Below are 144,179 nucleotides of genomic sequence, written 5' to 3'. Positions count from 1 at the left end.
GCAACCATAACGAACTCTGTTGCGTTTATTGTATGCAGTGTGAGGCTAATGCAGAAAACATGTTTAATCATGCGCGCCTAGAGAGTCAGAGCGCAGACTACTAAACGGAGTTCTCTTTCACGTCTTCTTACTCTGAAATGGACAAATAAACACAAAATTACATCTATATTCCCATATTAGCAAGGGTCCATGTGAAAGTAGTCCGTTTTATGAACATTAACAGCTGGTAAACAAAACAGATGCGTCACAGTTTTAGATCCTTATATCTGTATAGAGCGCTCTTAAAGGGGCAGCAGCATAATAAAGATCTCTGTTTATAATGTTCATCAAACAATAAAGGACGGGCCCAAAACACTCACTCATATTAAAGGAATTGTTAAGATAAAGAAAAAAGTAGCATACAATAATTTTGTTGTTTAAAATGTGCTTTAAATACACTTTGTGTTGAAAGAGAGTTTATGTACGAGCAATAAAATCAATCATTATAATTTGTTTTTCTATATCAAACTAGACAGAACGTTAATGCCCTGGCAGTGGCAGATAGCTTTGGTTTTATATTTAATTTGATTACATTAATGTTTAAGTTGAGATTCACAAGAAATATTTGAAGTTAAAATTGTTAACTGCTACTATGTAAAGGAAATACTGTTGTAAAAAAAGCACGTTATTTGTTTAAAGTGTTTGCAAAGCAAATCTTATTGCGCTTTTGTTCATATACACTTGCAGAAAATTACCAGTACATTTTCCTTTATTTTACGGACAATTCCGTTAATGCTAAAATGTAATTTAATGCAGTGCGAAGTGTAAAATACAGGTAAAACAACTGTAAAAATTAATACAGAAAATTAATACAGTATATTGTGCCCTATTTTTACGGATTCTTTTTAGAGTGTAGCAGTACACTACTTTTGAATTCATTGTTGAATTTTACGCTTAACAATGTGATTAATCACGATTAATCACTGAAAAGTCATGCGATTAATGCGATTAATTTTTTATCGTTTCCCAGCACTGTTTGATAGATAGACAGATACAGATGTGTTAGACAGACAGTTGTGTTACGTAGATAAGACAGATGTGTTAGACAAATGGACATGTTAGACAGACAGAGAGTTGTGTTAGACAGGTGGATGTGTGCAGGTTTAGGTCATTGAATCACTCTGGTAAACGAATGTTTAGTTTTAGTTGTGTGATATTATTATGATATGTGTTGCGTTTCATCTAGTTATCAGTCATTAATTTCTCCTGACATTACTGAAGTCAGCTCTCAGTACAGGTTTGAAATAACATCAGGAGCAGTAGTTGTGTTGTGTTGTTTAAGCGTTTCTCTTGTGTTGTCAGGCGTTAGAGAAGCACTGTCGGGTTGAAGCAGGATTCTCAGGAATCAGAGATGTGTACTCCACCACAGTCAGTCATGACAACATGCAGCAAAGCTTCTTTCTCTCCGAGACCCTCAAGTAAGAGAAACCCCACGCTCATGAAATAACATCTTCAGCTTTCTGTAGCTCAGTGGTGCTAACAACGCCAAGGTCGTGGGTTGGATCCCAGGGGGTGGCACATACTTAGAAACCAAAATGTATAGGATAATGCAATGTAAGTCGCTTTGGATAAAAGCGTCTGCCAAATGCATCAATGTAAATGGTAAGAATACCTCTTAAGATCGTGTGATGTTATCAGATTTGTCAACCCCGTGTTGGTGTGATCGCAGATACCTGTACCTGCTGTTCTCGGATGATGACCTGTTGCCCTTTGAGGACTGGGTGTTTAACACGGAGGCTCACCCGCTGCCCGTCATACGCAAGAGCTGTCAGCAGGAGCACAACACCAGACAGACGTCGCTGGAGTAATATTTACCATTCCACACGTATAACACACACACACACACACACACACACACACACATGATAATGCAGGGCCTGACGTGGACGGTCAGTTTCTCTCCTGTAAAGGATCCGGTCCTCTTTACGCTGTGATTGTAAATCTCTGAGCCGACGCGGCACTTTTCTCCTGTGGACAATCAGTGACACGTGACTTTCGTGAGACGAGAACTCAGTTTTCTTTGCTTCTTTCCTCCGTGAGGAACACGAACGGCCCCGGAGCCATGGAGGATCATGGCGAGCGACAGGAAACCACTTTTCTTCACGTCCCACCTGTAATTTATCTTTTTCCCTTCATCCCTTCATCGTGTATTCTGTTCTCGCCTCTTCTGCCAAAGCCTTTAGCGTCTCATTTCTGTTTCTCTCCCAGCATTGATTTGTTCTTACGCGGTTTCAAGTCCAATTTCGTTTTGTTTTGGAGGCAACGCGAGGACAGGGGTATTTACAAAAAGTTTCCTTTAAAAAATGTGAGCGTGAAAAGTGAAATATGAGGTTTGGTTCAAGAAGGAATGAGATTGTTTTATGATGTGTTGTTTTGGGTTGGAGTGAGTCGTAAATCTCTGTTTCAAAGACCAACAGCAGAACGCAGACGCACTTACAGCATGTGACCACTAGAGCGGCGCCATCACCATCACACATTTATCATATATTAAAATATAAATAGGTGGATATTGCAATGTATTTTTTTAAACGTTGTAGAAAACTGATTATTTTTCACTCTTCTTTAGAATCTATGAACATTTTAATCCTTGTGTAGTGTTCAGGTTTATGTTAACAATAAAAATGATTTAATTCATGAAGGTAATGTAACTTGCTTGTAATTGGGTGAAAGTAAAGATTTGTGATTTATTTCTACATACAGTTTATTGATTTAAGAGATGAATAATACTGTGGGTCCACTAAAAACATGAACACCAGGGTTAACATTTTGGATGATTTTGTTCGCAGCTATCAAAGAAAATGTAGCTCATGAAAACATTAACGATGTGAATACATAAATGATTTTAAATCCTCAAAATGATGTTGATTTGATCCTAAATCAATGCAGAAATCATGTCTCACATCTGCAGACACCAGCTTCCAACACTGTTGAGTTGAAATAATGATCATCGTGTTTGTATCTTTTTAAGTCATTTGAAACATTAAGAAAGGGTTTTTTTAGCGATGGCACGCAGCTCTACTGGTCACAGCGATCTGAAAGCATTTGTGAATGTACAGAATAACATTACTGAATGAATGTGCGCGCGTGTGATTCATACGATTCATTGTTCTGTAATTCCTCTCTCTTCTCATTTTTATGGCCGTTTACGAAAGATTTTAATTTTCCTCAGGTGTTTCTCTAAAGGTTTTGATTACACTTTTTTGCACTATGAAGTGCTTGCCATTGTTAATTTTTACGTCTTCTGTCTCTCATCGATTAATATTTTCAAGTTCTGGTAAAAGATATGTGCCACTTTATACATTTAAAATGAGTGCACAGATGTTGTACGTGTCTTTCTTTCAACAACTAACGTGTTTTAAATGATTTGGGTTTCTGCAGCGACATCGGCTCCTCGCATGACCTTCTGAAATGCTTTTAGTGACACTTTTGCATCATCACAATACTGCATCAGCATCGGAGGTTTTGCCACTTCGCTGGAATAGGATTTCTTTTAAATACATTAAAGGAAAAGTTCCGCCAAAAATGAAAATTCTGTCATCATTTACTCACCCTCAAGTTTATTATGACAAAATTATGACAGAATTTTCATTTTTTTGGGTGAACTGTCCCTTTAAGGGCACAGATCAAAGCAGTGCAGTTTTTGGTATAGTGAGCACTGTTACATTTGTTTTTTTAAACTAAGATAATTATTATAAAACAAGAATAACACAGTAACACTTTCCAGTATGGTTAAATGTATTGTATTGCCATGAGTTGACTATGTTAGTTAACATGAACAAACACATAATATTAATATTAGATCATGTTGATTTCAACATTTACTAATAATTCATTTCTTAATCTTTTGATAATGTGCAATGAACCAGTATTTGTTAATGCAGTACCATGTAAATAAATCACCGATGTACGGTGGCCGGGAAGTGCAAAACAAAACAACAAATCGAAAAATACAAAATCAAAATGACAAATCTGAAAACGCAATATCAAATCTAAAAACAAAATAGCAAATCATAAAACACAACAACAATTCAGGAAACAAAATAAGTCAGAAACCACAACGACAAACCTGTCGAACTGGAAAAGTCAGGTATTTTGTTGGAATTGGGATAGCTACTGCTGATTGGATGAAACTCCTGTCAATCAAGATATCCAGGACGCTCAATGAGGTAGGACATGCATATGTGAGACAGAGCATATTCATTCATTAACGTTCAAAGGCCACATTTTATAAAGTTGAAACGGGCTCATCTTGCAGAAGGAGTAGATGCGTGTCTGGTGCACTACTGTTTCACACTGCATGCATGAGCAGAGCCTTCGTGTCACGTGAGCACCGAGCAGCACGCATGGTGCAGCTGAAACCTTTCTAGTTTCCCCCTCACAAGTTGTTTTGTTTTGCACTTCCCGGCCACCGTACGGATGTCCTTTTGAATCAATAACAATATAATTTGTGATTTTTATTTTTGGCCATATATCATTATTATTAGTCCTCCTTTATGTTCGTCACTGGGTTTTGCAAATATTTAACCAAAGTATTCAAAAGCACTTGTCAACTTTGACAACACAGTATTGAATCGATTAAAATGTACAGTGTTTTTCCATTTCCTGAAAAACAACAAATTTAGACATCAGAAGTTTCGGAAGGACAGCGAGAAAATACAACCTTCCTGGAAAGTGTCAACGCAACTTTTAAAATAATGTGATTTTAAGACTTTTTAACCCCATCATAAATACACATAAGATATTTTTATCTTAATTTTATATTTAGGGAATTGATAGGAGGGAAAAAGTGGACGTTCCATACTAGAAGGAAGTCATGTGACTGGAGGTAAAAGGTAAGAGAGAGATTTGTAATGTCACTTAAATATCAAAGTGAAACACAAAGAATTTTTCACAGTAAAAATGAATAATGTCATTTTGAATGACAGTGATGACAAATCTTCATCCTGTGTTGTGTTGCGTTGCATTTGATTTAAGAAACATTCAAATCATCTCAACAGAATGACAACCTCAGTAGATTTCAGATGTGAGGATGAGGAAGATCTAAAGATCGGCTCTCTGTATACTCGGAGGTGATTGGTGGAAACGTGTTTGGCTATTATAGACACCACCAGAGCCCAACATGGTAATTAGAACCAAAATGATACCCTTTGTGTGACAAAACAAAACGTTTTTCTCCATGCAATCTACACTGATGAAACTCAACTGCTATGTTGTATTGTTGGGACTGTCAATTATAAAATCTAAGTATATTCAGGTATATTATTATATTAAATGTTGTTATCAGGACTGGGAACCTAAAATTACAATATATCAGAACAATTTGCAATAATACCAAAACGTGCAGAAAGAAAATATCAATCTCCCAGTGAGTAAGCCGGTGGCAACGGTGGCAAAAAAACAAAACTTTAAGAATTGAGCGTTTAGTGGATCGTGATGAATTCTTATAGCAACCGTTGTAAACACGACAGCTTACTTCTCAGATCAGATGGCTTTGTTGTTTCCAGACGGACCGTTAAAGAACGCCACACGCACGTCTCCCGGAAATCCTGTGAAATTCAACCAATCAGATGACGACTTTGAACGTGCTGAAGTGTTTCCAGAAAAGTGTGCCTCGTGCATCAGACGTTCATCCAACGGATCGTCTGAGTCTGAGACTAGGCTTCCTGTGTCCCTGCGGAAGATGAGCACGTTTACAAGATGAATCAATTTATGTGCTTCGTTACGATTTTTAATAAAATGCAATATATAAAACTTCAAGTGGAGTTCATTTCTCTTGCAGGTGTGTGTGTGTAAGACACACACTTCTCTTTAATTTCCGGTTGTCTCTGGCAATGACAGAAACAGACAGACGGGTTAAATAATGCAAGAGTCTTCCTCGTTCCTCCTGCTGTTCTTCCCGGGCCGTCACGCTCCGCGGCTCCACACTTTCTTCTCACATTGTGCCTGAGCGGTTTCATGGCTTGTTGAGCATCGTCTCAATTTTCTCTCAGGGTTACTAGTTGGAAAAAGTAGGTCGAGAGAGGGAGAACTTTTACACCGTCAGGACAGCGCTGGTTAAAGGCTGAATCACCCTCGTTTCATTGAAAACCTCTGTGACTTTAAATTCAGACTTCATAACATCTCGAGCTGACCAGAGATGGTTTAAAACAACAGCAGTAAACAGTGACCTCCTTTAAATCCTTTTGACATGTTTCATCACTTGTTTTGTTTGTGTGTGGCGTTTGTCCGCAGGTCTGTTTTTAGTTTTGGAGAAAGATGCTGATTTATTATTCTCTATGATATCATTTCTCTATACAGGCAAAATGATTCTGGGTTTGAGAAATTCAAGCAAAATGTTTAAATAAACATGGGTTTGAGATTTTCACCAGTTCTCTAAACACAAAGGTAAGAGCATAAATTGGTACAGTACTCACATCACTGTTATTAGATGTGAATGTGCGACAGTGTTACGCTGGAAAGGATTCTGCCTTTTGTGTAGAAACCTTCAGATATTGAGGATGTGATGTTTCTCTCTTCACGTCTCTGTTTGTTTGGGTGATGATGATGTTACAGTAGATGATCGATAGGTTTGGGATTTGTACGTCTGGTTTCATGTGTTTCATCCATCGACGGTAAGCAGTGGAACACCTTCATGTTTCATCTGTCGGACTGACTCTCATCTGATTTGAGAAGTGATGATGAATCACGTATTAAATAATCACCTGCTGAAACTCGATTCAAAGCTCTGAACTCCCTGCTCTTCTTTTTCTCGCTTCATTCGTCAGTCAGATGCAGTCAGCATTCACCATGTTTCCGTTCTTTTCACTCGATGGAAACTTTGTGAGAAGGCAATGAAATCTGAATTCAACACATACGGTCATTGTGTTTTATTTTGCATTCCATTACTAATTAAAGTTGACAATGCAGAACAGAACATGTTGTTTTTTCAGTTGGTTATTGGTAAGTCATGTAGTGTTATTTCTATTTTGTGATGTCTTGTGTTCTTCAGGTAACTTGAGAAAGACTGAAAGTAGAGGGAACGTTTGTTCTGTAGAGAAGGTGAGAAAATAGCTCATGAATGAATAATCACACATGGCCTCAGTGGAGTTTCATATCTGGAAAAAATGATTTTAAAAGTTGAAAAGGAAAATCCTTTCATCATTTATTCATCCTCATGTCATATATCAAACCTGTACGATTTTCTTACTTCTGCAGGACACGAAAGAAGATATTTTGAAGAATGTTGATAATCAAACAGCATTGTGTCCGACCGTATGTTTGTTATGTTTGATGTACTACTTCCCTACCAACTCCCTGTTGTGCTGAAGGGGGTATTCTATGTTCGTGCATTAACCCCTTCTACTGCCGGGGAATTCTAGAATCTCCAGCCAGATCTATTTTAGAAAAGCAAGTACATAGTCATAATCCAGAGGAACTAACAGAATTCTTTAATTTGACATGTTCAGACATTCTGAACTCTTTAGTACCCTTGAAACTTCATCATATCCGTGGCTGAACCCTCATACTCGTTCGCTGAGAAGGGAATGTCGCAAATGGAAATCGGATACTTTGCATGTTTCTTTAGAGATGTACAAGAATTGTTTGTCTACTTTTCAAAGTGCTGCCAAAGCAGCTAAAATTGAATACTTTGCTGATATAATAGCTAAGAACTCGCATAACCCAAAAGTGTTATTTAATACCTTTGACCGAGTGGTTAACCCTAAGAGCACTTTATTCCCCGATGCTAACCCGGAGCTGTGCAATAAGTTCCTGAATTTCTTTAGGAATAAGATAGAGACTTTATACAAATGCATCCCGAGTACGAAGGATGGCCCTGAATTTTCTAATCCGGTGGCTAACCACACGCAGCCAACAAATTTTTATCAAATTGATCTTAAGAACCTGTCATCTTTAAAGCCGTCTTCTTCTCCAGCTGATTGTATACCGACTCGTCACTTTAGAGAAGTATTAGGGGTGGTTGGGCCCGCTGTTTTATCAATCGTTAATAGTTCACTGAGTACTGGTGATTTTCCTTCCTGCCACTGCTGAAGAAACCGAATCTTGACCCGACTGATATTGGGAATTTTCACCCTATTGCCTCGTTGCCTTTCCTGTCGAAAGTGTTGGAAAAGGTCGTATTTCTTCAGTTATCTGCATTCGTCTCAGATCATGCTGTCGGTGACGGGTTTCAGTCAGGGTTCAGAGCTCGTCATAGTACTGAAACAGCTCTTCTCAAAGTGACCAACGTCCTCCTGCTGATGTTAGATTCAGGGAACTCCCCTATCTTAATCTTATTGGATCTAACAGCTGCTTTTGATACAATCCATCATAAGATTCTCTTAGATGGCTTACAGCATGAAGTGGGGATTAATGGCACTGCTTTGTGTTGGTTTTCCTCCTGTCTGTCCAATAGGTCGATTTCAGTCACTATTGGTAACCATTCTTCTCCTGCAGTCCCTGTATTTTGTCGACTACCTCAAGGGTCAATTCTTAGTCCACTTCTGTTATCCTTATATATGTTACCCTTGATGACTATTTTTAGGAAATTTGGGATTACCTATCACTGCTACGCTGATGACTCGCAACTGTATGCTCCGTTAAACCCAGTGGACAAGTCATGTTCTACATTGGTTCAGTGCCTCACTGAAGTAAAAGCATGGATGGCGAAGAACTTTCTCCACTTGAACGAGTCCAAAACCGAAGTGATTGTGTTTGGACCTTTAAGTTCCAATCCACTTACCTCTAGTCATCTAGGGTCTCGATCTCAAAACATCCATCCTCATGCAAAAAACCTGGGTGTTGTTTTTGACTCAGAGATGAACTTTGTGAAACAAGTTAGTACAGTGGTGAAAACAAGCTTCTACTTTATTCGGTTGATAGCTGAATGTGCTATATGAGAAATAAACCTAAACCTAAACCCATAGGGAGGCTCAGAGATGACGTATTTTTGTATGCGAACCCCGGAAGCGAATTAGCATTTTAGGACTTCCGTTCCATCGCTCCAAAGTCTGTGGGTTTTTTGAATGGGTTTTTGGTAAATCGCCTGAAATAAGGTCTGTGGTAAACAAAACCTCTAATTATGTTCACGTTTTATTCTTTGATATAAAACACACCAATTATAACCCGCTTGTGAATTTGTGAAGCCCTGTTGTGTCTTAAAAACGGCGGTTGCTAACAAGTTGCTAAAAGCGACTACTTCCTTTGGCGGGGATGTTAGACGTCATCTCGCATATAAAGCTCACAAATAATGCAACATGAGCACAAATCTCTTCAAACGTAGATGCGGATTCATTCACTGAGTAATTACTTACCAGGGAATACATTTTTAATCAAGTTTGAAACGGTTGTCGGAGGCTTGGTGGTGTTGATGTTGATATCGAGCGACCTTAAGTGTAGTGTGTTTATAGCATCGTGTTAGCTTTTTACTTCTGCCGATTGTATTTCCCCTTTAAAATTAACAAATTTTGTGTTTTTTTGTAAAGATTATCTTGATAGACAAAACGTGTAAACATCATAAACCTTTGTTAATCACAGAGCTTATTTTTTGCGATCTTCCAAAAGTCGATGGGAAAAATGCATAGGCTTTCGGTCGAAGGAACCAGCGCGGCGCTAACTTCTGGGTTAGCCTACAAAAATACGTCATCTCTGACATTTCTCAAAATATCTTCTTTTGTGTTCCACTGAAGAAAGACTCACATACAATTTTACAACCACATGAATTTTTATTTTTTACGAACTGTCCCTTTACGTATGACTCTCTTCGCCGTTCTGTGGTGTTTTTCAGCTACTTTTACTCATTTCTGAGTGTGTTTTCTGCAGCTCAGTGAATACTAAAGCATTACCTGTCATTTCATCACCTCCAGTGATGCAATCTGACAAACAAACACAAGTCCACGGTGATGCTTCTGGAGACATTCGTCAGCGCTAAGCATCACATATCGGCAGAAGCTTCAACTTCAAACCTCACCGCCTGCTGGCTCTCAACATCACTGCTGTACAAACGGTCAGCATCTGCATACTAACAACACACCTCGGGCCAAATCTCATCTTCTCTTCTCTTTTTCATCCTAGTGAATGTGTTTTGCATTTTTAACATCAGTTGTTTTCGTCCCGCTGTCTGTGTCCTATAACTAGCCAGCGCTATCTCTCTCGATTCTGTCTTCATCTGGAGCAAACGGCCGAGTTTGACTTTAAACAGGGGTGTAGATGCAGCGAGACCTCTCAAACAGACGGGCAGCACCTGATGTGGTCATTGTGCCCGTGGGTAGTGTGACAGTAATGAGAGATTTGAGCGACCTGCGGTGAGCGTTCTCACGTCCTCCAGACGTCTGGCGAGTTGTGTTTTCACTGTGTTTCATTTCAATAAAATGAATAATCTAGTCTAGGCTGAATAGTAAACCATGCGGTTTATAAACTCAGTGGTTGTTTTAAGTTCTGTTTGTTGGTCAAATATCCATATTGAATTGGTTTTAAGTGTAACTTTTGCTGTCACTCCACCTGTTAAACTTCCCTTGTCCATGTCTGAATCACTTCTGTTACGCTTCGTTCATTTTTAATTGACGTCTCTGATTAATTCCACGCAGGCCTTACAGTCCATGAATGGATGTGTCGCGTGTATTATCATCAGCTCATAATGTCAAACATACACCCTCTTATTGCTTTTTAATATGACATTAATCACTTCTGCATAATTCATTAAGATGAATAAATCTGTGCGGTTTAATTGTCAGTATCAGTCATTAATGTCAATGCGCGAAGTTTATTTAGTCTGAGGTCTTGAATTGATGTTATTCTGTTTGTGTTAGATGACTTCTCATACACACACAACAGACTAACAAAGATCAAGTGAATATCGCTCGTGCATCTAGTTTTCCAAAATCTCTGTATTTCTGTTGCAGTTGTTTACTTCGATGACATCATACCTGAATCTGAACAGATTATGAATTGGATTATAGAGCTTTATTTCCGTCTGACCTCATGCATCTTAAAACACACAAGTTACAGTATCTTGACTCTGTACATGATGTTTTTATTTCTGGAGTCAGTTTTGTGTGTCTCTCTCGTCTTAAAAGAAATGAACAAATGGCTGGTGACGCTTTTCTATACGGGGAAAATCTTAGATTTTATGTGCTGTAGAGTGTCACATTGAATTGTTACACTTAAACACGCTGTTCTCATTTGGAACTGAAGCTAATGTAGATCTACAATGAGACAAATCCCAACAGTCATGTTGTCAGCATCAAAGATGAACTTTTCATGCGTCACACTGTGCAATTTTATTCACTGTAAATTTACAATGAAATCACTGTCAGTAAACATTTGATTGACTTTAATCCATTTTAAATCTCTTGAATATAGACTCCTCATTCTGTGATTCGAAGTGATTTGAAGTTCAAATATGTTTTGTGAATCACTATTAAATGAATTAATTTCAAGATTTCACATTTGCTCAAAAATGTTTTTCATGTGTGCGTCATTTAAAAACTGTATTGATTCAAATGCTTGATTATTTTTAATTAAAGGTGAATTGTTTAATTTTTGCAAATGTAACCATTTTTATCCCAGCTTAATATTGCACAAAAATGTCAAAAACCTTTGAATTCTTACTGTAACCTTTGAGTTTCTTGTTGTAGATTTGCATAAAACATAGAATAGTATAGAATTTATCATCATTCCAGTTTGCATACATTAAAAACACATACTACTTAAAACCTCTTCTGTGAATACTTGACAGGCAAATTAAGAAAAAAAGCATAAAGAAAAAGAAAATAAAAAGACTAACCCTCTCTCTCTTTCTCTCAACAGGTATTTGGTATTATGGTCTGGCTTTTGTGGAAACTAGTAACTTGGCGTTACCACTTATTGTATTATTGCACCTGTATGACATATCACTTTATTGCTCCCTCAACTCTGTCGCTTTGGATAAAAGCATCGGCTAAATAACGAAATGTAAATGTAAACAGATCAAATGTGTGTGGATGAAATGAATCAACCATATAAATATTTTTTTAATAAATATGTAAAATTTTTGGAGCAGATACATTATTATCTAGACATTTGGCTATCATCTAGATGCTGATCATCCGTATAAACAGGCTTTCTATTCAGTTATATACGATCAGCCCTTCTGCGTAACAATATTCAGATTTTCTAATCAAAAGATAATCACTTCTGTAAAAATCATCTATAACAAGAAAATTACACTGTGATCAATCTTTAAAAATCATATGATGTAAAAATGTTAATGTCATAACTGTCATTTTTCTTTCGTTCTGGGATGTCATTGATAATTAGGTCTCTGATGACATACGGCAGCCCGAGGCGCGCTGAAGCCAGGAGGTTCTGATCTGAGGCCAGTAACACTTATTAAAAAAGCAAATTTGATTTGCACAACTAAACGTCAGTGTGCTGGACGTGATGGGATGGCGTGTGGAGTTCAGGTAATGACAGTCATTTGCATGTAAATAGGCGTCTTTACAGCGAGCGCGCTGGTGCGAAGTGTAACAATGTGATTACATGTTGCTTCACTGCACGAGCTGCTCTTTCTAATCCAATGAACAGTATGTTTTATAGACCTGTGGGCCACAATTACAGCTCAGGACATCTACATGCCCTAAATAGACAGAGAAATTGGCCTCTTTGTTCAGGAAAGCACTTTACGCCAGACTGCGCTCTTATTACCAATACATCTCCTGCGTTACTGTACTTTTACAGACCGACTGCATGGAGAAAAGATGATTTGAGGTTAGAAAAGACAAGTTAGTTCAGGAAACAGCAGCGGTTTTAAGACTGTGAAATCCTGAATGCTAAACATGCTTTTTATATAAATTACATTTAAAAAATACCATTATAATATCTCAATGATTTCTCCTAGACATTATTTGTCTCGTCTGCAATCAAAAGTCAATATTATTGAAGATCTTAATATGAACTCAAAGATTTCTCATAAAATTGACTCAAATCCAGATGAATTTACCTCGACAATCTACATTCATTTACACCTCCTTCATGTGTTTTAACAATTACACTCTCGTTTGATTCTCTTTTTTTCCCCGTTTAGGTCAACATTTTTTCAAAATTGAAATTTTTACATCCTCTGAAAGCTGAATAAATAGGCTTTTCATTGATGTATGGTTAGGATTATGGCTAGGATATGAGGATATTTGGCTGAGATACAACTATTTAAAAAACTGGAATCTGAGGGTGCAAAAAAAATCTAAATATTGAGAAAATTACCTTTAGAGTCGTCCAAATGAAGTCCTTAGCATAGCATACTACTCACAAAAATAAAGTTTTGACATATTTACGGTAGGAAATTTACAAAATATCTTCATGGAACGTGATCTTTACTTCATATCCTACTGGTTTTGGGCATAAAAGAAAAAGTAGATCATTTTGACCCACACAATGTTGGTTTGGCTATTGCTACAAATGTTCCCGTGCTACTTAACACTGGTTTTGTGGTCCAGGGTCACAAATTTGACTAAACCCTAAATCAGAAACATATCAGTCTACGCACAAGTTTTCTATTTTAAAAAAAGGGAATAAACATGCGTTATGGATGTGACAAAAAAAGAGACAACAAACTTTGAAGGATTTCTGTGAATTAAAATGCACAAACCTAAAGCAATAATACCCAACGAATGAAGCAGGGATACCTCTTCATACAACATAAAATTGTTACTTTATTTTAATTGTAATTTGTCCATTTATGAGGAATATGTACCGTTATGGAAATGTACGTTAAGAATGTTCAAATAAACGGCAAAAACCTACATTCAACATGATAGACAACAAAGAGGATAAGTTCTATACAAATTCTTTGTCGACAACTCCACCTATGAATATGGACACAAGGTGCGTTCCAAACTGAATATATTCAGGAAGGGGACACCACACAAAACGTCGCTCGAAATAAAGAAAACGTTGTTTTTATTGCTCCTTTCGCCAAGTGAATTTCAAACGAACACATTAAGAGACACGGCTGCACAATTGCGTTATTCCCTCCAGAGTTTACACATAGCTTTACTCTTTGAAGGGAGTAGGTCATAGGGATGAGCCCTTGGAATGGAACGCAGGGTGTGAAATGATGCGCGTCCCAGCCAGGTGCATCAGTTTTTAAAGTCCCCCGGAAAGACTTCCGTTGTCGTTACTTTATTTGTTTGTGTTGTGAGTGTTTGCAGGGCATGTGTCGCCAAACTAATGGAAATGCTTTCAGAATTTGTTGGTGTTTTTTCTATTTGCATGTGTTTTCTTCCAGTGCAGCGCTGTGACACCTACCGGCCACCGTAGACAATCCTGAAAACGACACTTACATGACTATGGAAAATTTCACACTAAAAATAAAACAACTTGAAGAGAGACATCACATGGGTATCTGAACCACCAAATTGTTCATATCCGTGCTGTTAGTGTAGTAAAAACCTTTGGTAAAAACTTTTCATAGTAAGGTTGACATTTTCACAGAATTGCCCTCACACACACTCCATCAGATCTCCAGAGCTATTAAAGAGCAATAAGATGTTGGTCGGTCAGGTTGTGTTTTGCGTTTAGAGATTGTGGATCTGTATAATGCTTTTAACACATTCAGCGAGAGAACGGGCGAGAGTAATGGTGTCAGAATGAGCATTAGTTTTGTGTAGTGGCTTTGTGTGGTTTAATTATAAGGGCATTATGTGGACTCTACGAACGATTCTAAGTTCGGCTTGAGCTCGACTGATCACCAGACCTTCAGTGTGACCAATAAATTGCTTTCAATGTGCTCTCCACTTCATTGGATTGTAATTTAAAATTGCAGTCAAAAAGCAACTTCATCAATCTCAACACAATCCAGCACACAGAGTGTTCCATCACGGATGAGCGTATGGTGCTTAAACACAGCATATGGTTTGCTCCGATGTGGGATTGCTCGAACGTATAAATATAAATGTATAAATACAGTTTCTCCCTCACTCGGAGTCCGGACAGAAAAAAACGGTGGCTCTTTAACTGAACCACTTCTCTTATAACAATCTCATGTGGTCCGTATCGACGCTGGGCTGAACGCTGCCTGCTGGGTATTTTAATGAAAGGTTTGTGCAGACTAAACCAGCTCAGTGCAAAAATATCTACAGAGGATGACAGAAAAACAAACAATGTCTGTGTAGAGTCAGTAAGAGAGTCGGATCATTAACAGCGTGATTGACGAACATTCATCACCGAATTACATGACAGAAATATATGATGATAAAACTGTTTCGATAGGCTTAAAGTGAATAAAACACAAACTACTTTTAATAAATAAAGCAGAAGAAACAACTATGAAACTGTTGAATGTGAAAGAAACACTATATGACTGAATACTGATGAGTTAAATATTGCTGTTAGCTAACAAGACCACAGAAAAACTAAGTTGGACTGCAGATTATTAATAATAATGATAATATATAAACGGTATTATTGCAGCATCTCGTTGCTATGGCGACTGTTTCAATGTTGCAATGGACCATTGGAATGGTCTTGTCAGATAATTTAACCTAATCTCGGGACTCAAATGAATATTTAGTATGTTAAATAGCTTGTGTGCTATATAAACTCTCTTAGGTTTCTGCCCAGAGCCCCGATCACCCTGTCATGATTTATTTTGCAATATTTACTGTACATCAAGCATTACATACAGTGGTTTAAGATTTCAAAATCCACTTTAATATGCTATATGCCATAGAAGAACCTTTTTCGGTTCCACGACGAACCGTATCTTTCTTTTTCTATAATCTGAAGAACCTTTTCTCGCCACAAAGAACCTTTTGTGAGAAAGGTTCTTCAGATATTAAAGGTTCTTTATGGAACCCTGTGGATCACCGTGGAACGCAGACACACGTACATCTTTATCAAAAATGTGAGCTACAGGTCAACAAATTCATTTCATCCTCACAGATCAAACTAAAGGACGCACATCTTTCATTTCTCAAATGAGAAGTGCTGGTTTTTTACAGGAGAAACAGAAGACGTGACGAGGAGAGAGAAGTCCTGACAGCACAGTAATGAAGAGCTCAGCGCAGATTTCACAGAATGTGTAGGTGACACGAACATAATTGAGATTTTCAAATACATGCATAATAAACGAAAACTATGTAAGCAAAAAATGCCTTGAGGAGAACATTTGCCTTCGAGTGGGCGGATACAAAGAAGAGAAGAAAAGCTTTCTGAAAAAGATAAATTATCTGTCATTTCCAGATTAACAACACGGCACAAAAAAAGGTTTTCTTGACAACTCATGCTACAGTACAACTCACTGCAATTTAATATTGAACATGAAATATGAGAGTATTTAAGTCATGTTTCTTATTGAAATATTTTTCGGGTTTTGCTTGTTTAAAATGACCCTTCACACAGCGGTCTCCTCTCTGATAAAACACTGTTTGGAGCTTATCTAAACTAACTTATAAAGCTGCATAAAATATTACTGCCTGACAGAAACCCGCAAACAAATACAATCTTTTCAACATTTCTCTCTTTTATTTTGTGACAGTTTTTTTAGGTTAGCTGCAACCTGCTGCGGTTTCATATTTGCATCCAATCCAATACAGAGTGTTGAGCCGTCACAGAGACAGCTGTGACATCTGTCACGCACCGTACAGTATTCCTTAAAAACCGCTTAAAAAGCACCTTTAATTACTGTAACATCTTCACATCACAACAGATGGATTGTCAACGTCTGCTAAACAACGACTTTCACCATTTAATCCGCCTGATGTTTGCTTTGTTTTGTTTTTCAGGGCAGTCCAGAAAAGTCAGATTTCGAGAACCAGTCAGTCATCCTCCGACACTCAGCAATATTGAAAAATCATCACAGGACTCGAATGAAATTCACGTGTGAGTGATGCAGGATGAAATTGAACATAATGAGATTTCTTTCATACTGTATGTGAGAGTGGCAGTGATGCCGCTGGATTGGTGTAAATGTAAAGGTAATGAGTGTCAGTAACAGTGATCGAGTCGAAGATGAGATCTCACCACACAATCGATTCTTCATAATGTCACGTAAACGCTTCAAATCAGCAGAACATAAACGTTGTATTGACAAACTGAAACTGGAGTGTTAATCTCAATTTTATCCACGTGAAAAAACTGCAATATACTTTATTGTTTATTTATTATAGTACACTGTAGTACATGTTTTAAATACTGTAGTGTTTTGAACTTTACCATAGTAAATATTAGAATTTACCACAGTATTTACTGCATGTTATTATTTCACTTCACTGTATACAGTATGATACAATTTACCATAGTAAATACTGAAGTTTACTATAGTTTTTACTGCAGGTTATTATTTCACTTCACTGTATACAGTATGATACAATTTACCATAGTAAATACTGAAGTTTACTATAGTTTTTACTGCAGGTTATTATTTCACTTCACTGTATACAGTATGATACAATTTACCATAGTAAATACTGAAGTTTACTATAGTTTTTACTGCAGGTTATTATTTCACTTCACTGTATACAGTATGATACAATTTACCATAGTAAATACTGAAGTTTACTATAGTTTTTACTGCAGGTTATTATTTCACTTCACTGTATACAGTATGATACAATTTACCATAGTAAATACTGAAGTTTACTATAGTTTTTACTGCAGGTTATTATTTCACTTCACTGTATACAGTATGATACAATTTACCATAGTAAATACTGAAGTTTACTATAGTTTTTACTGCAGGTTATTATTTCACTTCACTGTATACAGTATGATACAATTTACCATAGTAAATACTGAAGTTTACTATAGTTTTTACTGCAGGTTATTATTTCACTTCACTGTATACAGTATGATACAATTTACCATAGTAAATATTGAAGTTTACTATAGTATTTACTGCATTATTATTTTACTATAGTTACTACAGTTAATATATTTTATGAAAATATGCTACAGTATAACCCAATTTACCATAGTAAAAAAAAATTTTCATGTAGGTCAGGATGCATTTTACTTCAAAATCCACAGTTTTTATTGATATATTATTAGAAAAGAATATATACATTTGAATTGTCAAATGTTATTTTATACATATTAATATTATTATTAAATATTTTATTTAAATATTAATGTTTGAATGTTTAAATACATTTAAATACATTTACCAATTGAGGTATGTAGACATCATGATCATATTTACTCTACTCTTCATTTATTCTGACTCATTGTAATGTGACAAATGAAACCACGCATAATGGTGTGAAATAACAACAGCTACTGTTGATACAGGCTTGAACTTGTTTTGAACCTAAAACTTTCCGCAGAAAGTTAGAGCCTGTAGTAAATACTTTCTGTCACATGACATTGTGAGCATCATTTAGCATCTGGAGCGAACCGCTGATGCGTCAGATTTGCATGAGACACGAGTGAAGATCCGTGATGAAGAACCCGAATCATTCAGCCTTTGAAAAATAATGAAACGTTCACTCCAACAATGAAACATGAAGCTCATTATTGTGTGAGAAATGTTGAAGATGAGGGTTTTGCAGACCTTGCACACTGATCCTCCAGATGGCGATTGATTCTTGCTCTGTGAATAGTTTGACAGCTGGAACATTCAGTTCTGCCTCTGTGAGAAATCTCTGCCTGAGAAAAGCACTTAGTTATTGAAAGAAAAGGTTTCCCACATTGAAAAACATGACAGTAGTGCTTTTAAATCATACAACAGTTACATTATATAACACAAGAAACCTTTAATGTAACAGGACAATCACATTTATCCTGTATTGGATCGATGGTTCATATCCCTTACAAAAAAAAGATGTTTATTCAAGGGTGCTATTAGTATACTTCCTTTGGTCTTCTTTTGATGTGCTTCTCAGAAGTAGACTTAAAAGACACTTACTGCACTTATACTGACTGAAAAGTGTTTTCGATTTATGCTTGTACTCATGTCTTTTAATGGCCGTATACCTAAAAGTACAATGAAAACATATATAAAACTGTAACGAAGTATACTTGGCTTGTAGTATTTACTCCTTTGATTGAGTAGCCTATTTAATACATTTTTCGGTACACTTATAAGTACAAAAAAAAAGTAAACTAGTTGTGTACTACTACTGTTACACTTAAAGTGTACTACAAAGTATACTTCCGTAAACTAAAAAGTCTATCAGTTTAGTCCTGAATTGTATGGTACACTAGTACAAATGGTACACTCAAAGGTAGGCTCTATATTGCTAGTATACTGACATCAGTAAACTTACAACAAAAAAGTACTCTCAAAATATACTTGAAGTGTACTTATTTTTATAAGAGAAGAACAACATACCTCTTAAAGGGGAATATATTTTCAAATAGCTGTTATCAATAGAAACTATAGTGTCTCCTTAGTGTGTACTTTGGATTTTTTGAACCATTTTGACTAACAATTGAGTTCTAGGCCATTTTCACAATGACGTCAGTTAACTTCCGCCTTACCGCAAAGCATAGTATCCCTAGTTCCGGTTAGACATTGCACCAGAGATTTGCAGACACTCGAAATATGCGTGGTAAAGTTAAAGTTTTTAATATTGTGTTCTTTTGGTAACTTTGTTGATCATTTCTAATTCGCCATTCTCTGAATGCTAATGATAAAGCTAAAAGTAGGCTAAAGCAAGCAGCAACAAGAACAACACGCATCCATACCGGCCTGGGCTGTATCAATATATCTGGCACTATTTTAACATACTTCTCATATTAATGTATAACCACTCACCTTTTCAAACGCCAATGTTTACGAAATATTGAAAGATATTCAAAGCTAAACGCTTATCCAATCCCATATGCTAATGTTATTCATAAGCGCTCGTTGCTTTCTACGTGTCCATCTCTCAGCAGCAATAACACTCTTGGCTTATTTACCAGGAGCAGTGGCGGACTGGCCGTCTGGAGCACCGGGAGTTTTCCCGGTGGGCCGGCCCACTCTATGAATATGAAGAAATAATATTTTATTGTGCTCACTTGTTATTGTTGTGATTTCTGTGCCCTAGCCACAGCGGTAACAGCGCTCATCAATGTCAAAAGGTTGGCCAATCTGTAAAAAGGTTTAGAGAATTCTAGCCAATCAAATTACAGAGGCCAAGCAGAACTTAAACCAATCAAACTGAAGAAGACAGACGTTTCAGCCAATTCAATTGAAGAAGACTGGAAGACAGAAGTTCGGTAGGTGGGCGCTTTGTATGTTTTGTATGTTTCTCTTATCCCTTCAGACGTTTGTTCAATGTGACCGTAGACGAAAATCACTGGATATTCTGCCATGATTCCAATGAGCGTATTTACGATTCAATAAGCATTAAAGCATACAAGAAATATGTAAATCTCATGATTACAGCTAAATAACACCTGATATTTCTGTAGTAAGATTTGTCGGTGTGAAGGTGCTGCAGGCAGTCGTGTAGCGCAAGTCCCTGTTCTGAAGGCCAGTGTTCACTGCGCTCTACTCCATGCACACAGGAAATAGACTCTAGGGACCATGCCAATCGTTACACAGTTCGTTCATGAAGCGCTCTTCTAATGAGCTGGTGATTTAAATCAGGTGTGTTAAACAGAGAGAGACGCAAAATATGCAGAGCCGGGGGTCACGAGGACCAGGATTAAGAATCAGTTTATACCCTTCAAGCCATAAGATAAGACTGTGTAAGTTATATGGTGGATTTAATTAACCTTTGAAGCATTCAATAGATTGCAGAACTGTTATCACAGGTAATGAAATTACTATGTTTGGTCAAATTTCGATTGTACAGTTTTATAATGCTTATTGAAGCTACTAAGTTATCAAGCCCAAAGCATGAATGTTTTTCTCCTCTCTTCTCGGTTTATAATTCTAAATGCTCACTTTTGTTTAGACTTGTATATTGATTTTGGACTTTATATTTGATGTAATAAAACAAGAGGTTTTAGCAAAGTCTAGTCACACCTGGCAGCATTTAAGTAAATTCTCTTGTCTAGGAAATTATTCATAAGTAGGAAGTCATCACCCTTAGACTTAAAACAGGGTAAAACTTGAATCTTTGACTCAGGTGTGTTACATGTGATGCTCAGTAAAGTGTCATTTACAGACAGTTCAAATACAATATCCTACATTACACTGACTTGAAAAGGCAGGCTTTTATGTAATTCTGATGTCTGTTTGTTGCTTAGACTGCACTGGCCTTTACTGTTTAATGTTTGTTGTTTTATTGGCTTTGCCATGTGTCTTTAAAAGGTCCTTAGAAACATTCGTTCCTAAATTGTGGTGTTATAGAATGATTTGTGCATCAATAAGCTGGTGTATTATATTGACAGCCTGGTGTTGTAGCTGCTCTTGGTGAAGAAGTCCAGGGCCACTTTTTAGTCCCACTCCGCCCCTGGTCTGTGGTCTGTACTACAGAAACTTAATCAAGAATATTGCCTTTCTATCACTTACGAAAAGTATTCATAGTTTTGTTACAGTAAGAGTATAACCACAGTTTTTGAACATAAACACAGTCTTGGATACAGTTATTTTTATAATAATATTTAATACATTTTATAATAATAATAATAGATATCCTGGGCAAACTCTCTTTCTCTCTCTCTCTCTCTCTCTCTCTCTGTATGTATATATACAGAATATATATATATTGTGTATATATATATATATATATACTGTATATATGTGAGACAGGTCACTTTTGACAAGCTATAATGTTTATTTCCATGCACACAATCTAATTTGTTGCATATTGACAGACCATAAACATTGGCCCTTTTCCATTTTCCCGTCAAACTATATTTAACTTCATTATAGTCTGAGCGGTGTTCCATCTACTGTACATCCATTAGCTGTCTGAAGGACAGACGGCAGAGACAAGATCTCCATCAACAGAGGGACGGGGGGGTCTCTCTAAACGGAATGAATGTGATTTAATCTACATGTCTGCTCGACACACATAAACACTTCAGTCTGCTGCCTACATCCAAATATCATTTCTGGTTGACACGAGCGTGCGGCCTTTTGATTTTGCTCCGTATAAAGAACATTGACTCTCAAGGACAAAGATGTGAAACACAGAGGATAATGTTATTGCTCCGTGACTGCTCTTTCATAGCTCAAGCGATTTGATGGAATTCTCAGTCGTGTTTCATTCCAGTACCAACTTGGTCTCAGATGTTTCTCCTTAAATTATGAGAAAAACTAATGAGACCAATGAGAGTGTAATACTTGAAATGCATGAAGAGTATAGAGGTGTAAAATAATGTAGATTGTCGAGGTAAAATGGATTTGGATGAGAAATGTTTGAGTTCATATGATATGCATTTTAAAACACGATAAATGTGTTTCATTGAATGATTCTCAGGAGGTCAATAAGCAGATCATAAAATCAGCTGAGGTCTGACAGTTCATCATCATATTATTATCTCATGCACGATTATCTGGATCATCATATTATTTCCGTAATAAGGGCCATGTGTTTAGACCCCCTCATCATCAGCCATCTGTGTCTTTAATGAGGCTGGAAGAGGCATCGTGGATGCCCGTCTGCCCACCTGCCACCTGCTTCACCCTCCGGACGTTTACAGTGACTCAGCGAAGGTCCCGGTGCAGCCCTATTGAGCTCATAATTGCTTCAACATCCTACAAAAAAGAGGTTTATTTAAAGGGATACTCCACTCAAAAATGAAAAATCTGTCATAATTTACTCTGTATCCAGTTTTTTGTTCTGTTGAACGCAAAGAAAGATATTTAGAAGAATGTTGGCAACTAAGATCACTGGGGTCAACATAACATCTGTAGCATTACAGGAAGAGCAAAAAATGGTTGGAATTAGTGAGGGGTTGTGTGTTCTCAATGCACTTGACATCATGTCATTGAGGTGTTTTTCATCAAATGTCACTCAGAAGGTGGCATGCACAAGCTCTTAATCAGATTATTAAAGCCATCTGTTGCTTGCCTTTATTTTTAGCTCATTTCAAAATAATATGTCATTTTATCGTCAGTGATAATACTCGTCCGTTTAGGCCAATATTTGGGAGATCCATTTATCTTGGATCGCAGGAGTGTAAATGTTTGTCTTGGGTTAATAGAGGGAAAGCTCACAGTCAAATGAATCAGTCCTCGTGTAATGTCATCAAGTCCTTTCACAGGAAAAAGCAATTAACATTTTAAATGGCAAGGAACATTAAAAGCAAAAAAGCAATTAATATTTTAAATAACTGCAACCGAGGGGGCCTGAAATGGCACATGCTTGTTCCCGTTAACAGAAGCGCATCGCTGTTTCACTTCAGATGACGGGGATCTTTCTCGTCCCGTTGCCCTGAAGCATTATGAGACCCAGAGATTTAAATGCAAATCCATTTCAGATCTGCAGCATGTGATATTTTTGACAACGACTAGTGACTGTATGTGCACGCTCGCTTTCTCTCAGCCAATCAGAATTTATCTCTACATAATAATTCAATTCAGTCTATCTATCAAGTTTTATTTAAAAAGTGCTTAGCTAGCGTGATACACATACATAAATAAATATTAACAAAAGAAATGTAATAATTAAATTTTAAAATGAAAAATAATTCATCAAAATAATATAAATAAATAATGACTTTTATTATTTTATAATATTGACTTTTGGTTGCAGACACAAATCTGAGCTCACTTTGTCTGTGAGACATTTCTGCGAGATTAGGATAAATATCTGAGACGCAGATGAGATTTAAGCAAACGCTTACATTTGCTCTCCATTTATTCTCCTTGATTTCTAGGAGAAATAATTATTCAGATATAAAAGAAATAAACATTTATAAGCCCAGTGGGTTTGTAATCCGTGTTGTCGCTGGTCTCTGGGTGGAGCTGTGAATATGGTCTGCCTCCCCTCGGCTCATCATGTACTGTACGGGCACTGCAGGGCATTGCTAAGATGGTGAAGGGAATCATTTTGAGCTCTTATAAAAGAAATTCACGTCACGTGACAGATGACCTTAGAAGCTCAATACACCCAACACTTAATTTCTGTGATATGTACTCAATAATAACTGGGTAACTGTAACGGGACATAATAATATGTTTTTAAATATTTTTAATTAGTAATAAAGTTTTGTAAACCCACTAGCTAACCCGACAGAAATCAATGAAATTAGTGCAATCACATCTGACATGAGCGTCAGTTTAGCTTTTTGCATTAGCTGGGATTGCCTGACGTCTCAGGTGGGCGGGGTTTTGAAGAGTTGGCGTCTGTTTGAAGTCGTCACGCGAACAGCACAAAGATCCCACGAAGTTTTGTGGCTTTAAGCACGTTGTGGTGACAGATTAATTTAGTAAGTACGGGCATTTATCATTAATGTTGTGTTGAGTGTTGTGAGTTTACATTGTATGGCGTTATTTTAATGACAAATGTCGCGAGCGCATTATTACAAGGCGAGAGCGCATTCTTGTAATACGTGATGGATCCATCTTGCTTCGTTGAATACGTCGAGTCACTTTCAACCAATAAGATGCCATGTAAGAGGTCGCGTTTTCATTGGCCCGCCGTGGAAGCCTATCCCTGATTGGTTGACTACTTTTGACAGCCTATAATGCCTGGAACACACAGGAGGACCTCTCGAGAGCAAGAATACGGCCGTGGACGCACGGCACGCATTTTGAGTGCGCACACGCTCACTGAGCGAGACGAGAGAAAATTCATAAGAGAGCAGCGTATAATTGAAAGCGCGCGTCCAGTTTTGTGCACGAGCAAAGGAAATCGGCGTGCAAGCGGAGAGATTCGCGCGCTCGTATTACAAGAATGCGCTCTCGCCTTGTAATAATGCGCTCGCGACATTTGTCATTAAAATAATGCCATAACATTGCTGTCGCTGTAGGTTCATGTCATGTGTTTTGATCGGTCTGTGCAGCGCCTCACGGAATCCCACATGCAGTAAATATTTGTCCAATAAAAAAAATCCATAAACACGATGTGAATGCGTGTGTTTGGAATTTTAAATCCATGGCGGTGAACGTTAAATCCCGGTTTTACAAGCAACGCGCATGCGTGTGCTGTCTGTGTAACGTCACAGAAAATAAAAGTGCGGTTTTTATTTATTCTTTTAAATACAAACTGTGTTATTGTTAATATTAACTGGAGGAAATCCTCCTCAAGATCTCATTTAATTTTGCTCTAGTTCAAATGCATTCGATATAACTAACTAAATTATCCACATTTTTCCAATCACCATAGACGCCGATCACATGCACGAGATATCTCGCTGAACTTGCTTGAGCATGAGCCTATTAGAGGTGCGTGTTTATTTTTGTATTTAAATTGACAATAATTGTATACACATATTGCAATTTTAAACTATTACTTTTAATAAAAGGGGGATTCTTCATTTGCATGTAGGGGTATTTTGGTGTGCAAAATACACATATAACATGTAAAACCAACTTGATGTCTAGTGTAGTTTACATGATACAGTGGTGTTTTAACTAAATCAGTGAATAAATCAAAGATATTTAAATAGTAGATCAACACTCAAAAAACGAAGGTGCTTCAAAAGGTTCTTGGATGCCATGTTTGTCGAAATGGTTCCATAAAGAACCTTTAACATCTGACGAACCTTTCTGTTTCACAAAAGGTTCTTTGTGGCAAAAAAAAGGTTCTTCGGATTATAAAAGGTAAGAAAGAGACGGTTCTTTAAAGAACCTGTGACTCAATGGTTCTTTGTGGAACCAAAAATGGTTCTTCTATGGCATCGCTGTGAACATCTAAGCACCTTTATTTTTAAGAGCGAATAGTAAAATTTACTCTTAAAAAAAGTTTTTCTCTCTTTAGCTATGTATTAGCTTTAACACTGTTTAGATTTAAAAATACAAATAAGTTTTGAAACTCAAGAACTGTGAAACGCATGTAATGCATTACATTTACGCATTTGGCAATTGATTTTATCCAAAGTGACTTACACTGCATTACAAGCTATATAGCCTATAATTTATCGGCGTGTGTGTGTTAGCTAGGGTTCGCCCCATGACTTTTACACCACCGTAAAGCTGTAAGAACACATCACAGAGACGGACGTTAAGATTCAGGGCATGCTGGAGGATTCGGCTCGTCTATGAAGGAGAGGAGACGGCGGTGAAATGAGCAGGTCGCTCCAGATAATCAAAGAACAACAGACCATGCGGAACACTTCAGGCCAAAGCCTCGTCCCCGAAACATTACAGACTGACATTAAAGTTCTTAAATGCATTCCCAATGTGTCCTGGAGCGAGATGAGGCCTGAACGCTTCTAATATTGATGTACCAGCAGGTGTCAGCAAAGCAAATGCAAAGTAGGACTAAATCTGAGCTGAATAATTCATCCACGGGATCATTATCAGTCACCGGAGGAGGAACTGCGGAGGTCCACAGGGGAGGAGAGAGAGAGAGAGAGAGAGAGAGAGAGAGAGAGAGAGAGGATGATGCTCGAGGAAACTCGTCCTTTCTCATATTCAGAAAGTGCACTAAATGCTCACTCAGCTGTATTTTAAGTGCGCAGGGGCTCGGCCGGAGGAACGGTTACCCGGCACAGCCTCCTCATTCAAAGGCCTGGGGTCAAGTGCAATAAGAGTGAATTTACATTAGCTTCGTTCGTTTCACGTGCCGTCACGGCCTCATAACGTATAGAAATGTTAAAATCACTGGACGGGTTAAATGCAGAGGTCACCGTAGCTGACAAATAGGTCACTCTCAGAGGACAGGTCCAGTGGAGGATAATCAAGAACTGGCCAGTGGTGCAGAAAGAAGAAGCCAATGACCTTGTAACAATGTGACACACCCAGGTCTGATCAACCCTTGGCTGAGGGTGTCTTGTGATAAATGGCCGAAACACCCAATGAGGCTGAGGTGCACAACTGGCGATGTGTCGCATTGATGGGAACCATACAAAGGGCGTTATCAGCAGCACCTCACCAAAAGGCATCTTTCACCCATGGATGTGATGAAAGTGGGACTCACAACTGAGATGTCTCTCCTTTCCTCTATTCATATTCTTGACTGCTTCCCCCTGTCATGCACAAGGCGTGGGAAATGTCCTATTGGGCAATTCAACTGTGCTGAAATAGTGGGATTATAACACATAGTCCTATTAAGCAAATCCAAATTTTAATCATTTATTTCCATAAAGTTTAGGCACATAATAATTTTATTCAGTGTGATAAACAAAACAACAAAGTTGCAAAAAGACATATCAAAGAGGCCTATGTGAAATTCTCATCCTCTATCTCTAAACCTCGCCTTTCCTCCCCGGGGCATTTATCATCCCACATACAGTCTGTCTTAAATTCTCAAGCGTCTGTGATAAAGCGCTATCTTCCTGCCAGATCTCATCACAGAAGAGGCACAAATGGAATTACGCCTGTGTACTTTTTTTCAGCACGAAGGCGATATGAAGCGCTTGCTGGCTGAGCGTTTTTCTTATTTCAGTCTGGAGCTTGTGTTATACCTTGTCTTGCATATTCTGACCATTTCTTCATCCCAGCTAACAAAAATATATTCTAAGAACGTTTTGCTAAAATGTTTTTTTTATGAACGTTTTTAAACCTTGCGCTAAGAGTGAAGTGACAATGTGACAATGTAAGAATAACGTTTGCGTACCAAAGACAGAATGTTGATGAAATAAACATTATGATTTGATATTCAAAGCTTCCAGTAAAACATTCTTAAATACATTTACATGAAACAGAATGTGTTGTGTTGACTTGTTTTTGGAGGGGTGTCTTAAAGTCGGCATGAAATTAAAAATTAACATTGTCATTATTTAACACAGTGGTGAAGTATTTATCATAAATTATTTATCCGTGCACATCATTATTTTTTTGTTATTCATTTGCACTTGTAATCTTTAATCAAACACGTTAAGCTCCTCCCCCTCTGGAAACGACCTCTCTTCACTTCTGGTCTTGAGGAACGGCGTGAGGGCGGGGCTGTAACTGGCATTCAAATCTTTCACCTTTTAACGATCCAATCAGTTGACGTTGGATAAATTCAAGTACCGCCCTCTGTTTTTTTTCTCATTTCAGAAGTCATTTCACTTGGGTATACGTCACGATACGGAAAAAAAAATCGCTACTTCCGATTCATGGCGACTTTAATGTTCGATTTCTTATTTCATTGGCAAATAGACTTTCTGGTTTTAGACATAATCTGATTGGAAGGAACGTTCAGCAGATGTGGGATTTAAGAAAGATTTAACAAACCTAATTTCATATATATTTTACGTCCTATCTCACACAGATTGTCTCAAAGAAATGTTTGGATATTTTGATTCAGACTAATTTTATTGAAAGTTTGCTGGGAAACAAAATGCGAAAATTATATTCAAGTGTGGTTGTAAGAGCAACATGAATTTCACATGTACAAAGTCAAATTGAGAATCCCATGTGATCGTGTAAAAAACGTAGAAGTGATCAATATTTTCTCAAGTTGGACTTTTGGTTGGACATTATATTTTCTCATCTTAAATGAGTTTGACATCAGTGGTTTTGACAAAATGGCTGGCGAGGAGTGGAGGACGCAGAGGTGTTGGGCGGGTCCGAGAGACGCTGGTGTCTTTATCAGTATTGTTGCAGTTGGTTTAGCGGTGATGTAAGACTGCCCTCTTGGGTTCTTGTTATTCTGTTGGCACGCTGTGACCTGATGTGTTTCCTCTGATCGATACAACAGCAGGTCCAGACTTCTAAAAGAAGCCGCCTGGCATGTTGATGTGATTGCAGACCTGAATCAGAGCAGTTCTTTTCTGAAGGACTTTAATTTCGCCAACCAAGAGCATTTTGACCTTTCAGTCGCTGCTGTAGGAGGAATATATGCTCGTGAAGATGGACGAGTGTTGTGTGATCTTATTCCACGAGTCGTCATTTATACTCTTTGAGTTCATCACTGTTGAATCTTCGAGCATCTGCAGTTTAATGGAAAACAATGCATTCACACGTGTGTACATGTTTCTGCCCGTTTATTTTGATGATAAATGTTGTTCTCGCACGCAGATTTTTGAGCATGATATAAAAGGCTGAGATGAATCTGAAGGGGTTTCAGACGGTGTGGTTTGTGTTGTTTTAGTCGTTAGTGTAATGCTGTAAGATGAGAAGAACATGAGGTTATGAAATGTGATGGCAGTCTGGTGATATATGAAACAAAGTCAATGAGCCTTGAGCTTAGAAAAACATTATATTTATCAATTCACTTCAGTTGACTTGATGGATACAGAGAATGCATTTTCATGCTAAATCTGGATTGTTTAATTATGCCTTTGGTGATGGATAAGACTTTGTAGTATACTTTATATTATATCTATATACTTATGTTTGAGTTTATGTTTGAAGGACTGTACTTGTTGTTTTCTACCTGCGGCTCAGAAATATCTTCACATTCATCCTCTAACACAGGTTTAAAGTTGGCACTGCTTTTCTTCTGCTTTTCTCTTTCATAAGACGCTTCTGAAACGAATTCAAACCGTGACCGTGGGCTGTCATCTTAAAATATTGCAGGATTTATTCTGTGTCTCTTGAATTTGATAGCTTGTGTCATGAACAGACTCGAATTGAAAAAGTTATTGACGCCATCTCAGTTTGAAACGGAAAATGTCAGTTATTTTCTTTACACGTAGACAAAAACTGTAAATAACATGGAAAATACCGCCTACCTTACGTCCTGCAAGTAATATATCTGAAACACGTCTGAACACATACAATATCTGCTGCTTTTGTTCTGACTACATGAAACAAAGACTTTTCAAAAATAAATCACGATAGTGACGTCTTACCTGTTAATGCGATCCTTTCAGATGTCGGAGCAAACTCTCAAAATCCCTGTCGATGTTAGCGCTTGCTTTAGCACGAAGCTGAACTTTAGCTCTCCGGAGCGAGAGGTTACTTTGTTATAACAACAGATGATTCCCCAGATGTAATCAGCATCAGAACTTAATAAATGAAGATATTTACAGAAACTAGCCAGTTCCTCTCCGTTGTGTTTACGGACATGATCTAATGACGCAAATCCCCCAAAATTACGCCCCCAAATTAAAATTTCCTGCGCGGGGCGACCCGACACCGCAAATTATAAATCATTATTATAAGCTTACCATTGTGAATCAGGGTAAGATAAGACAATCGTTTTGAACACTGATCTGTCTATGTATTTACTCAAGAATTGATTTCTGATTAGTTTTACCCCCAAATTATCGCGGATTGCCGCTTTAATATTACGTTTCAAATTTTCTTTTATGTTTTTAGTTTTCATGTTAATTTTACTTTCATTTTTAGCAATTTCGCCATGTGCTTGCTTTTGTCATTTTGTTATTTATGCTTTTTTACTATGTAAGTTTCAGTTTTAGTGTAGTTTTTATTTTCGGCTAAATGTTAGCGCGTTTACTATAACTTATTTCACGTGCTAAGGGAACATTTCAAATTTTCTTTGTAGTTTTTCAAATAATGTATGTTTAGTCCTATATTTTATTTCCTATAACAAACTATAGCTATAATACCACTTTTTGTTTGTGCACAGTTTTCATGTCTTCAGGCAATGAAGTGACATTGGAGGATTGGAGGTCATTGTTTCCCTTTTGTGTATCAAAAAGGTCATTTGGGTGTGACGGCTTGAGATGATAATGTTTATGGGTGTAGTGTGTGAAATATACTGTGATGTGCTGTAAATCCATTTCCTGTATCTGACTTTCTATGTTTTTAGATAGAATCAGGGCTGGGCAGAGCTTGAGGAATGACACATTTAAACATGTTATCAGTTCATTCAAAATATGATTAATGTACATCCTTAGCACTTAGCATGTTTTTAAATAGTCCTATAGTGTCACGTCTGCCTATTGATTCAGTAAGCAGCTTTTAAAATTGCAAATGGAAGCAGTGTTTACATTAAAGTTGATTGTTTAGAGCACACATATTCATATAAAGTTATTTCTTTTGATATTAACCAGATTGTTAAAGGACTTTTTCTGTTTCTCTTGGTTATTTATTCAGTATTTTAACCTGTGTGAATTTCTTTGAAAGAGATTACGTTCACAGGCTAAATGTTAGTGACTGACATCATTTATTTTGATTGTTTGAAAAAATTATATTACGTTATTACACGGCTCATTTGAATGCTTGATTCTGATTGGCCAGTCGCGACATTCCAAGGGGTGTTATTTTCAAATAACAACCGCTCAAAACTAATAACCCCTTGTAACCCAGATGCTGCAAATTATTTTGAGAGGGGCAGTTTAATATTACACATAAATTAATTATAAGTATGTCTTTTAATAACATATATGACATTATATTTACAAATGATTAAACAAATTTGCCTGTTCGTGACGTTTGAACGTCGTTTCTTACTTTAAAACCGAAACTAAACGGCTTTTCCTCGCGGAAGTTCAGCATTCGGTAAAAATGAGCTAATAAAATATTTCAAATTCACATTTTATGTCCAGTTTTTTTCTCATGTGGCAAGTAGCCGTGTAATAAGCGGGATAATGTACAAGCAGCCGGCTGCTATCACGAAATAAGGCCCTTCAGTGTGACACAAGATTTCTGCGATAACAACCAGTTGCCTGTACATTAGCCCTTACGTAAACTCTTCAAAATGCACTCTTAAAATTAAAGGTGCTTCAAGAAGGTTCTTCGATGCCATTGAAGAACCCTTTTCGTCTTAATGGCTCCATAAAGAACCTTTAACATCTGGGCCTCATTTATAAAATGTAACGTAGAAACCGTCCTAAATTTGATTTTACGATCATTTCTCAAAGTGCGTATGTGTGATTCATAGAACGAACGTACACACAGAAAACGCGTGTACACGTCTCTATCAGATGTGAAATCTATAAATCGCAAATGATCGGGAAATTGCGTGCAGCTGAACAGTTTCAGATTTCCGCCTTTTATTGATGTCTAAATAATGTCATTGACATATGAAAGAGCACCTGTCAACATCCAAATACTATACAAGCTGCAAGAATGACTTATATTTCCAAAAACCTGCTGCACTCGGACAAGCAAAAGTGCGTACGTCTGCTCAGACCCTGACAAGACGCGAAGCACTTTTCCATGTCTAAGACCGTTTTATAAATATGAACGTTGCCGTGGATTTTTGCGTACGCACGCTTTACGATCAAATCTGTACGTACGCACGTTTTATAAATGAGGCCCCTGAAGAACCTTTCTGCTTCACAAAAGCTTTTATAGATTATAATTTATATAGATTATAAATTAAACACCTTTATTTTTAAGAATGTGGTTTATAACAAATTGACGGTGAGTCAATGCCCACTTCATTTTTTGATTGAACTGCTCCTTTAAAGTCATTATTATTATATATGCGTGACGATTAAAGTCATGAGCTCATTCATTTCATTCTAATCATTATTGCTGGGTGAAGTCATAGCTCATAAAATCTGTTTATTACTGAGCTCACGTTTCTAGTTTAATGATGTAATACACAGATATTTATTCGTGTGCAAGTAACTTTGCGTCTGATTATTCTACAGCAAGATCAAAGAACTCGAGCCCCTGATGATTGACAGGAGTGATGTCACAGCATATTAGATTAGATTAGTTCTACCTGTTTTTGCTTGATTTAATTTATGCAGCATTGAGTTGAAAGCGTGTCAGAATAACACCTGATTTGTGGAGAAAACATTTCTGTCCTGCCAGATCTCAGTTTTTCAACCAGCAGATGTTTTGGACACAAATGCATAATTCATGTGAATGCCAAAAACTCTTAAGCTTTGTAAACCCCTCTGGTTTGTGCCGGTGCTCTCGGTGGGTCTTTTGAAAGTGAAAAAGCACAGTGTTTGGCAGCGTTTTTTCTCAGGGGATTTGAGTTACCTGTTGTCCCTCCAGTTTTTAGCAGCCGTGAGAAATGTGAGGACAGAAATGTGAAACTGCCATTCAATGATAACCAGGGCGGACCTATAAAAAAATGAGGCATGAGCTTATATTTCAAAGCCTGGCCTACTCTAAAAGATTCTTACTTTAGTAGCGCAATTCCAACAAAAAGTAACTCCGTAACTCTGATTTTCCTAAAAACAATGGGCCTCATTCACAAAGCACGTGTCCACGTGTCAGATCTGGGTACCAACATTTTCACAAACAAATCATAAAACACCACAAGCCTTGCATATTATTGCATAATGATTTGTGATTGGTCTTGTGATTTTGTAAAATAGTAACGTAAAATAGTTACAAATTCATCTTAAATCTCCATGTGAGATTGGGGTGAACGTTTGCTTTATTTTTGTACTTTATTCCATATGAAACACTCAAAAAAAATGTTGGGTTATTTCAACCAGTGTTGAGTCAAAAATGGACAAACCCAACTGTTGACTCTGTATGTCTGTATTTTACCCAACAATGGGTTAAAACAACCCAGCATAGGTTAATTCATCACCCAACGGATGGGTTTGTCCATCTTTGACCCAGAGCTGGGTTGAACTAACCCAACATTCTTTTGAGTGAACCCTGTCATCATTGAACCACAAATAACACGTGTGTTTATCATTTATTGTTTTGCAGATGGAAGCTGTAGGTATCATTTCATTCACTGCACACAACAGAGCGCTCGGTTGATCAAGATTTCCCTGTTTCCCAGAGAAAGGTCTCCGAAAGCTTGATTCCTTTTTACAAATGCCAACAGAAGCAATCTGTCTTCCACACGGCTGAAGTCTCTGTGTGTTTTGTAGATGTTCTGCACTGCTCTATGAATTTTAAAGACACCAGCGAGGAGTGAAGGACAGTAAAGGTTACTGAGGATATGGCAGTGAATTCATAGAGCTCATGTCACACCGCTCTCGCTGAGGACAGAAGATGTGAAAGCAGCTCTCAGTGAACTTACAGCTTCATCATACTGATAGCATTCAATTGTAAGTAAATCCTGAGAAGCGAGTCAAGCGACAAATGAAAATGTAACTAAATAAATCATGTGAATATGTTTCATATCTCGGTGGGATTCTCACTTCAGTATCTCACGTCATCCACTATCATGAGATTTTTCTTTAACTGAGATCAGATATAGTTAATACTATAGATTACTGTAGTATACAGTACATTAACAAAGTGGATTATTTAATTATGATTTACCACACTTTACTATAGTAAATAATATTAAGGTACACTACAGTATTTCAGTATTATTTACAGTTTATCGATTTACTGAGGTTAATAGTAATACTACAGACACTGTAGTATACATTCACAGTATTTACTAATACAATACATACTATAAGAGCAAAGACGGACTACTTGTCACACTAATGCTACATTTACAATACTTAGTATTAGTACTTAGTAATAACAGCAGTGTGAAGTCACAGCTGCACTCAGTCACATTATGTCATTACTATTTTCCCTGCTTATAACATTCCTCTGTTGTCCGATATCCATCACAAAATGAGACAAAATTAGACCCAAACAGTTTCAACAAATGAAATTTCCTAAATCACAACTAATAATCTCTCCCTATTCTTCATAAACATTTTCTTTGAATGAAAGTCAGTGAGTGCAGCTGTGACGTGTCAGAGGAGATCTGGTCCTCCCGGCTGAGTCCGGTTTCTCCCGAGGGTTTTTCTCCATTTATTTCTCATTGGACTTGCTTGTTCTTGTTTTACCTTCACTGTGTTTTCTGTTTTTCTTATTTTCTTCTGTAAAGCTGCTTTGGAACAATGCACATTGTGAAAAGTGCTAGTTAAAGAAAATTGAATTTAATTTAATTTACAACAGTTTACCATTGTAAATAAAGTGTACTATAGTATTTGCTCGATTTGATCAGTTCACTATAGTTAAAACTATTGAATACTGTAGTATACATTAACAGGATTTACTAATGTAGTATTTACCATAGTAAATATTAAAGTATACTACTGTAGTTTTTCACGTGGGTACATTGTGGAGGGTGTAATGATACAGTTTCTGATAGGCCGTCAGTAACATTGATTCTTGCTTTAGCAAACGGCACCTACAGTTAATTGAACATTGGGCAGCCGTGATCAAATAAAAGCAATTTAAAGCCGTGCGTATCACCGATTTAACCACAATTAAATGGTGTTCGGTGCACGACGTGAAGCGAATCGCTATAGTGAACGACCTTGAGTGGCTTTATTAATGTAAATCCATTAATGCTGAAGTATTACGTCTCTATTTAGGCCGGAGGTGTTCTTGGACCTCGCAGAGGTGAGACATTTCAAACAGAAGAAGTCTCACAGGTCATTACACCCGGCAGACACAGAACCGACGTGTCCGCTAGACACAAGTGGCTGGAATCTGGACGGTATGAGCAGCCGTGAGTCACGGCTTACATTGGCTCTACAATGTTGACACGGGTCTGTCTGACTACTTTCACTAATCATTTTTTCACAGTATTGTTGTAATGTGTTTAATCTGTTGAGCTGGTTAAAAGCTTCAAAATATCCCATAATAGCAGGTGTTTGTTTTGGAATGATGGAGTGCACATGAGGTTATTTGTGTTTGTACAATCCTCTGCCCTTTGTCGCCTCATTACTCTTATAGATATTGCCTTCCGAGAGGAAACACTGTTCGCATACTAATACACACTCGCTCGCTTTACCCTTTTGATTTGTTTACTACAAACTCTGACAGACTATTTTGAAGTTGCTTGTTATTCATTCATTCATGGATTTGTTGTTTTTGTTTTAAAGCTGTTTTGCCGAAGACAAAGGAATAATCTAGTGAAGGTAAAAGCAATGTGTTATATTTAAAAACGTTTTTATCATGATCGGGCATTTATTAGTTACGCACATATTTATTTGTGAAATCTGCATACAAACGTTTTTCACGAGTCAAGTTTAAAGGTAACACTTTAGTATAAGGACCAATTCTCACTATTAACTAGTTGTTATTAGCATGCCTATTATTAGCATATTGGCTGTTTATAAGCACTTATAAAGCACATATTCTACATGACCATACTCTACATAACTAATCCTACCCAATACCAAACCCTAACAACTACCTCACTAACTATTAATAAGCAACAAACTAAGAGTTAACTAAGCAAAAGTCGTAGTTAATAGTTTACTAAAACCGAGAACTGGACCTTAAAATAAAGTGTGACCAATATTTATTCTAAATGTACGAAAAATGAAAGTACAACTTCGATGGCCTTATAATCTTGGAGGAAAAAAGAACTGAACAATTTTGCAAACAGACACAAATTGTATATTAATTTATTTATTCAAACAGTTCAAATATGTGTATAAAGACAAAAAAATGTATGCAAATATTAATGAATCACTGAAGTGTGATTCGATGTAAAGCACCATATGACTAAAACATTTAGCAAAATATTCAGATATGTCAAAATTTGAACATTTCTACAGAGGTTCGTAGCATTGCTTGCCAATGAAATTGAATACAAAATAAATGTCCGTGCCTGTACAGCCTGTCATTAGTGGTACAAGTATATGTACCACTAATGACTAATGCAGTTACACATTACATTTTGCATGGCACCTATCTTTTTTGCAGCAGTTTATTTTTGCTACAGAAGAATTAATATTGCCATTTACAGGGCATTGCAGGTACTATAATCTTGTGGATTTTGCCCTAACTTACTAAAACTTGTCAACATGGCTTCTTGATGTGAATACGAGTGCAGTATCAGGTAGCTGTCAATTGCTGGCGGTTTATATGTGAAATGAGGACATGACTGCAGCCGGTGATGAGGCCAAAACCAGCATGTCCAGTGCAAAAAGGCTTTGACTTTTTAATTTTACTTAACATTATTTTATTTATCCGTTATATTGAAGAGACCTTTTTGAAGGAGTTTGGTTTACTGATGAGCACTTGAGCTTAAATGAGACTTGGGTGTTTGTAATAGATGTACAGTAGGTTATGGTGTCGACCATGATTTGTTGCAGTTTTGAGGTGTTCAGTCTTATTATGATTTAAGAAAATAAATGCGATTGCTCTCCTCACGAATCGACTGTTTCTTGTTTTTCACTGACGTGTCTCTTAAGTGTTGAGGACTAGTGCTTCTTTGAGCCTACATTCAGTACGAGTAAAATACTCAAGTACTGTTCAAATCAGATACTCTTAAGACTTTTACTGAAGCCGTTTTGGAATTGGTGACTTGTAACTTGTAATGGAGTAATTTTCACTGCAAGGTATCTGTACTTTTACTTAAGTATGGTTTTCAGGTACTCTTTACACCTCTGTATCGATGTCACATGCAGTTCTTCTCTTTAGCGCCCCAGTGGACTTTTGAGTCTCAAAACTGTAGCAATATGTACCTGATGGTACGTATTTTGTGGCGCTGCCAAAAGTGTACAGAGGTACGTTTATCCAATGAGACCAGGTTGGATAAGAGTCATTTTGCCCCTACAGGTCGATGCTGTAACTGCAGCGTTCTCCTTTTAAAAGTATCTGTGTATATTAATAATTTAATATTGTAGCAGATATTATATTAAACATAACGTTTTTTTTTAACAGATACAAATTGTGTTGGAGCACATTCAGATACTTGGACATCCACTGCAAGTCACTGCTTTCCAGTTTTATGTATTGATCCGTCTCTGGCGTTTCATTGATTGACAGGTGAAGCATCAGATGTTGTTTTGTATAATGATGAATGCATTGCTCTTGTTTTTAGTGTTGGCTTCAGGCAAAACACCAAACACACATTGTTTGCTTACTGAAGTGCAGAGCAGTGAAAATCAATGTTTTCCTGCGGTGATAAACAGCTCGGGTGTACAATCATCTCCGAGGTTTAAAGTGTGTGATTGTGTTTGACCGCACACAGTTCTCATTGTGCTCAGATTAGGGAAATCAACTCTTTTCCTTTGTGTTATTAGAGAAGTAAACATGCCAACAAACCGTCCTTTAATATGATGTGAAGAATCTGTCAGTGATACAACCACAGCGCCCCGTATCAAAAATCTACTTGTACTTGTAATTATTTGTTTCTGTTTGTATTTCCAAGCTATTTTTGGAGAAACATCTGAGACTAAGTTGATACGCAGAGATGATGATGATGATGATGAAGAAGATTATTTTATCGGTGCAGAAAGTGTCCTCTTCAGTAAAAATCCCCTGACAGGACGGTGTAGTTTACATGGCTTTAGGGCAGAGCGTCTACGTTTGCATAACGTTAGTCGACAGCTTGCCAGCGAGCTCCTCTGGGATGTTTAAGAGCTGTTTCTGCTTATTGAATTAAACAGCTATGATCCAGGTATTGATATCTCAGGTCCCTTGATGGAAAACATGCCATAAGCGCTTCAGGGCAACATGACATTGAGTTGGTTTTAAACTCTTCTATTGAGTTGATCTCAGTCCACTTCGCTTCATTGATGTTCGCTGATAAATAAAATCTTGAAGCCGTTCGTGTTGTCGTGGTATCACAGCTCCATAGAGACACTGATGGAGGAAGTGTAACGGTTTCCCATGATTCATAGCGGCTACGGGCTGTCTGATAATCCAACATGTACACAGATTTTTGAAGGTGTAGATTTTCACAGCATAAATTTAATCCGCATTTTCAGTTTTAAAAGAAGATAACTTGAGAAGCGTCAGATAAGTTTTTGTTTTCTAAAAAATACATAGGAAATTGAAAATTATGTTTATGCTCGAACAAAAATAATAAAGAGGATTTTTTTCTCACCGTATTTACTCAACTTTTCATGTTGTAGGCATTACCTCGCTTAAATGTGATCTTTCTTCATAAAACAAAAGTTAATATTTTAATATCTGTGAGGATTTTGCTTCTAATATGTAAATGTTTCTTGATTTCGAAATGTTTAGCTATTTGTAGGCTATTGAAAAACAAAAACACGACAAAATAATTCTGTGTTGACCTGACCATGCATGAGCTATTAAATCTTTTGATATTAACTATTTAATATCTTCAAATCCATATTTTTTCATTATATACAGGAAGCAGATAGATAATTCACAGTAAAGCAAGGCAGGTTTATTTTTACGCAAAGATAATTCAAAGTGCTTTACAGAGAAATGATTTATGGAAAAACAGCAAAGAGATGCATAATATTGAATAAGTAATGACTTAAAAATCACAATAACCGAGATATGAGAAACAAAAGAAATTTTTAAATAATTGTATTATCAATTTTTAAAAAAAAAGAAAAGTCCATTGTAAATGTTAAATAAATATCTTTGTTTACTGTGTGGATCGAGTGGTTTTAAATGGAAAATAACCGAAAGTTCCAGAGGGAAAGCGTGTGTGATCTGTGGCTTTGACTTTGTTGTTGATGCAGATTTTGACATTGTTTAAAAGCTTTACCGCAGAGAATCCTCGCTCACTTGAAAGTTAAAGATGTTTTACCGTGTTTTCTGTGTGCGTTCAGAAGTTTTCACTCGCTGTAGCGTAATTCTCCCGAGTCGCTGAGGTGCGTACAGTATCTGAGACATGCGACGTTTTGATCATTTCTCATGCCCTGAAGGGTGAAGATTTCACAGTCTTGCTGAAATTCACAGCATCTTGCCTCGTGTCGGTATAGCGGCGGTATTTCAATATCAAAGTCTTTTTGCTCCTGGATAATTGACTCTTTTGCATTTGAGCTGTTGTTTCTGTAGCACTGAGAAGGAGGAATGATTCTGACCCTGTCTGTGATGTTGAGCAGGATGAAGGTAACTCGCATATGAGCTCTTTAGGGGGAGCTTCTGAGTGTCTGTGAGATCTCACCTCTTCTGTACTGAAGGTGATGTCTGTTTCCAATGGATACGAGTGTTTAGACTGAACTGTCATTGGCTTTTAATGACTTTCTTCTCTTCCACAGAGACAAAGAACACCTTGTGCTTTATAGCGGCGAGATTATGTTGCATCTCTTGCTCATTTACACATTCACTTTTAAAGTCAACTCACATCCTCCGCCATTCACTCGAGCACATTTCAAATGATGCTATTCTGCGCTTGAAAGGCATTGTGGGTAGGGGATTGTTCCATGTATAAATGTGCGATGCGTTGCTTTTACAATAGGCCCAGATTTCACACGGCTGACCTTGATAGTGTTTTAGGTTCCTTATCATTTGTGTTTTCTTAAGACGCACGCGGCTGTATAAATCTTCATTAGTGTCATCATTTCTTCACAGCTTAAAAAGATAAATTTATAGCCTCAAAGAAATATACAGCGTCAGCTAGAACTGCAAAAATATTTGAACGTGTTTGTCCAAACAATGGAAGACAGGACAGGACAGGACAGGTGTGTTAGAAACCAGTCTTATCCACACACTTCAATGATTCCTTCACATTTAAATGTGTTACGGCTGATGTTATAAAGGCTTTATCTTTGATGCTATAACTTCTTTAGCGTGCAATAAATTCGGCTTCTCTGGTAACGAGAAATAACCTTGATGATGATTTGTCTTATTTATTTTTGACGTGCGCGTCTCTCTGTGAAGATGAAAGCGGTTGTTCATCACAAGCACAGGGCTGAGGTATGAAATGTGTGTGGGTTTGCTGTGACGGTGCGTTGGAGGAGAATTATTGATGGCTTTCCTGAAGCTGAAGGGCTTGGATCAGTTTGACTTCAAAGATCCGCTCTCACTCGGGTCACACTCGCTTCCAGTAGTCTCGTGACAGCAGCGGAGGATTTAAAACCCTCGGTGAAGGCTTGGCTTTGGGTTTTCTTCACACCAAAAATATCATATAGTACGAATTGGATTCCATTCTTTATATAATCTTTTCAGATGAGTCATAGAAGAAACCTTTTTATAGCCTGAAAAACCTTTTTCTGCTTGTGTAACAAAAATGTTCTGTGAAAGTTTAAGGTTTTTATTGAAGCACAAAGCACAGCGAAGAACCTTCAAAGGGACCGTTCACCCAAAAATGAAAATTCTGTCATCAAGTTGATACAAACCTGTCTGAAAAACTTTGTTCTGCTGAACAAAAAGGAAGATATTTGGAAGAATGACAGCAATTTTCGGTTCCGAGACATCATTGACTACCATAGTAGGAAAAATGACAGAATTGTTTTCTTTCCAACATTCTTCAAAATATCTTCTTTTGTGTTCAACAGAACAAAAAAATAATGCATACAATAATTTTTTCTACTATAGTAGTCAATGGTCCCCCAGAACTGTTTACTCTCCTACCTTCTTCAAAATATCTTCTTTTGTGTTCAACAGAACAAAAAATATATAATTTGTTTTCCTACTATGGTAGTCAATGGTGTCCCAGAATGGTTTGCTTTCCTACATTATTTATAATATCTTCTTTAGTGTTCAACAGAATAAAAAATAATTTATACAATATTTTTTTCTACTATGGTAGTCAATGGTGTCCCAGAACTGTTTGCTTTCGTACATTCTTCAAAATGTCTTCTTTAGTCTTCAACAGAATAAAAAAGAATGTACTGTATACAATATTTTTTTCTACTATGGTAGTCAATGGTGCCCCAGAACTGAAAATTATTGACATTCTTCCGAATATCTTTCTTTGTGTTGAACAGAACAAAGAAATGTATACAGGTTTGGAACAACTTGAGGATGAGTAAATGATGATGGAATTTTCATTTTGGGGTGAACTGTCCCTTAAAAGCGGCAGTCCGTAGGATTGGCCTCTTTGTCGCCATCTCAGTTTGTAATTGCTACTGCAGGTGATGTGCGGAGGTATTTCTTGACGTGAGTTGTGATTCGGCACTGCTCAACTGCGCGGATGAGTCTGATGTTTTGAGTCGTGGCCCGTGACAGTTCAGCGGTGAGAATCTTCACTGTACATCAGTAGCGCATAACAAACACAGATAACATGGCAGATCAGATGATATAACACGAAACAAATAAGAACATAAACACACAAATAGCGCAAATGGAGGCTGTGTTGAAGTGTTTTGATATTATTTCGGGTGCTGGGTCGTTTTGTTTTTTCTCATGGAAACTCCCGTAACGCGAACCGGACAGAAGATCCCCGAACGCGGGTCTCAAATGCTGACAGGCACGGTCATAAATCATTATACACCATACAACTATATATACTACATGCAAAGCCTTGCCGTCATATCTGGGATATAAGTCCGTAAATTTGAGTAAAACCACAGGCTTCACTTGTCCGTGCTAATGAAATACAGATGTGGGGAGGTAACGTTAATTTCTAAATCACACGAGGTCCCCAGATAATACTAATCCCGGGCGAATAGGTCTTAAATTACATTTATCATAATGAACATAAAGAGAGAAAGAACAACCGATGAAAGTGTACCCGTCTGTATTAACACAACAAGCGCGCTACGGTTTTTGTGTTATCTATTGAAATATTAAAAATGTGTCTTACCTGTTCAGAAGAAATAAAGCGATGTCTGCATCCGTTTACAATCCTTTCAGATCACGGAGTTCCCGCCACCTTTGAAATGCCTTGCCAATATTAATTCCGATCACATTCCCTGTTTCTTTGTAAACCGTCTTCAGTTCGTTCTTTCTTGTTTTTCACAAATGATGAGATGTCAACACTGCTTGGCGTTTAAAAGTAAAAGTACTAAACGCAGCCGTAAATAATACTAAACGTTGTTTGAAATCCTACCCAACAGTTGTGAGTACACGCTATAAACCGCCTGTCACTCGCGTCCACACGCTGGCTAGCAGCCGGATCCTCTTCGTTCTGTGTACGAATGTGACGTAATGACGCACAGACGAAAGACACCAAATAAGGATCTCCGGGAAAGTCGACCCGACAGGGCAAATTACAAACCATTATTACAAGCTTTCCGTGGTGAATCCAGCAAGGGTAGTGACACAGTTTTAAACACCGTTCTTTCATGTATTTGCTCAATCATTGGTTTTAGCTCATTTTTACTCAAAAGAACTTGCGGACTGCCGCTTTAAGGAACCTCTAACCCTGACAAATAAATATAAACGTGAACTGTATTTCTCGGTTAAATATTCTCAACCGTCATTAAAATCTGATGTTAATGGGCTGTTGCAGCCAAACGTTTCATATCAAACACAAATGGATCATTAGTATAGTCTTTATGTTTTTAATAAAAATAATAATAATATGTAGTCTTTATGTTTTCAATAAAAATAATAAAAATATGGTGTATTTTTCTTTCATTTGTAGGTGCTTGTCACAGTTAGTCAATGAGAAGCTTGTGTTCATGTCATTGATAGTCAAATGGATTTTAGTATTACAAACTAAGCTCATGATAGAGTTGCGTATAAAACGGCTTTTAATACCTCAAGAGTCTCATTCAGATTGAATCTGGACTTTGGCTTTGTTCTGACTGATGTTGGTTTAATGTCATCTTTTGTTTAGAACTTGAATTAGAACAGAATTTGTGAGGTAATATTCTTCTCACTGTTTGAAATAATGGGTTGTTTTTTTAATGCAGAAAAAATAATGTACAACCGGACAGACGGGTTCTTAAACTCGACAAATGTGAAGAGATGATGGCAGTCAGCCAGTGATTTTTTGAGGAACTACAACATTATACACAATTTAACCCAGACATTTACATCTTGAGGGTTTTTTTCCAGACTTGCATGTGGCTGCACATATCAGGAATATATTTAACATCACATTATACCACACAAATCAGGAATATGAGAAGCAAAATCATACAGACATATTAAATCATTTTTTTAACTATTAAAATTCTTGTTTTCCTTTGTTTTCTTCATTGAAATCTTGTTGTATATGTGGGTGTTTCTGTCCTCTGCTTTGTATATATATTTTATTCTACAGCACTTTGGTCAACTGTGGTTGTTTTTAAATGTGTTTCACTGAGAGATGTGCATAGATCATCTGACGTGTACTGTATGATGCTGTTCCTTATGAATATCGTCTATGTCCAAATCTGCTGTTTTTCAGGAAATGGAAAAAACACTGTCCTTTTAAAATGTTAAAATTCTGTGTTGTCAAAGCACTTTACTACTTTTTATTGGTTAGATATTCGAAAAGCCCAGTGACAAACATAAAGTGAACAGTGAATAATAATAATGATTTGTGAGTAAAAATAAAAATCACAAAAATATGGAGATACGAGGTTTCAGAAGGATAGCAGCGATATAATCTATAAAATCCTGTTTTCATAGCCAAAGTTTTAAACAATAATAATAAAATATACAGTATATAATTGCCAGTGAAAATCCTTTAAAGCCTATAGATCTTTTTAATAGTCAGGTGTGGCATCACGAGTTTTAAAACCCTGCTGACAGATATTATTCAAATATCTGTGACGTGATGTGTTTCTGTAAGAGCCTTTAACAGGGGGCTGGTGTTCAGCCAATCAAAAGACTATCTGCCCGTCAATCATTTTTTAGCTGGCATGTCATTGGAGCATGCGAGAGGATGGGGTGTGTCTAATGCAATCTGATGAAGTTTCACCCGTGCTGACTCAGAATAAACCATACACATGAGAAACTTTGGGATTAAAGAGAGAGTTCAGCCCAAAATAAACATTCCGTCATGATTTATTCCCCCTCATGTGTTTGTAAATCTTCGCTGGAGGCTTTCATCAGTGGAACACAAAAGAAGATACTTTGAGAAATGTCTCAGTGGTTTTGTGTTCACACAATGGAAGTCAATGGAGTTTAGTGTTGTTTGATTATCAACATTCTTCAAAATATCTTCTTTTGTGTTCCGCAGAAGAAAGAAACTCATACAAGTTTGAAATGACATGAGGATGAATAAATGATGGACGATTTTATATTTTTGAGTGAACTATACCTTTAACAGTTTTAAATCTTCACACACACTCACACAGTCTTTTGTCGTGTTTACTCCTTACGATCTTGAACAAACATACTAGTGGTGTTTAGGAAACCAAACTATTTTAGGAATGTCTCATAGACTCTAATGAGTTTCTCTTTGTCTCGTGTGCTGTTGTAGCAGCCTCGAGGCATGAAGCAAGCCGGAAAGAAAAAAAGAGATCTCTTTAATGTCTCCATTGGTTCTCCAAAACACCAACGGCAAGAAGTTTCCAGAAAGAAAGGAATGGAGAGAGCAAGAAAAAAGGAACACTGAAAAAAGTGTTTCATTGGATCAAAGTAAATAAATTGCGTCAACTTCTTACACCTAATTACTTTACTTTTTATCAACTTAAAATTCTTACTTCGGCTCAACTTAAAATTCTTACTTTGACTCAACTTAAAACTCTTACTTTGGCTCAACTTAAAATTTTTAATTTGGCTCAACTTAAAATTCTTACTTTTGTATAAACTTATTTTCTTTACTTTATTTCTAACCAAATATCCAAACAAATGTAATTTAAAATTAATATTAAAAAATTACACATTCTGAAAGTAAAGAAATTTCATCATCTGTCTAAGATGAATGACTTCAAGTGTCAAACTTTTGACAATTTATTTTTGTCATAATATAACATTTTTACAATGTGTATAATGTCTTATACAAACTGTATAACAATGTAAACACATCGTAAACCTTTGACAATTTTTGTCACAATACATTTCTACAATGTGTATAATAACAATACAGACAGTATAACAGTTTTTACAATGTGTATAGTATCTTTATACAATTACACACCGTATAACAATGTCAATTCACCTTTGAGGTGAATCAGAATCAAGGTTTAGAAGAAAAACATAAAATCTTTCCACAAACAATCAATTAGAACTAACTTTACACAACAAAACCTTTTAAATTGTGCTGAAGTTAAAACAAGTTTGGATGGACGGACAGGTGCCACTCTAAGCAGCATTAGCAGCATATAGTGAATATGGCCTAAAACCTGCTTTAAAAAGGGCATTATAAAACCAACCACTTTTAATAAAGCACCTACCAAATTAGCCAATGGTAGAAAGAAAAAAAACAACGTTTCACCTTCATGGACTAGTTTACCCAAAAATGAACCTTCTCTCGTCATTTTTATAAAATGTCTCTGAACCTAATTAAGTTAAATAAAGTTAAATACTTGAATAGCTTGAGGGTGATTAAACAACCTAAGAATTTTCATTTTTGGGTAAACTATTAACCTTACCCAAGATAAAACACAAATCAGGTTTAGTAAACAGTCTAATACTATTTACAAAACAACTGAAACCGAGTGAACAGTTTTATACAGTCCAACATCTTAAAGGAGATTCACCATCAGCAGAACATTGTAGCTGGGTCAAAGGAAACAAATTTACTCCTGCAGCTTTGAAGAGAGGTTCTGCACCCTTCGGCTCATTTGCTTATTCTCTATGTCCATTAATATTTTTTGAAAGGCTTCAAAGGTATATTTGAGTCCTTCAGGATATTTAAGGTTCAGTGCATAAATGAGTCCAATCATCATGGTACAGGCACATGCAACAGAGGGCAACTTATTTAGTACCTCCACACCGTCAATGACAATGGAAATGTCCAGTGCATGACTGAGAGCATCACTTTCACGGATGACAAAAACTGCCATGGTGGTCTTTTCGAATTCTCTCTCCGCTTCCTCCCTCTGGTCAGCCTAAAAACATACAAGAACAGAGAGTAATTGAGGGACTGTGGAAGAAAAAATACCCCTTTCTCATCTAAAAAATAAAAAAAAAATGTAGTTGGCTTTCCTACTATGGAAGTCAATGTAGACCCAAAACATCTCTGTTGCTTTGATTAAAATATCTTCATTTGTGTTCAGCTTTACAATGAAATTTGAATGGTTTATAACAAGTGGAGGGCGAGTAAGTGATGACAAAATTTTCATTTTTGGGTGAACTAGAATTGGTAACGAGTGTAACGATGTTAAAAGTAAATTCTGTTTAGATTACAAAATACTGCTACTCACTTGTGAAGCCTTAAACGGTGCAGCTCCTACGTACTTAACAGAGCTTCTAATGCACTACAACTTATCACACTCCTTAAGATCACAAAACTCTACCTTTTAGTAGCTCCTAGGATAGCAAAAAGAGGAGGTAGAGCCTTTTCCCACCTAGCACCTAAACTGAAATAACATTCGTGACACTGTTCTGGGCTCAGACACTGTCTCTCAGTTGTCTAAAGACACATCTCTTCAGCCTTGCATACACACACAGTACTGTGCAAGTCTTAGTCACATTAGTATTTTCACCCCCCAAAAATGTTCTTAAACCAGTTATCTCTTGCTGTAGTATGTCAGTAGTACGAATTAGTTTACATTTCCAAACATTTCTTTTGCCATTATTTGTAATAATCCAGTGAGATTTTTTTATACACAGTCTGACAACAGTTGATATGCTCCACACGAAGATCTTGTCTTGCCACCATGAAGTCTGTCTATTATTACATGAAGAAAGTCGAAAGTTTAAAGGGACAGTTCACCCAAAAATAAAAATTCTGTGATCATTTACTCACCATCAGGTTGTTCAAATTCTCTTTAAATTTCTTTCTGATGATCACAGAACTATATTTGAAAGAATGCTTGTAACCAAACAGACCTTATTCCCCATTAACTGCCACAGTAGGAAAAAAATACTATGGGAGCCAATGGGGGATGAGATCTGTTTGGTTACTGACATTCTTCCAAATATCTTCCTTTGTGTTCAGCAGAACAAAGAAAGTCATACAGGTTTGGAACGAGTAAATGACAGAATTATCATTTTTGGGTGAACTAGCACTTGTAGTTGACTTTCAATATGAAAATTCTGTCATCATCATCTACAGATGTAATTTCATGCCTGTATGACCTTTTTCTTCTGCAGAATTTTGAACAATGTTGGTAACAGAATAGCACAGCTCCCATTCACTTCTATTTTATGGACACAAAACCAATGCAAGTGAATGGGGGGCTGTTAACAACATTCTTAAAAATATACTTTGTGTTCTGCGGATGAAAGAAAGTCACACAGGTTTGAAACGACAAGAGGGCGTGTAAATGATGACAGAATTTTCATTTTGAAGGTCAACTACTCCTTTAAAGGGCTAGTTCAAAATTTCAGTGGTTTGCAATGTCAACATTACCTGGTATTCTTTGATCAGACAGCTTGCATCTTCACCAAGGTACATGATGAGGCACTTCAGCAGGCACTCTCTTCTGATGTCTATGTCCAGACTCTACAAAATGTTCAAGATGTATGGTTTTTATTAGACCAAAACATTACTGAATTGATTACCACAAACAATTCTATGTGCATGCAACCAATACCTGATCCATAACTTTAATAGTGTCTTTAGTTTTTTCACGGAGGACTCCACCTTTGCTTCTAATAACCTGGAGAAGCTGAGAGCTCTGTCTGTCCAAAGAAGCCAAAAATCTCGATTGTAAAGGTAAAGTCGTGATGCGCAAAAATTCAGCATTAATCTGCAAGAAAGAGAAACAGAAAATAGACTTTGGAAAGAACCTGACATTACTTTGAGAACTAGTTGTAAAAATACATATACACAGAGCATTAAACAACTAAAGGTATAAGTAGGGCTTGTGAAAATCTAAGTAATTACACTACATACTAAAATCCATAATTTAAACTACGGTAAATTCATGTTTAATCACTTGCACTTTAAATGAAATGACGGGTTCTACCTCCTCTTGTTGAAACAGAGCTGGCCACCTTTCTTGCAGTTCCTGAACACTAGGTTGGTTTTCCACAACTTCTCGTCTGCGTAAGGCAAACGTCTTTGTCATTTTTTCTCTGATTGTGCATGCGTTGTTTCTTTTCTTCACTTCCTTTAAAAGTGCCAGGCGCTCAGTTTCAAGGTTTTCTGATGACACTCCAGCAGGTACGGATGGGATATGATTGGCCTCGCCACGTTTAGGTCGTTTAACATTTTTTGCTGGAAAAGCATTATCCGAGGCTTTGGTTTTCAGGGAATTTGCCAAAAACTCAGGGCATCCAAGACCTTTCAACTGTGTGCGTAGGTTTCCCATCTTCATTTTAAATCTCTGTGTCCACCCGTAGCAACCATTGAAGGATCCTTTTTCTGCCAAGCAAGGGTGTTTCTTGATAAGTGCCTCTGAAACTTCGCAGAAGTTTGCACTGCTGGGATAAGATTTATACTTGTAGATCTCATCACATATCTTCTCCAGAATATCAGACTTCATCTTTGGAGCGACAGTCAGCCTTGTTCCGTTAGCCTTAAAAAGAGAATTTCCTCTCTCTAATTGGAGTTCAGTGTCATAAGAAAAGCGTGGAATATTAAATTCCTTTGGCCACTGTTGATTTCTTGTAGAAACTGTTTCCGAGCCAGGGGGTGAGAGGATGATAGTATCATCAGTGTCGCCAGAGCCAAAGGAGGACAGAGTATCATCGTTAGACTGGGTCCCATCATTTGTTTGAACAGTGAATGATTCTTCGTCTGGCAAAGGGATTATCTTTAGAGTGCAAAGACTCTGAAGTTCTCCAGTGTTTGTCAAATTTACAAATACATCCCCAAAATCTTTGTCCTGATACTGTAGTCTGAATTTACCCTTTAATCCACAAGCTTCCCTCACTTTTTCAACGAGCTCATCCACTGATTCGGGAATCCCATCTGGCAGAAGCAACTTTCTTGAATCATCTTCACTCACAATCACCAAAAGCTTGGCAGATCTTCTTCCTGACATCCTTAACAGATTCTGAAAAAATAAAGAAAATAAATAAGATTAGATACAGTACAAGTAATAGATTATTGTTAGACATTTACATACTGTATTCTAAAAATTTGCACAAGATGTAGTGACCATGTAAACAATTCTAACCTTACACATGTATATATCTCTTCAGAGCCACCATGCGTCTCCCCCCAATTGTGTACTGAACCAGTGGATATGGGTCTGTAAGATCATGGTGCTCTAAAAGTTCAATTTTCTTGTCAGATGACTGGACCAAGAAATAGGCTCTGTAATGTTCAGTATACCATGCATCTAGTCTCCTGACAATGAACAGTGGTTTGTCCTGCAACACAATAATTTTCAAAATTTCGCCAAACTCTGGAAGCCCTGAACATTCGCCATGAGCAATGACCATACTTTTTCTGTAGCTGAAGCCTTTAAATGTTACTTCCTTGGCCAAGCACACAACATCCAGGTTTGGGTGTTTCTGTTTTACAGTCTGTGATATGTCTTCATTCAGAACATCAATGGGAAGATTAGAAACATGCGAAACTTCCAATCTTGGTGTAAGAGAGCTGCACTGATACAGATGACATCCTACAAAAGACAAAGATATTTATAATATACTGGCTCACATAACGTTAAATCTAAACATGCGACTTCTTTACATGGCATGCTGGTAAACGCGATATGTTAAAATATGTGTTGAGGCACGTCACTTCAAGACGTGTTTGGGCCTTCATGTGAAGATATGTCTTTCGCGCACTTAGCTTGGGTTAACGTTAATCATTAATGAGAGACGTTAGCGTTCGGAAGATACTCGCAGTCTAGTAAGTCTAAGTAACGTTAAGCAGAACTAACGTTAAGTGTTAAACGAGTACATTGCGAAAGCGAGTTTCATTATAAGCAAATAATAATCATAATAATAAAGCTTCATAAGAACGTTAAGCCCTTCTGAAGCGGGCATGCATGCATTTTCTACATGGCACACATGACGCGCCAAATTCACATTTTGACTAGTATCGCACTACAGCATACCCGAAACAGCACTTATACTATCAACCCATCTAACCTCAAGCAGTTTACTTGTATTACTATTATTTTATTTCCACTCAGTTTAACTTCATACTGATGAGGGAAACTTGTAAACTTGCTAGCCGAGTTAGACCCGTCCAACTAGTAATACTAACCGTATGTAAAACAGCAGTATATCATAATAGTTTATGTAATCATACGTAAATGATGTTAATAATACACCCAAACGTATCTTTAGAATTACTTACCGATTTTATAGATTCCCGTTTCTCCACGCCGTGTTCATCCATGCGGTATGACAAGATGGCGGAAAGATGAACGTCCTCACGCTCAACTACGGATGACGTCAGACGTGACGTGATAATGGGAACGCAATATTTTTAATTTGATTTAAAGACATTTATTTACGTTACACTAACAAGACTTACTTTTAATTTGAATCAACCAATATTTTTACGTTACATTGATGGCTAGACAGAAAATTGAATGTTTTGAGTCAGATCAAGTATAACAACTGCTTTAGAGTAATGACATGCCTTGTGCACTTTTTACAGTGAATGAACCAATGAAAGATATGAGATTGAATGAAAGGTTAAACGAATGAAAGCGAGAAAAAGAGAAAGAATTGTAGAAATAACGTCTCGCACTGTTTTAAGTTGATTGCAAAGTAATTTAACATCAGATCTCATGAATGTTTTTCATCGAATTCTTTCAAGAGCTGCGGATCCGAGCTGTGTGCTCTCAATAGATGTGCACGATTCTCACTTTAGTCTCACCTGTGTCTTTATTTCTCTTCGGGGATAAACATCTGAGATAAAGTGGATACACAACGGTGCACTTCATTCAGTCTTTTGAGCTGTGAAGGTTTGTTTTTCTGTATGAGAAGTATCACTGTGTGAACTTGAGCCGCAGGGATGGACGTGTTTTGTTTGTCACAGATTGTTGCGCTCCTGCATGTGATGTGATCCTGTTGTGTGTCACTATAGAGAATCCAACACATTATACGCGGCACCGCCCCACATCCCGGCCCAAACGCTTTTACTCTACCCTTATGAGAAGCTTCTCAGTTTCATTTTTTCATCAGATAAAACCTGAAATACCTGATGTTGCTGTTGCTGAAGACGGACGGCCCTGAAGAGGCGGAGACCAACAGCTGAAAACAGGAACTTGGCAATAAGACGCTCCAAAGTCCACAGCAGGCACACCTGAGGATGAGAACACAGACTGAAGATGTGAAACCGGCTGGACTCTGTCCTTCTGTTACATTAACCGTGACTATCACCTCATGACCCTACAGGAATGTTCCTTTCGGTGGACATGAGATTGTTGGATTGTTGAGAAGGATGTAAGATCTGTAGACGGATGGTTTAATGACCTTTCACATCAGCTCCGGATATGCGTTCCCTAAGTGCCGTGGTGCTGTTTCTCTGTGTTACTGGTGAGAAAAATCCTTTTTTTAGTCATGAGAGGCTTTAACATTGACATCTGTCACTGACGGGTGAATCGAGAGGATTTATATTTGGTGTTTTTAAATAAAAATGTTTCACTCATAAATAACGTGAGAAAAAAATAAGGGCGTAAAAGGCAAAACATCTTATTTAAAGGAAAACATTCGTAAATGAGATGATCTAATCTCTGTTACTATATTTTACATTAGGGTTTGGATCTTAAATAAAAGTGTGATGTTAATTTACTACACTATAAAAAATGAGTTACACTAAAATTTAACATTTGGTCTAACAAGAAAAACCTGAAATTTGGTTTAATTTGTATTAATTATTTGTTGTTTGGTATTAATTATTTGAAAACATTTTTGCACATTTATTTGCAAACTCAAAAATTGCAAATCATGTTTTTTTTTTCATTTTGCATTAACGTTAACATCAGTCAAAGTGCAGGTGGGTTGTTTTGATTAAGTAATAAGAACCCCAAAATAAATGGCTAACACAATAAAAACATGATTTTTGAACATTTCTAAAAACAGGGTGATCTGTTTTTGCAAATAATCTCTTCATTTGTAAATATAATCTCATACAGTAGCTATATTATCGATTCATCATATTTATTTTTGTTTACATGAAATACATGAAATATTAAACGTCATATAAATATGACGCCCAGTCCCTGGATGACAATGTGTTATTAGTTTTAAGCAGCTGTTATTAGGGATTATTACGCGGCACTGTGGAATACTTGATTCTGATTGGCCAGTCGCCAGGGGCGATTCTAGGTTTTCAATATTAGGGGGGCTCAGCCTCCTTTGAGGATATATATATAGCCACACTCTAAGCACCACGTACTGTATACATTACTAAAATAAATAATTAAGAAAGAATATGCAGAAAAGCATAAAGACAAGTTATTGTTATTCAAATGAATATCACATTAATCAGTCAATCTGCAACATTTATAATTCAAAGTGACAACAACAGAAACAAATCCATATAGTAAATGTCACAATCAACTGCTGAATCATTATTTAGTAGGAATAACTTGATATGTTTCCCTTTCATTCATTCTGATTAGCACCAGCGCTGTCACTCCTGTGCATGTTCATCTATTACATCCACAATATGTTTTAAATTAATAATAAAAATACTGAAGCGTCTGAAAAACGACAAAGAGCTTCTAGGTACACTTTTGCTTCCTCGGAACTCAGAACAATGAATAACACACACAAAAGTATTCTAAAGTATGCCGTCATTGGTGTGAAGTGATGCTTTCATTTTGCTGGAGGAAACGTAAACAGCTAACGTTAGTTAACGAGCGGTGAACGCGGACAAAACTTTTTTACAGTGGATGGGAAAGGGTCTTGTATCGCTCTCGCATCATATTAAGATGCATTTTTAACAAAGAATGGCAAACGTGCAGATGTCATGTTAATGCACACACACAAAGCTTATGACGTTCACTCCAATGTGCCGCTGTGAACTGAAGAATGCGCTAAATAACGCAGCCTAACGCCGTTTTCATAATAAGAGTTTTAAAGGGTACTATAAAGCGATCTCGGATTCTTGTACAGATTACATTATTACTCACAATATTTTAGGGGGGCTAAGCTAAAACTTTAGGGGGGCTTTATCTCCCTTAAAAAGGGGCTAGCAGCACCACTGCCAGTCGCTACATTCCACGGTCTGATATTCCCAGATAACAACCACTCAAAAGTAATAACACATGATAACCTGGATGCTGCAAATCATTTTGACAGGCACAGTTTAATATTACACAAAAATTCAATATAAAATGTCTCATAATTACTTTACATTTACAAAATGATTAAACCAAATTGCGTGTTCTTGGCATTTGAACATCGTGTTTTACCTTAAAACCGAAAGTAAGCAGATTTTCCTCATTGAAGGTCTGCATTCGTTGAAAATGAGCTAAAAAAATATTTCATGTTCAACAACTTATTTGAGGTAAGTAGCCGTGAAATAAGCGGGATGCACAATGAACAAACATGAATAATTGTATTGACATTAATAAATGATATTGTTTCTTCATGTTAGTTTATGGCAAGACATATGAGTCTCTAAAACGATGGATGGGGAGGGTGTTTTAACTGTGGTTGTATAAATGGCAAAACCTCTTAAAGAGGAACTAAAGGGTTCATTTATGTTTGTTTGAAACAATGGATCAGAGATCAACACTTCACGATGACAAACGTTCACAGACCTGTTGTATCGAATCACTCTTATTGTTGTGATTTTCTGTGTTTGTAGGAGTTTGGTGTCATGAATGTAATCTGACGAAGCCGCATTTTGAGTCCAGGAATTTTCACCATGTTCTTCATTGGAATGAAGCTGATGTTCCGGGTGAAGTCGCTCTCTACAGTGTTCAGTATCTCACGTGAGTTCTTCTCGTCTCTTCTCTATCTTATTTACACACTCGACACATACACACAGTGCACAAATGAACTACTGAATTAAGTGCTGTAGAGTGAAAAAACGAGTGTTGGTAGTTTGTAACGGTGAAGTAAAACCGCAAGGGAATAAAAAACAAAACCTGGTTTAAATCAGTCTTCTCAATAGTCTGTGTTTGTTTTTTTGTAGGTATGGTGGGCCGTACAAACCAGTGGCGTGGTGCCAGAACATCTCAGTTCCTGTATGCGACCTCACGTCTGTGATGATCGTGACTGACGTGACCACGAGATATCACGTCAAGATCACTGCGGCTGGACGGTGTGTGGGAGAACTCCTGTTCTATCCTTATCAACAAAGTAAGATATTCTGTCCAGAGGAACATGTCATTTCTCAGATGTTGCTCTTTCATAGCTCAGGAAATTACATGGAGCTCTCGGTTGTGTTTTATTAAAGTATCAATTTAGTCTCAGATGTTTCTCCTAAAATTGCTTATACAGTGAGGGAAATAAGTATTTGATCCCCTGCTGATTTTGTAAGTTTGCCTACTTACAAACAAATGAAGGGTCTATAATTTTTATGGTGGGTTTATTTTAACTGATAGACACAGAATATTAAAAAAAATCAGGGGAAAAAAATGTTATATAAAGGTTATAAATTGATTTGCATTTCAGTCAGTGAAATAAGTATTTGATCCCCAAGCAAAACATAACTTTGTACTTTGTGGAGAAACCCTTGTTGGCAAGCACAGAGGTCAGACATTTCTGATAGTTGGTCACCAGGTTTGCACATGTGTCCGGATACATTTAGTCCACTCCTCTGTCAATCTTTAAGGTTTCTTGGCTGTCGCTCAGCAAATTGGAGTTTTAGCCTCCTTCACAGAGGTTCTATAGGACTAGGGTCTAGAGACTGGCTAGGACATTTAATGTGCTTCTCCTTAAGCCACTATTTGGTTGTCTTGGCAATATGTTTTGCGTCTTTGTCATGTTAAAGGCTCATCCATGACCCATCTTCAGTGACCTAGTTAAGGGGAGGAGGTTCTCGTCCAAGATTTTACGGTACATGGGCCCGTCCCTCAGCCCCTCAATGCGGTGAAGTCATCCTGTATACCTGTAGCAGAGAAAAAGCCCTAAAGCAGAATGTTTCCAACACTGTGCTTCTCTGTAGACATGATGTTCTTGGGCTCATAGTCAGCATTTCTCTCCCTCCAAACACAGGAGTCCATTTTGGTCTCACAGCAGTGCCAGCACTTTCGCCAAAGCCTTTTCTGAATCATTTTTATGTTCATTGTCAAACTTAAGACGAGCCAGGCGGGCCTTCTTGGGCAGGAGGACCTTGCGGGTGCTTCAGGATTTCAGTCTACTGTGGCATAGCGTGTTACCAATGTGTTACCAATGTTTTGCTTGCTAACTGTGTTCCCAACTGTCTTGAAATCATTAACAGGCTTCTTCCGTGTAGTTCTGGGCTGATCTTTAACATTTCTCATGATCATCTTTACCCCATTGGGGAAATATTGCAGGGAGCTCCAGAACAAGGGCATTTGATAGTTATTTTGTATATCTTCTATTTCCAAATAATCACACCAACAGTTGTCTCCTTCTCACCAAGCTTCTGTCTGTAGCCTATTCAAGGTTTGTGCAGGTCTCCAATCTTGTCGCTGACATCCTTTAAAACCTATTTGGTCTGGACCATGGTGTTGGAGAGGTTGAACTGGAAGATACAGATTCTGTTGGCAGGCATCTTTTATATACATAACAAGCTGATTTAGGAGTACTTTCTTAAAGTGACAGGACTAATCTGTGGTCCATATAGGCACATAACCAATCTGTGGAGCCAGAATTCTTGCTAGTTGGTAGGGGATCAAATACTTATTTCACTGACTGAAATGCAAATCAATTTATAACCTTTATATAACATTTTTTCCCCTGATTTTTTTTAATATTCTGTGTCTATCAGTTAAAATAAACCCACCATAAAAATTATAGACCCTTCATTTGTTTGTAAGTAGGCAAACTTACAAAATCAGCAGGGGATCAAATACTTATTTCCCTCACTGTAGGTGAAATAAAAGAGAATCAAATGTAATTGTGTAACACATGAAGAGTCTGGAGGTGTAAATGAATGTAGATTGTGAGGTAAATCATCTGGATTTGAGTAATGTGATGAGAAATGTTTGAGTTGATATTGAGATCTTCATATATTGACTTTTGATTGCAGACGAGAAAATCTGAGCTCAGTTTGACACATGTTGACATCTCTTCTCAAACTCTCATGACACACACATTGTACATTTCTGACTCTTTTTCTCAGGAGAAACATCTGAACAGATGACACAGATCATGTTTTAAGTTGAGAATAAAGGGAAGTTCACCCAAAAAAAAATTCTGTCATTATTTACTCACCTCAGTTGTTCCAAACCTGTAAAATTACTTTGTTTGCTAACACAAAGGAAGATATTTGTAAGAATGTCAGTAACAAACAGATCTCAACCCCATTTACTGCCATAGTAGGGAAATGGGGGATAGATTGTGGTACTGACATTCTTACAAATATCTTCAATAACTGTCTCTCTCTCCTCTCTCTCTCTCTCTCTCTCTCTCTCTCTCTCTCTCTCTCTCACTCTCTCTCTCTCTCTCTCTCTCTCTCTCTCTCTCTCTCTCTCTCTCTGTAGCCATTCTGGAAGCTCCAGAGTTATCTGTATCATGGAATGAAACTTCTCTGAACGTGACAGTTTCCCCTCCGATGGATCAGAACATCGACTGCTGGGGAGTCTGTCAGCATCCCATGAAGTTCACTGTTAACCTGACTCAACCCAAGTTTCATGCCGGAAGGGTCAGTATTCACATTAACACAGTAAATGCTCTCTTCTAGCATTTTAGATGTAATTTCTGGATGGATCTTGAGATGAACTGTTTGTGTTGTGTGTCTCTGAAGGTGTACGAGAGCACGACAGGTTCAGTTCTGGTGTGGCCTGTGGAGACACATACAGAATATTGTGGAGATGCAGTTTATTCCTTCACACATCCCAGTTCACCTCGACAGAGTGATAAAGCCTCATTCTGTGTCACTGTCACAGGTGATGATGAATCTGACACAAATACTGTCTTACAGCCAATATTCAACAAAACAATTCGTGTTTTCAACATTAAATGTCTTCGAGTCACAGCTATATATCCTGACAAAAACTATTCATTTATCCGTCTGCCTTTGTGTGTTTCTCTTTCTTTGTTTCCTATTTCGACCCTTCCACCTATCTCTCTCTCATTGTTCTTAAATACACAAAACAGTAATCAAGGTTCCAAATTTCAAAATAAGAGTCCAGATTACACAAAGAAATACAGGGCCCTATCGTACACCCGGCACAATGCGGCGTAGCGCAAGTGTTTTTGCTAGTTTCCGCCCGACACAGTCCTCATTTTCCCATCCTGTGCCGCGTTGTTTAAATAGAAAATGCATTTGCGCTCATTTGTGGTCTACACAAAGAGGTGTTTTCAGGCGCATTGTTGGCGCGTTGCTATTTTGAGGAACTGAAAATAAACAGCGCCATAGACCAACTCAAACCTTGTCTAAAGTCCACGGCGCAATATGTTTGTGTTATTTAAAGAGCGCGTTAGTAGAAAATGCGCCTCTGAACGGGTTATAAGCTTTCACTTTACTTATTACACAGAGGGAAGCGCACAAACATGACAAATATAAAATAAATTATAAATGGAGTACAACAAAATATTATTATTATGTGTAATATTATTTATTATTGTGTAAATAAAGATAAAAATCCGGCTTGTCCTGTAGATGGTCTGCTTGCGCGCTTTAACCTCACGCAGGAGCAGATGCGTTTCCTCTCTGGAGAAGCGTCCAGTCTTTGCTCTTGCAAAGTCCGCCGTGTAAATAGCGAATGGCGCGACCGCAACCGGCTCTTTTTTTTTTTTTAAGATTTGTTTTCAGAGAATGTGTCTTTCCTCAACTTTCTTTAGGCTATTTATTTATTGTCTTCTATTATGCGTATACAAGCAATTTCACATGATCGTGCTTCAAAGATATTTACGTACAGATTTAAAATATATATTTTCATTAATCTGTGATTTTATTTGTGATTTTTTTCCAGCCCCTAATTCCTGGTTTCATGTCGTTCTGTTGCCTGCTCTTCTGGCCGTGGTCCTGCTCATAATCTTACCCATGATTCTCTGTCAACAGTCTGTGAAGAGAAAGCATCTTTTGCCGAAAGCTCTCGTAAGTCATCGCGTCACATTCACTCGGGGAAATTCCAGCTGAGCGTACAGTACTTGGAATCGTCTCCGCCCTGTTTTACCGGCAGTAAGGTCCTGTTTGACAACAGGCTTGAGTTTCCTTTACTCCTCCTGAAGGAATGTGTCATGACTGGATACGGCTGACGTGATTTAACTGACGGTCGCGCACAACTATGAAAAAGCTCAAGTTCAGACACACACGAGATTCATTTACTTGATTCAGGAACGATAGTGAGGTCGATATAACTATAAATTAACACAAGGGTGGAAAAGAATGATGAAGCGAACGCATCAAATGAAGTTTAATTACTTCAGAAGTAACTGTAATTAAATTACAGAAAAAATACGAGTAATCCCTTACTTTACTTTTTCAAGGGAAAGGTCATTAAATTACTGTAACCAATTACTTAGTAACTAGTTACACCCAACACAGGTTATGCATGATAGTAACAGAAGAAAAAAATCATTATTTACTGTTGGTAGTGAATCATTTTTAGAAACCCTGGTTTGTTTCTCCGTGATGGATCAGACAGGTCGAGTTATTATCTGTTCTTCTCTTTCTCTGTCAAACAGATCCTGTCAAAGAACAACGCTCTTCCATTTCGTCCGGATGTCCGGGACGAAATATCCAAAGTGCAATTGTGTTCGGGATTCATTGGAAACCTCCCAAAGCTTTATCTCCAGGCCCCTGTGGTTCCGGAAGGGTCAAAGGTCACGGGTAATTGGAGTAGTTATGCGCCTCAGGACTCTCGTGATCAGGAAGCGTCGACCCGCTGCTCGAGCGGTGAGCATTCTGTCAACTACAGCATGATTGTGGGCGTCCAGACGCCGGACGCACCCTCGGCTGATGTTGAGAGCTCAGAATTATCCGGTCCGGAGTTTGTCTGGCCCAGAGAACATCATAACGTTTCTAACTCGGATACCCACAGCGAGCCTCTTGTGGTACCTGTTATTCCCTCTGCCAATGGTACGTTGCAGTTAAACGGATTTTTATTTCAGCCGGATTCGGAGTCTCGCGCATTCGGAGAGAGGACGCCATTGCTGACGGATCTCGTTGTTGAAGACTTGGGGTGTAATTCAAAGTACCCGTCTGTAGATGTTTCTGAGATCTCCAAATGTCTTTATCCTGATCTCACGCCGGTGGTGTCCAACTATAGGCAGAACGGGATGCCCGCGACACCTCTCGAGGGACATGAGGGCCGGAGGACGTATATTCTGAGAACAGGTCACATGCGGGGCTCAAGTGAAGTTCAGGAGGAGACGAAGGAAGATGAAGAAGGATTCAACGGCGGTCAGAATTTTCTAGACAGATGGATGTTAAAAATGGAAGGTTGATGTCTGGATGTTGCTCGGTTGGTGCTGGTCTGCCATCTTTGCTCATGGGCATGAAGTTCAGGAGATAAGCTGAGCCAATCACACGAGCCGTAAATGTCATGTGACCAATCACTCTGGAGCAGCGAAACGGACACCTGGTCATGCGGATGGTTTGATTTTGCCAGTCTAAGGGTAGTATTAGAATCACACAAACTTTGATGTCATTTCTGCGGTTTTTGCATCACCAGCTGGACTAGTTTTTCCTGAACTCTCTGTTTTCTGTTGGTTAAGCGAACAGATCTCGCCCTAAACACATGCTATTGTGATTTAATAGCGGCACAAAGCGTTCAAACCTCATGTGTGAATGATGCACGTTTAGTTTTTTGTCTGTATGTTAAGCTGGAATTGAAGGAAGTGTTTTAAAGGAACTGTTCAAAGCAAACACACAAAACTTCAGTCGTCATTCACATCCAATGTGTTGAATCCAAGTCATGCGGGTTTGGAACGACACAAGGGGATAAAATGACGACGACATTTTCTCTTTCCTGAAAAGACAAACAAAATATTTTAACAGGATGCTGTTTTTACATTTCGTGCATGAGTGTAAATATTTGTATTTGTTCTCCGGTGCACTTAGACTGAATTATATTTATCTGTAGCATCGCCGTTTGTTCAAGCGTTGTCCTGTCCAGTCATTTCATGCGTCACACGTTCAACGAATGAATCACAATTATACAAACATTTTAATAATAACATTGAATGTTGGTTTCATTGTGTATTTAAAGCTGCAATCTGTAACATTTTTAAGTTAAAATCAAACATGTTTGAGAGATGATGACAAGTAGGCCTACCAGATTGCAGCTTTAAGCTTAAATAACATTTGTTAAGTCAATTTTAAACACTGGAATCTGTTTTTTATCTGGTTTAATCTGGAATTATTAAAAAATGTTAGAGGTGGGCATTAAAAAGCAAGATGAAGGCAGCTGGTTGATTCAAAGACTTTCCTTTAGAAACAATCATGAGCAATAAGACCAAGAACGTGAAAATGTTTCAGCAAAAGCGCTTTGTCAGTTTTACATTTACATGTTAATTTATGACTGAAAATAATCACACGCAGGACTTTCGAGACGTCAGCCAGTCTCTCGGAGCTCCTGATAAACACATCATTCCAGTGAATTTGCATATCCGTCAAAAGACTTGTTCCTTGAGTTTGTGTGATAAACTTCATAGGGTTTTTTTATGTCATCTGACTATGAGGAAGTCCAACGGGAGAATAAAAGCTCTTTGTTTCGAGAGAAATGAACATACACGACTCACTTCAGAGGTCATGCAGACATTCACTCGAGTCGGTTTGTGTCATTCGGACAAATGTGTTTTGGGAAGATGCACAAAAAACGTCTGTGCTGTTAGAAACGTCACAAGACATGTTTGCCACTCAGACATGTTGAAACTGGCATGGGTTTTTTTTTGTGTATAATATAATAATTCTTCAAAATTCTCGCCCTTAAGACGGCCATTTTATTCCAGTAACACCACTGGTGTTGATGCTGCGTGTTTAACTGTACGTATGTTTTCCTTAAATCGTTTTTTATTTAGGGTTAGTTCACCCTAAAATCAAAATTCAGTCATCATTTATATTCCCCCTCATGTGGTTGTAAACTTCTATGTGACTCTTTGTTCAATGATACACAAAAGAAGATATTTCGAGAATTTGACAATTGACGTCAGTGAGGGTTTCATTTTGTTTGGTTATTAACATTCTTCAAAATATCTTCTTTTGTGTTCTGCAGAAACAGGTTTGACATGACATGAGGATGAATAAATGAGAAAATAATTTTCAGTTGAGCTATCCCTTCATGAACAGTAAGTTGGTGTTGTAGTGCATTATTGGCAGTGTACTGTATAACATGGTTGATGTTTAAACACATTACAGAGTGCAAACAAGACAAAGGTCACAGTATTGTAAATATCTGACAGCTCCAGTAATATATGACGGATGTTCGGTGACATGAGTTCAACTGGAATATGATGATTGTTTTATAGCTGTACAATAAATGTATTTTTATAAAACTTTGTTGTACATTTTTGTCATATTTTTTTATGCATCACATTAATGATAATGACTTTGTTTGCATGGCAGTAATGACATTAAGAGAGAGAAATAAGTTAAATTATTATGAAAAAGTTTTTCTCAAATATAATGTTTTGTTTGTCTGGGGTTTTTTTTACATTAGATGTAATGATGATTTTCACAGTGACACATAATTTGTGCTTTGAAAGCGGCTCTGAAAGTGTAATAATGTGAAATGTTTGACTCTCAGCTGACCCACACATTATTCATCTAATGTGTGCTTAACGACTGATCCTTAATAATCAGAGACGAGGTAAATCATCTCATGCTCATACATTCATAATCGTTTGTTATTTATCAGGGGTGGAATGGCAACATTCGTTGCTTGTTGCATTTAAACGTTTCCTATTAAATAAACACAAAAGATTTGTCATGTACTATAAACAACATTAGTTCCGTTTCAAAATGTAGTGAGACAGAGAATATAAAAATAGTATCAATAATATCAGTCTACTTTTGATGGATCATTTTACTGTGTTCTACTGTTTGTTGATTGAAGTCGTTGTAGTGTTTCTGATGAAATATTGTTTACATGTGTATGTAGAGTTTAGATTGGTTAGATGTTACACTAACAGCTCAGAAGATTTGTCTTTTTTTAGGACAGATGTGTTTTAATATGTTACACCAAAAACTTCACTTTTCTTTAGAAGAGAAAAGGAGCCGTGCAAAATTCTGCATTGTAATGCCGGGAGGGGAATTATGGGTGTTTCTCGTGTGTTCTGAGACATTGTTTGTCTGTTGCTATGCAGTTGCTAAGGTGTTTTAAATAAAAGTTGTGTTGGTTGCTTTGTCCAAGTCAACACAACCCAGCCAAAGTCTCTAAGATATCCAAATCTCCAGATAAGACTTGGGTCCCTCATAACAAATGATCTTATTTATGCATAATAACTTATTATATTTAATGTTGCATTTATGACATAATGACTGTAACATAAATGCAATTTTTTCTTTTTTAATGGGAAAGGGTGTGTAAGGTGTGTGTGACATTCATCCATTTTGATTCATCCGTTTCACCCTCTCACGTATAAAGAAAACACACAGACACATTTGTTTTCTCTCGGTCTGAGAGCCCTGATATACGCTGATATTATCTAAACTGCTCAGATATGATCACGTGAGTGCAGAAAAACATCAGAGAGCTGTTATTGTGTCATTAGGACCCTTGCTCTGTCCCTCTTTTGTAAAGCGATGCATTATGGGTATTAATAAGCTGTTGGGCTGTTAAATCTTATTGACTCCTAATAGGTGTCTCAGAAGTGAAATCTCTATATGTATTATATTGCAGAACCCAACACTGTTCAGTTTTAAAATGCTTATTAAAAAGTTTATTTGTGCATATTTATTAATGAAGCATATACTTTATGTAGTGTGTTTATTCAGTCTGTGGGGGGCTTGCTCACCGTATACAGTATGCGCTGAGGGGTTATGAGTTTTTTTTAACCGATGATGACAGAATCAGTCTGTATGGGAATAGAACAAAGCTTCGTGCTGAATACAAAAATAGTTTGTGAATCAGAACAGACTGAAGCCATATGATATCGATGGACACGATCAACACAAAACACATTAACCATGATTTTACTACAGTAACGTTTAGGCACGATATTTCTAGTACAACTGGTCAGTCTGCTAAAAAAACATGATTACCACACGTTTACTATAATAAAACGTATTTTACTAGAATGGATCATTATTTTCATTAGGGGTGTTTACGCAATCACAACTCCACCAGAAGAAACAAACTGCAAAAATAATTCAGCTTTATTTCGAGTCATGCAAAGGCTTTGTGTGAGGAAAATTTGAATCCCTGAGTATTTGGAAAACTACTTTGGTGAAACCTTTAAAGTGAAAAATCTGTCATCATTGACTCACCCTCGGGTTGTTTCAAACCTGTATAAATGTCTTTGTTCCAATGAACACAGAGAAAGATATTTGGAAGAATGTTGGCAATTTTCGGTTCTGAGACATCATCCGCTGCCATGCCAAAAATTCTATTTTTGTTCTGTTGAACACATAATGAGATATTTTGAAGAATTTAGGAAAGCAAAGAGTTCTCGGGCACCTTTGACTACCATTTAATTCTTCCTACTATATAGTCAATGATGTTCCAGAACTGAAAATTACAAACATTCTTCCAAATATCTTTCTCCGTGTTCATCAGAACAAAGAAATTTATACAGGTGTGAAATAACATAAGGGTGAGTAAATGATGTCTCTCTCTCTCTCTCTCTCTCTCTCGAGCGCATGTTTTTGCCCTGTATAGGCTTGTGGGAAGAGTATTGTTGCACCCGTCACAATGGGAACGCACAAAGCGTCCCGCTGTTGTTGTTGTGTTTGTGTAGTTTGGTTATTCTTAGTCTCAATGTCACAGATGATACTGGAGAAGTGTGCTGGCAGCTCCTCACCACATTGTTTACTGTGGTATTTCTGCGGCAGGTGGAGACAATAAACGCTTATAAATAACTCCTGAAAATGTACCATGCTTTTACCACAGTAACCATATAGTAAAACCCTGACATTGGCAGTAAAATCACATTATTACAAATATATAATTTGATATTTGCGGTTCAATTGTGCTTACAAATAGCAATCAATTTGCCAAAAAGCATGCAAAACTTGCATGAAACATGCTCCAGTACAGCAGGTGTGAATGTTACCGTGGTAAACAGTGTACGAGTGTCGGTGTACTGTACCTTTATGTAAGTGACACCTGTTAAATGACTGCCATAAAACATATAGATGTGATTCTGAGTTCTGATTGGACGAGGTGTGTTTAATGTGTGTAACAGGTTGTCTGGCCGCTGGGTTAATGAACTATATGATGCTGTGAGATAAGCTTTATACCTTTAGATTATATGAGATCTTATGGCAGTTTCCACTAACAAGCTACTTTATCCAACAAGAGATGATGTAACGTGACATGCCATAACCCTTTTTATGTCACATTATTTTGAACAGACAGCAAATCACGTCCTCTCTCATGAATTCTTCTGTTTCATGTATTGTTTCGGCAGATTTGATTCAGTGTATCACTTCATGTCAATTTAGTTCCTTTGTGATGTTTGGTCAATGCTAGTTGTTCTTTTGACATTTAGTCGTTTAAATTAGTTTCTTTTCAGTTTTTTGTTGTTGTTTTGAGTGTTAATTTCGTTTTTCTCAGTAGCTTGTAGTTGAATGTACTTCTTTCCACAGAGCACCTTAACTGTACCCACCCCAAAAAAACAAAAAACAAAGATGAGACCTCGTTTCTTTTTATTTCTCCTAGCAAATGGAAACCTTTCCTCTAGTCTCATCTTTGTCTCAGGTATTTCTCAGTGTTTATTTTGCTGGCTTAAAATGACAAATGAGACCTCTTTAACATCTCAATGATTTCTTCTAGACATCAATGCGATTATATGGAGAAACGTTTACTCGAGTCTCATCTGCGTCTCAGATATTCCTCCTGAGAAGATTGTGACAAATGTGTGTGTCATGAGAGTTTGAGAAGAGATGTCAACCGTGTGTCAAACTGAGCTCAGATTTGTCTCGTCTGCAATCAAAAGTCAATATTATTGAAGATCTCGATATCAAACTCTTCATGTGTTTCACAATTACACTCTCGTTTCTTTCTCTTTTTCTTTCTCAATTTTAGGAGAAGCAACTGAGATGTTGCCATGAAAGAGAAACTTTGTTTCAAATGATGAGAAGTTTGGACAGTAGCTTGATAATCTCAGCAGACAAACGCTGTTCTTCAAAAGCTGTTCTGTTGATCCGTGTGTTTAACGTTACCGAGACGCATTGTTTCCACAGATCTCTGGCTCATTGTCTGTCTGTTGAGCTCACTGTACGTCTATGTCTGTGTCTCTCGCTCTATATTTATCACCTTGAAGAGAAGAGGAGGGAGCATTGTTGGGTCACGCTGGACTGCTGGAGGTCATCCTCATTCACCCAGCGAGACCAACGGAGAAGAAGGTGAGCAATAAGAAGAGTTGAACCGAAGTTTTAAGAAAGAGAGTGAGACGGGTGAAGGTCGAGCAGAGACTGAAGCTGATTATCCTGAAGGCCTGAGGAGCGTGAGTGCATTCTCAAATCTCTGCTTTGTGCTTTAGTATTCTTGAAATAAATGTGTGTGTGTGTGTGTGTGTGTGTGCGTGCGTGCGTGCGTGCGCGTGCGTGTGCGTGCGTGCGTGTGTGTGTGTGTGCGTGCGTGCGTGTGGGTGGGTGTGCGTGTGGGTGTTTGTTCTGGGTACAGTACTGGGTCTGATTTCATGTTTTGATTCATTTTAAGAGATTTACAATCAGATTTTTATAAAATTGCCAGTTTTCTTATAGCCTAATGGGTCATATCACTCTAAAAAGAATTAATGTGGCTTAGTAAATACCACAAAAACAAACAGTTATATCAACTTAATAAAATCTTTTAAAATCATTGAACTGATTTTTTTCAGTGGGACATATTAAAAAATGTATTACAAATCCAACAGTTAATTTCTCTCAAATCTGCATATATTATTTAAGTTTATTTAATGAAGAAATAAGTATTTAATTGACAACTTACATTTTTGATATACATTTAATATGTTCTAATAGAAATATTTGAGTTATTCATATTTACTTCATTTTTGTACTTACATTTGCACTATTTAAACTATTTAAACAGTATATTTCATTGATTTCACAGCTTTAAAATTTACTCAAGTAACTTGTTTCACGTAAAATCACTGTTGCATTTTTTTGAGTGAAGTTCATGCTGATGGTTCTGAATGTTGCAGTCTGTGCTGTTCATGATGAAAATAATACATTTGTTTGGTTCTAAAGACTTCTTTGTTTGCATCACTTGGCGAGTGGAGCCCTCCGTCCCAAAACTCTAATTTGTAGGTCCCAAATTATAGTATGTTGAAATATGAATCCTCAAAGTGTCTGGATGATCTATTGATCTATAAATAGGGATGTACTTCTCGTGTGTGCACCGTGTGTAGCTAAGCTTATTGTCTGAGTTGAGTTAAGTGTACTTCCCGACCGTTGCAAAAGTTTGTTAGAGTATATAGGAATTAAGGTATTAATGGAATTAAGATGTTCTACATATCCGCCATGTTGATACATCACGTGATATACGCCGCCACTTTCTGTCATTTCCAAAAATGACGACTCCTCTCCCACAGGCTCATGGGATGGTAAAGTGTTCATCGAATGATAAGGTAGTAGGTTGTCCGGGTACGCCTGCTATATAGTATGGAAGTAAGCATTTTTTGACGTTTGACGTTTTCTAAAAGTACTCAGATTCGAAATGTGGATCCATGGACACTCAAATATTACAATCCACAGCAAGAGGGCGGAGTTTAGTGACGCTTCAATGAATACATTTGATTATACAGCAAACATTACATAAGAAATAATTCAAATGCTCAAATGCAAGAAGCTGAATTGAGATGTTTGTGACATCTTTCGTTTCGCATTAGTGTGTCCCAGTGAGTGCATGCGGTTTTGCTACACATCAAAAAGTATACACTTCAGTATGTACTCCATAACAAAAACAGTATTTACTTTTAGTGCATAGTACAGTATAAGTACGTGATTTGGGATGTCATTTTTTGGTGTGTACACCTTAGCAACCCCTTGATGACCCGGAAAGCCCCAACAAACGTACAACGTTGCCAAGACAACCCCCCACAACATCCTACATGCATAGAAACATTTTAAAAGTTCCCAGAACACTCATAATGGCATCAGTGGGCGCGAGGCAAACACACTTTTTTCTGAAATGATAAAAGCATAATTGAATCGCAACGTTCAGATTTCGCTTCTTTGTTTCTTGTACCTCAGACCGGCTGTTTTCAACACTGAGAACCATAAGGACCCAAAAGAGAAAACTAGTGGCGTCCGGACTTTATTTCTCATGAGCACATTCATCCTCCAACTGGTTTTCTCTTCAGTTTCATCATGCGCTCAGAGATGCTGCTGTCTATTCTCTGGAGGACGGACAGATGCGCTCTTCTGATGACAGATCAGTGGCAATATGATACAAACTGACCTTTTGGACACAGTGTTTTGTGAAGAAAGGTCTGGATCAGGAAGCTGCTGTCATTCATTGACTCTGACTGAATCTGGGGGGAAGCGCACTTCTCACTTGATGATGGTAACGCAGGTGCTTGCAGCGACTTCCGGGTAAATGAAACCATCCTTCACCGGCGACCTGATTCTGTTAGGATTCACGAGGGGCGAGAGCGGCACCGCTGTGATTTATGACTGCGGGAGTGGTGCGGGCCCAGAGCTAATGAATTATTATTCTCACAATAGCTCACAAAGGGACTTTTAACAGGATTGTGACCCAGCGTGTGTCTCAACCGTCACGCTTATAGACTGAAGAAAACATTTCTGAGCCACACTTTACCCCAAAAACGTAAAGAAAAGATTTGTTTTGCAGATGAAGCAACATAAACATGTTTTGCATTGTGACATTAGAGACAGAAAATCACAGATGAGATCTCTTTGACATGTCGATTATTCCGATAATCCGTGTCCGATATTTCTCCCAAGTTTGAGAAGAGATGTCCACAATGTGTCAAACTGAGCTCAGATTTGTCACGTCTGCGGTGTTAAATGATTTTTGAGTTTGTTTTTGGGGTGTGGTGTTCATGATTCAGACGTGTCTCTATGTGGAAATGACAGATCGGTATCTTGCGGACTGGAGCGGACTGCTTTGATTCTGTTCCTCTGACAGCTGTGCTCTTCTGTCCTCATACAGGTGCTGCTGAGAGCTTTGCCATGGCAACCAAAATAGTAACATACCGTTGCCAGGAGGAACAGATGGACCAGATGTCGCACGGCATGGAGATGTCCTCCCAGATCAAGAAGAAAAAGTTCAAATCCAGGTAGAGACACTGTGACCCTCAAAGCATGACACACACGCACACACACACCAACACTCCGCTAAAAGTCACATTCACACACGGCCGAGTGTTAACCCCGCTGAGAATAGATGTGCGATCATACCTGTGTCTTTATTCAACAAAACATTAACATTTTGTTCTTATTTACTCACTGTACAGGTGTGACATTTCAGTCATTATTCAATGATCATGAGTTTGGAATGCATGTGTGTAAATGATGACAGATATGTAATGTTTGGGTGAAGAAAGCAATAGTGTTTGTGTGTGTGTGTGTGTGTGTGTGTGTGTGTGCGTGCGTGCGTGCGTGCGTGCGTGCGTGCGTGCGTGCGTGCGTGCGTGCGTGTGTGTGTGGCCTTCAGTTGTGTGTGTTGAGTGTGTGTCAGATCGCTCAGAATAACTGCAGCACATGTGCGCTGGTGTCTGGGCGTCACACAGTTGTCCTTCTTCTGACTGATGGTCCTGTCATCTCCAGAATCACACTCATTAAACTCACACGCATGCACGCATGCACGCAGACACTCACACGCACACACACACACACACGCACGCACGCACGCACGCACGCATGCACGCACGCACAAATGAGTGTACAAACTAGTGTTCTATTACAAAACCCAGCGGAGTAAAAACTTTTAATCATTTATATAAATATAATGCCATATATGTTATTAAAAGACATGTTTATAATTAATTTGTGTGTAGTATTAAACTATTAAACTATTTTAAATAAACTATTATTTGAGCAGTTGGGAATATCACACCTTGGAATGCCGCGACTGGCCAATCAGAATCAAGGACTTTTAACACATCATGGGTTATTTGTGTTGATTTTGTGTTATATAAAGAAAAGGGACAGAGATGTGGGACTTTTTTCGAAAACACTCACACTGTGTCTACACCGGATTTCAAGCTGCCTTAGCAGCACACCAATACCAAACGCACTCAACAAGTCATCAGAGATCCCAAAACTGTCTCAGATTTGGACTGATTCATCATAAGAATCATGAAACCTTAAAGCTTTGGATGTTTGGACGCACGAACTGTCTGTTAACTGACAGAAAGCTTGTTTACACTTCAAACAACAATAATGATGCAAAAAGCTGGTGAATGTCAGTTAGCGCAACTTCTCCTCTGACTTATTTGTAAGTCAAAGTCGACATGAGCCTTGTTTGTGTTCTGAAAGCTGAAGCTCACATTGAATGAAAAGAACTTCCTTCTTTTCTTTTGTTGCACTGTAAGAGTTCTTCAAACGTGCAGATGAACTTCTGCTTTTTGTCACTATGTTGGAGCGTGTTATCTGCTGGTTAATGCATGCATCGCTGGCCTCGACCTGTGTGTGTGTGTGTGTGTGTGTGTGCGTGCGTGCGTGCGTGCGTGCGTGTGTGTGTGTCATGAGAACTGACAAATCTCGGATCTGTGCACATTCATTAAAGAAGTATTGTTGAAATAAATCAGTCACACTTGTGAGTAATTGTAAATTTTTGAATGTGTAGTTTGATTCATATTTTGTGTGCTGCTGATGAAGAACGGTGATAAAGCTTGAAATCTGCTGCTCATTATGATGGTTTATGAGGTGGCAGGCGTGCGTGACAATTTCCCACAATTCACTGCGGCTCCACATTTGTTCTGTTTGCAGTTCTGTGTGGTGACATGTGTTGCACAAAAAAGAAGAGATTTGACCTTTAAACATGTTTTATTTTCTTTTTTGGTTCATATTTAAACAGCTATATTGAATCGTTTCAAAAAGCAGCATTTTTCTAAATCCATTTCCCCAAAAAGAATTCCTTTGCTTATAAACTATATATATATTATATATTATAACCGTGAAAAGTGCCTAACGCAGCAGTCTGAATCCGCAGGTTCCTCAAGCTTAAGTTAAGTGAAGATCTCACATGCTCTTAGAGGCATCAGTATCTTTCGAGTGAAATGACACGTGGAGGTGGAGAGTGAATCCAGACTGTTAAGGGCTGATTTGATTTGATACACGCTCTCCTGCGGGTGTTGATCCCTGTTAAACCCTCACCGCAGCTGAAGAAGAGCATTACAGGCCTGTGAGAGATCACGCTCAAGCCACTGTGAGCGCTCTGACCTACATGTACAGAAACCTAGAACCGCTGACATACACACTTGTATGCCTTCATGTGTGAATTGAGACATTTCATGACATTTCAAGATTTCTAGAATAGAATAGAATAGAATAGAATAGAATAGATAACATCTGTTTCAGATAGTTTTCATAACATTATTAGAGAAAAAGGACGACGGCGACAATCAGACAATTGTTGGCATACAATAACACTGTCTAGACTAGAGCAATAAACATGAGATATTAGAACGGATTAAATATTAGAATAGATTAGTTCACATATACTTTTGGTATCTGAGCACTGGTGTCTTTTCACAAACATTTGAGACTCCATTGCTGTCTAGAAACAAATATAAAACTCCAAAACTTGTGCGTTTATAAAAGAGGTGGAGGTTGGTCTGGAGTTTGTCGAGTCTCGGGTTTTCGATTTGTGCACGCAACGCCCCCTGCTGTCCAAAGAGCGTATAGCTACACTGACATTATTCCAGATGGATAATACATCACACCAAACGACAAACGTATGAATTAAACAGAGAAACAGTTTAACAATATTAAAAATAAGAAATGCCTTGTGTTTTACTTAATGGACACAAGCAAAAATAATAATGTTATTTATAGTAGTAAGCGTCGAAATACCCTTGTTTGTTTTTAAGTGGACTTCGAGTCTGTAAAGTTTGATAATGAAAATATATTCAATTTTATCTCATTATTTCTATATTGGTTTTCTTATTTTTTCCTCTGTCTGTACTAAAGGCTATGTCTATTTTCTGTAAACCTGTAATGCGAAATTGTGACGTGTTTTGAACTAGAAATGAATTTGAACAAATAAACAGAGCGGTTGTTTTTTGGCGCGGATTGTCCCTACCAGCACACAGTCCGGGAAGTGACGCAACTGGTCCTGAGCCGCACCAAGCAGCTCGCGATCATGTGGACCTATTGTGCAAATGCTACGAATGAATGCTGGTCTAATGAAACACTCCTCAGGACTCAGAATGAGCCAATAAAAAAAGAGTTCAACGATCATTTTATTTCATCACCAAATCATCGCGGATATTCGTAGATACATCGTCCAGCACAACCTAACATAACAGTCTGTCAGAGCAACTTCAACGTGTGTTTTTCATTTGTATCTTTGTGTTCATGAACAGCGATGAAACGGCTTCGCTCAGTGAATTCTATCCCATCATTTCCGGTGACGTCATGTCTGTGAAGGAGGTCCTGACCGAGCCGAAGTTCCCGCGCCACAGGACATGGTAACACACATAAAACATAAACACACACAACCCTCACACTAACCTGTTTGCAAATTCCGTTTTTGTTCAGTTTTCATAAAATATTTATGCGTTATGTTTATCAAGCCATAAAGTCCCCATAAAACCCAAATTGTTTTTGGCTTATAGTATTTTAAATAGTAAGTTTTCGGTTTGCAAATTTTTATAAGGAACCAAAACATTAATTCATTTTGAAAAGCCATTCAAAAATCAAGTTTTCAATGTAGGCCTACTCAAATTCAGATTTGTTTTTTATTACCTAATTTTAATGGATAAAAATCACCTTAGCAAACTCTAGATATTATGCCTGTGTTAGCATGCTGTCCATATAAACATTGTTCAGCGGCATTGATCTGTCTGAACATTTACATTTATGCAGTTTATCAATATATATAGATATATATATATACACATTTTAACGAAGAGACAGTCACAGATTTGGATTTTATTGGGAAATCTATAAAAGATATGCTTTGACAGGTTCATCCTGACATTCATCCGTCTTCTATATTCTTCATCCAGTATATCATGTATGATCTTTATTCAGATCGGAATTGAAGGGAACACATTGCTCTGTCTTGAAGAAAAATCGTGGACGGATGTGGGACGTTCCTGCACATTTTCACGAGATTTACCCATATAGAAAAGAATCTAATCACGAACCTCTGTCATCTCATCTTCTGTTTTCAGCCCTCACACCCAACAGCTTTACTTACAATTCAAAGACATCTGAGAGCCACTTTAGTTTTCAGACCTGTAATCCTCCACGGAGAGGGACATTAACACCATCACGCTTCCTACAGTGGACGCCGTGTGTGTGAGAGAGAGAGTCTGGGAAAGAGGTTTCTGAGTTCTGGGTTAAAAAGGTGTCAGTAAGTCAAACTTCAGATGCAGGCCGGATGATTTGAGGATGAGTGTTAAATCCTGGCAGAAGGGTTCGAGCGAAGGTCTCGCTGTAGTTTTTGTGTTTATGTCAAGGTGAGCGAGAGACACACAGTGTGTTCCCTCTGTAATCTCTCTCCTCTCATATGCAGTAATGTCACGAAGCGTCTGACTTTCTCTCTGCTGTATCTCTTATTAAAACATCCGTGCACGCAGGTCACATATGCACTGCAGCTAAAAGTGTTTTACACAGTGTTGCAGTGATTATTATAAATGATATATCCGTGCACAACATTATTATTTTTTATTCATTTGCACTTGTGATCTTTAATCAAAAACATGAAGCTCCTCTCAACAACAACTCTTCACCACATGACGTCAACAACAAAAAAGAGGTTGGACTATACTGACTGTCCAATGGCCAGGCATTTTAAGGCCCTCCCCTCCAGGCCACACTTACATCAAACCAATCAAGAAGGGAAGGGCAAAATAAAGCCCCGCCCTACATTTTTTCTAATTTCAGAAGCCGTTTCACTGGGATATACGTCACGATACGGAAAAGAAGTCAATCGCAACTTCCGTTTCATGGTGACTTTAAAAGTCAGTTCAGGGCTTTGAGGTAGATATGGATATCAGGGGCGAGATGAGGTTAAGACCGGGGGCCGGATTCACGAAACTGTTCTTATGACAAAATATAAGACTGTTCTTAAGGTAAATTAGAGAAAGTTCATAAGAATCTTCGTAAGTGCGATTCTTAAACATTCTCAAATATTTTCTTCATTTTTCTCTTAAAAATAAAATGACATGCTTTGTCAATGATTACACTCGCTTGCTCGTGTGGTGACTGTATATGTTTATCTATACAATAAACTTTATGTGTGTAACAAGCACCTCGCATTCGTATATGGCCTAAATATATGTGTGATGTGTTAAATGGTATTTACGAACGCATGTTAGCTAACATGTTAGCAAGCGTTAAGAAATTATACTTATTACTTTTTGTGTGTTACTACGCAAAAAAATTTGTGACCCTCTCCGTTTCTAGTCACAGAATAATGTAAAAAGCTAGACCATATCATTATTCAACCCAATCTCAAGGCAGTTCGTGGCATAGACACAATATTTGGAATCTATTAATTCATGTTCATGAACACGAATACTCCTATTTTTTCATGTCAGTGAGCACGACTTTCATTACACAGACTGCGTGTGTATTTACATTTATACAGTATATTTATAACCTGATATCAAAAGAAGTCGTCCATATTTTAGGATGTGGCTAACCAACACCTTACTTCACCCCAAATCCGCAAAGGCTAATTTTGCTAAAAACGCGAGTTTCACGAGGTGGCAAAACAACAATAAACGGCTCCCCTAACTCCGCCCCTAAACCTAACGTCACAGGGGAAAAGTCAAATCATAACAAAACATACGAATGAGATCGTAGGAAATAGGAATTCACACGAATGAAAGGTATGAATTCCCATCAGATTGCGTTGATATATATTTATTCATATGAAAGATATCGCATATTAAAATACATTAGATTGAAAGTCGTGGTAGGTGACACGAAAAAAAGGGTGAAATTCGTGCCAGTAAACACGAATTAATTGATCACAGATTGTGACAATGTCACAAATTCCTGTGAGACTGTGTTGCATTATTATATCAATATAAATATTCTTTAATGGCAAGTAAACATCAAAATTATGATTCTGGCTCAATACAACACACATCACATGTGCATTCAACATCTTACCTTTCGAGAAATAAGACAACCGTGAGTGACGCTGTCTTAGTTTTAAGATGTAATTTACGACGGCTTTTGTTTCGGGAATATGTATTCTTTTTTATTTTTTACCTAAGATCAATCTTCAGAAATATAGAACTGTCTTAAGAAGTTTCTTAAGTGTGGTAGTTAAGAAGAATTTTCTCCTTAAGAATGTGTGAATCCGGCCATTGAATGTAGTCAAACTGAATGTCACATGACGGCTGACATGGAGCTGTTCCGTCATTATTTACTTACCCACCTGTCGTTGTTAAGAAGCCCAAATCTGACCTTTGACCCCAGGGAGGCTCTGAGGGAGACCATGAGCAGCGATGAACTGAGAGAGAGAGACCAGTGGACTCTGTTTGGTAATGAAGCGGAGAAACTGGAGATCGGGATGATCAAGAACCAGCATGTGGTACGTGAGCGGGTGGATCGCTTGAGTCTGCGCAGGGAGGTGAGACCAAACAAACTGTCCGTTCGCTTTAGATTTCAACTGTTTATTATTCTGTACTCGATCTCTGCGTTCATCCACAGGCGCAGAAGAAAGCTTCAGCGCACATGAAGTTTATCGAGGATCTGAGCCTGAAGTCGCCTGATTTCTCCGTCCCGCTGCGAGCGCACACCGTGTGGACGGGCATGGATGTCAAACTCTCCTGCAGCGTACAGGGCTGCCCGACTCCCAGCGTCACGTGGTGAGATTCTTCACGAGACACAAAAGCATTCATCTCCAGATAGACATCATCCATCATACCGCGGTGTGACTCTTTGACAGGTATAAAGATGGTGTACCTATGAAAGGAGCCCTGCCGTGGAACTACAAGATCCTGCAGAAGTTTGGCCTCAACATTTTGGAGATCAGGAGGTAAACGTCCTGTACTAAACACAAAGACTTAAGCTAATATAATAATACTCCATTTTAATTGACAAGTTTTTACAATTCGTGTCATCTGATTCACATTTTACGTATTTTACCCCCTCAACACAATTACTTCTTCGTTTATAAAAAATCAGTCAATCCCTTTACAAAAAAAGAAGTTTATTCAAGTGTGCTATTAGTATATTAGTATAGTTGAAGTTGAAGTATAGTTTTGGCGTATACTCTACCTGTTCTCAGTCTTTTGATGGAGATATTCTCTATAAAAGTATAATAAAGTATTCTAAATGTGCTTGGATTATAGTTGTGTTTACTCTTTTAATTGAGTCGTCTATTAAAAATGTATTTTGACATCCTGTCTTAACTCACATGTTTGAGTTTAAATCGCAACAATACAATATAAATATTATATAAATCATGAAGTTCACTTAAAGGTGTGATGAACTGGGCTTGTTTATTGTTTTATACTATTGTATGAGGTCTACTTATGACGTTCGCGTGGTTTTTACATTTAAAAACATCAAAATCAATAATTAATTGGCTCTACAAACGATCGGTTTGAATGGGCGTTCCGCCATGAAGACTTGGAAGTAAACGCCCACTGCTATGATTGGATAGCAGTTTGCGTAGTAAACTTAGTTGGAGCCTTCTGTGAATTTGGTTAGAGATGTAACGTTAGGTTACACATTAGCACCATTCGCACGAGATTAGCCTCGTGTGATTTATAAATCACCTCCCCACATCAGTATTTCATGTGACGCATTCGCACGGGATGATTTTACTCAAATTTACTGACTTATTTCCCAGATGTGATGGCAAGGCTTTGCATATAGTTTGTATAGCCTATAGTTGTATGGTGTTTAGTGATATATGACCGTACCTGTCAGCATTTGAGACCCGTGATCGTGAACCGGACAGATCACCGCGATCGCGAATCTCAAATGTTACGAGAGTTTCCATGATAAATAAACAAACGGGAGACTCCCGGTAACTTATGGATATGACCCAGCACCCGAAATAATACCAAAACACTTCAAAACAGCCTCCATTATTCGCAAACGGTGGATAAAACCTCGAAAAATGATATATGAGCCCGCCAAATCACAGAGATGCCGATTCGCACGGGCTTAAGATCACAGACAACCTCTGCAATTAATACAAATGACTAGAGGTCCCCAGGTAACACTAATCCCGTGTGAATAGGGCTCAGGGCACATCAAGCTATCTCTAACAAAGCCATAGAGACGCAGAGTACAAAAATGTTTTACTCACATAAGATTGCTGCGCCATTCCTATGGGATCCAATATTGACGGCACAGCACTGCTTTTTTATTTTAGTCTCTCCACAAATCCAGCGTCGACCTGTGCCTTGTTCACGAAGGAATCCTCAGAGAAACGAAACGAACAAACGCTCCATGTTTTTCCCACATGAGCTGGAACGTCTTTAAAGATAAACTTTAACCCCGCATTCCTAATATCAGAATCCGAAGGAAGGTTATGCAGCGACTGTGTTCTTCCACAACCAGGGATGGCACAGTATTTAGCTATCTTTAACGACATGTTTGTTTATTGCTTGCTCGCTCTATCTGGTTCCACGCCACTTGTGTTACTTCAGAATTGTCATGCGTGAACCAGTGGGCGGGGCTAGAGAAGTAGTCGTTGATATTCTTTCTGTGGAGGCGGTGTTCAACCTTTCAATGTCGTCATAGATAGGTGCATTCCAGAACCTGGCGTTCGCTGGGCCTGGTGTCAATAACAGATGTAATCTCAGTAACAAGGGCGTTTTCAGTTCTGACACTTTTATGATGTTCGCGTGAATATGATTTGTGAATGTGGTTTTAATTCATGGCACCTTTAATTAAAGAATAAAATCCACTAGTTTACTGAGAGTATACTTAAAAGTTTACTGAAAAAATACAAATTCATGAACTAAAACTAAAAATGTGCTACAACTATTGAACTAGTAAACTATCAGTATACCTGTATTGTAGTGTAGTTGCGGTACAAATAAAAATGTAGTTGTGTACTCAAACTTTACTACTGTGCTATGAAATAGTAAACTTGAAAGCATTCTAGTATTCTAGTGATATACGTAGCCTACTAGATAAAGTACACTTTAAAATATTCTGGAACTTTGCTTAACTACACTTAATAAAATGCACTTGAAGTATACTTAAAGGGGTCATATGACGTGAACACGTGTTGTTCTGTGTTGTTGGTGTGTTATACGTTGCCCATGCATGTATTAGACACATAAAATTGCACAAATGAAAGTGTGGGAACAAAAGAGTCATTCTATGTAAAAGCGAACGCTCACCCAGACCTGCCTGAAACGCCTCGTGTAGCCACACCCCCACAAATCTACTTCAGTTGGTGGTCTGATTTGACTGAGACCGCCCAAATGTATACGCAAGTAAGGTGGGTGTACCTGTCAGTACAATTGAAGAGGAACCTGATGTTCCAAATATGGTCAGAGGCGTTACATTTCCCTCACAGGCTTGCAGTATTCCACCAATCACTACGCACTGGTGAACTGGCCAATCACAGCACACCTCGCTTTCCAGAGCCATGAGCTTTGTAAAAAATCTGCGCGTTTCAGAGAGGCGGAGCAAAGAGGAGATACAAACATGCACGGTATGTGGAAAATACAGCGTTTTGAACCTAAAATCGTGTATACACATTACATTACATCTAAAACAAACCATAATATTCCTTTTAGCCGTGTCATATGACTCCTTTACAGTAAATGTTTTGTAAGGGTTTTCTTAAGAAAAGTTTCTAGAATCTAGAAAAGACTAAGATTCTCTTTTGTTGCAGATGTTCTCTTGAAGATGCTGGTGAATATAAAGTGATAGCAGTAAGTTCTCTGGGAGAGGCCACGTCATGTGCCACACTGACAGTCAACTGTGAGTACATCATCTGTTCATGTTATTGTTGTTTTTCACATCATTTCTGTAAAGAATTGTTCATCACGACTCACGAGTATAGTTATAAGATGCTTTGCTCAAAAGAGAGAGCAGAGTTCACTACGTGTTTACAGTCTTCAGTGTTTGATTAAGATCGTAACAAATCTTTACAGTCTTAGGATGCTAGTTGAGATTATGTAATGAAATGAATTACTGAACCGCAATAGTCTCTACTTTCATCTCTGGGAAAGATGAACCTTTTTTGAAAATGATGTGGCATGCAGAAAACCAATACCAAACAAACAAACGATGAGAAAGTATTACAAATAATATAAAATAATTGAGAAATCATGAGCCACTTTAAAATGCTTTGTTTCATAGTTTGTTTTGAACATTTCTTATTACAAAACGTCAGCGGATCAAAGATCAAATTGCTTAAACTTTCAGTGGGGAATCACAGCAGTTTACTTGTAAATGCTGTTCCTAAATTCTCCAAAGGCTTCAGTTCAATTTAATCCTTCAAATTGTGTTTATTGTGAATCATTGACACACATCACGTGAAAGGGCCTGGAGCTACAATTTCATTTACTTCTGTTTTATTCTAATCACATGAGAGAGTATGTCTTTATTAGTAGTGAACGTCATTTACATTTACATTTAGGCATTCAGCTGACGCTTTTGCTCGAGGTCTGCTGGGATCTCATTGGCATCTGATTTATTCACACATATGTGAAGCGGTTGGGTTTCAACACCATCTTCTGCATCAACATTTAACATTTTCCTTTATTTCTGTGGCAGCACATGAAGGGGCCGAGGCTAAACTCCAACGCTCATGGACTCCCAGTAAGTGTCTCAATGTAAAACTAGTCGTCTTTGAAGTGTTCTTCGAGTCTTTGAACCATAATGAAGAGTATTTTATTATTTACGTTTTTGCCTCAATTACGTGTTTTAATTCTCATGCAGGTCTTTCTCAAACAACATTTACCTGTATAGCAACTACAAGTTTTATGCTCAAAAAGACAGACGTAGTTTCAAACCTCCTAAATTAACAGCATACGTGTGCTGGGAGTCGATCTAATGATCTGTAAACATTTATAATCAATAGCTTCAATTCAAGATAGACTGTTAAGTTAAGTTTAGGATCGCTTGTTCACTATTTATGTTTTATCCACTTTGTAAAATAATAATAAAGTCATCAAAACTATGGAAGAACACAAATGTAACTTTGGGAATTATTTTGTGACTAAAATGACTTTTAGTAGGGCTGTCAAACGATTAATCACGATTAATCGCATCCAGAATAAAAAATTGTGTTTACATAATATACTGTATGTCTGTGTACTGTGCATATTAATTTTGTATTTATAAACACAGACACGTACATGTATGTATTTAGGAAAAATATCAAAATTAATAAACATTTATATATGATTTTAATTATTAGTCAATATAAATAAATAATTCTAAATATTTCCTAAATATTGTATGTATATGTTTTTGTGTTTATTAATACAAAATTAATATGCACAGTACACAGACATATATTATGTAAACATGAACTTTTATTCTGGATCCAATTAATCGCGATTAATCGTTTGACAGCCCTAATTATTCGTTTATATTTTTTGTGTCATATTTGTTTATGTTCAGTTTCATTTTCTTAAGCAGTTTTTTGGAGTGCCTGAGATGCTTTTAAACACTGCTGAATGAGTTCACATCTATTCTGACCTTGACTGATTTTTCTTCATTATTCATTTGAAAAAAGTTAAATAAAAATATAAAATAATACTTTTTTTAAATAAAATGTTAGTTTGTAATCAACGAAAATAATATGTTGTCACAATTATGTTTTTATCAACAAAACGTAGGCATAGATGTGACATGTTTGTTTAAAGAAACCCATTTTAAATTATTCTTCATGTTTTCTTTGTGTTATCAATATCATAGATACACATTGAGAGCAAAAATGACACCATCACGCTCCATTCTACATTGTTTTCTTTTTACAAACAAATCTCAATTCCCATTACAGGCCGTGTGGTGATATGAGAGAACATCAAAATTATTTACCAGCCTTTGGAATTGTCCCTCCTCCATCTGCAAATAAGATAGCTAAACAAATAGCTTGTCAGGAATCGTCTTTTCTCAAAGATGGTCTGCGTCTTCCCTCCCTGACCGCCCGCCGAGGGGCCGCAGCATTTGTCTCGTTACGCTAATATTTGTCCTCGGCCTTGAGATTGTTTCTGGTGCTTTTGCCGGGAAATAAAAACAATTTGTTCATTACGCTTCAGTGATTTTAACCGCCTGTACAACTGAATCCTTAATTGAGTTTCTCCTTACGTTCATTTCCACGGCCTGCCATCGGCGAGAGGAACATGATGGAGAACAAAAACTCTTTCTCTCTGTCACTCCATTAATGTCATTAAAAGTGACTCAGTTGTGACACGAAGTTCTGATGTCGTACATCACACAGTCATGCTTTATTGTTCACAATTTAGCCATTCACATCTCACAAGAAACCAATATACATCACTTACTGATTCCTTAATAAAAAATAAAAACCACTTTTTGGATAACATTAAATTCATCAAAACTCTGAAATAACACAAATACAACTTTGGGAATCATATTGTGTCTAAAAAAATCCCAAATTAACCCAAACTCTGTTATAATTGACCTGAGATTGATCAAATTTCACCCTGGGATGCTTTTCAACATTTTCTGACCTCTTATTGACTCATTTTTTTCATTATTCAGTCCAAGTCCTTTTTTATTTAAAAATAAATTGTATTAAACAATTTAGTTTTGTAATGGAAAAAAACGAATTTATTTTTTATATTAATACTTATATTTTTGTCTTCAAACCGAATCATTTAATTAAAAATGATTGCTATCCGATCAAAAATATTTTGACGATCAGGAGAAACATGTAGGTGTAGGTGGATTGCTGCCCCTCATTTCTTATCTATAGTGGATTTGTTTGGACATAACTTCTGCTCTTCTGTAAGTTGTAGCTCCAGAACCAGAAGCTCGGTTTGGCGCCGTCTTTCCTCCGACATTCGTGAAAGAAGGTGTAGATTTATTTCTGCAGTGCAGTTTTACCTCCGCGCTGCTCTCCTTTCAGCAGGACGTGATGTGGTTCAGAGATGGTGAGCATGAAATACCTTAAAATAGTTGTCTTGTATTTGCAAATCCTGTTTACAGTGAATCTAAATCCATTTTTTAGGGTGTGGGTTTGGGTTAGGCTGTAGTATTTATAAGTCCCCACAAAGAGACCAATGTTTGTGGAGGGGTTGGCATTATTTCATTATTGAAAGTATAGTTTCCTAAATCATTCCAAATCATGCCATATGAATATAGTACATGAGTAATTCATTACCCATCATGCCAAGCTGTGAGGAGTGAATGAGATGTAACACACAGTTCTGTTCGATCAGGTTTGGCACTGCAGCGTTCCAGTGGTGTTGACTTTCAGAGGGGCCAGAGATCCGCCAGTCTCACACTGAAGAGCGCTCAGAAAGAACACGAGGGGCTTTACACCGTCCGTCTTCACACGTGGGACGGAACCGTCGAGCACAGCGCTTTCATCTATGTCAAAGGTCAGATCCTGCACATCACACCCACTCCTATACAGAAAAACAAAATAACGCTTGTGTTTGAAATGTCTTTCGATTTGTGATTATATCATAATAATTGTGCCTTCTCTTTTTTATGCCATTATTACAGCTTTCATGTACAGTACGATATAGTTAACTTGTGTTTTCTGGAACAGGTTTGTTTTGGTTTAATCAATGCTGTTGCATTGTCATGATTAGGAACTTTTATATTCTTCATTCATTTAATCGACCTCAGACTAACTAAATAAAACATTTTCCCTGTTGTGAGATTGGATTTCTTTGGGATTTACTATAATGCCAAATTTTTAAAGAGAAACTGATGTTACATTTTATTTATTATTATTAACTATATATTTCCAACCCGGTGTCACTCCAAAGCGTATATATACACGCTGGTCCACTCGAAAATGCATGTCAGTAGCTGTGTCTGGTTTGGGAAGGCTGCGTCCTCCGGAGGTCTCATTTGAAGCCTGCTACGTCACCGAGGCCGTCTCGTTTCATAAACGCAGGTAGGACACTCCGTATGCACCCTTCTAATGCGACCTACTTTCACGAGAATTCGGAGGACACATGAGGTGTATCCTTCGTTGCTAGAGATAACCCACAATTCTTTGCGTCGGCCAACGTCTGTTATTTGAATAAACGGCACAGCTGCACATTCAAGCAAATATGAGGTGTTTAAATGTGAGCAGTTTACAATTTGTGTCACTTTTTTTAATCTTAGCAGGCATATTTAGTAAATAGGTTTACAAGTGTTTAGTGATTTTAAACGTTTTAAAACAGTAAGGCAAAATGTTTTACATTTGTTTAACTCTTTTGGCATTTTTTAGGATCGAAGTAACCAACTTTTTACCTCTTAAAATCATGTAGAAATCATTTTAATTAATTTGACAGGTGTGCGAGTGCAACGTGTTGTCATAGCAACGTGGTACTTCCTGTTTCCTTTTCTGCCAGTATGTCCTACGAAGGACGTCTCGTTTAATTCTAAATTGAGGGTCCTCCGTATACCGCATCCTTTAGAGGGTGAGACCTCCGGAGGACACAAGGACGCAGCCTTACGAAATGAGACACAGCTAGTGTCACGCTTTGCCTCCTAGGCCTGAACACGACACGCTCAGTTCTTTACTTGTAAAACTGAAACGATTTTATAAATAGAGCTTGTTAATCGACGTCACACTGTGTTGAATGTTGCGCCATCTTGGGAGGATGGCTGCTAGTGTGTTCAATGCAGTGTTTTGTTTTTCTTGTTTGATTAGGAAATATAACTGTGGTAGGTCAGTCTTGCTGTGTTAAAAACTGCAATAGCATTACGCGGAGTCGTTCAGGAAAAGCCCATGGTTCTTTCACTTTCGATTTCTCCATATATCAAACAAAACAAGTAACGGTACATATCAAAACAATAATAGCAGTGGAGTATGATCCTCCCAAGATGGCGGCGCCACCGCAACATGCAACAGCTTCACATTCTCTACACGTATTATTTGTATTTTAGAGCACTTAATCCCACTCCTACCCACCTCACGGCGATTAAAAAACACGCAACAAGCAAATAGAAGTCAGCCACAAGCATTTATTAAAACACACAGCAGAATCAGTATAAAAACACTACGAACAGGTCGCGTTGCATTCCGAGTCTTTTAAAGCCGCACGATCGTGTGAGCACAGTAGGTTTAATCACAGACGTCCGCGCGCCAGGAAAGCACGCAGTGGCATATACACCCCAGTTTAGCGTGATGCAATCGGAGCAGGACAGCCAATGGCGTTTCACAATCGAAGCTGACGTTCCGGCGGAAATTTTTGAAATTGTACAAACCGGAACCGGTTTTACGGCGGACAGAGAACAGAACGCTTGGAATAACTGCACTTTTTGAATAAATAGCATCTGTAGCCGTATCTGCCTGTTATGTGTTGTGTTTTATATTATATAATATACCAACTGTTAGGCATTTTCGAGCGGACCGACGTGTTTGTTACACGCTTCGGTGTGATACTGGGATGATGTCTCACATATCAGATTTTTTTAAACACTTGATTTCTTGGCTCTGCTGAGTTTGTGTTAAACTAACGTCAGCGCTCTCGCCGGTTTGTGATTGATTACATTTACTGAGTTATTATTTTCACATCTCCTCTGATTTTAAGCAATGCACCATACGAGCTATAATTCATTAGAGAGGAAATTGTTCTTTTCTGAGCAAAGTTCCCCGTCAGCATGAAACGGAATTAAATTTTCAGGAGGAGCTCGGCTCTGTACGCCTCAATCTACCGCATGTGATTTTCTCTCTTAATCTGCATTACAAATCTGCCAGGTACCAGAAAAATGTCTAAGAATAAATGCTGAGTTTTATCTCATGGGTCTGTTTCATACTTGTTCGAGACAATTAAATGGAAAACAATGGGAGGAACGCCTGCGGTCCAGAGAAACCTGGCGAGTTTTCTGTATTTGTAATACAGAGGAGTTTTAGATTGCTCTTGAATAGCTCTCAGAGATTTTAAGATTGATTATTTTAGTGTCTCAGGTTTGTAACCTAAACATCTTTAGTAAAAGGGATTTAAAAAAAGAAGACAATACAGGAGAGCACCAAAAATAAAATTATTAATGTAACATTGATTTAGTGGATGAATTTAATCAGAAATTCGCTAGTTGCACAAGATGGCGCCGGTGAGCTTTTGGGACGCCAGAGTCGGCAGAGTAATTTCTGGTGGGTCTTATAACACTGAATGGGAAAAGGAGGATTTTTGGCCGGCCAACATGGGTGTTTGTTTAGATAAAAAGATGAAAGTACTATAAACACGATATGACAGATCCTCTTTACACTGCTGAGCCAAAACAGCAATGTAAACAAAAAAACAAAAAAAAAATTTTTGTTACTAACCTTCAAAGCATTACATGGTCTGGCTCCCTCATATTTATCTGACCTTTTAACTGAATATAGGCCCACAGTTCCTCTTCGGTCTTCCAACCAGCGTTTATTATGTATCCCAAAGTCTAGGCTAAGATCTAGGGGTGATCGTGCCTTTACTGTTGCTGCCCCCAGACTTTGGAATGCATTGCCCCTTTCTGTAAGAACAGCTCCATCACTCTCCTCCTTTAAGTCTCTGCTGAAAACATATTTCTTTGACCTGGCTTTCTGTAACTAATTTTGTATTTGTATCTGTTTTGTGTATGTATTTTAATTATGTGTAAAATTGTGCAGAACATTGGTCAACCTCGGTTGAATTTAATTAGTGCTATATAAATAAAACTGACATTGACATTGACAAAACAACTCAATATGACCGGAAATTAGTCTGCGGACCCTGGTGTCGCGAAAGCTCACCGGCGCCATCTTGTGCAACTAGCCCAATGTTCTCGTGCATGATTTGGACATCATTGTGTACCCAACAGGCCCGGCTCACAGGGGGACCAGGGTGGGCTTTGCCCACCTTATCAGAAGCTTTGCCCACCCTGCCTCCACCCAGAGCCGTTGAGAGAGAAGATTCGTGAACCGCCGTTGCTGTGAAAAACTGTTCCATTGCAGTGAACGGACTTGGCGCGTTTCTCTCTCAGCAACTCTGCGTATTGTCAGTGACTCTGACTCTGCCCGCGCGTATTATTTCCCGACCCGCACCCGAACCCCAAATGACACATGAATAATTATTACACCCGTTACATCAAATATTAGCGGTTCACCCGACGGGTGATGGTTCTGACACCATTCCGCCGAACAATGCTTCATGAGAGGAAAAAACTTGTACTTTCAGCTCATGAAAAAGCAATAACAAAGCAATAACACATGGACTGGACATGCATGAGTTTGTGACTGAATTCTCTAAAATGAGCAGAAAGTTAATGCTGTGAATATTATAGTGACATGAATAGCTCTTTTTTTGTTTTCATCAAACCTAAAGTTACTAAACTGTAAAATGTAAAACAAATGTTAATGAAAAAAATGTTTAGGCTATATAAGATTAGATAACTAGATAACTAATTAGATAGAACAAAAATAGATAACAATAATCATGTTTTTTTATTGAGCATTCCAATTAATATCAATCAAACTGCAGTTGGTTTGATTTGATTTAAGCCATAATAACTCAAAAAATAAACTAACTAACATAATAAACAAACAGAATTTGGACATTTTTAAAAACAGATTAATCTCATTTTGGAACCAAACATATTTACATAAGAATGTAAAAATAAAATATACAATATTAATACTAGATGTAAGAATAATTCAAAAAGCGAAACAGTTATTTTGTAAATAGTTCGTTTATAGTAAAAAGTTTGGGGGAAAAAAAATTTAGTTTCCCCCCTCCGCCCACCTGGAAAATCACTTGGCTCACCTTCCATCTCATACCTGGAGCCGGGCCTGGTACCCAAAACCAGCTGGAGATGTGCACAAACATCCCCATTCAACTTTATAGGAACAGCATTTCAGATGGTAAAGAAAGTTTCTCTTTTCTCTCCGTCTCTGTTTAGACGCATCAGCGGCTGTGGTTGGCGCTCCGGGTTCTCCTCTGCAGGTGAAGTGTTCTGATGTCAACAGAGATTATGTGTTCCTCTCCTGGACGCCCCCCAGTGCCGATGGAGCCGCACACGTTCAGGGTTATTTTATAGAGAGGTGATTCCAGAAACACTATGCGTCTGATGCTTGAACCTGACATACGCTTTCTTCTTGAGACTGAGAGAGATTGGAGGAGCTTTTAGCTCTGTTGGAGGGGATGAAACTTGAAAGGAAAGGTATTGCAATGGTGAGAGACAGTGCAGGTGTCTAACCTTCCTGTCTCCTAGCAACATGCTAGTTTACTCAAAAACCTTCCATCCTCCCATTTCTGTCTCATCTGTACGTGTTCAGTTTTCCAGGTAATGACTGTGACTACTGCAGAAAGATGAGTCTGAGACCACAAGAATAAATACATTTTCTATTAAAAACAAAGAACAAAACAATGTAAACTAATACAAAAATGATTAATACAATTATTTGATAATTGATAAAAAAATAATCATGTTTAATTGTGCAATTTGTACAACACGAGCCAAAGTTCTTCTAGCTCAAAGTTATAGAAATGTTCTTGCAGTAAAGTTAAAAGCTAATTTTATTAACATATATATGTCATTGCTAAATGTGTTGTTGGAAATAACGTTATTTTCACATCATAAGAACGTTTAGAAATAACATTTTCTTAACTAAATGAGAACGTCAGCAAAATGTTCTTAGAACATACTTATGTTAGCTGGGTTAGAAACGGTGCAGGGTGGTTTCTAGGATGTTCTGACTGGTTTTAACTCGTTGCTATGGTGTTCTTCGAATGTTGGAGGTGGTTGCCAGGGAGTCCAGAGTGACTTCGTGGTGTTTTGTAACAGCCTCACGTGTGTCTCTCTTCTGTCTCGGGCAGGTGTGATATAGGTGTTGGGAAGTGGGAGCGCTGTAATGATGTCATGCAGACGCCGTGTCAGTATCCTGTCACGGGTCTGAAGGAAAACACAATGTATCAGTTCAGAGTGTGTGCAGTTAACCAGGCAGGAGTGGGCCGTCCGTCCAAACCCACAGAACCCGTCCTGACCTCTGACCCCCTGGAGCCCAGCAGGACCATGGGTAAGAATGTCAGTCTTGGTACTGTAAATACATCAGTCGTAACTCGCTGGCACTTTTGTCTCTTTCACAACAACACGTTTTCTATCGTCATATCCGATATAAAAGTCACAAACTACTTTCAGCATAAACGCAGTTATAAAATGACAAGCACACATTCTATATTCATACAGTCGTATAAGCATAAACAACGAACACATCTCACATGCATTTGATTTGTGTATGAAATGTGTTTACAATGTAATTCTCAATTATTTACTTTACTGATTGTTATTTTGTGTATTGAAAAGCTACTTGTCACACAACTGAATAAAACTGATGATGTTAAATGAAACGCATTTAAAATGTGAACATATTTAATTCAACACGGCAACTTTTTAATATCTCTAAAATGAATGATAATTAAATCTGTGTCTCAGAAGGTCCTTTAAAATCAATGCTAGACTCTTGTACTTTATTTGCAATAAAAAATCACTTTTAGTGATGTTGGTGCAGCAATGTTTTCTCTAAAGTTGCTTTGAAATAATGTGCGATTTACAGAACGCTATACATTTTAATACTATTAGCTGTGACAGATATGTATGAAATGCAAAAGGAAATGATTCCCTTTGAATCAATGGTGTTTATGTGAGGGAGATTTATTTCTTATTAGCACATAAGGTGAAATAACGATGGTAAATTGCTCTCTTATCCCAACACAATCATTCCCCTGAGCTCTTTTATTAAAAGTCCATTCTCTTCTAAAGCTCACGGTATGATATTGCTGGCATCCATCTTTATCCCTGACTCTCTCTCTCTCTCTCACAGTGGTGAAGGTGGAGCGAGGCCGAGAGATTGTGATCACTAAACACCAGCTGGAGGGTGAGAACTCAAAACCGGCGACTTCAGGCCATCAAACAGATAACACGAAAGATTTATCTCATTGTGTCTGGTCAGGACACGGCGGTAAGGAGTATCTGACAAAAACACATCCACACCTAAAAACTTTGATTTTTGGGTGAGATGTTCTTGACAGGTTAGGTGTGATTCATTCACCCGCTGTGTCCTTGTGACGGTTTTCATCAATTAGCCGCCCCGTGACTCTCATTGTGATCAACGCGCTGTGTTTCAGAGAGCAGATCTGATATCAACGATCGCTGTGTGCCTGCGCAGGTGGTCCGTGCTCGCCCGTATGGCAGAACGCATAAAGACTGAGGCAGTTTTATTAGCATTCAGCATTAAAAACACGATGATATGTCTCTGAAGCTTAAAGATTGAAGTGATGGAGCCGCCGCTGATAACTGCCATAGCAACACCAGGGACTGATGGGCCATTATGAAGAGCTGTAAAGAGTTCACATAAAACTCTTCTGTGCTTTTACGCAACACCGCTTTCTTTTCTCTCTGTGTGTGCGTGTGTTTTGCAAGCATGAATGCACAAAATGGTTTTGCAGAACCGCTAGATTTCCCTGTGGAAACCAAGAAAATCGATGAGGTAGTTTAACTACTCCTTGCTCCAGTCAGCTGTGTACGTTCTCATTTCGTGAGGTGGTCACGCTCCACGTTGGCTCGCTTCCTAAACCACGTCGTGTACATCGGCATTTCCCATCTGAGGCGCTTTCCCATCTGCAGAGGAAGTTACGCATGAACAACTGTTGATTGCGAAAGACGGCGGTGGCATTTCTGCAACGTTTAGAAAAATGCAAGTTGAAATAATTTGGGAATTTTGATCATTTTTAGCAATTACAGGTCAAATATGTACACAAAGATTGGTTTTAAAGCAGTCAGTCAATGTTTTCACTCATTGACATACGTGGTCGCCATATTGGTGAGGGCAAGAAAGCACTGCTTGAGACGTGTAAATGTTTTTGTTTGCTTTATTGCCAAAGCATTTAAACATAGAAAATCTACAAACAGCCGTGAAAAACATCAAGAGACCATTTAAAAATGATTTTCAGTTTTTCTAAATTGACTATTTCTAGGTTTGTTTAGGTAAAATGATCATTTTTGTTTCTTTCTGTAAACTGCTAACAATATTTCTCCCAAATTTCAAATAAAAATCTTGTTTGAGAAAGAAAACTGGAGAAACAGGTGAAAATAACAGAAAAGATGCCCTGTATTTTTTTCAGACCTCAAATACTGCAAAGAAAACAAGGTCACACTCAGTTTTAAGTCATATTTCTACATGTAGTTTTCATTTTTTTGCAACGTCTGTATTTATAAGCAAATACACATGCTAAAAAAATAAAAAGTATTTGTCACGCTTTGCGTGGCTGAAGAACCCAAGCGCAGGCAACGGGAACGAAGGGGTTAACAAAGAATAGATTTAATTAATATGAAACAAAAACACCCACAATGGGGAAACAGACAAGGCAACTAAAAATATCCAAAAGGTAAACCAAAAACTTCCCACAAGGGGGCAAAAACAGCAAGACTAAAAAATAACTAAAACTGAACATGACACAACGTCAAGGACACAAGGCAAGATAATACAGGGAGCACAACGGTACAGGTACGACTACATACGTACAGAACGTATACATACAATCCACGAGCACAGGACAAAGAAACATGAGGGCATTTTAAAGGCAAGACAAACGAGGGATAATGACACAGGGCAGGTGGGAAACATTAGACACGGCAGGGAAGCAATACAGGAAACGAGAGGGGCGGGGCCAATGACAAGACACGAGAAAACACATGGAGTGTCAAAAGATAAACACCCCATGGTTTTCTCACACAAAACCAAAGGCTTTGTCACGGCTCTGCCACAAGACCAAGAAAACCATGACAAGATCAGGCAGAGCCGTGACAGTATTTGTGTAAAAAGTAATGTAAGAATCTAACTGCAAAATAAGATTACCAATATTTCTATGGTCGTGTACATGCTGGAAAAATCTCCCCAAAAATAGTTCCTGGCAAATTTGTTATGATACACTTTAAAGTGTGATCTGCTATTGTATGTCAATGTATTTTTTGTTTTTTTTTAATAGCTTGAAGCATCAGTCGTGCTCCAGCGAGAACCGCCCTGTACCCGTTCTCCATCAGTCCCTCGTTCTCCTGCTCCTTTCTGCATTCATTAATGTTCCTCTGCTTCTCTGAAACGCCTCAGGTTATGATGCTGATGTTCCTCCAGTCGCTCTCTCTTAACCTCTCCTCTCTCTTCAGGTCAGGTCCGGGTGCCGTTCCGCCCCACTGACGTGCGAGTTTGCGAGCTTAGCGACACCTACGCTGTGCTGAGCTGGAACGAGCCGGAGCCGAGGGGCAGAGAACCTCTCGCCTACTTTGTGGAGCGGGTAGGAGTTGACCCTCGTCCCACCCACGCATGGCTTGTCGTTCAGCTCATTAAGGGCAGCCCCGCGGGGGTCCAGCGTTACTGCGTCTGTGGTCTTGACACTCGGCCGCAGACCTCAAAGACCCGTTGGTTTGCCCGCTGAGCCAAATGAAAGGTGCACTTTGACTGTGCAGATAATTCGAGGCGGCGAGCGCAGGCTGAGGTGACGTGAACGGTTCATTAAAACTGCGTTTCCCTTTCAACTTCAAAGATCCTGCTGACTTGTGGCTTTAAATAGAGCAAATCCTCTCCTGTTTTATGTTTACCTTGACAACATCACACGTACACAATGACGTCATGAGACTCTCACAATGTACAATCTGTCATCAACATTAAGATGTCAGAGAAATATCACAGCTGAGATCTCTTCAATTATTTCTCCTACATATCAATGGGATTAATTGGAGAACAAATGGAAACTTTTGCTTTATTCTCATGTGCGTCTCAGATATTTCTCCTGAGAAAAAGAGTCAGAAATGTGTGTGTCATTAGAGTTTGAGAAGTGATGTCAACAATGTGTCAAACTGAGTTCAGATTTGTCAAGTCTGCAATCAAAAGTCTCTCAATATGAACAATCATTAACACATCCAGACTCTTCGTGTTTTTAATTTCTCAGTGTTAGGAGAAACATCTGAGACTAAGTTGATATTCAAATGAAACACAACTGAGATCTCCTGAGCTATGAAAGAGCAACATCCTCTGGACATAGAAGTGTAATGTGTATTTAAACACCGTCACTGGGAAATATCCAAACAGGCCATCAGTCTTCACCCGGCATTAGAGTAAAAATGCACTTTTTTCTTTATTATATCCAGCAGCACATTCGGAAAGTAAAGGTCCTTCAGTTTGGAAAGTGCTGCCTGTGATCATTTCACAAAGCCGAGCAGGCAGAATTTTCCAATATCAGTCACCGGAGAAACTCCAGCCGCTTTCAGACTTGGTAATGAGCCAGAGAATCACAAACTGCCACCGGACATGAACTTTTATTGAGCGTTTTTATAAAAAACACCCTAATAAAACCGTCGGGTCCATCTGAAGTTCTGAGTCAGAAACATATATATGAAGACTCAGATTTCATTTGACCGTCGGGCACGTTTTATTATAGACACTACATTATCTTTATAGACAGCTCTTGTTTTATTCAGATGTCATTTATCGTTGAATGTCTCTTCAACAAAAGGCTCTTTGGGCCCTTCAGTCGTTTAGAAAATAAACGTTCATGTAATATCAGCTGTAGAGACGCATGCATCACAGAAGAATTCTGAACACAACTTCATAAACCGATGAATAAAAATCATAATTTGTCTAAAAATCAATATAAATCGTGCAATGATTCATTTTTATTTGACTCTGTGTCGGATTTTAAACTTTTATGATGGATTGAAAGCCCGGAATACGCATTAAAAAGTTTGAAATGTAAAAGGCAAGAAATAATAAAGGCTTATTAAAATTTCAGGAATATTTGTGTACGACCATATTTTAAATATAGGGCTGTCAAACGATTAATCGTGATTAATCACATCCAAAATATGTGCATATTAATTTTGTATTTAGAAACACAAAAACACACACATGCATGTATACATATTTAGGGAATATTTACATGTATTATTTACATTTATTTATCATTTTAATCATATGCAGTATAAGTGTTTATTAATGTTGACATTTTTCTTAAATATATACATGTATGCGTACGCGTATGTGTTTTAATAAATACAAAATTAAAATGCACAAACGTGATTTTGATCAGACGTGTGTTGTTGTGTTTCAGTCCATCGCAGGTAAGGAGAGTTGGCATCTGGCCAGTATGGATCTGACGGTTCTCTCCACGAGGTTTGCAGCGTTTGACCAGCAGAAGGGAAAGTGGTACTGTTATCGAGTTCGATCTGTCAACAAGTTCGGCATCAGTGAGCCGTCACTGCCCAGTGCACCCGTCTGTCTGGGACAGCCGCTGGGTGAGAGAGAGAGAGAGAGAGAGAGATGCATTCTGTCATGTTTGCTAGAAAGTTGTGCTGTGCTTTATTTTCCATGAAATAAACGTTGAATTTTCAGTTATCTTTGTTCACCTCAAATTTCATTTACCCTTCCAAATGCAACTGGTCATGTGACACAAGTAGCCAATAGTGTTCGTCTCCAGTGATGTCATACTATCATACCCATAGATATATGTGCACATGCCACGGTCAACCACTTTCTACACGTTTTTAGGAGTTCCAGCCTCACCGCACGACATCCTGCCCATCCGAGACAGCGACACCTCCGTTCTCCTCCAGTGGAAAGAGCCCAAAATAACAGAGGGCATTCTGGGATATTACCTGTACTGCAGTGAGGTTGGAAGTGGGCAGTGGAAGACCGTCAACAATAAACCCATCACCAAAACCAGGTCTCTTCAGATTTATCATAAAAAAACATCTTACTTAAATCAGCATCACTGCTCAGTATCATCTCTCTCTGTCAGATTCACAGTTCACGGACTGTCGACTAATAAACAGTATGTATTCCGGGTGAAGTCTGTGGGATTAGCCGGAAACAGCGTGTACTCAGACGAGTCTCCTGCTGTCCGAGTTAAATCGGCTAAATGTAAGAGTCTTCTCATCTGAACTCTCGACACCTCTCCCTGCATGTACAAACACAGCAGCGCATCACATTGATCAGATAAAATCACAGTCGAGAACTCAGACAAACACTGTTCGTGCCACTGACTACTGACTGATAACCTTGGAACCGCTCATCGACACCATAACAACGTGCTCATTCAGACCTTCTGTCTCTGCAGACGTTCCTTCCTGTCCATCAGCCATCACTGTACTGAACTGTACAGGAGACGAGATGCTGATTGGTTGGAGAGCCCCAGCCAATCACGGAGGAGACCCTGTACGTGGATACTATCTGGACCAGAGGCAGAAGTCTCAGGAAACCTGGAGAGAGGTCAACATCAAGCCCATCACAGACAGAACGTACAAGGTGTGTTCACATGTATGACACGGCACCGTAACAGCCAATCAAAGCGCACTTCCTGTTTTAGGGTATTTCACACATTCTATACCTACTACTTAGAGAAGATCGTATGATGTCATGTGTCATTTTGATTCAAACGTATCTGCAGTAAGAAATCATCTGTGATCATTTCAATTTAGACACTGTAAAACATTTCCAGTCCTCTCCAGCTAAAACTGTTCTATTGTTGCATCTGCATGTTTCATTTGGCTGAGTTAAAGTTTTGTCAGTTTTACAAAAGCCTGTTGAAAAGACATCCATTAAACCTCAGCTGAGCCTATTAAAAATACATCTAGTGGTCAAGGTTAGTTATATTTTACTTTACTAAATCAAAACTTTGAAGACGTTTCTGTTTATGAAATTCAAATCAAATGTTGGCCTAAAAAGTTTTGGAAAAACGTAAACTAAACGAAACATTTTAATGTTGCATCAGAAATAAACTGAAATAAGTTTAAGGTTCTAAAATTATAATTATACACAAAAAAATTAAATTAAATTAAAATAAATAAATCTTATATAGCAACAAAAAAAGCAAATACTGTAAATAATAAAAATGTCAAAAGTAACAAAACAAAGTAGCTAAAATGCAACTAAAATTAACATAAAAACAAAAAATCTAAAAATAAAAGCTAGTTTAAATTATTACTAAAACTAAATAAAAGAAAAAACAATGCTATAATAACTATGGTAAATAGTCACTTGAAAATGTTTAGATGAGTGCTGATTTTTTACACCGAAGTGCAAAACACAAACAAATTTATCAAATCAAATAAAATGTGAGTTTCATTGGTTTAATGTGATTGTGAATCATATTTTCTTGGGCTTAACAGTTTTTAATACAATGTTTTATTCAGAGACATGTTTATATGACTTGTTTATTTTTTACTTTGGTTCTTGCCACTTGTTGCTGATATGGTATTAAATATTCAAATAATAATAATAAACAAACACATAAATAATTTGGGTTTACCTTTTTTGGTGTGAGCAAACTTAATTCAATGTTTTATATGTTTATTTTATTATTTATTTATTCTATATAATATAGTTTTATTTAATTTACTTAATAAAATGAATTAATAATAAAATGAAATTGTTAGATGAAGTTTGACCTCCTGTGGTTGATAAACATCTGCTGTCATTGAGCATTTCTTGCAGAACACCAACAGTATAATGTCATGTTTTGAATTTCAGACTCTATTTTTGTCCAGTTCTCTGTTTATGCGCGATTGCCCTCTATTGGACAGAAATGTCCGCTGTGACATCATCATCATTATCATGTCTCTTTCTATTAACACATCCTCTTAAAAATAGCTTTTTTTGTCATGGGATGAGTCCATGTGCATTATGTCATTGAGAGAATGCAACGAGCTTTGTGAGCGCTCCGTGTTCATTGCATGTGAATGTAATGTTAATGATTTCAATGCGTGTCATTGAGCGGTCATAGAGGCGTGTCACTGGCCAACCTCATTACCTATCAAAAGGACTTGAGAGCATTACAGCGACGGATGTGTGCCATCTAGTGGACTCTCTGTTCCAGCATTCAGCTTCAGAGTCTCCTGATAATCCTGTGATTTGATAAGAGGATTCGGGGCCTAAAGTAAATCGGCAAAAGCTTCAGGATGAGCGTGTTCCTAAATCTAATCTCAATTACACGTGACCGGCTGACCGCTTCCGTCCATCAGTCGTCTACATCACACAAACTGAGTGGTTGTCAGATCACACTAAATGCCTCTCAATCTAGATCATCAAGCAGCAGATCGATGCATCACGCGGCCACACGGATGAATAAAACCTCTCTGAGTTATACATGTGTCTTGTTTCCAATGTCACGTGGGATCTGACGAAATAAAAGTAAACATTCTTTGCCTTCTTTCAACAGGTATGATCTCTAGTAGCCTAATCGTTGAAGGTGCACTTCTCATTTACGAAAATGGAAACGTTTCTGTGCGTTTTTTCTTTAGGTCACGGGCCTTCAGGAAGGCCGTTTTTATCAGTTCCGGGTCTTTGCAGCGAACATCATTGGACTTGGAAAACCTTCAGAGGCGAGCGCGATGTTTCTGTGTGAGCCGTGGACCATGGCTGAGCCGGGTAATAAAACCATGAAAGTCTAGAAATGTCATCCTTCTATTTCCGGTTCTTCTTTAAATTCCTATTTCTGGTCCCGGTATGATTTTGTCAGATTGTTTGCTTTCTTACTGCTGTGACCTGTGACTGCTGTCAAATAAAAGTCAGAAATAAATTGTGCAAACACAAATCACATTTACAGAATGTAGCATCTTGCTGCGTTTAGAAAAAAACTACGGTCTTTGACTATTAACATGACGTTGTGATGTTTTATAGATACTGATGTGATGTTTTGCAGGATGTCCGTATGACCTGGAGTTTAGGGAAGTGAGACGTAACTCAGTTGTGCTGCTGTGGGCGGAGCCTCTGTACAAGGGCCAATCAGAGATCAGTGGGTATATAGTGGAGATCAGTCAGGGGGCGGAGTCTGAGGATTGGACCCCCGTAACAAAAGAGCCGGTGACGGAAACTCATTTAAAGGTCCGTTTTGTGTCTCTCTGGAGTAGTGAAATTTTCATCCTATTGATTCGATTCCCAAAAATGATTCTTTCACCGATTCATTGGCGAAGAAACCTTTCTTTCTATGGGTCAGTGCGAATAAGATCATAAAAGATTTCTTTGTAAAACTGTTTTGTAGCATTTTTACTAATGTTATAAAGCAACCTTGGGGGCAAAAAGAACCCATGTGAAGAGTTAGGCAAAAGGGGAGGTCGGAGCTTTCTGCAGATGGGCGGGTCAGCCGCAAGTGGGTGGGACTTAAGCCGCAAGTGAGCTGTACAAACCTCTAGAGGATTTTGATTGGTTTATTTAATGTCGTGTGTTGTAGTATTGGTTCCTGATTCACAGTTGGTGTAGTATCTTGGGATGCTAATAAAAAGAAGACTCAGAGAAGGCCTTAATTCTCGATGGTTACTTTATTGAGGACCCATCACAGCTTGAGACATGCACACAAAAGCATACACTCGCGCGCAACACACTTCGCTTCTTCACTGCCTTTTACATGCCCCATACACAATGCGTTACTGCCCTCTGCTGAACAAATCTCAATATCCACATACAACAGTTGGTGACGGAATATTTCATGTTTTTGTATTTTGTATAAAAAATACAAGACTCTGTTTCTGTTATTTTTTTTACAGATTTTCCACGTAAAATAAAAAACGAATTTTTATAGATTTTTATGTCTTTTTTTAAAATACAGTCAAAAAACGTAAAATTACAGAAAAGGACCACACATTTACAAGTAAGAAATTTTAATTTTACAGGGAAAAAATTTTCAAATTTCAGTTTTTTAACAAGATTTTTTTTACAGTTTAGTTTTGAAATACGATCAGAAACATGAAACATGAACATAAAATTACAGAAAAAGTAAACAAATTTACAAGAAAAATAGGGAAAACAATTTAATATATATCCTTATATCCTATCATTTTACGGGTGGAAATATTTTAAGGGATATTTTTGTTTTTCCACTTCACAGAAATGTTCTGTTTTATTACATTTTTTTGTTTACAGTGTAACTCACGTGAAAGGGCAGTACAATCTGATGGTAGCACAAAATTTCCGAACAGCAGTGAATGATCCTTTAAATAATTGTTAACGTAAATAGAAACTGTGGTGCTCGCAGTGGTTTAGAGAAATTGTGGTTTCTGAAATTAAAATAAGAATAGGCATAATCAGTATTTTTATACCAATGTTAAGACATCTGCGTTGCTAAGTGTTTATTTGTTTAAACTTTCATTATGCCATTATAATTTTATTATGAACTTCCGGTGGACTAAAACGTGCTTTGCTCATAAAAAACATTTTGTTTCATTTTATTGTATATGCATTTGATGCATTTTGACAAACTGTTATAAAACTAAACTTAAAACTAAGATGAAAATGTATTTTTTATAGTGTTTTCATTCTGTCTTTGAGAGAGAGAGTTCTGCCAACGGAGCCTTCAGATAGTTCCTTATGTTTTCTCTTTAAATGCTTTATTTCTTTCATTTTTTTATTCATTAAATGGCTTTCGTCTTTAAATGGATTAGAAGTTGACCTCAGTTGGTCTGTTTAGTCGCAGCTCCATGCGTAACTAGTAACCTCCGGGAACTATTGAGAGCCTCCATGAACGGCCATGGCTGTGAAAAAACTGTTCCATTGGTGTCAACGGAGTTGACGCGACTCTCTCTCTCAATGGCTCTGCTCTAATCCAGCCTGCTTGCGGCCTAAGCTCCTCCCACTTGCTGTTTGTGGCGTTAACTCCTCCCACCTGCAGTTCTCCGGGCTGCAGCAATCACTACTTGCATGTGAAAGAGTCACAAAACACGATGTTGAATTGAGCGTGAATTTGTTTTTCATGATTGTGGATCAGGTGTCGGGTCTTCAGTCAGGTCAGACGTTCCGTCTGCGTGTGTCTGCAGTGAACAGCGCTGGCGTCGGCACGTCTTCAGTTCCCTCAGAGTCGGTGAAAGCTCAGACTGAAGCAGGTCAGATCCCTGAACATCTGCATAATGACTTCGGCTCTCCATCTCACAGCGAGCTGCTTTTAAACACTGTCCTGCCTACAGGGACCAAAGAGATCCAGATCGGGGTTGATAATGATGGCTTCATCTTCCTGAGCTTTGAAGCTCCTGACGCGGACGAAAGAGATTTCTTTAAGTGGAATAAGAACTACAGAGAAGCTATCGATGCCGGAAGAGCTCGACTGGAGAACAAAAACAACAGGTGACTGGATAAGGGCTCATGAAACCAGAGTTTGATCACAACACACCTGACCAAAATGACTGCAAATAAAATGACAATGACAGTGTTGGGTGTAACTAGTTCCTAAGTAATTAGTTACTGTAATTTAATAAAGTTAAAAGTAAAGTAAGGGATTACTCTTATTTTTTATGTAATTTATAACAGTAACTTCTGATGTAATTGAACTAAATACTGTGTAATTTATTCAAAAGTGGAAATGACATCATAGTCTAACTTTAAAATGTATGCTTTAATGTCGCTGTCCTTCTCACATTTGTATACTTTGGTCAGTTAATAAGAATAATTTATGTAGTTATTTATTTGAATGAATTAAAGAGCTGTTTCATGTCTATCCCTAAATCAATTCTGTAGGATATAGAAAGTTATTAGTAATAAGTAATGTAATACTTTTTGGAGAGAGTCAACAGTAATCTAATTACCCTATTGAATATGTCATTAGTAACTAGTAATGAATTACTTTTTCAGAGTAACTTGCCCAACACCGCAAATTGAGATCAGATTTTTCAAGTCTGCAATCAAAAGTTAATATTATTCAAGAGTCTCAATATGAACTCAAACATTTCTCATCAAATTCAGATGATTTGACCTCTACAAACTACATTCATTTGAACGAATCTCTAAGTCTGGTGTGTCTCCCAGGTCTGTTTTGACCTTCGCTGACGCCTCGCAGCAGGATTTGGGTCTGTACACAGTGGAGTCGAGCGGACACCAGGACGTCTCGTCTAGTTTCACCTTCACTGCGGAGGGTAAACGCATCATCACCTGAACACGGTCACATTCACACCCTGTGCATCTGCTCAGCATCACACCTGATATAGAACACGTGTGTTCAGAGCGTGACGCTGGTATTTTATCATCACGAGTCATTGAGTCATCTGCACGCAAGTCCTTTAGCCCTTTCTCTCAGTATGACACACCCGTTCTGTCTCGTATCTTAAAAAATCTCTCTAAACAACCAGAATCACTTTACATCTTACAGACCTTTGACATGGTTGTACATTCTTATGTTTCAGACTTGGACAGACTGACAGAGCTCAGCTGGCACATCAGGAACCCGCGTAAGTGAGAGCGTCAGAAAACGAGTCTCATTCTGTATGTGGATTTATTTCTGTCCCTCGTGTTTCTCTCATCATGTCTGTGTGTGGCAGTGATAGCGCTGAAGTCCGGCTGGCAGGTGGACGTGTCTGAACATGGTCACGTCCGTCTGTGGCTTCAGACGGAGTATCTGAGCGACGCCGCATCTCTCCGTCTCATCCTCAATGACAGAGAGATCTCCAGCACACCGGTAACAAACTCTCCTCAAACACCTTGTGACCTGACCCGATGTTTGCGGCATCAAGATTTTATTCTTAGTGTTGATTTAAGACTATAAATTAAATATCAAAAATAACCTTGGTAGGCGCACAGATGCAGCATTGGCCACTGAATCGAGGATCAATAGCGCCGCCCTATTGGCCAGGAAAAAGACTGCTCTATAAACATGGTGCTTTCATATTTCTCAACCAATTTCAATGGATTACTTTCATTAGTCTAATGACCTTATTGTTGATTTTTTATTTGAAAGTTTATTTTAAAAGCTTACTGTTGTTAAAGGAGTAGTTCATTTCAAAATTTGCCTTCATTGACTTAACATAGTAGGAATAACAATTACTATGGAAAGTGAACTACTCTTTTAAGCATTGAAACATTGTGAACAATGTAAACATTATTGTGCTTTTTATACATAAAAACTCATCTCCTCGTTCACTTGTATGTGTTTATAGGGTGATCTTGCCCTTCCCAATATGGCGGCACTGTTGACACATCATATCAATGTGTCAAAGCACTCAATGTGACGTCTGGTTTTATGTATTATCTTCTGAAACGGTCTGATATCACAGTCTGACTTATGTTCATATTTATAAAGCTCTGTTTGTCCTTCAGGCTCGTAAGATTAACTTTGACAAGGCGAAGGGTCTTGTGGAGATCATGTTTGATCAACTGTCTAAAGAGGACGAGGGCTCCTACACCGCCCAGTTCAAAGACGGACGCGCCAAGAACCAGTTCACACTTGTCTTTGTGGAAAAGAGTATGTCACAGTACAGTACAGTTCTTCTTTAAAAAACTCCAAACAAAACACTATAAAATAAATCCAATATGAGTTAAATTAAACGTAAGTTTTATGTTTAAAAAGACTTGAAAAGATTCTGTGTTGATTCTCTGTTTCATTGTGTTTGTCAGCGTTTCAGGACGCTCTGGCCAGATCTGAAGCCAACAGATGGAACTGGAAGAGAAAATCAGGTGAATCAACACATCTCATACAACAGATTTAACAGATACAGTTGCGGAAAAAATAAGAGAGCATTCCAAATCTTCATTTCAAATCATCCTTTCTAGGTGTACTGTGGTCATTCCAGTCCAGTTTTCTTGTATTTCAATCAAATCAAACCTTAGGAGTGACATAAAGTCATCCAACAGCAAAGACAAGACACATGAAAACTGTGAGAAAAATCCAGGTTATCACATAAAAAATAATTGTTAACTTTTTCTAAAAACAAGTAGAAATATGACTGTTGTATTGCCAAAAAAGTGAATCTGAACTTGTTTTCTTTGCAGTATTTAAGGTCATCTTTTCTGTTATTTTCACCTGGTTCTCCAGTTTTCATTTTCTGCGAATAAATGCAAAAAGAAAAAATATTTCTATTTGAGATTTGTTAAAAATATTGTTAGTAGCTTACAGAATGAACATAACGATAATTTTACCTAAACACACACTTATAAATACTACATTTTGAAATCAGATATACAGTCTCTGAAATGGTCTCTTAATTTTTTCTGTGGCTGTATATGCCTACACATACTGGCCAAATTAAAAATGTTAAAATGTTGCTCGTTTTTATATTGTATTGTTGCAAATGAATGTTCAGGAAACTTACTGATGTGGTGTGACTTTGAAAAGTGCAGATGTCTCAATATTTCAGATATGTCTTCAATTAATATTTAGTGGTCATAAAAACTGCATGTATACACAACATTAATTATGAAATAATTGAAATGTCGAATATAAATAGTTGAGTGTGAGTTCAGATCATATAAAGCCGAATGCATATATTTCTCTGCTTTCTGCTGTACAAGGTCCCCATTTTGAGGAATATTTATCATGGACGGTGACCTCAGACTGTGAAGTGATCATGAAATGCAAGGTAACCACATCACTGATCTGTAGTGACGTTTACAAGAATACGTCTGTTTATTTGTTTCAAACATTTATTATCTAGCTGTAGTATGCCTTTAAACATACACTGTAAAAATTAAACTTCAAAAGCTGCCTTACTTTTTTGAGTTAAATCAAATTAGCTTTATGAGTCAATTGAACTTCTAAAAAATCTAGTTGTATTTTATAACTGGTCAGTTCAATATAATTTAAGTTCAAATGACTCATAAAGCTAATTTGCTTTAAAGGCCCAGTTTATAAAATAGTTTATAAAATCCGCCGCTAGAGGGCGCACATTCAAAAACGCGTTCAAAACAGCAACAACGGCGTAGCTTGATGAGGCTGTGAAGGAGCGTGGAATAATGGGAACTGTCGCCTTCATCTCCATCACTAATATCCTATCCAGAAATCACCTTTATGGATGATGTAAAGTAATAAAGTTTTATAAATGTTGCGTTTGATGACGTTGACGTTTTAGACGTAATTCATCAAATTAATTTAATTACTATTTAGTCAGATGATCTAAAAACGACTATTGCATGTTTGGTTAATATATACATGATACTCGTGCTAAATTAAGAAAAAGACATTCGAACAATAAGACTAACCTTGTTGGTCGATATAATGATCATACGTTTTCTGTCAGCAAAGGAATCTAAACAGTTGCTCACCTGAATCACGTGAGGCACCTCAGCCAATCATATAACAGCCTCTAGTCTGCTTTACTGCATTCCGCTGACGGTTGCAGTCCATCGAGTGTCTGTCTTTAGTAACGCGGATATGACGTCATTGACAGGCGACTGCCAGACACGGTTCGCGGCACTGGTTAAATTGACAATTTTCTCACAATTTACAGATAGTTGGAAACATATGAGATATTGTAAGTACTCAACTGAACAAAATATATAACACTGGCCTTTTGGATGTTTTACTGCAAAAACGTTACAAACTGCATCTTGGTGAAATTGGTGATGTTTTTTACAGTTTTCTGTAATAACAACGAGTGTGTTCACTGGTGCAGGTCACTAACATGAACAAAGACACACAGATGAAATGGTTTAAAGATGGAGTTGAGCTCACACAGGCGCTGCTGGAGCCGACGGGTGTCAGTACGTTAATGGTGCCACAGGTACAACACATGAGCTGTCAGACATGACACAAAATAACTTCATTCAACACCATCAATCTGACACTGTCACACGACACACAGAAAGAGAAAACTCTTGGTGAAGTATAACCAGACGTTTATTTGCCAAGTAAACAAGCCTTTTGATTTAAACAAATCAATTCGTTTTACAGAACAAGTCATGTAAAAGCTTTGAAACCTTCACGTTTCTCATTTTAAACATCTAGATACAGCAAGAGTGATTGTTAAAGTTAGACACGGATGATTTCATAACTTTACCCAAAATACTCCTTCAACACACCAAGAGTAACTTCTGATTCCCTGCTGGAGATTCAGTACATCCTCAAGGCCTCCTAGTTAGGTCCGTTAGTCCAGAATGACATGAGAAATCATCAACCCGTGCTGAATGTGTTTGTGTTGTGAACTGTTCAGGTGACGAGGAAAGAAGCAGGTGTGTACAGAGTTGTTGTGTCAGATGGCAGAGGAGAAGATGAGAGTGTGATGGAGCTGCTGGATGATGGTGAGAATGATGATTTTACACACACACACACACACATTGTGTATTTTGCATTATTAAAAGTTCTGTTCCTTGATTCTGATTGGTTGAGCTGCGTTCAAAGATGCTCCTGCATCTTTGTTGCTCGGCAACCACTCCACTGTAATATGTAATGGTTCACAGGACCAAACATGCACACAACTGTACTTGTCCTGTTCGGTGGAACCGGAGGAGCTCAGCATCTTGCTGTTGCTATGGTTACCTCTTCAGACAGATCCAAGTGTTTGTGTTCTCATTATTGTGGATATTGATATGTTGTTTTAAACACTGTTGAAACACTGGTTAGACGAATTAAATATCAAAAATGATACTAATATGATGTTTTGTTTGTATTTCTCCCAGAATTTGACAGGCTCATGCAGAAGCTGAGTAAACAGTGCGGTACGTCCATGTTAATGTCTTCATAAAGCATCATGTTCACTTGATATCGTCTTTATAAATGATGTCAGCTCTTGTAAACCTCTCCCTCTCTCCCTCTCCCTCTCTCCCTCTCTCTCACTCTCTCTCCCTCTCCCTCTCTCCCACTCTCTCTCCCTCTCTCTCACTCTCTCTCCCTCTCCCTCTCTCTCACTCTCTCTCCCTCTCTCTCACTCTCTCTCCCTCTCCCTCTCTCTCTCTCTCTCTCCCTCTCTCTCTCTCCCACTCTCCCTCCCTCTCACTCTCTCTCTCTCCCTCTCCCTCTCTCTCACTCTCTCTCCGTCTCCCTCTCTCTCACTCTCTCTCCCTCTCCCTCTCTCTCCCTCTCTCTCACTCTCTCTCCCTCTCCCTCTCTCCCACTCTCTCTCCCTCTCTCTCACTCTCTCTCCCTCTCCTCTCTCTCCTCTCCCTCTCTTCTCCTCTCTCTCTTCTCCTCTCTCTCCCTCTCTCTCCTTCTCTCTCTCCCTCTCTCCTCTCGTCTCCTCTCTCTCCCTCCTCTCCCTCTCTCTCTCTCTCTCTCTCTTCTCTCTCCTCTCCCTCCCTCTCTTCTCTCTCTCTCTCTCTCTCTCTCTCCCTCTCTCCTCTCTCCTCCTCTCTTCTCTCTCTCTCTCAATCTCTCATTCTCCTCTTCTCTCTCTCATTCTCTCTTCTCTCTCTCTCCCTCCTCTCTCTCTCTCTTCTTCTGTCTCTCTCTTCTCCTCTCTTTCGTCTCTCTGTGCTCCTCTCTCTCTCTCTCTCTTCTCTCTCTCTCGCTAATTTCTCTCTCTCCTCCATCTCATCTCTCTCTCTCGTCTTCTCTCTAGTCTCCTCTTGCCTCTTCTCCATCTTCACTCTCTCTCTCTCCCTCCACTCTCACTCTCACTCTCTCTCATCTCTCTCCTCCTCTCTCTCTCTCTCTCTCTCTTTTTTCCATCTATGCTCTCTCTCTCTCTCTCTCTCTCTCTCTCTCTCTCTCTCTTGTTCTCGTTGTCGTTCTCTCACACTCGCAGCGCTCTCTGCTGGACCGGTGAGAATTCAGTGCACTGCTCAGGGTTTTAAGCTCTACTGCTCTCTCAAATATTATCTGAGCTACATGAAAACCAGCTGGCACTTCAAGTGAGTCGTGTGCGAAACCTCTTCACTCATTATTCAAATATATACACTGTAAAACTTTGCTGTAATTTCGCAGCAGGTTTGCCAGTGATTTACTGTAGATTTAATGTACAATTTAATGTACATTAATGTACAAAATGTATCATAATTTACGAGAATAATGCTTAGGAAGAATGTTGCTGTGCTAATGTCAGTCTCTTCTTGCTCATTTTGAATCTCAAAAGTCAAAGTGTTTTAATTTTGATTAAAGTAATGGAAAACAGTACTAATTGTAAAGTATATTAAGTAGTAATTAAATCTACAGTAAGTTACTGGCAAACCTGCTGCAAAAACTACAGCAAAGTTTTACAGTGTAATTAAACATGTTTTAAATATTTTGTGTGTGCGTTGCATGGGTGTGAAGTTTAAAGTCCCAGTGAAATAAAAAATCACAATGCCTATTTTATCATGAAATATTGCAGTGTTTATTGTAAATAGTTTATCAATGTGGGTCTTTCTCTTTTTAAAATTTGTGTGTCCTCATAATCTTTAGTTCAAATCTGAAAAAGCACTTCCTTCCTGTAATGACTATCCATCTTAAATGACGTACTGTATGTTAGATGGCTTGGGCGGAGCCTCCGTTAACTCCTCCCCTTTAACTGTCAGTCTGCTGCCCGTTCCATTTCAAAATGCAACGGCTGTTTTTATACATCCAATCAAATCGCAGAGAAAGACGAAAGCCACGCCCACTGTTTTTCTTATTAGAAATTCCATTTCGGTTGGAAATGCGTCAATATACGGAAGTAAAAACGATTGTAACTTCCAGTTCACGGGGACTTTAAGGAGGTTTGGCAAAAAATTCATATACTGAGCAAAGCTTATTGAGTCAAAATTACTTCTGTAGTCAAAAGCAAAATGTTACTAACTGATAAAACTCTACTCGTTGTTTCCTCATTTCCTATGAGTTTCTTGTTTTTGCCTCATAATTTTGTCCAAAAAATACCAAAACGAGTTTGGTGTTTTCTCCATTTTTTATCGTACATAGTCATACCCCTCAAACCTGAGGTAGCATCAAAAGCAAATATTGTTCAGATATGTTCTCTGGACATCACGTTTGCCCTCTAATCATTTGTGAATGTTTTATTCCTTCAAAAAAAATGTACAAGAAACATTTTAAAACTTAACACTTGAGATCTATCAACACTATTGTGCGGTTATGATTTCTTTTTGTGCAACTGTCAGTTAGTTCAGCTGTACTAAAGACTTTTGTTCTTTTATTCATCTTTTGCACACTTTTGATCTGTTTGTCTGCGACAGAGAGAAGAGAATTGACCAGCAGGAACGGACGAGTACCGGCAGCAGTATGCAGAAGGTTTGGATTGAGATGTTTAACCCCACTGAACATGATAAAGGCAAGTACACGCTGGAGATGTTTGATGGTCAGGAGACACACAGTCGATCTATGGATCTGTCAGGACAAGGTGAGCAACAGAAAATGAATTTGCCTGAAATCAAGCGTCACATGTGATTTTGACATCTTTCTTCTCCTGTAGCTTTTGCAGATGCTTTGTTGGAACATCAGAGACTGAAGTAAGTAAAATCCTTTAACCTGCATCGATCTATAAAGAGTGTTTAATCCATACATGAAGTTTCCAAATTCCGTATTGTGCTCCACATTATATCTGCTGTATCCCACAATGCAGTGCTCTTGACTTGACCTTCCATTTCTAATGTGGCTGCTGATTTTAAAAGGGGCCTGTATTCTTTTTCACATTTACAGCTTTATTCCGTCCATTTTTTGCTGTTTAATCATAAGTTTGAGTATAAAAATATCTGCAAATGCTCAATGTCCACCAAGAGTTATTGTAGGTTTTGTTTTTGTAGTTTTATTATTACTTTGAAGTATAGTGAATAAGTTCACAAGTTTAATACGTCATTGCCTTTTTGAATTGTTGTACTCTTAGTATCTGTATTTATTGGACCATGAGTCTGGAAATAAAGTTGATGATATACTTTTAATTTAATTAAAAATTGAACGTATACTAATTTAGTAACATTTATTTCAGTTAGTTTAGGTTTTATTTATTTCAAATTAATACATTTAATGTCTAAAACTTAGTTTATTGCTAAAGCCGATCATTTTTTAGTCACTTTAGATAAAAGCATAGCTAGATGAATATAAATGTAATTATTTTTCAAATAGGTTTCTTAAAAATATATAGATTTTTAATTATTTTTGATTATCAGAAATGTTTTAATAGTTTTAGGTTTAGTTTAACTAAGAGGTGCTGCAAAAATGTGAAATATGTGAAAAAATAATGTGTTTTTAGTACACCCCAAAAACAAGGAGAACCTTTTTTTACACCTCAACTTTACATTTGACACAAAAATGTGTTTCAAGTATAAGATAAAAGTAGTTATAAACTATAATCCGCTAATGCAAATAAACATTCAAAGTGATTTTATGCATATTGTATATTTTATGTATTTTATAAATATTCATATTTACTGAAATGACATAACTTAAAATATCGGAATGTTTGATCTGTAAATGCGTCGGATCATTGAGGTTCATCTGATAATATTGTATTTGTTTATTTATTTTCTCACAGGCAGGTGGAGTTTGCTGAGAAAAGTGAGTATTTGTCTCAGAAAAGGTTTCAGTTATGCGTTCAATAAGGCAAACTTCAGACTTCATCGTAATGTTTCTTCTGACAGATCGAGCCAGAGTCACGAAGGGTCTTCCTGATGTCGTGGCTATAATGGAAGATAAGGTAAATGTAATCTTATTGTTATAAGACCTGTGGAATTGGTCTGGGTCAGTCTGACGCAGGTTGTGTTTCTCTGTGTAGTCTCTGTGTTTGACGTGTTTTGCTGATGGAGATCCAGCACCAGAGATGTTCTGGCTGAAGAATGATCGAGAGCTCACCTCCAGTGGTCAATACAGCATCACATATGACAACAAGTCCTCCACGCTCACCATAAACCACGTCACCATGGACGACTCAGGCAACTACAGCATCTTCGTGCGAAATAAGTTCGGATCGCAGGCGGTTCTTGTGACGGTCAGTGTGTATAAACACGGTGAAAAGCCTCGAGCAGATGCAGTGGAGATGTAAACAGAGACACAATTTCATTGGGAGTCACAGCAAAAAAAAAGTTGAATTAAGAAAATCAAGAAAATGACCATGGCCACTTTAAAACAGAGGATTCGCCTTTTTAACTCAATGCAAATTTCATTCGTTAATACAGTGGGATTTTTTGCATCTATGGTCTAAATATATAACAAATGCCCCCAAGAGTCATTTCCAGCACTTTCTACAGGCCATGAAACTAAATTTGAAATCTCTATGACAGTGTCATTTTTTAGCATTACATCTATCTCATGTGTTGCTTTAAGAGTCTGTATTAACAGTATTGATATAAAACACAATGTCATAGGCATCTGTTTCGCTGACTGACAGAAGACATTGGAGAGTTCATTTCTGGTGTGTTTGGTTTGTTTATTTGATGTGTGGTTTGTTGTCATTTTACACATTCAAGTGCCATTGAAAACTGTTTCTTTATTTTCATTCATGTCACTTAATTTTATTTCAATGTTAATCAAAAAAACCTTAAACAAATAAAATGGTTCAGCAAACTTTGAGTGTGAAGATCATATTCATCTGCACGCTTCCAGTTACTGTACAGTATAGAATATATAAGTGCACTACTGTGTATATAACTTCAGTACAATATAAAATCTATAAGTGCAGTATAGTGTATTTAACTACAGTACCGTATGGAATCTATAAGTACAATTTAGTATAGAATATGTAACTGACGTGCAGTATAATATGTACAACTACGTACAGTATGGAATATATAAGTACAGTATAGAGTATATAACTACAGAACCATATAAAATCAGTCAAGTGTATTTAACTACAGTACCGTATAGAATCTTTAAGTACAATTTAGTATAGAATATGTAACTGATGTGCAGTATAATATGTACAAATACTGTGTGCTATACAGTACAGTATGGAATATTTAAGTATTAGTATAGTGTGTATAACTTCAGTACAATATAAAATCTATAAGTGCAGTATGGTGTACTTAACTACAGTACTGTATAGAAGTACAATTTATTGTAGAATATGTAACTGAAGTGCAGCATAATATGTACAACTACTGGGTGCCTGCAGTATATGTAAGTACAGTATAGTGTATATCACTGCAGTATGTTGTATAATACATAAGTACCATATAGTGTATACAGTATAACTACAGTACAATATAGAATCTATAAGTACAGTATAGTGTAGAATATATATAACTTAAGTGCTCCATAGTATATACAACTACTGTGTGCTATATAGAACTGCAGTACAGTCTAGATTATATAAGTACAATATAGTGTAGAATATATATCGAAAGTGAAGCATAGTATTTACAACTACTGCATGCTTTACAGTACAGTATGGAATATATAACTACTGTATAATGAATAAATGCAGTACAGTGTCATGAATATATAACTGCAGTAAAGTACAGAATAAATCTATAACAACATTAGTGTTTATTGATAGCACAGTGATTTTTAAGTGTATGCCCATGAGATTTCATAATAATCACACTGAGGTCTGTTTCACGTTTATTGTGCAACCAGAGGAGATAGAAAGCAAACAGTCCACAGTGTCGTTCACCTGTTATATGTTTAAACAGCCTAGCTTCATTTCATCGGGTTCTTTTCGAAGATTCAAAATGTAAAAGATTAAATGAAATGATTAGAATGATTAGATGATTCTAAATGATTAGAATCCATGTTGTATGTTCTGAATACATTTACATTTAGTCATTTAGCAGACGCTTTTATCCAAAGCGACTTACAAAGTAGTGGAAAAACAGTATAAGACATTTGTGCAACAAAAGTACAACAATAACTGTAAACTGTAAAATCTGTTAAATGTAACACAGATTTAGGGTGGACCTGCAAAAACACTTCTCCGTGTATTTAAATAACATTATCACAAATGATAAGCGTGTTATTTTTTGTAAGATTCCTTGAAACATGTATTAGTTTCTTTCTTCTGCAGAGCACAAAGATATTTTAAAGAATGTTGACAACAAAACAACACTGAACCTCATTGACTTCCACTGTATGAACACAAAACCACTGAGGCATTTCTCAAAATATCTTCCTTTTGCATTTCACTAAAGACAGAGTCACATACAGATTTACAAATACATGATATCTATTATGAGATGAGTATTTGCTGGCGCTATGTCTTCAAATGAATGATCTTCTGCGGATGGACGATGTCAGACGGTGATGTAAGTGAACTCTGGGTTGTTCAAACAGTGGGAAAGTGTCAATCATTAATCTGACGAATGAGCGAGCGCCATCTCTCTTACATGTATAAGTAGCGGGGTGGATGAACATCATCTTCACATTGCCTTTAGTTTCTCACAGCTGTCTGAAGCTTTAGCCGAGAGGTTTGATCACAGCAGACATGGCCTTCAGCGGAACATGGCAGGTGTACGCTCAGGAGAATTATGAAGAGTTCCTCAGAGCCATCTGTGAGTTCTTACATTCACACCCTCTACTCTTAAAACATGAAATATCGTTTCATTTCAAATCTCTTTGAACTTTATATAAGCCATGAATGAAGGTCGCTCAATATGTGTGTGTTTCTCATCTCACAGCACTGCCAGAAGACGTCATTAAACTGGCCAAAGATGTCAAACCGGTGACAGAAATCCAACAAAATGGCAACGACTTTACAATCACATCCAAGACACCTGGAAAATCCGTCACTAACTCCTTCACCGTCGGCAAAGAAGCTGAAATCAACACCATGGACGGCAAGAAGCTGAAGGTGAAATAAATCCGTTTCAGACAGGACAAGAGATGTTCTAGTTGTACAGGGCTATAAATATTATATTTAAGTATGACCCATTACATTTTCATGATAAACATCTTTCCCCGTAGAATCTAGTAAGTACATAATGACATAAACCTCGTCCGGTCAAATGACTCTCATGAATTTCACTTTTTACAGTTAATGAAGTGGATTTCAGTGTGAATTGAATCGTGTTCAATCATTCTTGTGAAGAAATAGCACAGTTTCTGACCTAAAGCATTCTGTCCACATCTGAAGAAAGTGAAGGACTTAAATGATTTAATATTACATTTTTAATAGTTTCTCTGTGCTTTTTATACATCAATGGTACAGTGTTTGCTTTCGAGGAGAGGTCTGTCTGTCTCTCCATGGCTTCAGACTCATGTTTCCCTCTTTCTGGTTCAGTGCATTGTCAAATTGGATGGTGGAAAGCTGGTGTGTGACACAGATCGATTCTCTCACATCCAGGAGATCAAGGGAGGAGAGATGATTGAGGTTTGTGCTCAACACTTCAGTTGACGTGACAACCACAATCTCAGAGTCGCAGCATGCCAACTAACGCGCATTCTCATAGAGAGACCGGGGCTAGTTGTCACACTGAGAAGTTCTCACAAGAGCTGTTTTCTATTGTGAATATACAGATTGGGGGCAATAGTCTCATTTAAAAGTATGTGTTTTCAGCAGCAGTGGTTTAGTGCAGTACGGTCAAGTTTAAACCAACCTGTTGAAATGTTCACCGGAGTAAAACGTGTGACAACTAGCCCCAGTCTCCTTTCTGCATACCCATCATCTAGACTCAGACGGAGAGTTTTCTCTGTGTGACAGATTTGTTTTGTCTTGATTTGATTTGTTTTTGATGTGTTTTCAGACGCTGACAGTAAGTGGAACCACCATGATCAGAAAGAGTAAAAAGATTTAAGGCGTCAAGCTGTCAGAAGACAAACGTTTCATTATGAATTTACTGGCTATTTAAAATAAAGCTCCGATTTATCAACGTCCTGTGTGTTTTTGTTAATTGTGTCATTCACGGTGTTAAATAAAGCAGAATATTACAAGTGCTTTCAATAACAACACTGCTTCATAACAAACAAACTTATTATTATAAAGTCCTAAGAATTGTAAAATTGTGTTAAAACCTTTCAAATATGCTGCTTATGAATATAAAATTTTAGCATAAAAATTATAACCTCATTTATCATAATCATTAAAAACTGTAAACATACTAAATACATAACATGCATAACAAAAAATCATTATAGTCTTAAAAAATAATGAAAAAATAAATATAGAAAAACGTTAATATTATTGCCCGTTATATTATAGTTATTATAAAATAATCAAGACAATAATGACATCAAAATATCATATTAAAATCGCTTGAATGTGTTTCACGAAAGTCTGGTGACGTCACCCCGGCTGTTCATGCGTGCGCATGCGCTTGTCGGTGGCGCGCTTTTCTCCGGCGTGTTCGGGACGTGAGCACACTGAACTGAGGTGAACTGCGGCCTGCGCGCGCTAAGTGAGTGTTCGTGTGAAAACAGAACGCGGGGAGACGCACAGTTTCATCATGGCGAGATACATGAGACCTCCAAACACCTCACTGTTCATCAGAAACATCTCTGACGAGAGCAGGTTAGTGTTTACTACTGAGGGCATATCATACACTGCGCGCTTGCGCGCGAGAGCCTCATAAAATACAGCTCGCGCGCGCTCGCATGTGCTGCGGTAAACTCTCTGTAAAAATACACATGCTGTGTTTACTGTAGTATTTAAGGTAAATTTCGATATGCATGTTGAATCGATGAATTGCAACTCTCGTGACGTTTCTCACAACAGCTCGGTTTATGCTAATCGCTAAAGCTAACATAAGAGGAGAGGTTAAAGCCCTGATAAGCGTGTTGTTTACTGTGTTCATTTGACTTTATAAACAGATTTTGTTTACAGGATTAAATGTGTTCTGGTTTGAGAGTTTTGTACTGTTCGGGTTTAAATTGTGAACGTTTTTTTACATTCATGACTTTGAAATGAGGGAGCTGAAATTATTATATTCAAATATTATTCTTTTGAATACCAATTACATGGAAATTAAAATATAGATACAAATGTTAGTGTAGTTTTCACAAATATGTTATTCTGTATAAATCACTTCGGAAACACACGTGTTGTGTACGATACAAGTGTATCGTACACAACACGTGTGTTTACTAAGTTACACATTTTTATCCACATGTAAAAATACGTTAGTACACTTTAGTATTTACTAATTATATTAGAAGTAAGTAGTATACTTAAATACTTACTGCCATATGGTTCAAAAACATAATAGTCTGTAGGAATTTTACTACATTTCCGATTTAAAGTCGGCATGAAATTAAAAATGATCATTCTAATTGTTTTACACAGTGGTGAAGTATTTATCATAAATTATGTATCCCTGCACATCGTTATTTCTTTTAAATTCATTTGTACTTGTAATCTTTAATCAAACACGTTAAGCTCCTCCCCCTCTTTAAACGACCTCTCTTTAGTTCTGGTCATGAGGAATGGTGCGAGGCGGGGCTGTAATGACTGACAGATTGCGAACTGACCTTCAAATCTTTCACCTTTTAATGATCCAATCAGTTGTCGTTGGATGAAATCAAATCCGTTCATGCTACGTTTTTTTTCTCATTTCAGAGGTCGTTTTACTTGGGTATACGTCACGGTACGAAAAAAAGACAAGCGCTACTTCCGCTTCATGCCGACTTTAAGCCTTGGTCGATTTTTATTACAATATCAATCATTTCAATGTCTAAAATTAATGTGCTAAACTGATTCTATAGCGTGTCTCTTTCTTGAACACGATATTAGTTTGTGATGGTATTTGACACATTTTCTCATTGCTAAACAGCTTTTTTCTTTGATTTTCTCCATATGCATTTAAAATGATTCACATGTGAGCCTGGAACCGATCTAACCAGCCCACAGTATTTAAAACCAATGGTTGAAGAACCGTTGCTTTAATAAATTCTAAAAGAGCTCAAAGCATTCTGGGAGAGGAGATCTCAAATCAATGTACTGTCATTTCATGGTGCTTTAGGCCAGAGGATTTGCGTCGTGAGTTTGGTCGTTACGGACCTATAGTAGATGTCTACATTCCTGTTGACTTCTATTCACGACGACCAAGAGGATTTGCATACGTACAATATCCTTTGTGTAAAGAAAAGAAAACAGTGTAAACCTATACAGGAACAGTTTACTGGCCCTCATGTGGTCCCAAACCTGCATGACGTAAGCAGAACCAGTAGAACCTAAAGCGATTTCTTTGATGCTTTCATTGTATTGGTAAAAGAACGTCACTCAGGTTTGAAACGACGGTGACGGTGAGTAAATGATGGTGCAGGACGCGGCCGTGAATGTCAGATGTTTGGTGATCATTGTGGCCGTTGTCTCCTAACCGATATTTCCTCTGTTGTTGTCTCAGAAAATGTAAAGACATACAGTTCTGGAGACCCTCCCTACAGAGAATATTTGAAAGGGCCGATGTAGAGTAGATTCAAGACAAAGTGAAAAGGAGAAAGAAAGAATAAAGAGAAAGTTAAAGCTTGAAGATTCAAAGGGGACCAAAATTGGAGTCAAGGCCTCGGTCTGACCAAAGAGAGGAAAAGACTAAAGGTTATTGGCACACAACATCCCCAAGTCCTTCTCGGAGGCGGTTAAAGAGAATAAAGGTCAAGCTCAAGGTCAAAGGTCAAGCATGTTAAAGGTAACAAGTTTTAACGTTGTATCCTACCATTACAAGAGCACATGATTTCTTGACGTAATCAAAGGCAGTTTTTCAATCCCTGACTTCTGTACGCCCCTGTCCGACTAAACCCTATAGATGTCTTACTTTTGGACTTTTGTTCTAGTTTTTCTTTCCAAGCTACCTCATCATTTCATATGTAATTTTCCCTCTTGCCGATCATCACGGTAGCCCCAAAAGTGTTCTTTTCAAGTCATTTATAAAGGTTTGTGTTTTATTTCGTTTTATCATTTTTTTCGAGAAGTCAGTGTCTCTTTAAAAAGCAAAGCCTTAACAGTCGAGCAGGTTCGAGGATGTGCGAGACGCAGAAGACGCCCAGCATAACCTGGATAGAAAGTGGGTCTGCGGACGGCAGATCGAGATTCAGTTTGCTCAAGGAGACCGAAAGAGTATGACATGATTTCCCGATCATAAATGTTCTTGTGTGTGTTTGAATCTTTTGTATTCATGCAGTTTGTTGTAATCGCTGCAGCTCCCGGTCAGATGAAAACGAAAGAGGATCACTCTCCTCGTGACTCGCGATACGACGACGACGACAGAGACAGCCGCCTCAGACGATCACGCAGCCGCAGTTACGGCAGGAGAAGATCTCGCAGTCCGTCTTATGATCGACGTGGACGCAGGTCAGGAAGCCCCAGAGAGTGAGTACTGATATTGCTTTTTCACTTGGACAGAAAATGAATATTCAAAAATGCAAAATGAATATTAAATTTGTTAAATAAAATAAATCTGTAGTTCTCTTAGTCTTCAATCTTCATTGTCTTAATCTTAAATCTTTAGATTTTCTTTTTGACTTTTGCTTAATTTATTTACTTTTATTGGGGTGTAAGTGGTAAAGAACTTTTCACTTCTTGTACATGAAGTTTGTGATTTTAATGGTTCTTTCAATGTTTGTCTTGAATTACATCTACAGTAACTGTTCATCTTTAAATCATCTTCAAGTTTCTCACTGCAGATGTTTTGTGTTGTTCTTCAGAGATTCACCAAATAATGTCAGTTAATGGTAATAAAGACAGATTACACAACAAGAAGGAAACTGCGACTATCTCAGAAAATATTAGACCTATTTTTGTTGTATTGATGGTTTGCGTGTTTTTTTAACAGCTCTCGGGCTGGCAGACATCGCAGGAGCAGAAGTCGAGATAATGACAGGTAAAGTTAACTTGGCACATCAAATATTTTTGACCAAACACTGAATCAGGTTTTTTCAGTCCTGCTTGATTTGAAATATTACGTCATGTATTGTTTAATCTTCATTCTTTTTAAAAAAGTTTATTTAAAAGCACAAGCTGGACAAGAGCATTACAGATGTAGGGTGTAACGGAAAAAATACATGCCATGCAAAACCGAGGAGTTATAATTTTGACATGTGAAATTGGTCCTTAACTATAAAAATGCAAATGTTTGTGCATATGAACTCGTATGAAGGGGAAATGGTAACGCACAGTGATGGAGTCATTTTTCTTGCCTTCAATCAGGCACAGGTCACGTGATCACAGCCGTCGGCACCATCGCTCAGCATCACACTCTCCTTCCCAGGATGCCAAGTACAAGTCCAAGAGCCGCAGAACAGGATCCCATTCCAAAAGCCCCAGCCCCCCCACAGAAGACGTGCACTCGTCCGCCACCCACCCCGAGGAGGAGAACCGTGGGCGTTCTGTCTCTCGCTCCGCCTCACGTTCACGCTCCAGATCGTGGGCCGGGCGAAAGTCTGGAGGCCGTTAATGCATCTGAATATCACGTTCTGCTTTTATATACTGTATCATGTGCAGCTCGTCTCAGTGTGTGTGTTTACTGAACCCGTCATGCAGCTCATCTGTTTGTTTTTTGGATTTAGATTTTCACAAGTTGTTCTTTAGTCTCACATTTAAAACGATTGATGCAACTTGCAAGAACATGAAAGGTTTATATTTTCAAAGACAGTTTTAGGTATAAACTTGTTCCCTTCTCACTTTGATCCAATATAAAGATGTTTTTTTATTTTTGTAGGTCGAGTAAACAGATGCATCAGCAACAGATTTTTTTCGCTGTTTGTCTTTTGATTTTGGTTTTAAAGATTTATTTGGCGTTTGCTCTGAAAGACCAGTGTCACTCTTTGTCTCCTGAAAGGTTACGATGTATTTGATACTTTGTCATACTGTTGGCATTAGCATCTGTTTATTGTAATATTTTGTCATTGAAAATTAAACATGAGTCTGAGTGATCACGTGTTCTTATGTCTGATTTCTGAATTTGTTAATCTTGTGGTCTGTAAATGTGACGTATCTGTTGCAAGCTTAACATTGACTGTTTGGAATATTACATGATGCATCTGCATGCGGTGAAGTGCTGATGTTTTTATTCTCTGTCGAGAAGTTTAGCTGATCAATCAAACAAATGCTTTTTCACAAATTTGAAATCAAATCAAACCCTTAAATCATGTTAATGAGACTTTATTGCAGTATATATCATTTAAATCTTTGCTTATATATAACAAGATATGATAAGTTTAATTAATGAGGAGAGGGAGAGAGAGGGGCACAGGATGCTATAGACTCTCACAATAGCCACTTTAAGAGAAAAGATCTTGCATGCAGTCTCGTGCTCCGTTAATAAGAAAACTCTATGCCTTTAAGCGCTTGTTTTTATTTGGGACAAGCCCTATTTTTTGTGTTAGCAAGCAAAATCTCAAAAAACAACATCAGGACACTCCTAACATTTTACATATTCCATCTTTCTAACATATTCATCACTAGCCTATTCTGAATAACTGCTTCCCTCATTTTCTTAAGCTCATCAGAAAGTAATTTTAATGCGTGTTCGGTGTCGTTCTCAAGAGACAATACTTCCCATGCTAAACCATTAATCTTGTTCAGTGCAACTGCAGTCCCTACACCTGTAATAAAACCTGCCAAGGATCATCCTACATTTTCCCAGGGCGTTGTCTGTCTTAAAACCTCTGTAATGATCAGGTGCTTGACTAAGGTCTCGCTTCCGTCTATGTGGCACCACACTCTCATCAGCACCATTACCATTTTTTCTAGCCAATATTGTAGTTCCTGTAGACATTAATGCTGGATAGCAACAACCTTTCCATTCTCCCACATCCAAATGGTAATACTGTTTTCGAGTAATGAATTCACCCTCTGCCTTTTTCCTATTTATTCTCAGGGTAGACTAAGATAGTCAAATCTGTCATAGGCTATAAGCATCTATTTAGATATACTCACTCCCAGTAACAGAAGACTCCTTCTTGGACTGTCCGTAGTCTACTTCAAAGATGTCAGTCAACAGACTTACTTGTAGTTTTATTATAACAATTGTCAAGGTTACAATTAATATACTTGTATCAAAGAAAATAAAAGTATTAAGCCTGTAAATCTCAATCCAATGCGCAAGGCAACCCAGTAGGCATCTAGCACCGGAGAGACTGTTCCGAGGAATCAGAATCTGATGAAATCATCTCATCTCAGTCTTTTATAGTTTCTCAAGCCCCGACAATTGCATTTTCCTTACTTTACTCAACAATACGCAGTTTCTCCACAAACCCAAACCATCCCGTCACATCTAAATGTGAGAATGGACATTCAAAACTTTCTTTGGTCTGTTGTAGGCAAGTCGTTGTCAGTCGTTTAGAGGTTGATGTTATGGCACTCTCAAGCAGACAAAGTCAAACTTTGTGATGATGGGACTTTTTATTTTCCCAATTAAGGCCAAAGGCATAGCAGAAATATATCTTTACAAACATAAACGTAAATAAACTTTTTAAACAGAAAACAAAACTGACAAGAGTCAAAAAATAAGGAACTTTCAGCAATGGCAATGTTGAAGTTGGCATCTTGCTAGCCATAAAACTTACATACTTGCTGTTCCCCTTCGTTAAGCTGGAACAAGTACAGTGCTACTCTGTTTTGATATGGTCTTGGTAGTATCAGGTTTGCTATGGTTGGCTGCTCTTCCAGCACCTCCTTGGCTGTCCTAACAATGTCTTCAGTGAACGCTATGAGAGCTTCAGTCACTGTACAATCAGCAAAAGACTCAACAGATGGTATATCCATCAATAGAATTTGGCCCTTAGTGCATATAGGGGTAAGTATGGAGTCAGCACTGTTTGGCTGAATGGGCCATATATCTTCTTGCTTTGGGTGGCTCCCACCTGATAAGAGGTAGTTCTTTCCTCAGCTTAATCAATGCTTTTCTCCCCCCTATCATTTTAGTCGGCAGTAAGGTGAATCCCCTTTAGAGATTCTATTGTAAATTGGAGCTTGCCGGCTCTCCTGAAGAACAGTGCTTCAACCTAGAAGCATGTATCCACTGTGGTTGATAGTCAGTCAGGACTCCTGTCCTGGTCACTGCAATCACTGTAGCCGGACCGTGGTACTTCGGTTCTCCAGCCTTTGTTGGTTTCAGACTTCTCACAAGTACTCGCTGTCCTGGAACGAAATTGTGAGTTGGCTTTTCTGAGGGGAGAGGAAGAGACAGAGAAACATCAGCACATATAGAGTTAAGCTTCTCAATTAGGGAAGTCCTCCTGTCCTCCTGTACCACCTCCACGTCACCTAAGGAAGTAATGCCAGTACGACCTTTAACCCAGGGACTTGGAAAAGGCCTACCCATTAGTATTTTGAACGGCGATAGTTTAGTCGTGGAAGAGAGAGTCATTCTTATTTCTGTTAACACCGTGGGCAGCAAATCTACCAATTTCTTCCCCGTATCTATCGTGGCTTTTGTCAGCCTGGTTCAATCGTTCCACTACTGCCGATGATTGAGGGTGGTAGGGAATAGTAAAATGCCAATCGACCTATCAACATATATATGTCCCCCCTCATCCAGGGACGTATCCAATAGGTCGACCCTGGAAGATAGCTTCTTTCAAGGCATTGAAATGTTCCTCTGCCTCGGCAGACCACGCTAGTGTTGTGTTTGGCGGAGTGTTGTGATCAATCAGGCCTTGCATTTGCCTATCATGAATCGCAGTCAGGTATCCATGACCTGCAATAGTTCACCAGTCCCAGAAAACTTTGAAGCTGCTGCACAGTTCGTGGAGACTTCATTTTTCTTATCATGTGGACCCTGTCTGTCGAAATCGCTCTCAGACCTGGCATTATTACATGTTCTAAATAGGTCACCTTAGGCTGAACCCACTGGAGTTTGTTTTTTGAGGCTTTAAAACCTGCCTCTGCGAGCACATTGCAAACGATGAAAGACGCTTTCTCATAGTCCTCTTTTGTCTCTGCCGAAATCATAAAATCGTTGGCGTACTGCAAGACACAGTACGCCGTCTAGGGTGCATGTTCTTCAGAAATGTATTGATAAACAAAGCCTTCATGTCATTACCCATAGAGAGCTTAGAATCTTCTACCCATGCTCTTTTAAAACGCACAAAGAAATCTGCTGCGAGTTCTTTGGGTTTTTGTTTAGTGTTTGCAGTGAATGATACAGTAAGTCCTGTCTGTTACCTAAACGCTTGTCAAGAAAAAGTCTCAATTCCTTGAAAAATGTTTCCACATTATTGGGTTTTTCCCAAAGAAATTCTTGTGGATGTACGGAAGTACCTAGACCGCCTATTTTATCATTGTCCTGTGATAGTGTTTGCTTTGGTTACATCACTCTCTAGTGTTCTTAACAACACTGCCCTGAAGTCTGCTCCTAAAAATTGACCATATTTTGTGTGTGTTTGCAAAATAGTCACGTATTTACCAGGATTCTGTGGAGATTTTTGCATATTACTTCCATATCAGACATTTTTAACGGTCTAACATTAACAGTGTTTCTAGCTCTAACCCAGACCATTGATTTTTGAAGCGCGCTGAGCGTGTCACTTTTAGGAACAGGTATTTGTTCAACTGTTTTCACGTATGTACTAGGTTTCATAAGATATTTAGGCTTCACCAACGGTGGTGCGCAGGGGAGAGGGGTGGAGTATGGGGTAAGCTTTTCGGTTGAGTTTTGCTGCTTGTTAGCCACATTGCCAACAATTTGTTTCTTTTCAGGACCCTGATCCCAGACCTTTTTATGTCTTTCCATACGCCATAAGGTTTATTCATGTATTCATAATTCCAATCTGGGTCCCCCCAACCGTCCTTCACCTCCACACTCCAGCTCCGCACCCTCATTGGTAAATGAGCCCTGTCGTGAATAGGGTATGTCAATCTGCAGTGTCATTTGTTCTAACCATCCGGCAAGATTGCTAACATAGGTTCCGTGAAAAACCCTTGATTATTTCTAAACATAAAACCAACTGGTGTTTCGCCAGGTAGCGGTCTCGATATTGAACCCCCCCATCTTCCACTCAATGATTTATTTGTTTGATTAGTATTATAAAATGTCTGTGTCCAATCGACCAAGTCTTTAACTATTATTCATACATCTTATTACAATTCAACAACAACTTGTACTTGTATCGTATTGTGACCATGGGTGATTTATCCTACACTTTGGCACTCGCACAACTCCAAAGCCAACAACTCGGATGTCATGGTCTTCCCTAAAGATCACCTTCTTTTATTGGGTGTTTACCCTGTGTGAGCTCTCTCACAACAATTAAGTTGGTGGTCGTCTCCTAAAGCCCCTTCTTTTGATTGGTCACAATATTTCAATTACTGTAAATTGAATATTTCCAATAACTCGGTTACACCTCGATCATAAAATACAGTGTGATCAGTAAACTTTTTTCACAATAAACTTTTTAAGTCTAACTGCTATGAAATTCCTGAATCAAAACGTACGAAAATCATGGTACTATCAAGTTCCTATAATTTTACTTTTAAATGCTAATTGTTAGAATAAGAATGCCTCAAATAAAAGAGTGCATGAGTGTAAAGTGAAGCATGTACCTGACTCGTCATTGAAAGAGGTGAAGCTGATGAGCATCTGCACATTGACTTCTCCACAGCCGTTGACCAGCAGTCTGAAGTCCTCTGCCGTCAGGTCTTCTAGAGCATTCTTCGGAAGCACATCCAGAAGACCTTTCCTCATGGCCTGCAAAACAACACTTTCCTTAACACCTCCACATATAAATGAGCTCTCGCAAACACGCAGACATCACTGTCCGAACACTTACATGCAGAGGCTGTTCAGCCACCACCAGCATCCGGTGCTCGGCGTATCTCCTCACATACTCGTACACATTCAGAGGGGTCACGGGCATGTTGACCCCACCGGTCAGCAGCTCCACCTGCAGATACAAAGATATTTAGCAACACAAACACAACCGCTCTCTCTGTAACTAAAGCATTCGTCACCTGTCCGGATCCTTCCTCTTTGCAGAGGTCGATAGCGAACGCGAGATCCATGGCAGCAAACACGGCCTCCGCCTCTTCAGTCTGAGAGTGACGGATTAGCTGCCTCAAGCTCTCGTACATCACAGGGTCAAAGAACGCAAAGTCATGCCAGTTCACCTGCAGCGCGAGAGAACACACATGCTCGGAATACACACGCATGACCTCAGATCGGCTCTTCTCCTGTAAACTGAGGACAGACATAAACTTCTGCAAATATAACATGAGATGGATATTCACCTTTCTGCCCAGCAGCACTTTAATGACGTGTCTGTTGAGAGTGATGGGGCAAAGTTCATTCTGTAACAGACATAAGCCAAGTATTCTGCAGACACAGAAGAGAAGAATCAGGGTTATCTGTCAGAACATGCCACTGGGGGTTTAATGTCACATGAACTTTACGTGTGCCGTACCTGCCGATGTTCCTGAAGCAGTTGAGCCGAGCCTCTGTGTTCTTGCCTGGACGAGGAGAGTAGAAGCCCCTCTTGCCAGGCTGATAGAACAGAGGAGCATTATCGTCTCCATCATCAGGGTCATCCAGCTCCATATCCACCACACTGCGGGTAGAACCGTGCCTCTTCCTGTTCTCCTGCTGGTGGAATATCAAAATGACATTTTAAAACCACCATGCAAGCCCTATGGAGAAGCAGGTGTGTTTCAGGACATACCTGTGCTTTCTCAGGAGCATCTAGGAGGCCGAGGTCCAGAATACTGTCAGCACCGTTTTCCCTACGAGAGAGGAGTGACATGAACGTGTAAGTGAGAGAGAGTGGAAAGGTGTGTGATAGTGAACAAGAATGTGAGAGAGAGGGTGTTGAGAAAGAATGATAAAGAATTGTTGTTTCTATTTCAACAATAAGAATTCAAAGAAAAAAATGTAGTTGTCGCAGGTTTTACCTTCCATGTGTGATGAGCAGCTCCATGGCCTCTTCTACACGAGCTCGCAGCGAGTCCTCACTGGCCAGAAGCAGAAGCAGCTGAGCGGGAGAAAGTTCCAGCAGCATTCCAGTGATTTTACTGGCAAACGCCTGTGGCGTAAAACACAGTAAGACTCTCGGTGACGTTACTCTCGAAATCATCTCTGTGACCTTTCATGTGAGTGCAGTGTTGTGTACCGGCTGCATGGCGTGTACTCTGGGGTACAGTCTCTCTCCCAGAGCCTGTCTGTGAGCCGGCAGGGGTTCAGGCTCATCGCTGGGGTTTCCTTCAGAGGCTGGTCTGAACGGCCGTGTGTCAATCGACACCTGCCTCCTCAAGTCCCTAAAGGCAAAGAAAACCACTAAATCAGCTAAAAGAGCAGTCAGAGTGATATGGCTGAAAGAAAATGAAATTATATATTTTTCAGCTTTCTGACAACATTCAGTTCTGTCAGGACCACTGTCGTCAAATATTTAACAATAGCATATATTTAAGGTTGGCGGAATAAAACTGTTCTGGGCAAACTCTCCGCCCGTCCATGCAGCCTTATATGGACATAGCGGGAGCGCAGCAATACATGTCCCCCAAAACAAAATTATTGCCACCAAAACAAAATAATTCCCCCAAACAAATTAGCATGTCTAAATAGCATAAAGAACGTGCCTAATTATGCAGACACTGGGTTAGACTAGCAGTAGAGCTGGCAGGGGAAGCATGCACCCTGGAACAAATTGCACCGGAGTTACATGAGAAAGTTGTTAGCAAACCGAACATGTTAAACGAGCAGTAAAGCTGGCAGGGGAAGCGTACAACCTGGAACAAATAGCACCAGTGTTACATGAGCGAGCTGTTAATGAGCTGAAAGGTTTAAACTAGCAGTAAAGCTGGCAGGGGAAGCATACACCTTGCAACAAATAGCACACGAGTTACGTGAGCAAGTAGTTAAGGAGCATTGAGTTGTGAGATTGACGTCATTAGCCCTTGTCTGGGAAACCACACACACTTCCGGTTAGTATTCCATTTGGGATGATACTACTTTTCTTAAATGTATACACAGGATGGTTGAGTGCATAGTATGTCATTTGGGACACAGCTAGGTCTGTGAACTTTCGCCACTTCTTTGGCCAAGGCCCGCCCAAGTGGCCATATGACGATATCACATTTTGTTTAGTGCCACGTCATGTTTAGAGGCGTGGAAATGTCCCCGCAGTATCAGAGCGGTGTACACTCAAGAGCATGTCAAAAGATAACAACAACAACAATGATTATAAGTTTATGCCGTTAACCTCGCATACTTTTACGAATTAAGCGTTTAGTCAATCGAAATGAATTCTTATTGCATCTTATTCATTTTTTATACAGTCATACTTGAGCTGTGAAACAAGGAGAGGTTTAAAAACAAGAGGAAACTTGAAATTAAGACTTAAAATCATAACTTATTTAAAATGATGATGAATATATAGCTGAAGGTTCAGGTGAAGTTACCTGTCTCGGTCAAGTCCTCCACTTCTCTCATGCTCACAATCTCTGTTCCTCAACCGCTGCATAAGATCTAAACACACCGAAAACACGTCATATTTCTGTATTCTGCACATCGGCAGAATATGAATCTATATAAATAAAAAAATAAAAATATTTATAAACACATTGTTAAGTTAATGCTACATTAAAAGGTAAAAACAGAATAAACAGATACGTACTGCTGGCCTGCATTCCCTTGCTGACACTCTGCACACAGTCCAGGTTTGGCAGCTTGTCGTTGGACAGGAAGGCCTGCGCTATAGCCGTGTAAAAACTGCGTGCCACACCGCTGCCCTCTCCCGGCTCGTCCTTGAACGTCACTTTGACGCGGTGTACAGCCATGGGTGTGGTGGTGCAGCGGCGGCCGAAGTGAGCGTTCAGCTGCCTCATGGTCTGCTGGATGAGCTGCTCTCGGTCCCGGTCAACCTCCAGCGCCAGATCACGTGACTGCAGGTTCCGCAGCTTCTCCATCTCTCGCCGGAACTTGGACTCCTTCACCTCAAAACCTCCCAGTTCAGTCAGAATCTGCAAAGAGTTCACTGACGTTACTCAAACCAAACGTTTTGTTTGTGAAAACAAGAAGAACATGGGCTGCACTTACCGATCCTGGTTCTGCTCCCACATCCTCCATGAAGACCCGGCCGAACAGCTCCAGGGACAGACGCCAGCGGCCCAGCAGCATGTCTTGAGAGATCACCATCCCCATAAAACTGCAATGAGGACTGTAGGAAACAAACCAGACGTCACTTCAGAAACTCGGACATTCACTCACAGCCCCAGTTTAAATGAATAAATGTCGATCTTACATAAAGGTGGGCAGGGGTGGGCCGTCGCTCTCTGTCAGACCAATCTCTGCCAGGAGGCTGCTCTTTAAAGTGGAGGTAACATGCAATGTCATGCATTCTGACTTATTTACACTTTTAAACGTTCTGGCTTCTCATGCTTAATACGGTCAACTTGTTAAAAAACAAGTGGGACGTATGACGTAGTATTTCTGTACCGGAAAAGCACAGCAAGGCGAAAGAAAGAGCCCGCCCACGCGCCAACAGACAAGCAAGACCCGCCTCCCATCGAGATTGTCTGCGCTGCATCCAGATGGGCATGCGCTGCAGCTCATAACTCTTGCCATATTGAAGTTTAGGTGTGTCTGTTTGTTTACAGCATTTCAGTGATGGATAATATCAGATAATCGATGATATGTTGTGTGCTCGTGATGTAGCTCCATCCCACTGCCTGCCTCCAGCAGCTCGTGTTTTTCCGGAAATAATCGTACTATAAACTGTATCTCTCTTTTATAAATTTGATCAAACTAAATACTCTTCGAAGATACAACGTATGCAATACTACTGTATAGGCACTCAAGATTAATATGAGATTGTCAGAAACTGAGTGTATTACCCAATCTTTAACCGAGCGGCCAGGTCATGAGGGGAGGGGCCTGGCTTAGATGTATCCATGTCTTGCTCTGTGCCGGTCTGCTCGTCCCCGCCCCTCTGTCGAGACTCCATGCTCATCACATTCTTCATGTTTGCAGAATATGACATCTTTGTGGGCAGAATCTGGGATGAGAATTACCCATAATACTTTTGGTTTTGATGTCTCAATACTAACTTAAGAGCATCATTCTATTACACAAAATCTATTGTTCTGTTTGGTTCTGTTCAACATGGAGGGATGGTATAACAACAAGATGATAATATAAATATATTTAAAAAATGGACACAATATAGTGAGAAAGAATCACAACACACACACACGCGTTCCTGAGCCATGTTTTACCTGCAGGCAGTTCATGTCCACTGTCAGATCTGTCAGACCTTTACTGGCCATGTATGAGGATGAATAGAGACCTTGACTCGGCCGTCCAAACAGATCCTCCTTTCTAGCATTGGGCTGCGAGAAGACAAGAGCATTAGTTTAATGACATCACAAACAGAGGACATGAAAGCACAAGAGTTCTTGTACAGAGGAGGTCACTAACCTGCAGGAGATGAGGCTGGTCAGCCAGAGGAATCGCTTCGGCGAGGGGAACTTCAAATGGGTTAGGAGGGATGCATCCCAGGAAGGTCATGGAGTCAGAGCGGCGGAAGAATGGATGGTGCTGTCCGGTCTCGGCAGGAACCGGCTCCTCGTCCTTATCCTGCAGAGTGGAGCCTGTGGAGCAGGGCTGCACGTTAGCTGTTTTTGCACATAGCACTGGTGATACAGAGGTTTAAAGTTTTGTAGCACAGGCCAAACAGTTGTGGCACAAGTATAAAACATCTGTAGTCATCTTTGAAGTGCAGGTCATCACATAAATAGACAGGGAACTGACAAAGGACATTAATGTTACATACAGATAAGGGCCCAAAATTCCAAATTCCTTTTCGATATTTCTGTGTTCTATATTTCTTTTCTTTTTTTTTCGTAAATTATTTGTCCTCATAATAATACTATAGTATACTATACCTTAGTATTTACTACAGTAAACTGCAGTCAAATTTCTTCATACTACAATGTTTTTGAATCTTACTTTAGTAAATATTAAAGTATACTATAGTGTTTACTATAGGTTATCAATTTACTACAAGTAAATTATTTTTTCATCTGGTTCAAATTAACCAGACTTTTATTTTGGTGGGGTGTCGCCAAATGTACACGGGGTGTCCCAGTGTACACTGGGAAATGTATTTTTTGCACAGACCGATTTTTTCATAGCATATATGTACCACTCTGCTGTAGAGTCATAGGAACATAATTAAACACTGAGCTTTGATTTGATCAATTGTTTTCATTCATTTCTGTCTAACAGACAGCTGTCTGACAACCTGAACACCACTAACGCGAGCAGAAAACATGTTTCAGAAACTCACTCTGATTGGTGTCCTCATCGTTCTCGTGCTCAGAGTCTTCATTATCCAAGCCGAGTTCCAGCATCTCACGATTCCTAAAGAATCAGACAAAAAAAATAATCTTTAACATTCTCACACACAACAAGCATCATGACACAATAGTAATGAGTCATAATATTTCTGACAGGAAATACTCCCTTTCTGAAATGTTAGCTTGGCTAAAAACACTTTGTGGGTCATCTGAGGGTCATAAACTGACGAGTGTCTGTGAACACATTACCTCTTCCTGTCTATCTGTGTGGTGTCGAGTGTGGTCTGTAGATTCATGGCTTTGATCCAGTATATGAGGGCCTGAAAGACGTAAGCCATGTGTTTGAGCGAGCACACATCCAGCACAGGCAGAACATCCGAGTGCTCGTCGTTATGGGAACGCATGAGAGAAAGAGCGTAGTTCAAGAAGTCTCCACGCGCTGACATCATCCCTTGACGAGCCGTCAAAAGAGTCGCAGCACGTCTGGAACACAGGGTACCAGATTATTCTACATCATCTTTATGAAGATGCTGAGTGTGCGAAGTTGTTTTATTTTTGTGATTTTGTCAAATTTCTGATGTGCTAACACTACTCCTTACCGTCGACCCTCAAGGGTGCGGAGGCTGGCTTCTTCACGTGCAGTCATGCGTTCTCTGCGGCCGGTGTGCTGGGAAGCGTGCAGCGGATGACTGGGGTGACCGGGATCCCCAGCGGAGGACAGCGCCGAGCCGTACCGCAGCTGAGCTTCTGTGGAATCCATAATAGACACCATCCAGTTCCAGGTGGGGATTAATTTGTCCTCCACAAAGTTCTGAAAAGCAACAAAGGTTTTATAATGACCAGTTTCTCCAAATTTTAAGAGCGTGTAAAGAGCGACACCTCACCTGCAGGTTGACTGCTTCCTGATAGGTTAGTTTGACAGCGGCGGGGTACTGGGAGTAGACCAGATGGTTGTATTTGGGTATGAGACTCATGAGGTCAGAGATCTGTCGGACGACGATGCTGTACGCTCGGGCCAGGCTGCTGGCAGATGTCAGGTAGCTGCTGGAGTTACTGGCCTCCAGGGCTGCGGCCGCAGCGGCTGCGCTGGTGCTGATCGCGCTGCTCCGTCTCAGGTTAGATGGGTCGATGTAGATAAGCCCCGTGGAGCTCGCTGTAGGATGTTAAGAGGACATGTTAGATAACATCAAATTGACTACTCCAGTCAATTTCATCATCTGAAAACCAACAAATAACTAATGAGGAAGAGGAGGTGTGTTACACTAACCAGCAGGTGTGGATGAGCTGGACGGGGCTCCTCCAGAAGAACGCTGACTGGGTGTGGTGCGGACAGCCCACTGCATGGACCGAGGTGCCTGTGCCGCACTGTTGGCGTGCGCTGAGCCTGTGGTCCTTTCTAAAGGCTCGTCCAGCAGGTACGTCTCCTGGTCCACATCATCACTCTGACTGCTACTGCTGTCTGAATCGCTTGACTCATTCGACTGAGAATCATCTTCGGAGAAGAATGCAGGAACACTACTGGCACCTTGAAGAAGAGATGGACACAAAACAGATTTCTCACACAACAGATCTCTTTTCAGTGGTAATGTGCTCAAAACTAAATTATAGACATTATAGACACACCCACCTCCAACTAATGAATAGAATAGAACTTTATTGTCATTGTTTAGGGAACAATGAAATACAGTTTAGCAGCTCTTCACAATTGTACAGTTATAGAAAAAAATATATATACAGTTGAATGTCAGAACAGCCAAGACCTACATACATAAACAAAGGTATATATACACACAATAATATAAAAAATATATAAAAGTATAAATCCTCTGAGGTAGTGCAGTGACAGTGCAAGTAAAGCAATAGTGCAGCAGAGTAATATAGTAGGGGAGGGTTATTGCACCTTTATAGGACTTTTTTATTGCACATTTTAGTTTGGTTGGGAGTGTGTAAGTGATTATGTATTTAACCCTTTAGAGCCTGAAGGGAAAATATGTTGTTTTCACACATTTTGTTCTTTTGACTGTCAAATTCTAATACAATGTCTTATCATCATGTGCAAGGTCTCGTTTTTTCCGGAAAACAACTGTCTTTCAAAAAAATAAGGTTTTTCACCATTACTGTGTGATGTGAGTTTGTAAATAGAATTTAAATAGACAAAAATTAAAAAACGGAAATACATTTTTAGTGATTTTTATTCAGACATTCTATAAAACTAAAGAACGAAAGAATCTAGCACTTCAGACATGAAGAATATACTGTAGTACATGCAAAAAAGTATTTTTAGTCCCTGTTCATATCTGCCCTCTACCGCTCTCCACAAAAACTGCAGCAAATGGCTTATGAAATGCAAGTGATTACCGTAAAGCTCAATTTGTCTACTTTTAGGAGCAATTCGAATTTTTTTGATAGCATAACTGGTTGAAGAGTTACGGTTAAATGAATACCGCTTGATAAAATGCGATGACGCATCCGGTTTTAAAGGGTTAAGCATCTAACTGCTTGGGGATAGACTGTTTTTCAGTCTGTTGGTTTTGGTTTTTATCAGTCTGTACCTTCTCCCAGAAGGTAAGGGGGAGAACAGATGATGTCCAGGGGTCTTTTGAAATGCAGTTGGCCTTCTTCTGAAGTTGGCCAGTGTAGATGTCATGGAGTAAGGGCAGTGACATACCAGTCCAACGCTCAGCTGCCCTCACTACCCTCCGCAGGTCCTTCCTTTTCTCTTCTGTACAGCTGGAGTACCATACCGTGCAGCAGTAAGTTAGCAGGCTCTCTATGGTGGAACGATAGAAGTTGGTCAGCAGGTTTTGAGGTAGGCGAGTGTGTTTCAACTTCCTGAGGAAGTAAAGTCTTTGTTGGGCTTTCCCCATCTGCTGGGCGATGTGTGTGGACCAGGTGAGGTCAGCCGAGATGTGCAGGCCGAGGAATTTAAAGCTCTCTGCCCTCTCTACCTCCTCTCCATGTATGCAGAGGGCGGAGTGCTCTGTACGATTTCCTGAAGTCCAAAATAATTTCCTTGGTTTTGCTGATGTTTAGGTCCAGATTATTGTAAGAGCACTATTCTGCACCATTCTGTGAAATGCTGAATCTCCTCCCTGTAGGCTTTCTCACTGTTGTCTGATATCAGCCCTACTATGGTGATATCATCAGCAAATTTGACAATGGTGCTTGTGGGATAAATGGGGGAGCAGTCACTGGTGAGTAGAGGAGGGGACTGAGAACACACCCCTGTGGTGTTCCAGTGTTCAGGATGAGAGTGGATGATGTGAGGTTTCAAAATACTGAGACAGTATATGAGGTGTAAAGTAAAATTCACTACACAAAACTCACCAAGCACTTCTACAGATGTCACATGTACCACTTTAAAACTAAGGTGTGATGTGCTCAGTATTGTGTGTTTTTATAGTGAAACACTGTATTTGCTGTGATTTTAAGCACCTGCTTCAGATCCAGCGGTTGCAGCCGTCACGACACTCCGACGGCCACTTGCGTTGTCCTGGTTACTCTCAGTCTCAGCAGCAGCCAGTAAATCCAACTCCATGTCGCTCCCTAAAAGATGAGTGATGAATGAGTGATTATTCCCAGCACAAACACTTTCAGACAAACAACAGATAGAGGCAAAAGTTACAGACAGCAGCTTTAAAAATTCCATGACTGAAACTTAAGTTATTTTTTTCTGACAGGTTTGATATGATTCCTATCTGTATCAGAGCTTTAGGAAAATGAGTTCTTGATGGTGTTCTGTAGGCAGTTCTGCTCACCATCCTCATCATGCTCATCATGGTGGCCTTCAGCCTCTGCATTCTCCTCCCCTGCCTCCTCCTGGTCGTCATGGTGATCCTCCTCACCTGCAACACCCTCCACCACCTCCACCTGAACAGGTAAACAGACAGTTACACCTGGAGCTAACATTAAACATTTATATTGCTTTCTACTTCTGAATTCCATTGCATTTCACAGAGCAGGAACAATGACAACATACTGGTATTACACAAAAAATAATACAATAAATGCAAATATAGTGTAAAGTACTACAATTAAAAAATTACAGTGGCATTTATTCAAAATTCAATAAAAATACTTAAAAACAAAAACATCAATGCTACTAAAAAAAGATGCATCTGAAACCGCCACCAGATGATCAGAAAACTGGCCAAAACTAGCAGTGTACACCTTACAAAGTGGTGACCCCGACGTGATATTTCTGATATCTATATTTTTGGGATCCGTCTCTGGCCACCCTACAAAGTGATGAAGCAGACGTGATATTTTTGGGATTTATTATTTTTTGGATCCATCTGTCCAACTCTCAAATGACAACATTTTGGCTAATGTGATAATATATAATATATATATAAATATAATGTATAGTACGGATATATGCAGTGAATAAAAACAGTTACACACCTCTTCTACATCAGCAGACACAATATCATCCTGCTCCTCGTCACGTCCACGAGCCGTCTGTGACTGGCTGCTGCGTCTGGGCTGAGGGTTCCTGATGATGTATGAGGAAACCGACGGACTGGAGCTGAGAGGAACAAAACACACAATATGAGTGTGATGAACCTTCAGTGATGAACTCTTCAGTGTATGTCCTGTGACTCACCTGTTTGACTGATCTGGAGAGGGTCGTGGAGGGAGGGGTTCCACAGAGAAGAGCTCCTCGCTTCCCTGAACTGCATCAATGCTGGTGCTGGCCAGAGTAAAGGGCGCTGTCGGGCGGGTGATGCCCATGCGCACCGGCACGATCAGAGACTCTGCCACATTGCAGAGTTCTTCCACCGCGTACGGCAAGAGAGCCTGGAACACACGCCTGCACTTCCCGATGGGCTGAGGGATGAAGTTGCTGAGGAATAAAGAGATTAGCATAAGAAGTACTCCATTTTTTCATTTGATGAAAATGTGCACAATAAGACCGGAAAGTATTTCCTGAAAATCTCACATTTCAAAAGAAAGGCAAGTAAACCAGTCATACATTTTCTTTTTGGAAGAAGCCATCTCCACACTGAGGATCACAAACACTCTGGCCACAGATCGCAGGAACCTGCGTGTGACGTTGATTGCTTCCTCTCGACGGCCAGGTGTGTATTTGTTCTGTAGTTCCTTTACCAGAGTCCCCAATAGCGTGTCAATAAACTGGAAAGCAAGAGGGAGGAGTTATTACAGAAATGATGTTAGCATGAGCTATTTTACATCACATTTTAGTGTCATTAACATTATTCTCATCACTATAGACCATTTCATCGGATGCACGGGCCGGGGCTGCAGTTAACTACTGGTCAAATGTTGTCGCTTTGAAACAGTCTATAATGACATTATTATAAAGTGTATAGTTGTGGTGAATGGATACGGTGCAGATGATCACTCACTGTGATGTCCGGTGCACACTTGACAATTAGACAGTGTGTGAAACAGTCCAGTCTGATGGTGCCGCTCTGCTGGTTCAGGTACATCTGCTCTTCAGGTAAGAGGTGAGCGATTCTGCTGCTGGCGCTCAGACTGAAACATACATCAAAACATCTGTAAAGCCAAAGCGTTTAAAGTCATTGTCTCCTAGCTAAAGCAATTATTTAAGACGCTTACTGGTCTTTGTTTTCCTGAGAGCCGAACATTATCATGGACTTGAGGGCGTTCCAGTCCTGTAACACTCGCTCTAGAGCAAGCTGAGCAAACCGAGGAGGCTCTAGGTCGTGATCGGGCATATCAGAGTCTAAGAGAGAGACCAAGAGGTCACAGACAACATGACACATGCACATAGCCTGTATTTTAGGACATGCAGTGATGCGATTCAGTGTTTTCTCACGCCCCGTTCACACCACCAATAACAAAATAGTTCGGAATTAAATCATGACTTTAATGACAAAATTCCAACATCATCACATTCACCTTCAGCACTGGCAGCCTTGCGGTTCCTGTCCTCTCGGATGCGGGGCGGTCGATACTGGCAATGTTCCACACTCTGCCTAGCAACAGTCTGGACCAGGAACAGCAAGATGTGCTCTCCTCTGTCATACAAACATAGAGATGAGCAAACGTACAATATTTACAACACTGAGGTGAAAGAAATGTAATACATCAGTGAATATAATAACATTTTTGCTAGCAGAAGAAACAAACTGAGAAAAAGATTTCCAGATCATAAAACGCCTGAGGATGTGTTTCTAGGCGATGTACCTGCTGTTAGGTGTGGTAACTAGATTAGTGGTGGTCAGAAGTCTATAGAGCAGATCCAGACGAGCCGCCTTCTGTCCGGCGATGAGCGTCTTACATTTACACTTCTCCCAGCAGTCGCAGTATGCCGTGGGAGACGTCCTCTTCAGCCTGGACAACAATCACAATGAACAGACATTATTACACTGCTTGATGTGGTTTAAAATGTTGATATTGAGGGCCTTCCACTCACTTGCAGTCGTGACCCTTGTGACAAACTCTAGCACATTCAGTGCAGCAGCACAATGACTCCAGCAGGCCGCAGGTCCGGCACTCAAAGACATCCTGCACACAAACAGCAGACCAGTTTAACACTTAAATGACACTGAGGCCACATCCACAGGAAGCCAGAGCTTTCCCTATCTTTTTTTTCCCTTTTCACAGGGTCGTCTCAAGAAATATCTGCATACACAAAACCACTGAAACCGACTCAAAACGGTGTAGTATACACGCCAAATCAGTATGTGGCGCTGTAATTCTGCCACAGAGATACACTAAAAACGGAGAAGACGACTTGGAGCATGCGTATAAACTTTGCATGATGGGGTGATGACAACGTGTCAGCAAATATACGGATTGGCTGTACACACAAAAAAGCAAGGGTGGCATTTTCGGATTTATCCTCTCTGGGACCCGGTTGAAAAAGATAGCAGTTTCAAGCTCCCAAAATGCCAGATCCGTGTGGACAAAACACCAATATGATACAAAATCTTTAGGTATACAGCTAACCGCGTCTCCGTGTGGATGGCCTCTGAGATCTTAAACAACGATTTTGACTTGGAGTTCATTCCAGGCTATGAAGATTCACCTGGTTGATGTGTTCAGCACCGGTCCAGGTGAAACTGCAGGTGTCATTACAGCAGAGGACATAAAGAGGAGAGTCGTCCGGGTTGGTGCCTGAAGGACAGATCATCTCCATGAACACAGACGCCGTGTCGTCTTTCTCTACGAGACCTGATTCACCTGCACGCAAACACAAATCAATCATGACTGAGAACAGAGCAGATGTGTCATCACAGACATTGTCCTTCAAGAGAAGTGGTTTAGACTACATCCACGTACGTACCTTTGGCTATTTTCTGGGCTGCTTCCAAAACAGTAATGGCTGCCGGATAAGCCCTCCCACTCACTGCCAACATGAATGTAGTCATTCCACGAGCGTCTCTGTCAGACAACAGTGACACAAACATTCAGCAAACAGAGACGCGTGTGTAAAACAAGTTTAGATAGCAATGAGAGCAGCACAGGTGCCACGTACTTAGCAGAGAGCAGCTCTCTTAAGTGAGGCCGCAGAACGACGCTGTCACACATTAGCTTGAGTATCAGATGAGCGTTGGCCTTCCTGTCTTTAGACTCGACCACTGACGGTTCAGACGAGGGCCCTTCAGAAGACAAACATGACAGATGTTAATGAAAACAAGACACTCAACCCATCTAAATGACACAGTAGGCCAGTGGTTCTGAACTGCTGCAGACTCCTTTCAAACTTCAAATGGTCGGGTTGTGTGACATCATGCTCTCATCTTCACAAACCATGATCAAAACTACACTTTTGGTGATTTGGTGGCTGAGAAGAGCACAAAACCAATCTTATCCCTGCATTCTGCTTTATTTCATTACTTCAAGCACACTTTGTCATCTTTTGTACCAAACACAATTCTGGTACTGTGTTGTTTCACCGCTCGATGTCCTGAGGCAACACCAGTTGAGAACCACTGTCATCAGAGAGTCCACTGAGTCACGCACCTGGTATAGTGGAAGTGCTGGGTCCTTGACTGGTGCCTGTGGAGGCAGTGGTAAGCGAGCCCACTGCAGGGGCCAAGATGAAATCAATGTCACCGTCTATCAGAGAAGATGGTTCTGTAAGACATTCTATAGTACATCTATACAAGAAGTCATGCTAACAACCCGAGCTGCCGCTAAACTCACCGGGATCCATGGGTGGAGGATCCGGCACCCAGCTGGGGGGTGCGATGGGGGGCGAAACGGGGTCTTGGTGGTCGCTGGAGGAGGGTCCGGATTCATGACGACCCAAACCTGCGGCTCGTAAAGAGCGCCTCATCATCTCCCTCAAACGCAAGCTACGGATGAAAGATAAAAACAAATGAGAAACAACAACACAGACTGGCGACAATAACTGACATTTAATGTTATAGATGAACAACACCACAAAGGAAACTAAATGTCAAGCACCAGTCGCAAGACACTAAACACAATTGTGTACACGTTATCTAAATGAACCATGTTGTAATTTGTGTACTTGCCCTCGACTGCTAGATGATCCAGTGCGGTTCCCGGAGCTGTTGCTGGACACCACTGATATTGCATTAGCAATAGCCTCCACCGCAGACAGCCTCTCAGTGAACGTGTTCCTCTCAGAGCGCTCGGCTTCTGAAACACATCACAGGTCATCTCAGATCAGTTGTTACGAGAGTATGACAGAGAACGCAGAAACAACAGGATGACTCTACAGAGCTCCATGGTCTTTTAGAATAAACAGTCTGTGCGTGTTCACCTTCCTCCTCCTTGGTTTCCTTGTTGCTGACGGGGAAGCAGACAGACACGCAGGCGTGGAGGACGTTGCGGTTGCCGTCGCAGCGGTGACCCAACAGAGCGTCCAGCGCGTGAGGGCTCGGGTCCAACAGCATGGCCTGCTCCAGACTCATCAGGTACTGCCTGCACGCCTCGTAATCGCATCGCAGCACGTGCTGCATCAACGTCTGCTTCTAAAATACAAAGAGCAGAGACAATAAACCAACTGCAGGAAAAGTTTATCGAAACTTTGTGAGAGTTAAAGTCCCCATGAACCAGAAATTGCAATCGTTTTTACTTCCGTATTCTGACACATTTCCGAGTGAAAAGGAATGCGTTTTTCACTGCGAATTGATTGGATGTGTAAAAAAAGCCGTTGCATTTTGAAATGAAACTGGCAGCAGACTGACAGCTGAAGGGGAGGAGTTTACAGACGCTCCGCCCAAGCCGTCTAATTTACGTCATTTGAGATGGATCGTCATTTCAGGGCGGAAGTGCATTTTCAGATTTTAATTGAAGATTATGAGGGCACATGAATCTTAAAGAAAATGACCCACACTGATAAACTATTTACTATAAACGCAGCAATATTTCAGGACAAAATAAGAATTGTCATTTTTTATTTCACTGAGACTTTAAGTCCCTGTCTCCTGAAAGCAGTATTTTATCCTACATGACTGCTAAGCAGTTGCTAGGCACTGCAGGTCCTAACTGCAGTTATGGGTGTGGGCGAATGGGTCTTGTTTCCAGTGTTGGGTAGCTAAATACAACTAATTTAACTACATTTTTCAGCAGCATGGCGGTAGCTCAACTACTTTTAAAACAGTGTAGCTTTTCCAGTAGTTAATTACTTTAAGAAAGTAGCGGTGTAGCGCAACCAAAAGCTACATTCGAGCAGCGCTGTCACGTCTTCTTCTTCTTACTGTATCACAAACTGAAGTGGTTCATTATCGCCATCTACTGCATTAACTATGTACTGCGGCTTTACGCTTCACTGAGAAGAGATCGTAAAGGACGTACATGAGTGAGTGAATATTTAAAGTCACCATGCAATCAAACAGGAAAATTACAAGTGTTTACACAGTGTTGCAGTGATTATTATAAATGATTTATCAGCGCACACCATTATTATTTTTTATTCATTTGCACTTATAATCTTTAATCAAAAACGTTAAGCTCCTCTCCTCCTCCTCAACAACAACTCTTCACCACATGACGTCAACAACAAAAAAAGAGGTTGGACTATACTGACTGTCCAATGGCCAGGCATTTTTATCCCTCCCCTCCAGGCCAAACTTACAACAAACCAATCAAAAGGGAAGGGCAAAATAAAGCATTTATTATACTTTTTTTTCTAATTTCAGAAGCTGTTTCACTCGGAAACACGTCACGTCAATCGCAACAGCTTTAGAATAACATATACTGCAGTATTCTGTAGTATCTAGCTATAGTAAATTCATTTATTAATTCTGTAGTATACAAAACGGTACTGTATCTAGGAAATTTACTATACAGTTTGCTCTATAATAAATATCACACTACTGTATTTTTTTAATGTGAGATTGTAAAAAATAAACAAGTAGTTTCAAAGAACTTGTTTTGTAGCCAACTACTTTTTCAGATGGGTAGCTAATCTGTAACTTAACTACTTTTAATAATGAGTAGCTTGTAGCTTATCTAACTACAATTTCAAAGTAGCTTCTCCGTTTCATACCTCTACAGCCATGATGACTGTGGTGCCGGGAGAACAATCCACTTTTCTTTTGGGAGTTTACCGAGAGAACACGGCGCAGACACAATATAGGCAGTATAAAGTTCTTTCATCTTAAACAGCAGCTAGCATGTGTGTCCTTCTTCCGAGCCACCGGAGCACCCCTCTGGCGCTATAACGGTTAACTTGTATCTTTTCTCTTTCTGGGTTAACAGGGGCGGTACATATAACAGCTGGTCCAATCAGACACCTTAACATCAACATGAACCAATAACATTGTTTTAGTCCGATAACAGAGATATAACTTCCTATGATCATAAAACGTTGTCTTTGTCTTGGTGTACATCACCACAATGATAACAGCTTCGCATTTTCGGCGGAGCGCTCTGAGCGCCTGAAGTTGAAAAAAACTCAACTCCGAGCAGAAAAGCGCTTGACGTCATGCGCCTTCTTTACTATTGTCCAATCGAATGAAAGGAGAGGCGGGCCTTCTGATGTGGTAACGGAACTTTAAAGTCGTTTGAAACGTCCGGAGACTGCAATGATGAAGGAGAAACTGACGTGGATTAACAGAGCAAGGTCCCTTTTAAAGGTTCTGATTATGTGACAGTTAACAGCAATTTGAGCGCTCGCGCTATAATCCTTGACTGACAGGACAGCAGTTTCGATGGTTACATAGCAACATTCGAACATGAAAAGCGCGTTCTGTCTGATCGCCACCTAAATGCAGCCATATAGCATTCTCCTGTTTCTGTGTCCTTGCGACATAATCCGAGTCTGAAGAAACAAGTTGGGGAAAAATTTCTGAAATTCAAGAACCAAGAAATCCCATGCAACATGAATAATTGCTTGTGCATTCAAAACATTTTGTTCACGCTTAGCGAATGTAATGAGATCTTATTGGAGTACATATCATGTAAGGCTTTGCTTATACACACATTCACTTTACTTGTAAACTAGATATAAAAGAGAGAAGCAGCGTGACACTAGTTTGCATCCAAGTTTATTTTGAAATTCCCACTCCCTCTATACAAGAAAAAATGACTTTCCACAAAGGCAGCAGTGAACTCTCGATGATAGTAATTTTATGTTTAGGGCAGGGAAAATAAAATAAAATAATCACAGTGTAACCTTTTCATTTTCTTTAAATACTCCTCGCTGTCGTCTTTGGCTGGGGTTTGGCGGACCGTTTACCGTCGGGCCAAATTCACGGGAAGTTACAGTTCAAACCAATGAAGCTGCAGGGCTTCAACTTAAAAGCGATGCAGGAATGTTATGTTCCGATAACAGAAATAGAAAAGAAAGAATAAGAACAAGGCGTCTACGTTTGCAACGCAGACCAAACAAATGACTGCCGGGGACGAGACAGCACTTTTTAATTTCATAAAACTGTATAGACAAAAAATAAATCTACAAAATGGAACTAGTAATATTACACAACGATGAAACATGTTTCGTTCAACTACACAAAACCAAAGTTCTTGGTCTTGATGGCGAGTAAAAGTTTCTGTTTGAGAATCTGTTTGGAAGAGTAGAGTGGCACGTAAAGGCGGGAGATGCAGGTGTTGGCGGTGGGCAGGTGCTGGTCGTCCGGCGGGCGGATGGTGATGGAGGGCATGGGCTGGAATCCCTCTTCACTGGCAGGAAGAGACGGGCTGGAGGTCCAGAAGTACACCTGCATGTGCAGCACAAACACAAGTTAAAAATCTGCCCTTCGGCTGCTTTCATGAATTCATATTCTGAGCGATGAAGAAGACAAACTTCCTACCAGGTCCTGCCTCTCGGTCATGTTCATCTTCTCAACGATGGACCAAAACCAGCGTTTGAACTGCAGCAGCTTCTCTGCATTCTCCCCTGCAAGTGGCAAATTAAAACCAAAATCACTTTGAAGCAACAGTCCAGCTGTCAAATACCTTTAAATGAACTACATTACTCGTGATGAATCTCAAATATTCGAATACATATTTGGTAACAAACAAAATGTATTTTTGTACAAAAATGACCTAAGTAAAAATAACTTTTTACTCTTCATTTAATAGAGAGGATCTTCTGCATGGGTGCACACCAAAACATAGAAGTCATACTAATTTGAGGAAAAATACATTTAAAGACAAAAAAATCTTTTAAACTTGCCTCATGACAACAAAAGACAAAATACTGCAAAGCATATGAGGAAAATGATTTTTTTAAGGTAGGCTCCGTTCGGAACTTAGAAGTCTAACTGCTATGAAATTCCTGAACCACAACGTGCGAAAAAATCATGGTACTATCAAGTTCCTATAATTTTACTTTTAAATGCTAATTGTTAGAATAAGAATGCCTCAAATAAAAGAGCGCATGAGTGTAAAGTGAAGCATGTACCTGACTCGTCATTGAAAGAGGTGAAGCTGATGAGCATCTGCACATTGACTTCTCCACAGCCGTTGACCAGCAGTCTGAAGTCCTCTGCCGTCAGGTCTTCTAGAGCATTCTTCGGAAGCACATCCAGAAGACCTTTCCTCATGGCCTGCAAAACAACACTTTCCTTAACACCTCCACATATAAATGAGCTCTCGCAAACACGCAGACATCACTGTCCGAACACTTACATGCAGAGGCTGTTCAGCCACCACCAGCATCCGGTGCTCGGCGTATCTCCTCACATACTCGTACACATTCAGAGGGGTCACGGGCATGTTGACCCCACCGGTCAGCAGCTCCACCTGCAGATACAAAGATATTTAGCAACACAAACACAACCGCTCTCTCTGTAACTAAAGCATTCGTCACCTGTCCGGATCCTTCCTCTTTGCAGAGGTCGATAGCGAACGCGAGATCCATGGCAGCAAACACGGCCTCCGCCTCTTCAGTCTGAGAGTGACGGATCAGCTGCCTCAAGCTCTCGTACATCACAGGGTCAAAGAACGCAAAGTCATGCCAGTTCACCTGCAGCGCGAGAGAACACACATGCTCGGAACACACACGCATGACCTCAGATCGGCTCTTCTCCTGTAAACTGAGGACAGACATAAACTTCTGCAAATATAACATGAGATGGATATTCACCTTTCTGCCCAGCAGCACTTTAATGACGTGTCTGTTGAGAGTGATGGGGCAAAGTTCATTCTGTAACAGACATAAGCCAAGTATTCTGCAGACACAGAAGAGAAGAATCAGGGTTATCTGTCAGAACATGCCACTGGGGGTTTAATGTCACATGAACTTTACGTGTGCCGTACCTGCCGATGTTCCTGAAGCAGTTGAGCCGAGCCTCTGTGTTCTTGCCTGGACGAGGAGAGTAGAAGCCCCTCTTGCCAGGCTGATAGAACAGAGGAGCATTATCGTCTCCATCATCAGGGTCATCCAGCTCCATATCCACCACACTGCGGGTAGAACCGTGCCTCTTCCTGTTCTCCTGCTGGTGGAATATCAAAATGACATTTTAAAACCACCATGCAAGCCCTATGGAGAAGCAGGTGTGTTTCAGGACATACCTGTGCTTTCTCAGGAGCATCGAGGAGGCCGAGGTCCAGAATACTGTCAGCACCGTTTTCCCTACGAGAGAGGAGTGACATGAACGTGTAAGTGAGAGAGAGTGGAAAGGTGTGTGATAGTGAACAAGAATGTGAGAGAGAGGGTGTTGAGAAAGAATGATAAAGAATTGTTGTTTCTATTTCAACAATAAGAATTCAAAGAAAAAAATGTAGTTGTCGCAGGTTTTACCTTCCATGTGTGATGAGCAGCTCCATGGCCTCTTCTACACGAGCTCGCAGCGAGTCCTCACTGGCCAGAAGCAGAAGCAGCTGAGCGGGAGAAAGTTCCAGCAGCATTCCAGTGATTTTACTGGCAAACGCCTGTGGCGTAAAACACAGTAAGACTCTCGGTGACGTTACACTCGAAATCATCTCTGTGACCTTTCATGTGAGTGCAGTGTTGTGTACCGGCTGCATGGCGTGTACTCTGGGGTACAGTCTCTCTCCCAGAGCCTGTCTGTGAGCCGGCAGGGGTTCAGGCTCATCGCTGGGGTTTCCTTCAGAGGCTGGTCTGAACGGCCGTGTGTCAATCGACAGCTGCCTCCTCGAGTCCCTAAAGGCAAAGAAAACCACTAAATCAGCTAAAAGAGCAGTCAGAGTGATATGGCTGAAAGAAAATGAAATGATATATTTTTCAGCTTTCTGACAACATTCAGTTTATATCATGATATTCATACATTTGCTTTTACTTTAATATTTATAAACTCAACCCTCATACTTCAGCTGTAGAACAAGAAGAGGTCTAAAGAGGAAACTTGAAATGATGACTTAAAATTAGGGCTGGGACGATACATTGTGAAATTCTTTTGCTCTCAGTTTCTCAATGAATTACGGTTAATGCCGCCACATCCGAAAGCCAGAGGGCGCTCTCGCGCAAAAACACCAAATAGGGGCCACAGAAGAAGTACCATTTACACATGTTGTTCCAGGAAATGCCAAATGGTCATATATTCTATTGCTGTTCTTCAACCTCTTCAGGTATTTTCATGATAATAAAGCATATTTATAATGATGTCTGACGAGTGTTGCTTTTTCAAATGCACGTTATAAACGACTCAATCTCATAGTGATTTTAGATAGAGCACAGCAGTTCTTCCTACTGATCAAATGGAGCCGTAGTTCACGGAAGAGCTGTGCATAAAACACAGAATCAAAGCCTTTACAATTTTCAGACATGTATAATTAGTGTGAATCACAATATATCATCCCAGCCCAACTTAAAATCATAACTTATTCAAAATGATGATGAATATAAAGCTGAAGCTTCAGTTGAAGTTACCGGTCTCTGTCACGTCTGGACGCAGCTCTGAGTCCTCCACTTCTCCTCTCACGCTCACGATCTCTGTTCCTCAACCGCTGCATGAGATCTAAACACACAGAAAACACCGGTCACATTTTTTCTCTGTGCGCATCGGAAGAATCTGGCATCTTAGAAAAACTATAACCAAAGTGTTATGTTAATGGTACATTAAAAGGTAAAAACTAGGGATGCACCGAATATTCGGTCACCAAAAATTTGACTTTTATCACCGAAACAATACGGCCGAAATGTTGTGATGAAGCAAACAGAAACCGCGACCTGCACGCGCTTGTCTGAAGCAACATGTCTGCGGTGTGGACGTATTTCAGTATATCTGAGAAAGACCCACGGACAGCGATTTGCAAAACATGTAATGCCGAAATTTGTGCCAGACTTTCTCCATGTCGGGTTTAATTTATCACCTGAAAACCAGATCACGAGCTCCCCGCGACATTCACTTCACACCAGTGGGTCTTAATAGAGAACATTCTCTCTCTTCTTGCCCCCTTTGAGCAGCTAACTAAAGAGATCATCTCCTCTGATGCATCTGTAGCGGACGTTATTCCTTTAATCGCAGCACTAAAGCGTCTCCTAAGCAAAGAGGTTGAGACGGACCACAGAGTGAAAACAATGAAAAGTACACTCTTAGAGTCTGTCAGCACATGTTTCACTGAGATCTATTCGGATCCTCTGCACTTCATCGCGACTGTACTTGATCCGCATTATAAAGACCATTACTTGGATGCGGAAATAAAGCAGCGTGCACGAGAAATGATCCAGGCTGCGATGGATGCGGAGAACCCGCGTGGAGAAGGAGACGGAACAGCGCACAAGGAGATCAGAGCGCAGAAAAAAAGACTCGTCTCTCTGCACCAGATGAGGGGCATGCACCCTCGTTGTCTGATATGTTCAGTGAAATCCTGCAAGAAAGTGCCTCAAATAATAGGTAGGCTATTCTGTTCTTAGGCTACTATATAGGTGACTATAAGATTGTAGCCATATTTCTGCTAGATATTTTTTTAATTTGATAAAAATGTTTATTTATGCACTGGCCCTATTTAAATACACTCTCTCAAATATCAGGCAGATGACAAGCTCAACCGCTCAACAGCTAGATGGTTATCCGTCTGAAGTCCCCATCCCGAGAAGTGATAACCCTCTTGCTTACTGGAGAAATAATCACGGCCGCTTTCCTGACCTGGCAAAGATGGCACGCAAGTACTTGTCTGCTCCGTGCACAAGCACTGACAGCGAGAGACTGTTCAGTGCAGCAGCTCATGTTCTCGATGAGAAGAGGAACAGACTTCACTGTGATAAAGCAGAGAAGCTACTCTTCATCAAGAAAAACCTGCCACTTTACCTCAAGAAGTAGAATGGGC

General features: G+C 38.9%; 8 protein-coding genes across 21 annotated transcripts in view; 5 read left to right on the top strand and 3 right to left on the bottom strand.

Moving 5' to 3' along the window:
- LOC130557580 (mannosyl-oligosaccharide 1,2-alpha-mannosidase IA) overlaps positions 1-3,636 on the top strand; it is a 150,960-nt gene extending 147,324 nt beyond the window's left edge. The window contains exons 11-12 of the mRNA XM_057339462.1: positions 1,342-1,457; positions 1,709-3,636. Of these exons, the coding sequence (XP_057195445.1) occupies positions 1,342-1,457; positions 1,709-1,847 (255 nt within the window). The 3' untranslated portion in view covers positions 1,848-3,636. The remainder of the gene's footprint in view (positions 1-1,341; positions 1,458-1,708) is intronic.
- A 41,647-nt stretch (positions 3,637-45,283) lies between these two features.
- Positions 45,284-51,071, bottom strand: LOC130557969 (uncharacterized). Of its 4 annotated transcripts, none has more exons than XM_057340138.1 (6): positions 50,667-51,071; positions 49,260-49,407; positions 48,376-49,025; positions 48,001-48,156; positions 47,817-47,909; positions 45,284-46,350 (listed from the first exon to the last, which is right to left on the bottom strand). In XM_057340138.1, exons 1-6 carry the CDS (start codon positions 50,706-50,708, stop codon positions 46,039-46,041), a joined length of 1,401 nt encoding a protein of 466 aa, XP_057196121.1. In that variant the 5' UTR covers positions 50,709-51,071; the 3' UTR covers positions 45,284-46,038. The 4 variants fall into 4 exon arrangements, with proteins under 4 accessions (XP_057196121.1, XP_057196119.1, XP_057196120.1 ...); XM_057340136.1 differs by adding an exon at positions 49,531-49,980 and having other exon boundaries at positions 48,376-49,407; positions 50,667-51,067; XM_057340137.1 differs by adding an exon at positions 49,536-49,980 and having other exon boundaries at positions 48,376-49,407; positions 50,667-51,066.
- Positions 51,072-51,607: 536 nt separating this feature from the next.
- Positions 51,608-61,923, top strand: ifnlr1 (interferon lambda receptor 1). Its single transcript, XM_057341132.1, has 7 exons — positions 51,608-51,856; positions 54,138-54,264; positions 54,468-54,634; positions 56,947-57,107; positions 57,210-57,351; positions 58,381-58,505; positions 59,096-61,923. Exons 1-7 carry the CDS (start codon positions 51,814-51,816, stop codon positions 59,855-59,857), a joined length of 1,527 nt encoding a protein of 508 aa, XP_057197115.1. The 5' UTR covers positions 51,608-51,813; the 3' UTR covers positions 59,858-61,923.
- A 3,895-nt stretch (positions 61,924-65,818) lies between these two features.
- On the top strand, positions 65,819-108,938 carry myom3 (myomesin 3). 2 transcript variants are annotated; one of them, XM_057340952.1, is made up of 37 exons: positions 65,819-65,918; positions 68,692-68,818; positions 72,071-72,175; positions 75,147-75,300; positions 75,381-75,538; positions 75,619-75,708; positions 78,538-78,626; positions 79,425-79,469; positions 81,635-81,775; positions 82,064-82,225; positions 86,706-86,847; positions 87,623-87,822; positions 88,627-88,680; positions 90,966-91,093; positions 92,906-93,089; positions 93,343-93,517; positions 93,593-93,714; positions 93,911-94,098; positions 96,093-96,219; positions 96,494-96,675; positions 98,552-98,666; positions 98,748-98,904; positions 99,583-99,689; positions 99,957-100,001; positions 100,092-100,228; positions 100,867-101,011; positions 101,164-101,223; positions 102,058-102,125; positions 103,158-103,265; positions 103,695-103,782; positions 104,161-104,199; positions 105,225-105,330; positions 106,624-106,787; positions 106,860-106,896; positions 107,919-107,941; positions 108,025-108,080; positions 108,159-108,938. In XM_057340952.1, the coding sequence occupies exons 2-37, from the start codon at positions 68,712-68,714 to the stop codon at positions 108,423-108,425; spliced, it is 4,275 nt and encodes a 1,424-aa protein (XP_057196935.1). In that variant the 5' UTR covers positions 65,819-65,918; positions 68,692-68,711; the 3' UTR covers positions 108,426-108,938. The 2 variants fall into 2 exon arrangements, with proteins under 2 accessions (XP_057196935.1, XP_057196934.1); XM_057340951.1 differs by having other exon boundaries at positions 65,868-66,019.
- A 1,256-nt stretch (positions 108,939-110,194) lies between these two features.
- Positions 110,195-112,110, top strand: fabp10a (fatty acid binding protein 10a, liver basic). The gene is made up of 4 exons (XM_057340529.1): positions 110,195-110,868; positions 110,995-111,167; positions 111,597-111,686; positions 112,060-112,110. Exons 1-4 carry the CDS (start codon positions 110,802-110,804, stop codon positions 112,108-112,110), a joined length of 381 nt encoding a protein of 126 aa, XP_057196512.1. The 5' UTR covers positions 110,195-110,801.
- A 523-nt stretch (positions 112,111-112,633) lies between these two features.
- srsf10a (serine and arginine rich splicing factor 10a) lies at positions 112,634-117,178 on the top strand. Its single transcript, XM_057340997.1, has 6 exons — positions 112,634-112,823; positions 114,271-114,375; positions 115,261-115,364; positions 115,448-115,616; positions 116,080-116,127; positions 116,454-117,178. Exons 1-6 carry the CDS (start codon positions 112,759-112,761, stop codon positions 116,698-116,700), a joined length of 738 nt encoding a protein of 245 aa, XP_057196980.1. The 5' UTR covers positions 112,634-112,758; the 3' UTR covers positions 116,701-117,178.
- A 1,067-nt stretch (positions 117,179-118,245) lies between these two features.
- LOC130557462 (E3 ubiquitin-protein ligase UBR5-like) lies at positions 118,246-138,169 on the bottom strand. 10 transcript variants are annotated; one of them, XM_057339218.1, is made up of 40 exons: positions 137,992-138,169; positions 136,261-136,471; positions 136,010-136,136; positions 135,675-135,826; positions 135,492-135,587; positions 135,004-135,127; positions 134,812-134,909; positions 134,554-134,708; positions 133,939-134,030; positions 133,710-133,856; positions 133,422-133,540; positions 133,119-133,245; positions 132,905-133,034; positions 132,511-132,671; positions 132,142-132,381; positions 131,940-132,063; positions 131,348-131,405; positions 131,214-131,231; positions 130,971-131,081; positions 128,803-129,060; positions 128,420-128,688; positions 128,135-128,346; positions 127,785-128,018; positions 127,526-127,599; positions 126,655-126,869; positions 126,453-126,566; positions 126,072-126,232; positions 125,480-125,536; positions 125,275-125,395; positions 124,853-125,198; positions 124,638-124,704; positions 123,350-123,494; positions 123,132-123,262; positions 122,903-122,963; positions 122,648-122,826; positions 122,475-122,559; positions 122,199-122,354; positions 122,018-122,131; positions 121,791-121,935; positions 118,246-119,414 (listed from the first exon to the last, which is right to left on the bottom strand). In XM_057339218.1, exons 1-40 carry the CDS (start codon positions 138,001-138,003, stop codon positions 119,203-119,205), a joined length of 5,658 nt encoding a protein of 1,885 aa, XP_057195201.1. In that variant the 5' UTR covers positions 138,004-138,169; the 3' UTR covers positions 118,246-119,202. The 10 variants fall into 10 exon arrangements, with proteins under 10 accessions (XP_057195201.1, XP_057195195.1, XP_057195199.1 ...); XM_057339212.1 differs by lacking the exon at positions 131,214-131,231 and having other exon boundaries at positions 131,294-131,405; XM_057339216.1 differs by lacking the exon at positions 131,214-131,231 and having other exon boundaries at positions 118,246-119,387; positions 131,294-131,405.
- An 805-nt stretch (positions 138,170-138,974) lies between these two features.
- ubr5 (ubiquitin protein ligase E3 component n-recognin 5) overlaps positions 138,975-144,179 on the bottom strand; it is a 33,588-nt gene continuing 28,383 nt past the window's right edge. The window contains exons 40-50 of the mRNA XM_057339686.1: positions 142,780-142,871; positions 141,909-142,053; positions 141,691-141,821; positions 141,462-141,522; positions 141,207-141,385; positions 141,034-141,118; positions 140,758-140,913; positions 140,577-140,690; positions 140,350-140,494; positions 139,757-139,842; positions 138,975-139,663 (exon numbers count right to left, since the gene is read on the bottom strand). Of these exons, the coding sequence (XP_057195669.1) occupies positions 139,451-139,663; positions 139,757-139,842; positions 140,350-140,494; positions 140,577-140,690; positions 140,758-140,913; positions 141,034-141,118; positions 141,207-141,385; positions 141,462-141,522; positions 141,691-141,821; positions 141,909-142,053; positions 142,780-142,871 (1,407 nt within the window). The 3' untranslated portion in view covers positions 138,975-139,450. The remainder of the gene's footprint in view (positions 139,664-139,756; positions 139,843-140,349; positions 140,495-140,576; positions 140,691-140,757; positions 140,914-141,033; positions 141,119-141,206; positions 141,386-141,461; positions 141,523-141,690; positions 141,822-141,908; positions 142,054-142,779; positions 142,872-144,179) is intronic.

The sequence above is a fragment of the Triplophysa rosa genome, linkage group LG8 (genome assembly GCF_024868665.1).
Source record: "Triplophysa rosa linkage group LG8, Trosa_1v2, whole genome shotgun sequence".
Classification (NCBI taxonomy): Eukaryota; Metazoa; Chordata; class Actinopteri; order Cypriniformes; family Nemacheilidae; genus Triplophysa; species Triplophysa rosa.
This window is presented reverse-complemented; position numbering and strand designations above follow the sequence as displayed.

Coding starts and splice junctions, on each gene's coding strand:
- srsf10a (XM_057340997.1), top strand. CDS start 112,759: ATGGCGAGATACATGAGACCTCCAAACACCTCACTGTTCATCAGAAAC. Junction 112,824..114,270: donor AACATCTCTGACGAGAGCAG/GTTAGTGTTTAC, acceptor ATGGTGCTTTAG/GCCAGAGGATTTGCGTCGTG. Junction 115,365..115,447: donor TGCTCAAGGAGACCGAAAGA/GTATGACATGAT, acceptor TAATCGCTGCAG/CTCCCGGTCAGATGAAAACG.
- ifnlr1 (XM_057341132.1), top strand. CDS start 51,814: ATGCGTTCCCTAAGTGCCGTGGTGCTGTTTCTCTGTGTTACTG. Junction 54,265..54,467: donor TACAGTGTTCAGTATCTCAC/GTGAGTTCTTCT, acceptor GTTTTTTTGTAG/GTATGGTGGGCCGTACAAAC. Junction 54,635..56,946: donor GTTCTATCCTTATCAACAAA/GTAAGATATTCT, acceptor CTCTCTCTGTAG/CCATTCTGGAAGCTCCAGAG.
- myom3 (XM_057340952.1), top strand. CDS start 68,712: ATGGCAACCAAAATAGTAACATACCGTTGCCAGGAGGAACAGATGGAC. Junction 94,099..96,092: donor TCACAGACAGAACGTACAAG/GTGTGTTCACAT, acceptor TTTTTTCTTTAG/GTCACGGGCCTTCAGGAAGG. Junction 101,224..102,057: donor GAACTGGAAGAGAAAATCAG/GTGAATCAACAC, acceptor CTGCTGTACAAG/GTCCCCATTTTGAGGAATAT.
- fabp10a (XM_057340529.1), top strand. CDS start 110,802: ATGGCCTTCAGCGGAACATGGCAGGTGTACGCTCAGGAGAATTATGAA. Junction 111,168..111,596: donor TGGACGGCAAGAAGCTGAAG/GTGAAATAAATC, acceptor TTTCTGGTTCAG/TGCATTGTCAAATTGGATGG. Junction 111,687..112,059: donor AGGGAGGAGAGATGATTGAG/GTTTGTGCTCAA, acceptor ATGTGTTTTCAG/ACGCTGACAGTAAGTGGAAC.
- LOC130557969 (XM_057340135.1), bottom strand. CDS start 50,708: ATGGATGAACACGGCGTGGAGAAACGGGAATCTATAAAATCG. Junction 48,157..48,375: donor CTCTGTTTCAACAAGAGGAG/GTAGAACCCGTC, acceptor TCTTTCTTGCAG/ATTAATGCTGAATTTTTGCG. Junction 47,910..48,000: donor CTATTAAAGTTATGGATCAG/GTATTGGTTGCA, acceptor AACATTTTGTAG/AGTCTGGACATAGACATCAG.
- LOC130557462 (XM_057339212.1), bottom strand. Junction 133,857..133,938: donor CACAAGGGTCACGACTGCAA/GTGAGTGGAAGG, acceptor ATTGTTGTCCAG/GCTGAAGAGGACGTCTCCCA. Junction 132,064..132,141: donor TCTCCAGATCAGTCAAACAG/GTGAGTCACAGG, acceptor TGTTCCTCTCAG/CTCCAGTCCGTCGGTTTCCT.